The sequence below is a fragment of the Callospermophilus lateralis genome, chromosome 7 (genome assembly GCF_048772815.1).
Source record: "Callospermophilus lateralis isolate mCalLat2 chromosome 7, mCalLat2.hap1, whole genome shotgun sequence".
In the NCBI taxonomy this organism is placed as follows: domain Eukaryota; kingdom Metazoa; phylum Chordata; class Mammalia; order Rodentia; family Sciuridae; genus Callospermophilus; species Callospermophilus lateralis.
In genome coordinates, this window is record NC_135311.1 from 54,925,674 (window position 1) to 55,030,512 (window position 104,839).

Consider the following 104,839-nt stretch of genomic DNA (forward strand, 5'->3'; position numbering starts at 1 on the left):
AGACTTTTTCTCTTTAAGACAAACACTTTCAGGTCTGGGAAATTTAGCAAGAGTATTGGTTTGGGGGTGAGTCCTTGTGGTCATGTGGGCTGAATGGGGAAGAAGCCCAGTCTGCTACTTCAGGCCACCCTGAGTTCACAGTTGGGAGACTGCCAACATTTGCCTGTATAATTGAAGCCTAGGTGGTTGGTAAGGCCTGGACTTCCACTGTAATCTCCATTTGAAGCCTAGCATTCTCACACTACTGCCTCTTACAGAAGTGGACAGGCCAGAGGCATCAGCACCTACCTCCTCTGCTTGTGCAGAACCTTTCCCTTTGTATTCCAAGTCTTGCTACCCAGGCAACTACTCTGAGTTGAAAGGCACACACTGGAACACTAAGTATTTTCAAATCTGATTTTTATTTACATGTGTTTCAGTCAATTACACGCATGTTTTGTTTTTAAATGAGTGAATAGCAAAAAAAATATACATTAAAATTTTAAAATACCAATTAAATATACAAAAATATACCTTTAAAAAATGATATCCAGAATGGGCTACTTCATTAACTCCAAGAGCACTGCCTGCTCAGAAGGAACCTCATCTTTCTGGGTTACTTACGAGCTGCATGGTCAGTCCCCTGCCTCCACCAATGTCTTCCTGCACCTCTCAACATGGGAGACACACACAGCCTTCTAAACACAGATCAGACCATGTCACTTCTGTGCTCAAAACCTGCAATGGTTTCCCAATGAACCTAGAGTTAAAAAAAAATTCCTAAATTGATTCATGTGGCCCTCCACCTTCTCACACTCCTGCTTTGAGGCTTTTGCTGTTGCCCCTGTCTGGAACTTTCTTCCAAAGATATTCACATGGAATATGAAAAGTGAATAGATAGTATCTTTCATGGTTTTGTTTCGTGGTCCTAGAGATACAACCCAGGGCCTCCTGCATGTTAGGCAAGTGCTTCACCACTGAGGTATACCCCTATCCTTTATTTATTTTTATTTTGAGACAGGGTCTCCCTATGTTTCCCAGTATGGCCTCAATCATGCAATCCTCCTGCCTCAACCTCCTGAATAGCTTGGATTATAGATTTGAACCACCATACTCAGAAGACAGTAACTTTTAAATTGAGAAATGAAGAAATATCAGCAAAAGCATATAATTCAATATCTGGAGGTAATTACCAGAATACTAAAAAGAAAAAATAATTATTTTTTGCAGTACTGGTGATTAAAAAGTGGCCTCCATTACTACATATGTACAGTCATGTGCTGAATAACACAGCAGTCCACAAACACAATTGTTGCGCTATAAGATGATATCTTGTGGTTAGTACATGGTAGCTATCCCAAGTTATATAAGTAGATACTGTGATGTTCTTACAATGACAAATTGACTAAAGATACATTTTTCAGGGTATAGCTCAACCATAGGCAATGCATGATTGTATGTATGTTTGTCATGAGCTGAGAAATGAATTCTTGAAGGATACATATCAGATTACTTGCAGATGTAACTTTTCAGGGATCAGTTGAAAAGAATACAGCGATAAAAATCAGTATTAAAGGTTTTAGTCTTTTTAACCAGCCAAAAAGGGAGAGAATATTTGCCTTGGCAAGTGGGACAAAGAAGACGGCAAAACACTAGTTTTTCTATAAAAACTCTCCAATAGTATTTTATTTTTACTTTCATGGAAATTAAAGAAAATTAATTTTAAAAATGAAAAAGAATAAACAGTTCTTGGTTCAGTCTAGAACACACAAAAAATGTATACTAGAACCCCAAAGTACCATCACAACTGAGATGATGCTAGATTTGGAAGTTTTTAAAGTATTACCAGCTGATCACTAATAAAATAAGATAACATGAAACATTTGGTTTTAAGCATTTTAACTTCTTGATGTCAACCTTCAAGGATTTCATAATGTCCCTCTATTAACAACATAGCCACTATATGGACATCAGGGCCTCTTCTCTTATCCACCTGTCAACTGCTGGGGAACTGGTCCAGTGTTTTAGCATTTGATCTTATTTTTCCTCCTCTGAATCACATGGTTGGCTTGGCCTCTTCATGAGATTTCCAAACGCAAGTGTAACATGCCAAGCCAAAACATCTCTCACTAGGCAGCAGGACATTTATTGGTCTTACATAAAAGAGTATTTTCTACACCAGGAAAACTAGTCATAAAGCCAAGGTGAGGATCCAGCCCTGGTGAATGGTGTGGCTTGACTTCAAGGTCTCAGGGAGCAGCCAGTTTCTCCCCATGCTCACAGAGCCCTTGAGGGCCCAGCCTCTCCTTGTGAAGGGATGTTCAGAAAGAGAACAGGGAGGAAATTCTGATGAAGAAACAATAGGCAGGTCTACAGAGAGTTCTTTGAGTCACTTCTATAGTTTCTATAAAATTCAAGGGCTAAAACTAAAAGTGGCCACTGCTGCTTATTCATGGGTCAGCCTTGGCATCTGATGCAAATGCTCTTCCAAACCCTAGCTGGCCAGGGGGGATAATAAACACAATTTTGTCCAGACTGCAAGCAAAAGAGAAATTCTGGTTCTCTACCCCTGATTTTATCCCAGGCAGGAAGGGAAAAAAATAACAAAAGTTTCCTGTATCTCCACAGCAGATATTTAGCATGGGAATGAGTATGTTGTCCTGGTTACAAAGATCAATTGACTACAACATAGGTAAGTGCCAAACCAAACTGGCCTGTGCTGCCACATGCCTCTAATCCCAGTGACTAGAGAGACTGAGGCAGGAGGATAACAAGGTGGAGCCAGACTCAGCAACTTAGTGGGACCCTGTCTCAAAAGAGAAAATGAAAAGTGCCAAGGAGGATACACCTCAGTAGTATAGCCTTACCTAGCAAGTGCAAGGCTCTGTGTTCAATTCCCAGCACCATGAAAAGGAGAGATAAGGAGCAAGGTGGGAGGGTGACAAGCCATTTGAGGTGTTTAAGATAACAGGGGACAAAAATTTTATCTGTGCATTTATGTGGGAACTTTTGGGAACAAAGGCCTGACAGCTGTACTACAGTCCACACAGGTAAAATTATTATGTAGTTTATTAAGTTTATAAAACATCTAACAATTACATATTGGAAGGGGGTGTTTGGAGAGTAGCATGTTGTTAGGGTGCATTATTAGCATGTACAAGGATCTAGGTTTAGTCCCCAGCACCAAAAGATACAATATAAATAAAATAAAAATTGGGAGAAGTTTTCAAATATGACATTCATTTAAAAATTATTAATATCATTCCATTTTTTTTTCTGACAATGATATTACCCAAGGATTGATTGTCCCTTAAGGTCATTCTTGCTTCTTGAAAGAAAACCCCTATTATCACATAATTACCTACCCCTCCCCCAATTCTCCAAAATAGTGGGGCAATGAGTTAGAAAGGGAACTTTGTTTTAGAGTACTTTTTTAAAAGTCTCCCCCGCCTCCAAGTATGGGGGATTAAAACCAGGGGCACTATACCACTAAGCTAAACCCTCAGCTCTTTTTATTTTTTTAAATTTTGAGACAGGGTCTCACTAAGTTGCTGAGGCTGGCCTTGAACTTGTGATCCTCCTGCCTCAGCCTCCCCCACTGCTAGGATTATTGGCCTGACTCACCTCATTCAGCTCTCCCACTGCTTCTTGCTTTCTCATTTTTTAGGCCTCTTAAGCATGATCCCAGGTATGCATTAAGACCAAGGGTTTGTATGTTTACCTCATAACAAAGGACTTTCCTGAAATAGCTCCCTTCCCCCATCCTTTTATTCTCATCTGAACATATTATTTTACTTTTCAGCTTCTATCATAGGTTATAATCATAAGTTGTAACTATTGCCAAAACATTTCCATTTTCCTCATACAAATAAACTTCATTTCCCGGTCTCACTTGCTGTTACCTGCAGCCAGATGACTGTTCTAACCAAGGGAATACAGGCAGCAAAAAGCAGCTTCTGGGTCTAGCCTGCAGAGTTCTGCCACATGTAATCCTCCATTCTCTTTTTCCATTCACCATCTTCATAGATAAGATTAAAGACCCAGAGGAATATAGAACTGCAAAGGAGAAGTAGGTTAGTGCTAATGGAGGGTGTCCAGGAACCTCAAGACATCAGTAACAGCCTGGTTGGATCATTCCCTAACCAAAAGCAAGTTTTTATTGGATTAATCCATTGTGTTCTCTCTCTCTCAACTGGACTTTGAACTCAGGGGCATTTTACTGCTAAGCCACATCCCAAACCCTTTTTATTCTGAGACAGGATCTCACTAAGTTGCTGAAGGTCTTGCTAGATTGCTGACACTGGCCTTGAACTTTCATGCCTCCTACCTCAACCTCCCAAGTCCCTGAAATTAAAGGTAAGCACCATAGCACCCACAGGAGTTTTCTCCTTAGAGAAGATTCTATTTAATAAATTGAAGAAAGAATGATAGAATTAGATTACAAGCATTTTAAACACTAATGAATTAATGAATCTAGACAATGATCATCAATGACTGTTATTGGTGTTGGAAAGAGGGATCACAGAATACTAAGAACACTTCTCTGAGTCCTAGGCCTCTCTTTTCTATTTAAATTCACTTCCAGATGATCATAATCAATCCCAGGTTTTTAATACATCTATACATTGATAACTTCCAAAATTTTATTCTCCTTCTCTAACAATCCAGAAAAGTTCTAGATTTCTATTCTGATCACCTTCTCAAAGTCTCTACTTGGCTGCTTATAAGAAATCTAAATCATAACATGTCTTCCCCAACTGAGTAGATGAGTCTAGGCCATTATCATCTATCACCCAGTGAGAATCTTCTAAGGGGCTCCATGTAGGAAGTTCTTCACACAACATCCAGAGTCAGTTACCTTTTTAAAAACACAAATCAGCACAGTGGCTGGTCTTGCTGAGATCCTGACTGAGAATGTCTTGGAGCTGCTTTCGCAGGCCCCAGGCAGCCTCAGGGCGAGACTGCGGGGCAGCCAATGCTGCTGCTGCAGTGCAGGGCTCAGCAGCATGTCGATGTGGGTCAGGCTTATCAGGCTAAATGTCGGGGGCACCTACTTCCTCACCACCTGGCAAACGCTGTGCCCCGACCCAAAATCCTTCCTGTACCGCTTGTGCCAGGCCAACTCCCACCTGGACTCCAACAAGGTGATGGCCTTGCAGGCCAGTCGGCCCCAGCCCCGTGCCTGGGCCAGAGGACAACATGGTGCCCTGGGGCCCGCTGCCTCAGGGACCCCCATCGCTGTGCCATGGGTACCCCTCGCCCTCATGCTCTGGCCTTCAGTGGCAGAGGAGGAGATCCCACAGACCCCTGACTTGGCTGCACACATACTTTTTCTCCCTGGACTCTGGTCCTTGGGTGAAAGGGGTGCCTATTTAATTGACAGGATCCCAGGGACCTTGGAGCTGTGTGGAACCCCTTGAGACATGGGAAGCTGGTTCTTAACAAAGACCTCACTGAGGAAGGAGTGTGGGAAGAAGCATAATTTTACAACATCACCTCACTCATAAAACTTGTAAAGGACAAAATTAGAGAACGAGACAGCAAAACATCACAGGTGCCCATGAAGCATGTATACCCTGTGTTCAGTGTCAGGAGGAGGGGCTCACACAGATGGTGTCCACCATGCCTGATGGCTGGAAATTTGAGCAGCTGGTCAGCATTGGCTCCTCTTACAAGTATGGGAATGAAGACCAGGCTTAGCTCCCCCTTGTGGTTTCCACTGAGCTGCACAGCACCCCATATGGCACAACCAGTGAGCCCAGCGAGAAGGCCAAGATTTTGCAAGAAAGGGCCTCAAGGATGTGAGATGCAGCACTGACAGCTGAAGAAATGATATACTTTTGCCCAAGATTCTGTGAACCGCCATGTCCAGGAAGTACGTCTGTGAGAAGAAAACTGCTTTTGATCATTTCTCAATCTGGGTCTGGGATCTCAATCTAGATCTGGGTGTGCATCCTCTTTTGCCTCAGAGGTGGTGGTGAGAGATGATCCAGCTGTCTGAGGCCAGGCATCCCCACAGGGAGGAGGCATAGGGGCCACGGGGGGCTCTCTCTGGGAGCCTGCTCTGTTTTTTCAGAGTGAGGCAGGGTGCTCCCAACTAGCCTGCACAGTCCTGAAAACCATCTGAAGGGCAGGGCCCTTGGTGCTACATTCATAGTCTGCAATAGCACCTCAGGCCTCACCAGGAGGAAGAGGCAGCTGCCATGTGGATTGTCCAGAGCACCGTGGCTCAGGTTCAGATGCCTGGTGATCAGTACTTGAGCACCTGAACATCATCCTCGGGTCAGGGAAGCTGCTCTGCCTCCAGTGTGATCACTTGACAGTTTCTCAACCTTGGCGAAGACCCCTGACAATGGTGGCCTCTGCATCATCACTACTTTCTGGGCACCTATCCTGAGGACCAGCCTCCTTCAGAGCCAGGCTCTTATTCCAGCCTCCACAGCCAAGACAGTCAAGGCTTCTTGATTTTTGTTTTCCAGGCAAGAGAACTTTGTATCCCTTTTTTTAAGTGTGCATATACTCTTTAGAAATGCCTAAAAGTGTTGCTATGATTTAGATGGATCTGTCAAATAGTTTAAAGGGAGGTAGAAGTTTTGCCTCATGGGTTCCACCTGAGGGCTCATCAGGGAGCTGGTGCCCACCAGTGCCTTTGTCACATCTGGCATGGAGGCTGGGCGGAGGCCTGTCCCCTAGCTTCTGGAGCTGACATTCCGAGTCATGTTAAAGAGTCGGGATGTTTACAGTGCATCATGTGTCTCTTCTTCTCAGGCTCTGCTTTTTCTGTAAAATTATGCAGTTCTTCTTTCTAATGCTGTGTAGACTGACCACCGGAGTTGCCTGTGTGAGGTCAGAGGCTCTGACACTGTCCAATGTCAGTGCTTTCAGAAACTTCTTTCCTAGGTCCTCTTTTTATTCCTCTTTGCCAATAACCTGATTAACCAAGTTCTCCAGCATCTAGGATTTACCTTCTCCTTTCGTAAGTCCTCTTGTCTGTTGTTAAATGTTCAGCTTAAACAATTTATAAAAACCTTTCTAAAGGACAGATTTAGCCACTGGCTGAACCAGTCCTTCCCAGCAGAGCTCCAAGGGAAGGTGTCCCTGTTGGCCCTGGGGAGCTGCTGGGTGCTTAGCATTTTTTGATTTTGACATTGACATATTAGGTAGGCTTGTGGATTGTTTTGGTTTTGTTTTTTAACTTAAAAATATTAAGAATTAATTCACTAAAATTTATTCTAAGGGGATAGTTATACTTTTGTACTTTATTAGTATCCATGCTTTATCAGCTTACCATTTAATGCCTAAGTTTCCCCTGAAAATAGCAAATAAAATTGTATATTTATGAATGAAAAAAAACACACAAATCAGATAATGCCACACACTTCTGCAGAATCCTCATACATTCTCCTTTCACACTCAGTAAAATTCAAACATTTTTTCATCACCTCCTTCTTCCTGGATACCTCTCTGACTTCACTTTCTACCACTCTCCTGATTCTTTACTCTTCTCTACTTTTGTGATTGTTCCTTGAAGGCAATAACTCCTTTCTGTCTGTGGGCCTTTGTATCAGCACTTCTTCTGCCTGGTATACTCTTCTACCACGTGTGCTCATGGCTTTTTCACTCACATCATTCAGACATCCTAGAGAAGCCTTTCTGGACAATCTATCAAAAAATAGCACCTTAGCCAGGTGCAGTGGTGCACATTTGTAATCCTCACAGTTTGGGAGGCTGAGGCAGGAGAATCTACAGTTCAAAGTCAGCCTCTGCAACTTAGCCAGACCTTGTCTCATAATGAAAAATAAAAGACAAAAGGGGCTGGGGATGTAGCTCAGTGGTTAAGCAACCGTGGGTCCAATCCCCGATAATCCCCCCAAAATAGCATCTTGCCTCTTCCCATGGCCCCCATCCACTTTGACCATCTCCTTCCACTGATTTACTGTTTTCCATTGCACTACTACTACTTGATATTACATATTCGCTTGCTTATTATGTGTCCATTTAAAGCCTGTGGAAGTTCATGAGCACAGGAATCTTGTGTGCCTTGTCCACTGCTGTTTCTTCAGTGCATAGAAAAAAATGCACTAAATGCGTAGGAATGCAATATATATATATATATATATATATATATATATATATATATATATATATATATATAAACAAATGAATTAATGGATTCTAAACAAATGTGCCTCTTTCAATTAGAGTTGTGAATCTAATTTAGCAAACCCTATATATTGCTTACTGATTGGGTAATCTTAGGAGAGTTGTTTAATCTCCCTGTGCCTCAATCTCTTTATCTGTGAAATGTAAGAAAATGTCACCTATTTCATTGAGAATGAGGTTTGAATAAATGAATACAGGAAGTGCTTATTCTGGAATAATGCCTAATAATATAAGTATTCTATTAGTGCTTGCTGATATTATTGGGTTTTGTTTATTTATTTATTTATTTATTTTTTATTTTTTGTTTTTTGGTGGTGCTTGGGATTGAACCCAGGGGATTGTGCATGTGAGGCAAGCACCCTACCAACTGTGGTATTTCCCCAGCCTCCTCATATTGTTATTGTTACAGAAATCTAGACTTTGAAAGTTTAAATTAAGGAGGTAGAAGAAAGGGCCATTTTTCACATTATAAACGACATTTGAAAATCATAACAAATGAAGGCGTATTAGGATTTGCAAAGCAGAGGTTAAAAATAGCAGAGAAACTTGAAAGTCTTAGAAACCTCTGCCAATTAAAAATCAATCAGCAGCTGGGTGCAATGGCGCATGCCTATAATCCCAGCATTTAGGAGGCTAAGGCAGAAGCATCAGGAGTTCAAAGCCATCTTCAGGAAAAGCAACGTGCATGTGCTGAGCAACTCAGTGAGACCCTGTCTCTAAATGTGGCTCAGTGGTGGAGTGTCCCTAAGATGAATCCCCAGTACTAAAAATAAATAAAATAAAAATCAGCAATAAAGACAAAGGAAGTCTGAAACTATGATGGAGCCATTCAAATTTGATTAACAACCAAAAAATTAGTTTATATACAACTTTGCAAGATAATAACCGCAGTATATATCAAAGCACATCTGTATCTTTAAAACTAAATTCCACAATATCACTAAAGAAGATGAGATCCTTTCCCACTATCTTTGTGCCTTCTACACCACATAACCACCATGTCCGTCTTTACTAACAGCTTCGATCTGGAGGAAGCAACATCATTTTTGCTCCAGCCAAGACTTATCACATTAGTGCAAAGCCAATAAAGTTGACCCACAAAAAGGCTTCTACAAATTAAGGTGATTGATTAGCTAAGTGTTAACTATCAATTCTGCACTAAAAATAAGCCAAAACGTGAAGCAAAAATATGGATATATTTTATAAAATTTGCTTTTTTAAGGGGGGGGAATTATTATTATTACTTTGAAATTTGATTACAACCAATTTTGTTGGCATTAAAATTAGAGTCATTTTAAATTTCAATAATGGCTTATGTACCAAAACTCAGAAATTAATTTTGGCAAAAATGGGAATAGTTTTTCAGTAATTACAGATCAGAAGGCAGAAATAAATTTTGGGAAACAGACAAAATCCATGTTTAAAATGATTGTGCCACAGATTTAAACTTCAGTAGTGCATTAGTAAACTTCACATTTGGATCTTCACTTTGAGATTTGAGAGCTGTTTCTTGGAAAAAAAAAAATCTCAGTACCTTGTGCAAATAAATCAGTCTTCCTTGTGCCTTAGCACACACTTAAAATTTCTCTGCTGTATAAATACAAAACACCTACCACATTGGCAGGTCAAAATACATACTTTCATAACAAAACTATAATGTGCCTCTTATTAAGTATGAACAATATACACATAATACATGGTATACAGTATTTACAAAATATAAAATATAATACAAGCTGTTTGTATGTAACTTTTTAAGCTCATCTTTTGCACCTATAGGTTGCAACAAGGCAAATTTCCATTTCTGTACCAATTTTTTAGAGTTCAAAGATTTGGGGAAAACTGTTTTACACACATAGTGAAAACTGAAATTTAAGTTTGAACTTTGAGGAGCATTTTTAAGTGTACTGCCATAAACTCCCTGTGTTGATTGGAATTTTCAACAGTGCTTCCCATCCAGTGTCTAGGAGGCTTTGGAAGAACACTAGGAGAAGGTGGATCACTAAACTTTGCCCCAGCATAATTTTTTTTTTGACTCACTTCAGTTAGAAATGGTGATTTCTTCAAATGTATATTTTTAATGTTCTCAGTATTTTTAAAAGGCCTTTTTTCCTGCTTCTGAATTCTATCAGGCGAAACAGAATCCTGCCAAAAGTTATTTTCATTCCTTTTTGCAGAGGTGATCTTGGTTAGTGGCAAGTGATATTTGCTTTTCTGTCTGTTAATCTTTGGTTGTTCACACAAGTGTATACCATGAACAAGCTGGCCGTGGGGAAAGGCAATTTTCTCTGATTTTCCCATCTTTGATTTTAAAACCTCTTTTCTCAGCGGGGATTGACCGGGTACCCTCGGGCCACAGCGGCCCAGGGATGGGGCTCGCTTCCTCAGTTCTGGTTGCGGCTGCAGGATACCAGACCGAGAGGGTGGCCTGGCCCCGGACCTACTGCGCTCGGCTCTGGCCAGTCGCCGGGCTCTGGCCGCCCTCCAGGTTCCGCTGGTGCTGCTGGTACTGATGGAAGCGACTGGGTAGCTGCCCCGCCGGGCTGGCCCGCACCTTTTTTTTTTTTTTTTTCTTCCTGTGGCTTCTTTGGCTCTGTCAGCGGGGAGCCTCCAGCGGCCGGGCTAGCAGAGCTGCTGGAGCAGGAGGCTGGGGAGTCAGACAGGGGCCGTCTTCCCCTAGGACGTGAGGGAGGAAGAGGGTTGGTGGCAGTGCCCTGGGGTCTGGGATCCGGGGTAAAGGCGGCGGTGCGCGGTCACCGTCGGGATGGCCCCGAAGTAACCGCGGGTGGTAAAGCCAAGAGAAGAAAGACTGCCGCCCAGGAGGAGCAGCTCCCGCTGCGGGACAGCGAGGACAGTGGTAGCGCTAGGAGGCAGGCAGCTCGGCAGAAGTGAAGGCAGTGATCCTAGGGCGGCTGCAGCGGCTCCTGCTAAGAGAGACACAGAAGAGCGCAGACTATCTAAAATTTGCTTTTAAGCCAGTTGCTTATGCATTTATCTCTGTTTCTTTTCCTACATGTCATTTGCCGCTGCCCCGCTGGCTGGGCAAAATAACCGGGGGGTGACGAATAACTTCTGTAGGGCAGGAATAGGAGCCGTTTATTGTAGGATAACAGAGGTATTTATACATTTTACACAGCTTATCTTAATTAGCATAAACTAGATACAGCAGTCAACCAATCAGGAATCTCCACACTTAATGGCTCGCTTTTGTTACTTTACAAACCACTCCCTCTGGCATTTTGCCAGGCGCCATCTAGACTTGTTTGCAGACTCTAACATATCCCCCTTTTGTTTAATTTAAATAACAACCATAGTGGTTCTTACACAAACACCATAAATAACCTGCTAGAAACAGAAAGAAAGGATACAAAATGTTACAATTCCAAGGTAATTGATGGCTCCATGCAAGAAGCCCTTGGAAAAATTATACCAGCAATGACACCGTTAACAAAGATATTGAGTTACAATTTGTTGTAGATTACAGTTTGTTGTCTCAGTCCAGATAAAGCAGTGTCTCAATAGATTAACTCACAGTCCAGGTAAATCACAGTCCAGATAATTTCTGTAGGCAGCTAGCTTAAGTTGTAGCAGCAGAAACAGCAACAGCTCCGAAGTCTCGTCGGGTTCTCAGCCGAAGTTTCCTCTGGTTTTCAGCAACACTGTAAATTCTTTCACCTTTGTTTTCACCGGCACTGGAACAAGGCAGGAACTCAGGATGGCTGAAGAAAATCCTGTAGCATTTCACTAAGAAAACAACCTTCTGAACAATTTAGTACATTATTTCAAGGTTTTTTTACATTTGAAATAAGCCTTAATAGTGCTCATTACTCATTAGCTTCCAGGTGTGGAAGAACCATTGTAGTTACTGGCCTTGGAAATGATCAAACTTTAGGGACACCAGTAGCATCTTCTGCCAGCTGTAGCATCCCGGGGAGTCCCAGATGGCCCTGGGGAGAGTCCCAGACTCAAACTTCTTCCGAGCACAGGGAGCAAAAGCCTGCAAGACTGTGCCTCCAGGTCAGGTCTAGATTTGGGCTCACAGTGGCGATCCGCTCCCCCGGGCAGGGTGGCGGGGAAGAGCCCGCAACTGCCGCTTGAAAAATTCTTGCTGCGCCATGATCGGCTTGGGCAGGTGGCAGCCTCCTTGTCGTTTCACGCACCCTCTGGTATCAAAAAGTATTCAGTAATAGCCTTTTGCTGCAACTTTTTTCCTGATAATCCTTCTTCTTCTGAACTTTCTTTTTCTTTCTGACTAGAGTTTCTGGGCTTTTATCAACACATGCCCTAATTATTCTTGGTTCCACTGGGGTGCCTTTTACCCTTATCAATTTACTTCTCACCCCTTCCATATTTTTATCACAAAGACAATACAACATTTCAAGACAAAACAAGACACAAACATACTGCATCAATCTTCTCCATTTTCTCGAAATGGCCATTTTTCCTCTCGCCCTATCTGCCTAGGGACGAGCAGATTGCTCCCGTCCTATCTATGGACGGGCAGCTTTTTTCGTCACTTACCCCCGAGTGTCCTGGGGCTCCCCGTAACGGGCCACCATCTGCCAGGGGGTGACAAATAACTTGTGTAGATTGATGCAGCAGGAATGAGAGCCCTTTATTGTAGGACCTGAGCGATATTTATACATTTTACACAGCTTATCTTAATTAGCATAAACTAGATACAGCAGTCAACCAATCAGGAATCTCCACACTTAATGGCTCGCTTTTGTTACTTTACAAACCACTCCCTCTGGCATTTTGCCAGGCGCCATCCAGACTTGTTTACAGACTCTAACAGTCATTAAGGAAAAATTTTTTTCTATCTTTTTGTTTGTCGTTGTTATTGTTATCTGCATTATTCTGGTATTTTTACTTTGTGTTAAAACCATCAGGATTCTGCTGTACTTTCCTTTGACCAAACTGACTTGCCAAGCATGTATCATTTTCCGGTTCCCACAAAGCAACCTCCCAAGGAGAATTAAAAATCAGTGAAGTTAACTATGGCACTATAAATACCATACTAGTTGGGCCTACTGCATATTCCTACTGTGATTTCAGATTGAAAAGGCAAAGTCTTAGATATGGAATAAAGTATTGCTTAGGACATTTTGTGTTATAAAATTACTCACTTTTAATAACAGATCTTCCCTCCCTATTTGTACCTTGTGAAGCAATTAGTTAAGCAATTATTATTATCATCATCATCATTATTATTATTTTAAAATCTTAACCAATTCTGAAGTCTGAATACTCCTTCTCAGAGAGATTTCCAACTGAGAAATTGTATTTCATTTCATGACAGCAATTGTCAATGGGCTATTTATTTTAAATTTGTTAAGCATAGCAAATTTAATCTAGAAAGTCCTTCATTTTAAGTGTTCAAAGAGCATGTGAGCTAAAAGCTTAAATCAATTCTTTCCAGGATGGACACTTATTGTTGTTACAATAAAGATCTTTTGCACTATTTTAAGAATCTCCTTGGCTAAAGATTTTGAATGCAGTAAGAAAAGCCATAGACCTCAGACACTTAGTTAACCAGGAAGGTTGAAAAACCAGCCTCTACCTCAGAGCAAAGCCTGTCCAAGGAAGGGACATGACCGTAGTCCTTGGAAAAACCCACAGAGCACTCCTAAGCACATTCCCACCCTGCTAAGTTATTTATCTACAAATTACAGGAAAGATCTGCTATGCCAGGTGTCCCTGACTCAGTCAGGCTAGGTGGAGATCCATAGCAGCCCCCTAGCAGCCACCAATCAGCATGAGACAGGGAAATACCTGGGATGCCAGATAACCCTCCCAGTGGTTTATGGTGGTTGATAACAAGTTGGGAAACCATGTAGTTCAGCACATACACCCCTCTTGGCTTAAACCAATCAGTTCAAATGAATACCCTTTTTGTACTGACCAATCACCCCTACCCAACTTGTTCCCGCCAGTGAATGTGCTAATCATGTTTTAAGGTTGTTATTTGATTTTCTCGAGGTGTGTGATGATTTGCTATGATGTATGTGAAGTTCCTGCCCTCTCCAAAGAATGTATAAAACTTCTGCAAACCCTGGGCTCTGGGCTCGGGCCTCTTAGCATCACCTGTTGCTGTGTGTGTGTGTGTGTGTGTGTGTGTGGAGGACTGAGCTAGCTCGCAATAAACATCTCTTTGCTGCTTACATGTATCTTGGGTCTCTGGTGGTCTTTTGGGTGTCCCGAATTCGAGCATAACAAGGTCAGCTTAAGGTTACAAGAGAGAATAAATACACTTAAGTAATAAAGGAAACAGTATTAAATACAAGTAACCTGGACACTCATTACCTTAGTGCAAAAATTCAAGATGTCCCCAGTACCTTTCTCATTTTTGTCATTGGCATCAGTTAAAGTAATATATATATATATATATATATATATATATATATATATATATATAGCATCTAGATTGGCTCCACAGTTTAGCTATTGTGAATTGTGCTGCTATAAACATTGATGTGGCTGTGTCCCTACAGGATGGTGTTTTTAAGTCCTTTGAGTATAGTCTGAGGAGAGTAATAGCTTTGCCAAATGGTAATTCCATTCCCAGATTTCCAAGGAATCTCCATACTCCTTTCTGTATTGGCTTCACCAATTTGCAGTCCCACCAGCAATATATGAGTGTGCCTTTTCCCCCAAATCCTCGCCAACACTTATTGTTGTTTGTCATCATTATAGCTGCCATTGGAGTGAGATGCCATCATTATAGATGCCATTGGAGTGATTGGAGTGAGATGATATCTTAGAGTACTTTTGATTTTCATTTCTCTGAATGCTAGAGATGATGAACATCTTTACATATGTTTGTTGAATGATTGCATATCCTCTTCTGAGAAGTGCCTGTTCAGGTCCTTGGCCCATTTGTTGATTGGGTTACTTGTTTTGTTTTTTTTTTCGTGCTTAGCTTTTTGAGTTCTTTATATACCTTAGAGATAAGTGCTGAACAGGTTGTTTTATAGAGGTGATTCTGAAAAAATTAGATTAGAGAGAAGAAACCAGGAAGGAGAACATCAGGTACAAGAAGATCACGAGGAGGAAGTTAGGGAGAAGATTAAGGGCAAAGAAAAAAAATATGTAAGATTCAAAGCCACAAGGGATTTAGTGAAAGCATCAGCAAACCCCTGTTACACACTGAACCACATCCAAACTCCCCCTTTTGTGGAGGGACTGGGGATTGAACCCAGGGCTACTTTAACACTGAGCCACATCCCTAGTACATTTTATTTTTTATTTTGAGAGGGGTTATTCCTAACTTCCTCTGGATGTTCGTAACCTTGCAATCCTCTTGCCCCAGCTCCTGAGTTGGTGGAATTAGAGGTTGTGCCACTGTGTCCACTGCAGTCCACCTTTTTTAAAACTACCCACCCCCAAATTTTATTCAGCAAAAGAACAAGGTACCCAAGTCACTTTTTCTCCCCCCCCCCTTTGTTACCAGGAGTAGAACCCAAGGACACTAAACCACTGAGCCACAGTTTTAGCATTTTTTTTTTAATTCAGTAAATACAATTTATAGGAAATGAATAGTTTAATTATACAACATGTTGGGCAATTAGGCCTTTCCTATGAGTTCAGTTCCTGATTTCTGAAGCTTATTGCTTTGAGGTAAGATGAAACATTGAAGTGTTTCATTAAAAAATTAATAGAGACACAATTTTCTTCATTATTGAAACCTAGGCACTGAATGAAATTTATCAGGTGCATTTTGCTAGTCTTATTTGTCTCTCAGAAATTCCCTTGTTGTCCCTAGGGGTGTAGGTCTTTTTGTGGCAACACCAAGCAGATGTCAGAGCTGTGGTGCTTCTAATTCTCAAGGCTGCTCTTTCTGGTTCTTTGGTCATCTTCTGTATCTGATGCTTCTGTTTTCTTCTGCCTCTGCTCACACTTCTGTGCTATTGCATCTCTCATTTGGGCTCTGAGGCTTTAGGGTCTGGATCTTTGGACTCAATCAACCTTGGATTGAACATGGTTGAAAGTAAGTTTATCTGTGCTGAATGTGTAGAGTCTTTTATTTTGTCATTATTCTCTAAACTGCACAGTGTAAAGTGCTATATAATATTCCCATTATATTAAATGTTTTAAGGAACCTCAAGATGGTTTAAAGCACACTGGAGGTTGTGCATTGGTTATTTTCAAACAGTGCATCATTTATACCTGGACCTTGAACATGTGCAGAGTTTGGTATACAAAGGGGGTGGGTTCTGGAATCTGTTCACTGTAGATACCGAATGAAGGCTGTACTTGGCCTCGGGCTAGAGAGTATAATTTTCACATATGTGTTTACTCTCTAGGTCACTTGAACCCTGCATATTTTCACACATCAACAATCATTGGTTTTGTGGTGCGCACCAGGAATTGAACTCAGGGGCACTTGACCACTGAGCCACAACCCCAGCACAATTGTGAATATATCTTAGGGACAGGAACTCCCTGATGAGCTTAATTCCTTGCCATTGCTGAGGCTGTTTTGAACCCATGATCTTCCTATCTCAGCCTCCTAAGCCACTGGGATTACAGGCATGTGCCACTGTGACTGGCAACCATGCTTCTTAGTATTAAAATCTAACCCAGGTATATTTAAACTGAGAGAATGTACATTAAGCATGTTGTGAAACCCACAAGATTATTGGCAAAGTTAAGATAATGCTGTGGAAGTGGGCAGGGACCAAAAGAACCTGGCTAGTGTTGGGATGGGCAAAGGTGTGACATCTGCAGTGGAGGGGAGAGATAAATCATATTCACACACTAATGCATTTTTCAATGCCTTATTCACTCAAATCACTCAATACATCTTCATTGTATAGGTTCTTAATCAAGAAAATGATAATCCTTAATGTTGGGTGCTGCAATGCACATAATCAATTCAAAACTAAAAATTTTAAGTTAACTCTGAGTACAGCAAACACTTAACCATGTCAGACTCATTAAAGACATTCCCTCTGCATGCTCAGCTCAAGTGCCAGGTTTAGAGTCTCAAGTCTTAGGGTTGAAGTCCAGCAGATGCTCACTCATTCAGATCACAAAGATCAGGTCAGGAACTGATGGAGGCTTCTCCTGGGCTGGATGTGACAGCTGGTTGAGGAAACAGTCTTAAGAGCAAGTCACCATTCTCACCAGGGTCAAGTTGTGGCTGTAGAGTTTGAGAGCAGTGAGGATGATGCAGAGGATCAGGCAGATAATGACAAGAGTTGGGATATTAGTTCAGGACCTCATCAGGCTCTCTAGCATGTGGCCATGAGTGCAGCTGGCTCAATGTCTGTTCACTTGCTCCATCATTTTTACTAAATGTTGGGGCTCTGATCACCTTTTCAGTCCCTGTCAGCTATTACTGTGTTTCTTAGTGACATCTTACATTCCCTGGATATGACCTATGGTTTGACAATTTCTGCCCTGACCTCTCACCTCTGACTCTCATCAGGATGAAGGCAGATGACCATGACTGCGCTCTGAGTTTCTTCTGGGTTGTGGACAGAGACTTGTCTTTATCAGGCTGTGCCTGATTCATACTAGAGGGCTCTGGAGGCTGTGCCTGGTGAACCTGCAGGTTCATTTTCAACTGGAATTACTCAGGCTTATGCCTTTTTTAGGTTAAGGCCATGCTTACAGCTAGTCTGGACCACAGCTTGGAGCCCCCACAGACATCCTGATTAGGACCTGCTGCCAGGTGACATAGCACATTGGGGGCACAGGTAACACCTTAGGCATTAACCCCAAACCACATCAGGAGGCAGAAAAATACACTTGACTTTTTCAAATGCAAGGGCAGGCCAGTTCTGAGATCTTAAGAGTGCTGCTTCCACACTGGAAGGAGAGAGTGAGTGTGTATTTTTATTTTTCTATGGGGATACCCAAAGGCTTTTCCATCAAATATGATTCACCAAATAAAGCAATGGGTGGGCTGTCCCAGCCTGACAGGTAACACCCAACTCCAGAGCTACAGAGCAGTCTCTACATCTCCATCACATTCTTCTTCTCTGAACTCTCAAGAACTCTGGAGAGTGGGGCCAGCAGGACTCTTCAGGGGTAATAGAATATGTTAGGGATGGTGCATACACACATATAGAGAGAGGTAATATGTGTTAGTTTTTGCTTGTAGCTGAGGTTTTTTCCTCTGGGATAAGTTTGGATTTCCTTCTTTGTCATTTGTAAACATGCCATCATTTTTTTCTGTGGGCTTCCTCTGGGATTTAGAAAATTTTTAGAGTTACCAAAGAGTGTTTTAAGCTGAACAGAAACTCCCTCTGCTCTGATACAAGTACTCTGGATTCCGTCTTTTTTTTTTTTTTTTGTAACTTGTGATTTGGTTGACTTGGTTTCCTTCTCCTGGTTTTGTCCATTCTTTAACCTCTTATTGTGGCCATGCTTAACCCTCACCATTTTGTTTTTAACTTTCCTATTAGTCATTTGAAAGTTTAAATATCCCTGTTATGTAAGCCAGGCACACTGCTGTATGCATGTAATCCCTCAGGAAACTGAGGCAGGAGGATTGCAAATTGAAAGCTATCCTCAGCAACTTAGCAATGGCCTAAACAACTTAGTGAGGACTTGTCTCAAAATAAAATATAAAATAGCTGACTTCCCATTATATCCAACACCTTCAAGACCCTGTACTCTCACCTGAGGCCTGCACTGGAAGATATGCTGTGTTCCCTTCCTGCAGAAAGCTGGTTGTGAGATACACCAGGAAACCACACAGCACAGAAACAATTTTGAAATGCAAGGGCAGACCAGTTCTGAAATCTTAAGAGTGCTGCTTCCACACTGGAAGGAGAGAGTGAGTGTGTGTTTTTATTTTTCTATGGGGGATACACAAAGGCTTTTCCATAGAATATGATTCACCAAATAAAGCAATTGAAGGTGTTGGATCTAATGGGAAGTCAGCCCTTTCTATATTTTATTTTGAGACAAGGTCTCAGTAAGTTGTTTAGGAACTTGCTAGGTTGCTGAGGATAGCTTTTCAATTTGCAATCCTCAGGCCTCAGTTTCCTAAGGGATTACATGTAGAGCTCCTTAACAGCTGCAGCCAGGTTAGAGGTGACTGCTTCCTCCAGGTGGAAGACCCCTCCCACCTGGGTGTCAGGTGGAGCTCATATACCCCAGCAGCCAGGGTAGAGGAGACACCTCCCACCTGGGAATGGTGGTAATTCCTATACTGCCTTAGCCAGGGTAGAGCGGACACACCCCTTCAGGCAGGAGATGCCTAAAGAGGTAAAAGTTTCTTTCTCACACCAAAATGTTTACTGCAGATGTGGACAGTTGCTCTCCATGTTCTTAGAATCTAGGATGCTTCAACTTTGTAGGACTAGGTTACCCCAGGTCTCTTCCATGACTTTTGTGGCATGGAAGACAGTCTAGAATGCTCACAGATTGTGATGGTGTCATCCTGGAAGTGACACATTACTTCCTCTTAGGTGTAATTGGCTAGAATTAGTCACATGGTCCTATCTACATGTGGATCTAGAAATGTAAGCTTCCATATTTGGAAGTAAATGAGTCACACAAAAGGAAGCAAGAATGTGAAGAGAGAGCCTACAGAATGGGGGAAAAATCTTTGCTACCTGCACCTCAGATAGAGCAGTAATCTCCAGGATATATTAAGAACTCAAGAAACTTAACACCAGCTGGGCGTGGTGCTGCACGCCTATAATCCCAGCAGTTTCGGAGGCTGAGACAGGAGAATTCAAAGCCAGCCACAGCAATTGTGAGGTGCTTAGCAACTCAGTGAGACCCTGTCTCTAAATAAAATACAAAATAGGGGTGGGGATGTGGCTTAGAGGTAGAGTGCCCTGAGTTCAAACCCGGTACCAAAAAAAAAAAAAAAAAAAAAAAAACAACAACAACTAACACCAAAACCAAATAAATAACCCAATCAATAAATGGGCAAAGGAACTGAATGTACACATCACAGAAGAAAAAAATGGTTAATAAATATATGAAAAAATGTTCAACATCTCTAGCAATTAGAGAAATGCAAATTAAAATTACACTGAGTTTTCATCTCACTCCAGTTAGATGCCAATTATCAAGAATACAAATAACAATAAATGTTGTTAGGGACAGGATATCTCTCTCTGCCTCCTTTGCTGATGGGACTACAAATTGGTGCAAGTACTAAGGAAAGCAGAAGGGAGATTCCTTAGAAAACATTGAATGAAACCACCATTTGACCTAGTTATCCCACTTCTCGGCCCATTCCCAAGAAACTTAAAATCATTGTACTATAGTGACACAGCCACATCAATGTTTATAACAGCTCAATTATCAATAGCTAAACTATGGAACCAAACTACGTGCCTTTCAAGAAATAGATAAAGAAAATGTGGTGTACATACATAATGGACTATTACTCAGCCATATAGAAGAATGAAATTATAGCATTTGCCAATAAATGCATGGAACTGTAGACAATCATGCTAAGTGAAACAAGTCAATCCCCCAAAATCAAAAGCCAAGTGTTCTGATATGCAGATGCTAACACACAATAAGGAGTGGCATGAAGGGAAAATAGAAGTTCATTGAATTAGACAAAGGGGAATGAAGGGAAGGGAGGGGCAATGAGAATAGGAAAAACAGTAAAATGAATGAGACATAACTTTCCTATGTTCATCTATGAATATACAACCAGTGTAACACCATATCTTACACAACCAAAGAATAGGAAGTTATACTCCCTGCATATATGATATGTCAAAATACACTCTACTGTCATGTATGAACAAATAAAAAAAAATTTAAAAAGAAGTGAAATAGGACCAGACTAGTTATATTCATCATAACTGCTGTGACTTTGGACTCACTTTTCTGGGGATTTCTACTACTTCATCCCTTCTGAGGACCTCAGAGGCACTGAAATGCCAGATGAAATTCCTTTGTGTTTTAAAATATCTAGAGTGGTTGTGGATTCCTACAGTAAACACTGGCTGAATCAAGTGTGTACTGGTAACTTTGTGTAATTTTACCACTACCTGACCTTACCATTTCTGCCTCCTAAGGCTGTCCTGTATGAACTGCATATTCCAAGCTCCTTTGCCTTCTGGCTTTGGTTGGGTGGGATCATGGGAGAATCCAGCAGGAGGTGAGAAAATAGGAATTGAGACAGATCAGGATATCTCTCTCTGCCTCCTTTGAACTCCCCATTAAACTGTGAGTTCTTGATCCTGCCTCCAACTCTGTAGGCTCCTTTCATTAAACTTCCCTCTTGAGTACACTTTGAGTATGATGTCTGTTTTGAACCTGATTTATAGCAGGTATTTAATAAGCAAAAATTTTCAACTATAAGTCTAAAAAGAGTAACAGGCCATCTCCCATCTTCCAGTTTTACTACAGCTGAAGGTCTTTTTAAGTTGCCCTTCTTCTGCCTTAAAAGATCAGTGGCTCCCAGGTATAACCATCACCACACCCCCACTGTAAGCTGCAGTCAGACAGAAGTAATTTCAGTTCCCTCTGCAATGTGTTCTCTTCCTCTGAGCCTCTGCACATGCAGCATAGGCTGGAAACTGCTCACCACCCCCACTCATCAAAAGTCACTTACCTTCAGAAGCTTGCCTGAGACTAGAATACTTGTTGAGAGCCACAGCCCATTCGGGATGACTGCATGGCATTTTGCCAGAAGGGAGTGTTTGAGAGGTGATGCCAGCCATTGAGAAGATGGTGGTTATGTTAACCTGTGTATTCAATTGTACATTAGACCTTTACTGTCTGCTAATAGGGCGGCTCTTGTTGCCTTGGGCGCATCTGCTACTTTGGAGTTCCCATTGAGTTCTCTAGAGTGAGTGCTCTCAGCCCAGTGGAGTGAGAGAGAGTTTCCAGGGAGGGCGTGTGGAGTGCTGGTGCAGTTCGGGCAATAAAGTTTCCTATTTGAAAATACAAGTGCTTTGTGGCAGCTCGGTTATTTGTGCCCAGCCTGACTGTGGCAAATACTCTCCCTCTGCAGTCTTTATGTACCATTTTACAGAGAGAGTATTCACTGTTACATTGTACTACGACTGCCTACTTACGTGTGTCCTCCAAGACTGTAAGCTCTAGAACAAGGAAAGAGTCCTAGTACAGGGAATGAGTCTTTTCCTCTCTCTGTGCATCTCTGTATCTCTTTCTGTCTCTCACTGATCTGTTGCTTTTCGGTTTTCTTAAATTCATTTGTATTTAGATCCCAGCATAATAGCCTGGCACACAGTAGGTCTTAGTAACTACAAATGTTGAATGGTTAAAACTCTCTCTTGGCTTCCAGGTCATCTCTCTTTCTTGATTTTTCTCTTTCTCTGGCTTTCCTCTTTCTTTGTTCTTGGAAGCCTTCACAATCAACTCCTCCTCTGTCTACCCATTAACTATTCTTCAGAGCAGCTCATTCTTATCTGCCTTTTGGACTTCAGCCATCAGTAAATACCACAATACCCCAAAGCATATTTTCAATCCTAATCTTTCACATGAGATAAGGCTGCCCCTCTCTTCCTTCAAGCAGTTCAGATAAAGTCTCATTATTTCTCCATTCCCAACCTGTCCTCCTCCTGCTTTCAGTACTCAGTCCACCCAGTTGTCCAAGTGACAAACTTCAAAGTCCCTCAACTCTTTCCATTTTTTTCCCACCTTTGTCCTGCTGGGCAACATGTTTCATCCATCCTCACAGTTCACACTCTGTTTCTGAGTCTTTATTTTTCCTAATTCTTTTATCAAGAACACTTTGTCCCCACTTTATCTCAAATACTTTGCATTCTTTGAAATTCAGAAAACTGGTCAATTTCAATTCATTGCTTCTTCCTCCAAGTTCATCCTAAGTGATTTCTATTTTTGTCTGCTTGTGGGTTTGTTTGTTTGTTTTTGCAGTTCTGGGGTTTGAACCCAGGACCTTGCACACATGCTAATTAAGCACTCTACCACTGAGCTATAGATCCCCCACAGTTGTTAAAGTTTTGGGGCAGGGTCTCTGTCATGTCCCCTCGCCAGCAAGGAAGACACAACACAGGATTCTTCTTTCAGCAGTTTATTCAGGACCCTTGAAACATGGCGAAAAACTCTCCCTCTCCCAGTCTGCACTAGCTTAAATCCCTCGCCCAGCCAATGCACTTGTGCCACGTGGGAAAAACTGATTGGTACACGAAAGCGGAAACAAGTCAGAGCTCAGCTCTACAGCCTTACAAGGAGTTGTTTACTTCAACAACTCCAACTGCCAAGAAAGCAGAAGAAGAAGACCGACGCCATTTTAGGGTGTGGTCGCTGGCTCCCTACAGTTCCCCCTATTCTGTTAACAAGCAACAGGTAAAAGTAGAGGTCCCATCTCCATTGTGCATAATGGCCGTAATTAATGGCACTCTCCTGAGGGGCGCCTCCCCAGGCGAATCACCATTCCGACCGATGCCTTTTTCATGGAGTTGGGGCGGACAGCATCAAACCCACATGCCATAGGACATGCTTTTCTTGAGACTCAAACCTAGAGCTCCCAAGTGCAGTGCCTTGCCTTGCACCCTCTGCTGTGTAGATCACTTGAGCATGGCGAGCCATGCTTGAGGGACTGTCCCACTTCTAGAGCAGCAAAGGCTTGCACAAGCATAAGATTCTGTACTTGCTGCCATCTACGCATACGACACAAACACCACAGGCACAATACGATGGCTAGTACTAAGAGTCTGGCCAACGCACCCATTCCTGCCCATTGTTTTAGGAAACCAAAAGAATTATATAACCATGAAATTACATCTCTCATGGGAGCAATTTGGACTTGAGTACTATACACTCTTACAATCTCTTGTCTTAATAGCATAGTCAGGTTATCAAACTCTGCTGACCAAACCCCAGTGAGCAGAAGTCCCAGCCATTTAGAGTAATTAGCAGCCCTAGTCAGATTATTAAAAGCTATTGGAGTAATGCATAGTCCATCCATGGGCATTAAACACCCATGAGCGAATACTTGACTTAAAATGTCCACTTGTTCTTGCAGCAGGTCCACTCGCTGATTCAGAAGTACAATACCACAGTACAGTTGGTTGTTTATCATTGTCTGAGTCATCATGGCTGTAGCAGTAGCACCCGCCAGCTCATTCACAGCATGGGCAGTAGGCACAGCAGTAGCAAGCACCGCAGCAGCAGTGGCCGCTGCAACGGCAGAAGCTGCGACGGCCACCACAATGGCTGCAGTAATACCAAAGTCTCTTTTGTTCCTTCACCACAGCCCAAAGGAGACGTTCTTCAGTCCAGACAACATCACGTTTCACCATCACCATCAGGAGAAAGACCAGGCACATCTTTATGTTCCAAATCATTCTTCCGTTCTGACGGAGTTTGAAGAGCTTTCCGCACTAGACGTTCTGGCACACACAACGGTTCCGTTCGGTCCTGTGGAAAAACACAAACAGAACCTTGTGCCCATGCCAGCATGGGATCAGGCCCATACCACTGTCAAGAAAGTACATCTTTCACTTAACATGCCCGAAATTCGGGGCAGAGGGCGAGCTGTGCCTAGCCGCAGCAGAACGCCCTTGGATGTCCAAATTTAAAAAGTTAATGGTAAATATAGCCAAGGAAAGGCACTCTTTCGGGGTGTGACCTAAGCCCATTCCCCCTTTTTGTTTTACAAGCATCTCTTTCAAGGTTTTATGAGCGTGCTCTACAATACCTTGCCCCTGTGGATTATAGGGTAGACCATGGACAAGACGAATACCCATCTTGTTGCAAAGGGAAGAAAATCGGTGTCCAGTATACGCTGGACCATTGTCCATCTTGATGGTCTGTGGTAATCCCCAGGCCGCCCAGGCCTCCAGACAATGCGTGATAACATTTCCAGCCTTTTCACCGGACAAGGCAGAGGCATGGATGACGCTGGAGCAAGTGTCCACAAAGACATGGACATATTTAAGTTGTCCAAATTCAGAAACATGAGTAACATCCATTTGCCATAAAGATAAAGGCCGCAAACCACGAGGATTTATGCCCACAGAAGGGGGTGGTGTAAGATAACACAATGAGGGCAATCCAGCACAATCTGTCGTGCATCAGCACGAGAGATAGCAAAGTGCGTTTGGAGTGCTCGTGCATTAACATGAAAATCACTATGAAATTTTCTAGCTTGATCTAAGGAGGAAATAGGAAACATCCAAAAAGGACGAGTAGCAAGATCAGCCTGTGCATTACCAGAAGAAAGAGCACCCGGTAAACCTGTGTGGGCTCGAATATGTAAGGGATGAAAACAGGCGGAGCGATTCCAAATCAATTTTTGAAGTTGTAGAAAAAGGGAAGACATCACTCCTGATGTGTGTATGGGACCTACAGCTTCTAACACTTTTAAAGCTTGAACTACATAGATAGAATCTGAGATCAAATTAAAAGGAAATGGACATTGTTCAAACAGTTTTATAACAATTTGTAGTTCCACCCATTGCGGATTACCAGGAGCAAATTGATGCTGGATAGGAGTTTGTGTATTTATCACATAGGCTTCAACACCAGTTTTAGATCCATCTGTAAAAATATTAACAGTTCCTGGAATAGGTTTGGAAGAAGTAACCTTAGGGAAAATGATAGGATGTTCTTTAACAAACGTAATAAGGGGGTGTGAGGGATAGTGATTATCTATCTCTCCTTGAAAAGAGCATCGTAATATAGTCCAATTATCCAAATTAGCACACAAAACTTGTATTTGTTGACAAGTATAAGGGACAATCACAGACGTTGTGGTAGAACCAAAAAATTGTATGCTCTGTTGTATCCCTAACATCGCTAATGAAGCAACTGCATCAGGATAGTACTCAAGGGATTTTCCAGGGGATATGCGTGGATGTATCACAACAAAGGACCATCTTGCCACAAAACTTCAGTAGGTTGCCGTACCGTGGCAAGCACACATTATTGAAGGGGCTTATCCACGCGAAGCCGGCAAAGACTAGCCTTTTGTATGGCCTTTTCCACCTTAGACAATGCTGACTTGGCCTCCTCAGTAAGATGCCGAGGGGAAGCAAGGTCTGAATCACCTTTAAGAAAAATATCATATAAAGGCTTCAACTCAGCATTGGGAACATGTAAGTAGCCCCTAATCCAATTTATGTCACCCAATAATTTCTGAAAATCATTTAAAGTATGTAAATCATCAGTTCTAATAGTTACCTTTTGGGGTGAAATAGTCTCATAAGAAATACTAGCACCAAGATATTTAATAGAGTCCCCTGATTGCACTTTGTCAGGCGAAATAAACAAGCCTTTTGATTGTAGTAGATGTACTAAGTCAGTATAAGCTGCTTCCAGTGTGTTTTTAGTCTTGGCTGCTAGCAAAATGTCATCCATATAATGTATGCACTTTAGTAATGGATGCTTTTGTCTGAGTGGAGCAATGGTCGCTCCCACAAACATTTGACACATTGTGGAGCTATTGGCCATGCCTTGAGGCAAAACCACCCACTCAAATCTTTGATCAGGCTCCTCATGATTACGTGAGGGCAGCGTAAAAGCAAAGCGCTCAGAATCCTGCGGATGTAACGGGATGGAAAAGAAGCAATCTTTAATGTCTATGCTAATCACTGGCCAATGCCTAGGAATGGTTGAAAGTAAAGGCAAACCTCTCTGGATGGGCCCCATGAGCTGCATTTGAGCATTAATGGCCCGTAGATCATGTAACAACCGTCACTTTGCAGATTTTTTCTTGATGACAAATATGGGTGTATTCCATGGAGACGTAGAGGGTTTTATATGTCCTAAATCTAATTGTTCTTGTACTAAAGCATGAGCCGCAGTCAATTTTTCAGAGGAGAGTGGCCACTGAGGCACCCATACTGGCTCCTCTGACTTCCAGATAATAGGCACCTGATCCTCAGCGGCCCCTAAGAAAAACCCAGCCCATGTCTGTCAAACTTTTGTTGAAGTTCCAGTGGGTGTCGGTGTCCTTGCAAGTTGTTCCCTAATCCTAAGCCTGGCTTATATCCCATGTCTTGCATTATCCCTCGGGCAACAGCTGAGTACTCATTACTCAGTTGAAAACCCATGTCTTTCATGAGATCCCGACCCCACAGGGAGATTGGGAGATCAAGCACATATGGTTGGAAGGTGCCAAAATGCCGTTCAAAATCCTTCCAAGATAATTGCCTACAACTAATTTGTGGAGCTTGAGCTTACCCTAAACCTCTTAGAGATTGATCTGAGAGCTTCACCGGCCACCCTTTTGACCAGTCCTTTTGTGCAATGATACTATGATCTGCTCCAGTATCTAGTAGCCCTGAAATGGACTTTCCCTCTACAGTTAACTTTAAAATAGGACGGTCACACATATCCAAGGACAAATAAACACAGTTCCCTCCGGTGGCTCCAATCTCATCACTAGTCCTCAAGGAAGAGTCTGCAGGAAAATGGGTGTGTAAACTGGGTAAAACTAATAATTGAGCAATCCGGTCCCCCGGAGAAATGGATACAATACCCTTTGGTGCTTCTACCATAACCTTTACTGTCCCCACCATATCCGGATGGATAATTCCAGGGAAAACATGGAGACCTTGTAAAACAGAGAAGGCACGCCCAATCAATAAACCTACAGTGTCAGGTGTGCCTCCTTTTTCTTTATTTTTACTTTTATCCTGCGCATCTGCTGCAACAACATGTCAAGGTCCTCGGAGCTTTCCGAGCCGCTTGTGTCCTCAGGTGTTTTAAGTTCAGTCAAATCTGGGTAAAGCCTCCTCCTATTTTCATTTTTAGGTATTTTTTCCTTCTCACTACTCTTGCTTTTAACGCTCTCCGCTACTTCACTGTGGGATCCCTCAGATTTTTCCTCATGTAATTGTTCAAGAACTGTCTGACCCTCACCCACAGCCTCCTGGCATTTAGAATCTGTAATGCACCCTCGAATCAACTTCCAGAGTGGTATAACACCATCCTTTAATGTGCCTTGTTCATAAGCAAAATCCAGATCTTTCCCTAATTTATCCCAGCTAGGAACCGAAAGACTTCCTGAGAAAGCAAACCACGGAGCCGCTGTATCAGCTTCTCTTAAGAACGTCTGTAGAGTGCTCTGTTTCACTTCAAGTCCTTTTGAACGTAACAGCCCATCCAGGGCCAACAAAATTGGGCTTGAGGAGGTAGCGCCCATAATGTCCCCAAAAGTATAAGGAAACTGAAAGTACAAAGTTCCCCGCTCTCTCCTTATTTACAGAGGAGCATACTATCCTGTTAAATCCCCGCTCCATCTTTATCTACAGAGGAGCATCCCGCAACTTACTTGCGGATTCCCACTTACCTGGGAACTTACTGGTGCACCACCCTGGCTGCTGAAAGTTCTAAATCCTGGGTTAGAGGGGCGCCACTTCCCCTTACAGGCCACCAATTGTCACGTCCCCTCGCCAGCAAGGAAGACACGACACAGGATTCTTCTTTCAGCAGTTTATTCAGGACCCTTGAAGCATGGCGAAAAAACTCTCTCTCTCCCAGTCTGGACTAGCTTAAATTCCTCGCCCAGCCACGCACTTGTGCCACGTGGGAAAAACTGATTGGTACATGAAAGCGAAAACAAGTCAGAGCTCAGCTCTACAGACTTGTTGAGTTGTTTACTTCAACAACTCCAACTGCCAAGAAAGCGGAAGAAGGAGACTGACGCCATTTTTAGGGTGTGGTCGCTGGCTCCCTACACGATAACAAAAGAAACAAACAGAAAATCACTTTATGGGGTGGGAGAGATCTAGTTTTGAATGAATTTTCAAGTCTGCTCCCCAGAGTCAGCACCAAACAGAAAAATGAAATCCGAAGCCAGACCCATCTGTAAATCAGCCACTAGGGAGCAGGCTTGCCCCAGTGCATCCCCTCTCCCCCAAGCAATTTTCTACTGCTGCGTTCTAGAGTCAGATTTCATTGTGCCCAGGAGAGGGAATGGTCAGCTTGTGAGTGGACTCTGCCTCAAGTCTGGGTTGTCCATTTTCCCTTAGCTGCTTCATTTTTCTGTCCCTTCTTCTCTTCCTCCTCCTTATTATTGTCTCTTTGCCTCTCTTTCTCCTCCCCCTTTTTCATCTCCTTCTTTCTTCATACTGGGCATTGAACTCAGGGTTGCTTAAGCACTGAGCCACATCCCCAGCACTTTTTACTTTTTATTGAGGCAGGATCTCACTAAGCTACTTAGGGCCATGATAACTTGCTGAGCCTGGCTTTGAACTCATTATCTTTCTGCCACAGCCTCTGAAGCCACTAAGATTTCAGACACTTGCCACCACATTTGGCTCCCAGCCATATTTTATTTTGATACAGGATCTCACTAAGTTTTCCAGACTAGCCTCAACCTCATGATCCTCTTGTTTCAGCCTCTTGAATAGCTGGATTATAAGCAGGTACCACCATGCTCAGTTTAAATGTTAGTCATGCTAAAAGCCACATATATTATTTGAGAGCATTTGGAAATAAGAAATGGAAAATCTAATTGTGAGATGAGGCTCGATTGTCATGTGTATCTTGTACACATGACAGTGTGCCACTGTGGAGTGAAATCAAGGGAAAGAAATAGATCAGAAGAGTCCAGGCTATTAAAAATATTGTATAGTACCAGGTTTGGTGACATGCCTCTGTAATCCCAGCTACTTGGATAGTTCAAGATGCCCTCTTCCTAGCACCTCCCCTCCAGTCCTGTTTTGCCAGAATTTTACATAGAGTGGTGTCATTTTTATGGAAAATGTTCACCATTAGCTCCACCTGTAAGTACACAGGAGTTCACAGCTGATAGACATCCTCAGCAAGGACACAACCAATGTTGGTTTCCTTGAGTTGTCTGAAACTGATGGTAACCGTTTGGAGTGTGTGTGGTTGTAGGAAAGTGTTTAAAACCCTTTAAAACCAGGAAGGTAAGCATGGGGACTATAAAAGCAATAATTGCCAATGGCCAAGAGATAGGTATGCTGATCCAGCTTGCTTGCATGATTATTTATTTATTTTTAGTTTTGAAGATTGAACCCAGGGGCACTACACAAGGGTAGTAAAAGGTCAGTCTTGCCAGTGTCAATCCAATAACCAGCACACAGGCTTCAGAAAAAGAAAAAAGAATGTTTATTACTTTGCAAGCAAAGGAGCAACATAGGGGACTCCTGTCCCAAAGGCTGTGATCTGCCCATCAGCAGGAACAGGTTGTTTTTAAAGAGGTGTTTCAGAGGAAATGAGATTAGAGAGGAGAAACCAGGAAGGAGATGATCAGGCAAAGAAAGTTCAGGGAGGAGAAGGTTAGGGAGAATGTTTTTTTTTGGGGGGGAATGTAAGTTTCAAAGCCACAAGGTTTATAGTGAGAAACTGATGTGACTCCATTTTTGAGAAACCAGCCTCTACCTCAGAGCAAAGCCTGTCCAAGAAAGGGGGCATGACCCTTGTCCTTGGAAAAACCCACAGAGCGCTTCTAGGCACATACCCATACTGCTGAGTTATCTACAAATAACAGGAGAGATCTGTGGTGCCAGGTGTCCCTGACTCAGTTAGGCTAGGTGAGGATCCATAGCAACCCCCTAGCAACCACCATTCACCATGAGACAGGAAAAATACTGGGGATACCAGATGACCCTCCCAGTAGTTTATGGTGATTGATAATATGTTGGGAAACCATGTAGTTCAGCACATACTCCCCTCATTGATCAAAGCAATCAGTTCAAAGGAATCTCCCTCTTGTACTCACCAATCACCCCTACCCAACTTGTTCCCACCAGTGAATGTGCTAATCCTGTTTTAGAGTTGTTTTATGATTTTTCTTGTGGCATGTGATGATTTGCTAAGTGTGTATAAAACTGCTCAAACCCTGGGCTCAGGGCCTCTCAGTGTCACCAATTGCTGTGTGTGCAGAGGACCCAGCTAGATCACAATAAATGCCTCTTTGCTGCTGACATCGATCTCAGTCTCTGTTGGTCTTTTGGGGGTCCCGAACTGGAGCATAACAATAATAAAAGAGCATCAAGCGAAGCCCTGTTACACATTCCCAATCCTCTCTTTTTTGGAGGAACTGGAGATTGAATGCAGGTTGTTTGATCACTGAGCACATCCCCAGTCCTTTATGTTTTTATTATGAGACAAAGTCTCACTAACTTGCCCAAATTGTCCTTAACCTCGCAATTCTCCTGCCTCAACTCCTGAGTTGGTTGAAATACAGGTGTGTGCCACTGTGTCAACTACAACCACTTTGTTTTTAAACAACCACCCCAAAATTTTCTTCAGTATAAGAAGATAACATGAGTCACTTTTTTAAAAAGAGAGAGAGAGAGAGAGAGAGAGAGAGAGAGAGAGAGAGAATTTCTTTAGAGAACAACTTTATTTAAAGGATATAACAGAAACAAACTTCTCTCATCACAACATCATACATGTATTCTGTAGGAGAGAGAATTTTATAATATTTATTATTTTGTTTGTTTTTGGTGGACACAACATCTTTATTTTATTTTTATACGGTGCTGAGGATCAAACCCAGCGCCCCACACATGCCAGGTGAGTGTGCTACCACTTGAGTCACATCCCCATCCACAAGTCACTTCTTTCTTTTTCTTTTATTTTGGCACCAGGGGTGAACCCAGGGAGAGTTAACCAATGAACCATATTTCTAGTATTTTTCTATTCAGTAAATACAACCTAATGGAAGAGATTGAAGTGTAAGTTAGAAGTGAAAGATGGAGACCAGGCAGAGATATATAAGGGAGTTTATTTTTTTGACTTGACAAGGAAAGGCCATCTCTCTATAGAGAGAGGGCAAAACAGGCTTGAGTTCTGGGTCTTTTATGGGGTAGGCTCAGGAATCAAAGCTAAGTGCGTCCCAATGCTGGTGGTTAAGGGTCAGGTTGTTATGAGGGGGTGGTGAGCCTTTCTCAGAAACACCCTTGGGTGGGAAAGTGAAGCTTTTTCCTTAAATGGCAGCTGTCAGTTAAGATGGCCATCCAGGTACTCAGCAAGAACCTTATATTCCCTCTTTTTTGTTTTTTGTTGGGCCCCATAGGGAACAGAACTGTAGGCCAATCTTCTCTAACTGCTTCATGCTGTGAAGAGGCAGGGTTTGAATCATTAGGACAATAAGGGAGGTTCAGTGGTGGTGAAATGCTGTCCCAGGTGGCCTAGTTTGGGTGAGAGATTGGTATTCCTTCAGCAGAGGAGAGCTATGTTTTCCTATGTTCAAGGTCTTGTTGGAGTTTTTTTTTATCTTGACCTTTACTTACGAGATTGATTGACATGTTAGTAGCATTCCTTCTGTAGGTTCAGAAAAATCTACTTTTCTTGGCCATAAAAAGGCCAAGGCCCTTGGATTCTGCAGAGCCACAGCAGCTAAGGAATCAAGCTGGAATTGTATGGCTAGTATGGTTTGTGCAAGTTGCTGTGAGTCTCCTGGAAATTGAAATGATAATCCCTGGTGGTGACACCACAGGGAGGTGAGTGCAGAGTGAGGGAGGAGGGCAAAAATGAAAAAAGGAAGGATAGCACTCATGGTTCTGCAGTGTTCATGTGGTCCTCAGAGACCAAAGAAAGATTGGGGGTTCTGGCCTTGGAGAGACACAGAGAGGGCAGAGAGGACTATTTTAAATAGGGTTTAGAAACTCGATATTGAATGCCCTCAACGTGGGCCACCAAACAAGTGGTAAGAATCACCTGATAGGGTCCAGTTCATTTTGCAAAGAACTGAGAGGAGGAGGCAGGCTTTTTGAGGGTGGTAAAAGTACCAGGTCATCAGGAGACAGAGTGGGAGAAAGAGAAGAGGCAGAATTGGCTTTGCCAGAACAACATCCCTGTGTTGCCAAAAGAGGTTCCTAATGTATGCAATAAGGGGCCAGAAAAGATGAGGAGCAAGGGGTAGTGGAGAATCAAAAGTTTTGAGCTGAGCAGTGAGGTGAGCTGTCCATATAGAAGCTCAAAGGGGAGATGTTGAGTGGCTTCTTTGGGAGGGCCTGTGACAAAGGAAGAGCCAAAGAAGGAGTTTAGCCCAATGTAAATGTAATTCAAGGGACAGTAGACAACAAGGGAGGCTCCCTTTACCAAAGTAAAGGCTTTGATGAGAGCAAGAACTTCAGCCTGCTGATACTGGGAGTAGAGGCTCTGACACAACTGAGGCTAGAGAGACTATTGCCTACCCTGTTCCATGAATTCCCTCCTGAAGGAAGGGGGAGCCATCTGTAAACCAAGACTCAGAGTGAGAGGGAAAGGATGGGAAGGTCTAAAATCTTAGTGCTGGGCCAAGATCTAGGTTAACTGTTGTGTCTCAAGTGGAGACTTGTCACTGCCATTTCAAGGGGGTAGCCTTGTGAGGAGGAGGGGAGGAGAAGGGTAGAATTACTTGCCCAAGGGAACCGGTGTGTGGATAAAGAAGAAGAGCCCTAGGTGAATGGAAGAAGATGTGTGGTCATTGTTCTGGCCCTCAGGTCAGGGTCCAAAGCAGCTTAAATCCCCAGAGTGATGAGAAAAGCTTTTGGGATCACAAAGAGAGGGACAGCATCAGCAAGGAGGGAGAGCAAATGTTGTGATTGGGCAGAAAATGGAGTAGGTTTTGAGACAGTTTTGAACGTACTCATAGTGTGAGGTGACAGAAGGGCTGGGAATGTCCACCTCAGCAGTGGGTCATTGGAAGGCACTGGCCAACAGAATAGGAGATGGTCCTAAGGTAAGGGTGAGGGTCAGAGGAGAAGCACGTGAGTCTGCATGGAAGCATCTATAAGGGGAGAAGGAGAGCATAGCCCCCAACTTTGTGAGGATGTCCCTTCCCATAAGGGGAACAGGACACTGTGGAATGACCAAATAGGAATGAGTAAAAATTAGAGAACCAAAAGCACAAACAATGCTAGGTTACTGTAAGGGTTAGTAGTCAGCCCCCAGAACACCTTGAGGACTGAATATGTAGCCCGGTGTCTAGGAGGTTGGAGACGGGCCTACGTGGCATGGGCAGTTTTACCCTGTGTTTCCATGGAGTTATGGTAGTGGTTGGGTAATGGGGACATGAATCTTTTCGGTCCTCTGCAGGCAGTCCTAAGAGTTGGAAAGGGGAACTGAAGGGCCATATGTCTGGGGATCCCCCATGTGCTTGAGGAATGTGAACAGCCCAGTGTCCCTCTTGATGACATTTAGGACAAAAATCCAGAAATTTTGAGGCTTGGGACATATACAAGCCCAGTGACCCATCTGACCACATTTAAAACACGGTCTGAGTGGTCCTGAGGGACCATCCCATGGGCCAGTGATACCAGGGACAGATAGCTTGAGTGAACATTTGATATCTTAGCTTTCAGTTCTTCTCATCTCTCTCATTATACACCTTATAGGTCACTTCCAGAACCTCAGCTTTGGGATTTAGAAACCCCTTCTCAAAGCATGTGCCACAAGGAGATAAAATTGCAATGCATGCAGTCCAGGGAGAGAAATAAAGAATGTCCACATGCTTTTGCCACCTTCAGTGTTGTATTCACTCAAATTATTCAACATAATTTCACTCTATAGGTTTTTTTTAATATTTATTTTTTAGGTGTAGATGGACACAATATCATGCCTTTATTTGTATGTGGTGCTGAGGATTGAACCCGTGTCCTGCCCATGCTAGGTGAGCGTTCTACCACTGAGCCACAATCCCAGATGTCAATAGGTTTTTAATCAAGAAAATGACAATCCTTAATGCTAGGCACTGCAATAGACATAATCAATTTACAGCAATCAATTCTAGATTAATTTTAAGCATTGCAAACACACTTAATCATGACAGGCTAATGACAGACATTCCCTCTGCATGCTTATTCTTCTCAAGCCTGCTTGCTGAGCCAATCCTCCCAAAACACCCTTTACCTTGTAGGGGAACCAAAGAGTGCTTTTCCATCCCTGTTCTCATGGGTAGGTTTTAGGAGTCTCTCCTGTGCCTCTAACAACTGTCTTTCAATTTTTGTCTTTTCTTTTTAGTACTTATAAGGTTCTTGCTTAGGACCTGGATGGCCATCTTAAATGACAGCTGCCATTTTAAGGAAAATATTTCACTTTCCTGCCCAAGGGCATTTCTGAGAAATGTTCACCATTCCCTCATACCAACCAAACCCTTAACCACCTGCATTAAGGCCCACCGAGCTCTGATTACTGAGCTCCATCCCAAAAAGTCCCAGAACTCAAGCCTGTTCTGTCTCTCTCTCCTACAGAGAGATGGCCTTCACTTGTAAAGTCTGAAAAATAAACTCATGGGTATCTCTGTCTGGTCTCTGTCTTTCATTCCTTGCTTTCCTTTCACCCTCATCCCAGGCTTTCAGGTTTTTTTTTTTTTTTTTTGGAAAAGAATGTTTAAAGACATCAATTTTACATGCCAGTGTATAGGAATTAAAAGTATAAAGTATAAATACAAATTAAAGAATGCATTTCATGGTGTTTATATAGGCTCTCGTTCTCCTCACAGATAGACAATTTTCTTCAAATTAAAACTTCCCCCTGGAGTCACATCAATATTCGATGTATTTATTCACTTATTTGTTTATGTACTTTTTTGGTTCTGGGAATGGAACCCAGGTCCTTCCACATGCTAGGCAAGTGCTCTGTCACTAAGTTATATCACCAGGCCCTCAGTTAATTTTTGTAAGTTTACTTATTTCTGTAGAAAAGCATAGGTTCTGGGTTCCTAGATTGTACAGGTGAAATTGGACAGTGTTCCAAAAGGGTATCTAGACTCTTTTGATGCAGATGCACAAAGGAATATGCATCTTTCAGTAGCACTCCAGGGAGTGGAACCCAGTCCCCTTCTGACCCGGTCACCCTTACACACCCAGTCCTGTTTATCATGACACCCTACAGTTGTGGGCTTTCTCACAGCATAAATGAATCTAGAGTCAAAAGATGAGAATTCAAAGAGCAATCTGGGTGTTTTATCCCCAGGGCTGTGTGGGGACATGTCCAGCTCACAGTCCTTATTACAATTGAATGAGTCTGGACACACCAGAATATCTTCAAGTCCCTTTTTGGTCATAAAAACCCTTAAAACAACCGGTGATGACACATCTCATATTGCAGATCTCCCTTGCCTTTATTTGATATTAAAATCCATCAACAGAGCAGAATGAATGCCGTTCAGAACTTGCCCCCTGCCACACATGCAAGTTAGATGTAGAGCCAGAGGAAAAAAAGTGTCATAAAGAGGGGTGAGGCACACAGATCGCTGTGTGGGTGACAGATGGGCTGGCTGTGTAGGACCTGCACTCTGCTACCTTTTCAAGAGTGAGCTACAGTTTGCTTGCACATTCAACTGGGTTCTAGTTCACTCTGTATGAAAAAGCCTTCAGGCTCAAATTAGAACACATACACAGGCAACTTTAGGATAATTCAGAAGATTTAGTGAACCTCCTTGGTTGGGAACCTAAGGCTAAGGTTTCTCCATAACCCCACCAGCCTAAGTCCTCAGCAGGAATCGCCATTTAGGGGATCTTGGTCTAGGACCAGGCAGCACAGGCAGGGTCACCCATTTTCCCACAGCCACCTCATCCTTACTCATCCTCTGATCATCTGCTGATTGAAAACCTTGTGTCCCTTCGTAGGGAGACATGGGAATTGTTAAGGGAATGTCTGTCAGTTATGAGCAGCCTTCTCCCCCACCAGAAGGTGGTAATTTATTAAGTTTAGTTTAGAAATATTTGCAAGTGTTATCTATCTGCATTATTCTACTATTTTGATGAAATCTAATTTGGATGGTTTAATTGGCCATGACTACATTATTTCAGGAAAGATTCGGTAGCAGGATGACAGGCAAGGTTTTGTAAGGTCCAGAGATCCTATTTTATTCTCATTGCATCCAAAGGCCAAGATGCCAGGTTTGTAGGTCTATGTGGAGGCCCACAAGGATGTTTAAGCCTTGAGGGTCTGGGTGGCACTGAGATTGCCTTAAAAGGGCTTTTGAAATTTTACTGTTGACTTAGAATGTTCCAGACCTCCTGTGTTCCCCTACAGTGTAGCCACAGACAATGACCTGATTTCAATTTTTTGCTTTGAGTTCCTGGGAATGAACTTCATTGATTACCAAGTACTTGGTGGTATTTATCCATTAGCCCCTGGACTATTCCAGTGTCAAAATCAGAAAACTAGGTAAAACCATCATGGAAGATGTCAGAGGACTAATCTTGAGATTCTGTTCATTTCAGACTATGTACTTACGGACCATCCATAAAACAAAATAGTTTTTTCATGTGCATGAAGCATATAACCCATTGTAAAAATTAGGGTCTCTAGTTATGACTCTATACAGACACATACGGCTCTATATAAAAGGTCCAATCTTCAGGGACTTCCTTCCAATGTAGCCCCCAGCATCTGATTCCTTTCCCCAACCACACTTCAGGCAGTGTCTGAAATACTGGGCTCTGAGTTTCCTTCATGATCCCTCTACATCCTGGTTAAACCTCCAATTGCATAGAGGGCAGCTTTTTATACACACCCAACTAGGCAGTTGTTGGACAGGAACAGTGAATGAGGCCCTGGTTGTAGAGAAACATGCGGCCACATTGAGGACATGAGACAGTATGGAAAATAAGGACCTTTGGCTGCCTAAAGACCTTCAGTATTGCTGTGAGCTCAGCACAGAGTTGGGAACATCTCCTGGGGTGGATGGCACCCTGGGCATCATAGCTCTCCAGAGGGGCAGGGTATAGCTCTAGGCTCAACTGGCTCAGGCTGGCAGTGTGGCACAGCAGGTCGCTGAGGACCAACATGGAGATGTGATTCCAGAATAAGCACAAGGCCCTGAGCTCGGAGCAGCGGCTCAGGGCAGGTAGAATGGCTTGGAGCTGGGAGTCCGCGATCTCACAGGCTTTCAAGTCCAGGCTCTTCAGGATGGCTGCAACAGTCTCCAGAAGAATTTGGAGGGGCTCCAGACTAAAATTGGTCAGTTTGATGCCCTTTAGATCCAGGTGTCTGAGCTGTCTGGTGTTTGGGCATTGGGAAAGAAAATTCCAGTCTAAATCTGACAGCGGGCAGTTGGTTAATGAGAGGGCTTTCAGGGGCATCTTCAGGTGACTAAGGAAGAACCAGGAAGTTAGTACTGAGGGAAAAGATGAACTGGCCCAAACCCAAGGTCACTGTGACCCTCTGATCATGGTTGACATTTTGTAGAATCTGCTCATTCAGGTCACTCCATCTCATCCTGAAACTCACCACTACTTGTGTGGCCAGGTGGCTCCTCCATCTCTATGAATGTCATCCTCAATGACAAGCAGAAAGCCACATATCTAGCCACAGGAAGTCAGGAAGAGTCATGTACGAAAGACAAATCCAGGAAAGATGTGGCAAAACACACTGGGGTTAACCCCAGCAGGGCTCACTCCCTGTCCCCTCTGCAAGGTCTTACTCCCTGCTCTTCACTCACAACCCCTGAGTCATCACCAGGAGATGGTTGTAGAGAAACATGCAGCCTTCCCAGGTGGTCATTAGAAGTGGGCTCCTCTGCTCCCAGATGGAGGACACAGAGCTTCCTTGTTGAACAGGTACAGGTGAGGGGGCTTCCCCTCCTTCAAAGTCCTTACCTCTACCCTGCATTGTACTCCTGTCACTGGACAGGCCTCCCAGGGAAGGAACCTCACACCCACATCACTAGCTTTTGTCCCCATCAGCTGGCTTCCCAGTATGGTGGCACTTCCCAGACCATGGACCTGGTTTAGCCCTTTGCTCTAACACAGGTTAGGAGATCGAGCTTCAGGATACAATAGAACAGATGATGGGTTATTCACCTTCCAATGACTTGTTCACCATGAGAGTGTCAGTGGCTGGCACATAGTAGGTGCCCTTTCATATTTACTGATACTCATCTGCACAGGAAGCTCACCCTCCTTACTCACCTCAGCAGCTGCTCCAGGTGGCCCTCGAGGAGAAGAACAGCATCTACACAGGGTTATTTACCTTCCAGTGTCTTATTAACCATGAGAGTGTCAGTGACTGGTAGGTGCAAATTTCCTGTAACTGGTCTGCAGAGGGTGCTCACTCCCCTTACTCACCTCAGCACCTGTTTTAGGTGGCCCTCGAGGTGGAAGACAGCATTGGCACAGAACTTCCACAGGCAGTCCATCCTGAGGAACTTCGAGGTGAGCTGGGCAAGCAGCTGCTCCTTCTCCTCTTCGGAGGTGTAGGCAGGCATATAGAACTGGAAGACAAGCAACTTCCTCAGGTTCCTCATCTGGCCCAAGAAAGGAGCACAAGCAGCCAAGGTGGAGGGCACCCAGGCGTAGTGCACTTCCACCTTCTGGACAGAGTCCAGCTGCAGCAGTCTCAGGACCTTCCTGATGTGACAGGTGGGTTTCCCAAAGATCTTCAGCCTATTGCAACACAGGTGCAGCCTGTCTTTTCTCTGTCTTATCCACAGGAAAAAGTGGGTCAGGAATTCATCCTGAGGCCTTTCTGTGAGGCACATTGCTGGACCATGTTTCAATATTCGATTCTTCTTAATGTGTGCAGGCATTGACTGTGGCTCCAGAAAACATCCTCCAGAAGTTCTGGGGAACATTCCACAAATCCAGCACCTGCAGTTTCCACCTCCTGCAGGGACGACAGCAGAGTCTCAGCCCTGAGGCCCCTTCCTTAACCACCCAGCTGCTGCTCCTTGTTCCACCTCTTCCTTCTGTCTCACTTTTTTCCATCCACTTCCCTCCAATCCAGCCTGGTGCCACCATTTGTACAGACTGAGGCAGAGGCAGGTACAGCCTCCTTCATGTGTCACCAGCACTGCCACAAGCACGTCCACATCTGGAAGCCTTTCCCAGATGGGGCTCAGTATGGCCAAGGCCTCTTCTTGCTGGCAGCACAGGAAGAATATGGAGCACACTTCAGCACCCACTCTCCCTGCCTATACCCATCCCTTCCATGGCACTGAGGGTGCTCCTTTCCAGGCCACCTGGGTCCACTCACCTGGGGTGATCCTGCTGGGCAATCAGCATGTCCAGCCCATCCAGGGCCACTGGATCTTCTCAAGCTGTGGCTTCCTCATCAGGTCCTCCAAGGGGAGGTGGGTGAAGGGCGAGCCCTGCACCATTTTCCTCAGGACCTCAGTGTGTCCCCTGCTGAAAGCCTCCACAAAGAGTGGTGGGAAGAGCTCAATGGGCAGGCCCTCCAAATCCAGGACAGCCCTGGACTTGTTGCTCAGCAGGCTGCTCCCTGCCAGCTCCAGCAGCGTGGGTGGGGACTGGATGCTCATCCTGGGGAGTCTGAAAGAAGAAGGATCCTGAAAAATAGTCCAGGGAAAAGGCCACTATCCCATCCTTTGCCAACCACTGGGAAGCGGGTACTGGGGAGACCAAAAACTCACTCCAACCCTAATGGAGGAAAGCCTTTGATTATTATTTTGTCCTTATAAAAATTTGTGTCATGTGATTTAATGCAGTAGACTCCTCAGTTTCAATAACTACAGTGGCTCATAAAGGAGTTGCCCTCACATGAGTGGTGTTATTTTTAATTTCAAAAAATTAAATTATAAAGCATGTGCCCATATTATAAAACACTTGGAAATTACAAGGCTGTCTCATGAATACCTATTACACAGGTGAGATTCTGCCACCTTAGGGGGGAGTTGAAGAGAACAAACAGATCAGAACAGAGTCTGTGAACTGTTGCATGAGATAGTTTGAAGCTTTTTGTTTAATTTGTTTAAACAAATTATAAAATTACAAAACTACTTAAGCCCTAAAGTATAATTTGGGGGATGAGGCAATATTGGGGATTAAATTCAGGACACTCAACCAGTAAGTCACTACCCCAGCCATATTTTGCATTTAGTTGGAGACAGGGTCTCACTGATTGGTTCAGCATCTTGTGGTGCTGTGGGTGGCTTTGAACTCTCATTCTCTGGCCTCCTCAAACTCTGGAGTTGTTGGGATTACAGGTGTTTGCCACCACACCCAGCAAAACAGTATAATTTTAAGGGCACACAAAATAAATATTTTTATTATCAGAAAATAGAATCTCAATCAATTTGAATGAAAAAAAGGATTGCAATCCACTTCCTTGCTAAAGTTATTTTAAATTGGCTTCATCTGGAGCTCAGTAGAAGAGCACTTTCCTAGCACATATGAGGCACTGGGCTTGATCCTTAGCAGCATCATTATTAAACAATGGGCTGGGTACTTAACTTTATTGATAGAGTGCTTACCTCACATGCACAAGGCCCTGGTTCAATCACCATACCTTCATATAAATAAATGGATAAATAAATAAATTATATTGTCCATATAAACTTTAAAAGATACAACAATTTATAAAGAGAAAAAGTGAGGGGCCTGTGTGCACAAGCCTGTAATCAAAGGGGCTCTGGATACTGAGACAGGAGGATCATGGGATCAAAGTCAGCCTCAGCAAGAGCAGGTGCTAAGCAACTCAGTGAAACCCTGTCTCTAAATAAAGCACAAAAAAGGGCTGGGGATTTGGCTCAATGGTTGAGTGGCCCTGGGTTCAATAGCCCATACCAAAGAACGAAAGAAAGAAAATTGAAAGTGACATAAACCAAAGTGGAAATCCTAGTGTTCAGGATAAAGGTAAAACTACAGTGAGAGGCAAAATTAAAGTTCTAAATTGGTTCATGAGAAAAGATAGGAACAAAATTGTTCCTGAATCCGCACAGGTGAGGTGGGAACAGTGTGGTGTTCAGAGCGGTGAGGGACTTACAGAATCTGTCCAGGTATGCAGGGTTCTTGGAGCCTCAGCAGGCCAGGCTGGTTCTCCTTAAGCTCCAAAATTCTTGCATTTCTCTTCTGGCTCTGAAGAACATTTTATGAATCTCTCTGATCACGCCCCCGCCTCCATCTGATTGACTGGCCTCCAATCAGAAAGCAGTATCTGATCACGTTCTCCAATCTCCACCCATTTAATCCTGATTGGATTTTCTTCCTCCAGATTGATTGAATTCGATGCTCATGCAGGTGCACAGAATCAGGGAGAGTGTGAGAGTCAGGGATGCGTCCCTCTGTGCACTACACACCATGGACTCAATTTTGTCCATATGTGACCCTCCTGTTTCTCCCGTGACACAGAAAAGCACTGAATCCCTAAGAAAAAACAACACTTGAAAATATCTTTCAAAGGGATCTTTGGCCATATGAAAATTATTTGAATTTTTTTCCCAGAAATTCCATAGTAAAAACAGCTTTTTGAAGACAGTGGTGTCATCCACAAAGACCACAGAATGGAAACCATGTTTACAACAGTCACACAAATGTCAAGTTACCTTGCAACAAATCTTGGCACATTCAGAGAGGAAGAGCACACAAGGAGGGTGGAATCAGTCTTCTAGACTTAGGGCAAGACTTCTCCTGTTTGTCTGTCTGTACTCAGGATTGAACCCATTGGTTCTCTACCACTGAATCACATCACCTGCCCTTTTTATTTTTTGCTTTTATTTGGAGATAGGATCTCACTAAATTGCTTAGGTCCTCACTAAGTTGCTGAGGCTGGCCTCAAATTTGCCATCCTCCTGTCCCAGTCTCCTGAGTTGCTGTGATTACAGGCATGGGTCACCGTGCCCCATCAGACTTGGAAAAGTCTGAAATCCACTGAGGGTGGAAACTGTGAGCAACTTGAAAATGGGAGAGAAAGACACAGGTTTCGAAAGCAGGTGTTTCTGACACCAGGGAGGCCACCAACTGAAGAGTCTTCCTTCAGAATCAGGGACCACCCAGGGCACATCTCCCAGGCAACCTTTGCTCCAGGAAGTTTCCAGGGCCCTTTAAGCTGTGAGAAGTTCACAGGCAAAGAAAGATTTGAACAGCCTGAGTAAAAAGTAATTCAGGAATTAAGGAAGCTGAGACAGAGAGAGATGGAGTGCTTGGATGATGAGTCATGTGAGGGGAGGACTTATGGGGAAGATGTAGAAGGAATGCTTTGATTAGCAGCAGTTACAAAATTGCATTTCTGCTTTGTTATTCTGCCTTTGTGTTAGCTTTTTCACGCTGTCACTAAAAGACCCAACCCCAACAACTACAGAGGAGGAAAAGTTTTTCTGGGGGCTCATGGTTTCAGAGGTCTCATGCACCCATGGCAGGTTGCATTCCTTGGGCCCTCAACTTCAGGTGAGGCTGAACATCATGGCTGGAGATTGTGGCAGAGGGAAAAGCAGAGAACAGAGAGGGAGATGGCCCCTTGCCAAATACAAAATATACACACCATATTCACACCCCCAATGATCACCTTCCTGAGCCACACCCCACCTGCCCCCAGTTATCACTCAGTTAATCCCATTGGGAATTAACTTACTGACAAAGTTCAGCCTATAAACCAATCATGTCTCCTCCAAAACCATTGTCTCACCGGTGAGCTGTTGGGAGACATAGCATCTAAACCATGATGGTCTTCTTGGGTATTTTGTTGGAAAATATCTCTGGTCACATGACAGTTGGATACTTACAGTTGAGGTTATTTTTGGTTTCTGTTTCACATAATAAATTACCACAAATGACCCACATTTAATCTCCTATGTGTGCAGTAAATTAGGGCTAAGGCTATTTCAGAGGCCTAATTGCTTTTTAGGTTCCACAACATTTGAAGTGTAGTCTCTTACTGAATTATAAATTTCTCTGGCATTTGTGTGTGTGTAGCCAGCAGAAAGGGTGACTTCATGCCAGAGCCCTGCCTTCTCTTACCACACTTGACTTGGTGCAGGAGGCAGGTAGATGTTAACCATCAACCTAAGTCATAAGAGACAGTAGCTCTCCAAAGAGTAAGTGTAGTCAGACATAATAGGGCAGGAATGCAGACACCTAAAGAAAGATGAGTCAGAGCCCCATCCAGGAGGCAAAGGGAGACAGAGTGTCAAAGGCAGCTTTGAAACAATTATCACTGGCTCCACAGATTCAGTACCAAGGGTGGCCTCAGTTCAAGTACAATAGGTGGCTACTGGACAGGTGGTCTCTTAGAAAACATGGAGGGGGTGAGGATTAGGGAGGATTTTATGCACAGCTGAGGTTGGGGCTGACTGGTTTGTGATAGTTCCTGCCATCAGGCAGGGATGACCAGGGAACTTCCCTTCGCAGCACCCTGCTTGCCCTTCATTAGGATTTGACACAGTTACTGCCTGTTGATTTGAGCACGATTTATGTTTCCAGCTTGGGATGAAGATTTTTTTTCTCTGGATGTATCACATAATGGTTAGGGTTTGATTCTATCTCAGTGCCAGGATGGACTTTTCCTGGTTGGTTCAAACCCTATTGGAGGGAATTAATAGATGACTAGGAATCAATGTTGAAACTCATTAAGCCACATTTGAACAACAAGGTTGGTGTGGAGGGAGTGGCTCTCAGTGTCCCTCCACCAAGAAGTCCCTGTGAAATTCAATTTTGCTTGTTCATTAGGCCTTGGGTATCTCATCTCCAAGCTTTGGCCTTTACTATTAATGAAGAGTTACATTTTTGCAGAAATTTTATGAGTATAGATGTTCATTTTTAAAAAATATTTAGGTCCTGAATTTATTTAAAATTTTTTTTTAACTTTTTTTTTTTTGCACTGGGAATTGAACTCAGGAGAGCTTTACCACTGAGCTACATCCTCAGTATTGTTTTCATTTTTATGAATTAATTACTTAGTTAATTAAATTATTCGTTTATTCAGTTTGGGTACCAAGGTTTGAATGCAAGGGAACTACGCCACTGAGCTATATTAACAGCCCATTTTTATTTTTTTAAAAATTTTTTATTTTTATTTTATATTAAATATTTTATATATTTATTTTATATATTTTATTTTTATTTTATATTACCTTGGCTAAGGTGATATAGGTGGGAGGTGTTTCTCACCTGGAGGTGCAAGTTACCTCTACCCTGGCTGCTGGGAAATATGAGCTCCACCTGACATCCAGGTGGTAGTGGTGTCCGGCCTAAAAGGGTGATTTTCCCCTTTCCTGGCTGCAGGGGTTTACCAGCTTTCCCAAGACCAAGGTGCCAGGGGTCTCCTGCTTGGAGGGGCGAATCCCCTCTATTCTGGCTGCTGTGGTTTACGAGCTCTCCCCCATACCAAGATGGGAGGTGTCTCCCACTGGAAAGGGCGAGTCCCCTCCACCCTGGCTGTGGAGATACATGAGCTCCTTCCCACACCCAGGGGAAAGTGGTCTCTTTTCTTGAGGGGTGAGTTTCCTCTACAATGTCTGAAACAGTATTAGAGCTCCCCCTGACAAACAGGTGAAAGGAGGTCTCTCACCTGGAGGGGCGAATCACCTCTACCCTGGCTAAGGCAGAATACAAGCTTGACTTGGCACCAAGATGGGAGGGGTCTCTCGCCTAGGAGTGTGCATCCACTTTACCCTGGATGCAGTAGTATATGAGTTTCCCCTGACACCGAGGTGGGAGTGGTCTTCCAACTGGAGGTGCGTGTCCACTCTACTCTGACTCTGGTGGTATAGGAGCTCCCCCTGACACCCAGGTTATGGTGACTCCCGATTATAGAGTCCAGTCCCCTCTACACTGGCTAAGGGGGTATAGGAGGCCTCCCCCTAGCCAGGTGAGAGGGGTCTCCCTCCTGGAGCAATGAATCCCTTCTACCCTGGCTGTGGACATATACAAGCTCTTGCAGACACACAGGTGGGAGTAGTCTTCTGCATGGACAGGAGAGTCCCCTCTACCCTGGCTTTCGCTATACAAGCTTCCCTGACACCCAGGTGGGAGAGGTATCCCGCCTGGAAGGGCGAGTCCCCTCTACTTTACCTTGTGCCATATAAGAGCTCCTAGTACACCCAAGTGGGAGGGATCTTCTGCCTGCAGGGGCATGTTCCCTCTACCCTTGCTGTCACAGTATTGGAGCTCCCTCTGACAGCCAGCTGGGTGGGGATCCTGCCTGTAGGAGTGACTCCCCTCTACCCTGGATGCTGAAGTAATCAAGCTCCCCTGGACATCCAAGTTGGAGGGGTCTCCCAATTAGAGGGGCTAATCCTCTCTACCCTGGCCGCAGAGGTATAGGAGCTCACCCAGACACCCAGGTGGAAGGGGTCTCCCTCCTGGAGCTGCGAGTCCCCTCTACCCAGGACACCCAGATAGAAGGGGTCTTCCATCTGGAGGGGAGAGTTCCCTCTACCCGGCCTGCAGTGGTATAGGAACTCCCCAGCCACCCAGATGGGAGGGGTCACTCACCTGAAGGAGAAAGTACCCTCTACCATGGCTACAGTGGTATGAGATCTCCCTCTGACACCCATGTGGGAGGGGTCTCCTGCCTGGAGGAGCAATTCCCCACTACTCCGTATTTACTAAATTAAAAAAAAAAAAATGTTAGAACTTTGGCTCAGTGGTTTAGTGTCCTTGGCTTCTACTCCTGGTACCAAAGGGGAAAAAAAAAGAGGAGAAAAAGAAAAAGTGACTTGGGTACCTTGTTCTTTTGCTGAATAAAATTTTGGGGTGTGGAGTTTTAAAAGCTGTCATTTTGCCTATCAGAGGAATAGTTTGTTATATTTTTACTTGATTTTTTTAAAAAATAAATGACAGCAGAATGCATTATAATTCTTATTACATGTATACAGCACAATATTTTATATCTCTGGTTGTATATAAAGTATGTTAACACCAATTCTTGTCTTCATGCATGTATTTGTATAATGATGTCCATTCTATTCCACCATCCTTGCTAATCCCTTGCACCCTTATTTTTCCTCCCACTCCTCTGTCCTATCTAGAATTTATCTATTCTTCCCATGGTCCCCCTCCCTACCCCACTATGAGTCAGCCTCCTTAAAGCTGAGAAATTTTTGGCATTAGTTTTGAGGGGGATTTTCTAACTTCACTTAGCATTATCTTCTCCACTGCCAGCCATTTACCTGTAAATGCCATGATTTTATTCTCTTTTAATGCTGAGTAAAATTCCATTGTGTATATATGCCACATTTTTTTTATCCATTCATCCAATGAAAGACATCTAAGTTGGCTCCACAGTTTAGCTACTGTGAATTGTGCTGCTAGAATCATTGATGTCGCTGTATCCCTGTAGGATTCTGTTTTTAAATACTTTGGGTATAGTCTGAGGAGACTAATAGCTTTGACAAATGGTAATTTCACTCCCAGATTTCCAAGGAATCTCCATACTGCTTTCTGTATTGGCTGTACCAATTTGCATTCCTACCAGAAATATATGAGTGTGCCTTTTTTCCAACATCCTCGCCAACACTTATTGTTGTTTGTCTTCATAATAGCTGCCGTTCTGACTGGAGTGAGATGATATCTTAGAGTAGTTTTGATTTGCATTTCTCTGATTGCTAGAGATGATTAAAATATTTTCATATGTTTGTTGATTGATTGTACATCCTCATCTGAGAAGTGCCTGTTCAGCTCCTTGGCCCATTTGTTGATTGGGTTACCTGTTTTTTTTGTTTTTTTGTTTTGTTTTTTTTGGTACAAAACAGATGTTAGTGGAATGAAAAAGAAGAAGTCGACCACAACACAGTAAGAACAGTGGGGCTTCAACTACCCCCCCCTTTTTTTTTTTTGAGAGAGAGAGAGAGAGAGAGAGAGAGAGAGAGAGAGAGGAAAAATTTTAATATTTATTATTTAGTTTTTTTGTGGACACAATCTGTTTGTATGTGGTGCTGAGGATGGAATCTGGGCAGCATGCATGCCAGGCAAGCACGCTACTGCTTGAGCCACATGCCCAGACCAGTCAACTCCCCTTTTCAGCCCTGGACAGATCATCTCTGCACACAGTAGACATTTACAGACCATCCCACCCAACAACTGCAGAGCAAACAACCTTCTCAACAGCACAGGACACATTCTCCATTTATTCTCAAAATAAATCTTTGTAAATTTAATAAGAATGGAATCCATAGCCGGGGGAACACCTGGACAGTTACAAAGCGTGGGAATTCTTCAGCGTGTTCCCCAACAACCAATGGGTCATTGAAGAAATCAAAACATTGTCATGTATATAAGAAATAAGAAAAATAATTAAATAAAAAGAGAAAGTGTAAAATGCCTGCAGACCAGTGAACAGGACCACACAAGATATTCAAACCTGTGGATACAGCAAAAGCAATTCTAACTGGGAAGCCCTCAGCAAAAAATAGCTTCATTAGGATAATAGATCTTGAATAAATGGCCCAATATTGCATCTCAAGGGACTGGAAAAAATATGAATGGGTCATGCCCCAGTTATTAAATTTGGGAGAAGTAATAAAATCATCTAGCTTCTCAAGTAGCTGGGATCCCAGGCATGTGCCACTGCAGCTGGTTTTTCATACTTGTTTGTTAATGTTTTGGCGACCAGGCAGTGAACCCAAGGGTGCCACATCAGTGAGCCCCATCTCCGGGTAGGATTTTGAAACAGGGTCTCACAAACGTGCTTAGAACCTCACTAAAATGCTGAGGCTGGCTTTGAATTCACCATCCTCATGCCTCACCTCCTGACCTGCTGGAACTACAGCTGAGCACCACCAAGCCAGCTTTTCCAGTTGTTTCTGGAAGAGAATCTTTCAGGACATCAATTTGGCGCACCTGTCCAGACCAATTAAAGAATGCATCCCATTGCTTTCATGTGGGTTGTGGTTCTTTCTTTTTGAATATTTCTAACAGATAGACAGCTCTATTCCAATTAAACCTTCCCAATGTGGTCCCATCATTTTTGGATTTATTTATTTGTTTACTTATCTCTGTGATGCCTTGAATGGACCCCAGGCTCTTTCACATGCTAGCAAGTGCTCCACCACTGAGAAATGTCCCCAGGTCCCTGAGTTAGCTTTGATGAAGTTCACTCATTTCTCTAGAATAGCATGGTTTCTGGGCTTTCTAAATTGTGGAGATAAAATTGGCCAGTGTTCCAGAAAGGGCTGTAGAGTTTTTGGATAGAGGTACACAAAAGACTCTGCATCTTTCAGAGGCCAAGAGTGAAACCCAGTCCCCACTTCCTGACCCGGCCACCCTTACAAACCAGGTCCTGTTTGTTATGAAATCCTACAGTTGTGTGCTCGCTCACAGAGCAAATTAACCTAGAGTCAAATGATGAGAAACTCAAATAGAGGTGCGTGCTTTATCCCCAGGCATCTGAGAAAACAAAGTGCCCTCACAATCCTTCCAGTGTTCAAGGGGTCTGGAGGTACCAGAGTATCTTCAAGTCCCTTTTTAGTCATGATAACTCTTAAAAGAACACATGATGACAGATCTCATTATGCAGATCTTCCTTGACTTTATTTGATCCTAGAATTCAACAGAATGAATGCCATTCAGAACCTTCTGCCTGCCTCACACGTGCAAGCTAGACTTAGAGCCCGAGAAAAGGAAGTACCATAAAGAGGGAGCAAGGCACAAAGATCACTCTGTGGGTGACAGAGAGGCAGGCTGTGCTTGGCCCAGACTCTGCAACCAGTTCCAAGAGTGAGCTGCAGTCTGCTTACACATCAAAGTGGGTTCCAGTTCACTATGTGTGGAGAATTATTCAAGCCATAAATAAAACATGTCCACAGGCAGCTTTAGAATACCTCAAATGAAGACTGGGTGGACCCTGTTCTCATCCTTGGATGAGAAACTAAGGCTAAGGTTGCTGCATAACCCCATCAGCCCAGTCCTCAGTGGAGGGAAGTGTTAGAGGAAGATCTCTCAGTTATGTGCTACCCGCGCCCCACCAAATGAGCTTGTAATTGATTCAGTTTCATTTTGAAATATTTACAAGTGTTATCTACCTATATGATTCTACTATTTTGCTGAAAGGGAATTTGGGTACCTTCAAGCGGCACCAAAGTTTTAACTGTGGACAGACTACCTAGGTGGATGACAGGCAAGTTTTGGTGAGGCCCAGAGGCTCTGATCAATGTGCAGCATGGACACCATTGCAGCACTGGGAGTGGGACAATGGGGCCTGTCTTATGCACAGATGCCCTTGCCCAGCACACCCACAGACCAGGACCTGATTTTTCTGGGTCTACATGGAGACCCATGAGGAAGAACCAGCATTGAATGTCTGGGTGGCACTGAGATCCACTAAGAAGAGGTTTTCTTGCAATGGCTCATGTTCAATGCCTACATAGAATGTTCCAATCCACCTGTGTGAACCTGCATGTGTTAAGCCACAGAGTAGCCACACATCATGACCAGATTTCAGTTAGATACCATGACTTCCTGTGGCTAAACCTCATTGTTCACTAAGTACCTCATGCCTTCTTTCTCCATCAGCAAGGGGAGAATCCCAAGGTTTCATTAGAAAGTCAGGTAAATCCAGTGCAGAGGATGTCACAAGACTAACCTTGAGATTCTGTTCATTTCTAACGATTAATGGGCAAGCCATGAAAGAAAGTAGCATCTTTCTGTGCCCATCAAGCCTGAATCCCATTCTAGAAATCCAGGTCCCTATGTACGTCTCTATAGACACATGTTCTGAAGGTCCTATCCTTGGAGGGCTTCCCTCCAATGGAGCCCCCTGCTGCACTTTCCTTTCCCCATCCACACTTTAGGCAATGTCTGAAATGGTGGGCTCTGTGTTCCCTCTAGGGTGACCTTACACCCTGCTTATACCTCCAATTGCCTAGAAGTACGCTTTTAAAACACACCCAACTAGGCAGCTGTTGGACAGGAGCAGTGAGTGAGGCTCTGGTTATACATGAACTTGGAGCCACAACGACGACAGGGGACAGTACAGAACACAAGGATGTTTGGCTGCCTAAAGTCCCTCACTATTGCTGTCAGCTCAGCACAGAGTTGGGAACATCTCCCTGGGTGGATGGTACCCCAGACATCATAGCTCTCCAGAGGGGCAGGATACAGCTCTACGCTCAACTGGCTCAGCCTGGCAGTGTGAAGCAGCAGGTCCCTCAGGGTTGACATAGAGAGGCGGTTCCCATGGAAGCTCAAGATCACAAGCTGGGAGCAGCGGCTCAGGGCAGGCAGGAGGGCTTGGAGCTGAGAGTCAGTGATCCCGCAAGCTGCCAGGTCCAGGCTGTTCAGGGTGGTTGCAGTGCTGTCCAGCAGGATTTGGAGGGGCTCCAGACTGAAATCGGTCAGTTTGATGCCCCTCAGTTCCAGGTGTCTGAGCTGTCTTGTGTTTGGATATCGTGAAAGGTATTTCCAGTCAGAATCTGACAGTGGGCGGTTGGTTATTGAGAGGGTCTCCAGGGGGGTCTTCAGGTGACTAAGGAAAAAACAGACAATTAGTTCTGAGGAGCAATGTCAAGGAGGGAGAAGACAAATTGACCCAAACCCAAAGTAGTCCTGGTGATCGGACAATGGTCCAAACTTAGGATGCTGCCTTTTGCAGATTCTAGTCATTCACATCACCCCATGTCACATTGAGCCTTTCACCACATCTCCTGTGAACAAATGAGTCCACATCTCTGTGACCCCTCCTCACTGCCAAGCAGAAAGTCACAGGTCTGGCTACTGGAGGTCATGTATGAAGGACAAATTTGGGCAGGATGTAAAAAAATCCACTGGGGTTAACCCTCTGAGAGGCTCACACCCTGTATCCAAAGCAAGATTTCCACCTCTGCTCCTGATGCTTACACCCAGGATCACTACCTGGAGTTCAGAACAGCCTTCCCCAGGTGGGTATAGAGGCAGGTCCTCTGCTCCCAGCTGGGGAGCACAGAGCTTCCCTGTTGACAGGTGTCCGTGTGGGGGCATCCCTTCTTTCAAGACCTCTTCTCTACCCACTTTCCACCACCTTTGCTGGACAGTCCTCCCAAGGAGGGAACATCAATCCCATCCCTAGCTCCTGTCCCTCCCAACTGGATTCCCAGCAAGGTGGCACTTCCAAGATCTGGACCCTCATTTAAGAATCTGCTCCAACACACCTTATGTGAACTAGCTTCAGGATCCAATAGGAACAAAAGGATGGGTTATTTACCTACCAGTGTCTTACTAACCATGAGAGTGTCAGTGGCTGGTAGGTGCAAATTTCCTGTAACTGGTCTGCAGAAGGTACTCACCCCCCATTACTCACCTCAGCACATGTTCCAGATGGCCCTCGAGGAGGAAGACAGCATTGGCACAGAACTTCCGCAGGCAGTCCATCCTGAGGAACTGTGAGGTGAGCTGGGCAATCAGCTGCTCTTGCTCTTCTGGGGAGGTGTAGGCAGGCACATAGACCTGGGAGACAAGCAGCTTCCTCAGGTTCCTCATCTGGCCCAAGAAAGGAGCACAAGCAGCCAAGGTGGAGGGTGCCCAGGTGCAGTGCACTTCCACCTTCTGGACAGAGTCCAGCTGCAGCAGTCTCAGGACCTTCCTGGTGTGACCGGTGGGTTTCCCAAAGATCTTCAGCCTATTGCAACACAGGTGCAGCCTGTCCCTTCTCTGTCTGACCCACAGGAAGAAGTGGGTCAAGAATACATCCAGGGGTCTTTTACTGAGGCTCAAGTCTATGACTACCTTGAAGGGTGGTTTAGCTGCCATTGCTAGACCAAGTTTCGATGTTCGATTCTTCTTAATGTCCTCTGGTGAGCAGGCATCAACCATGGCTCCAGACCACATCCTCCAGAAGTTCTGGGGAAGATTCCGCAAATCCAGCACCTGCAGTTTCCACCTCCTGTGGGGATGACAGCAGAGTTTCAGCCCTGAGGCCCCTTCCTTCACCTCTCAGCTGCTGCCCCCTGCTCCACCTCTTCCTTCTGTCTCACTTTTCTCCATCCACTTCCCCTCAATCCAGCCTGGTGCCCCCACTTGTACAGACAGAGGCAGGGGCAGGTATAGCCTCCTTTATGGGTCACAAGAGCTACCACAATCACGTTCACATCTGGAAGTCTTCCCCAGATGGGGCTCAACATGGCCAAGGCCTCTCCACCCCTCCTTGCTCGCAGCACAGGAAGGCTGTGGTGCACAATTCAGCACCCAATCTCCCTGCCTATACCCATCCCTTCCCTGGCCCTGAGGGTGCTCCCTTCCAGGCCACCTAGATCCCCCTCACCTGGGGTGATCCTGCTGGGCAATCAGCATGTCCAACCCATCCAGGGCCACTTGGACCATATCAAGTTGTGGCTTCCTCATCAGAGCCCCCAGGGGCAGGCGGGTGAAGGGCCAGGCCTGCACCATTTTCTTCAAGACATCAGTGTGTCCCCTGCTGAAGGCCTCCACAAAGAGTGGTGGGAAGAGCTCTATGGGCAGTTCCTCCAGATCCAGGACAGCCCTGGACTTGTCGCTCAGCAGGCTGCGCCCTGCCAGCTCCAGCAGCGTGGGTGGGGACTGGATGCTCATCCTGGGGAGTCTGAATGAAGAAAGATCCTGGAAAATGGTGCAGGGAAAAGGTCACTATCCCATCCATTGCCAGCCTCTGGAAAGAGCGTACTGGGAAGTCGACAAACACACCTCACCCTTATGGGGGAAAGCTTTGGAACATTATTTTGTCCTTTTAAAAGGGGAATTGGAGAGTCATGTGACCTAAACAGTAGGCTCCTAGATTCAACAACTATATGGCTGGAAATAGACTTGCCCTCATATGGATGACATTCGTTTTGATTTTTTTAAAAATAAGCATTTATAAAGCATGTGCCTATATTATAAAACACTTAAAAATTACAACAGAGTCTCATGGATATCTGTTACACATGTGAGATTCTGCCATCTTAGGGGGATGTTGAAGAGAACAAACAGATCAGAACAGAGTCTGTGAACTGTTTTATGAGATCATTTGAAGCTTTTGTTTTAATTTGTTTAAACAAATTTTAAAAGTACAAAACCACCTGGGCCATACAGTATACTCTTTTAGGGGCCGATATTGGCGACTGAATTTAGGACACTCAACCACTGAGCCACTTCCCTAGCCCTATTTTGTATTTGAGAGGGAGACAGGGTCTTACTGATTTGTGTTGCATTTTGTGTTGTGAGGCTGGCTTTGGACTCTAGTCCTTCTGCCTCCTCAACCTCTTGAGTTGGCAGGATTATTGGTGTGTGCCACCACACCCAGCAAAAGAGTATAATTTATAGGCACACAATATAAATATTTTCATGATCAGAAAATAGAATTGCAATCAATTAGAATGAAATAGGTATCTAATCTCCTTGGTGAAGAAAGTGCCTGGGGCTCCAACTGGGCTTGATCCTCAGCAGCACATAAAAATTAATAAATAGTGACCTGGGGATATCCTCTGTTATTAGAGTGCTTGCCTCACAAGTACAAGGCCCTGGGTTCAATCCCCATACCACCAAAAAATAAATAGAAAAATAAATAAATTATATTGTCCATATAACCCTTAAAAAACAAAAATTAAACAAATCAATAAAAGTTGGGCGTGTGAACCTACTCCTATAATTCCAGGGGCTCTGGAGACTGACACAGGAGGATCAAGGGATCAAAGCCAGCCTAAGCAAGAGAAGTGCTAAGGAAACCAGTGAGACCCTGTCTCTTGTCTCTAAATAATATACAAAACAGGGCTGGGGATGTAGCTCAGTGGTAGAGTGCTCCTGAGTTCAATACCTGGTACCAAAAAAAAAAAAAAAAGAAAGAAAGAAAGAAAGAAAAGAAAAGAAAAGGAATTTGAAAGTGGCATAAACCAAAATGGAAATTCTAATATTCAGCATAAAGGCAAAACCACACTGAGAGGCAAAATCGAAGGACTAAGTTGTTTCATGAGAAAAGACTGGAACAAAATTGTTCCTGAGTCCACACAGGTGATGAAGGAAGGCGCTGGTCCTTAGGCCAGTGAGGTACTTACGGTATCTGACCAGTTGTGCAGGTGCTCTGAGCTTCAGCAGGTCAGGATGTGTCTCCTTAGGCTGCAAGACTCTTGTGCTTCTCTTCTGGCTCTGCAGAAGCTTTTATGAACCTCTCTGGCCACGCCCCCATCTCCATCTGATTGATCAACATCCAATCAGAAAGCAGTATGTGATCACCTTCCCCAGTCTCCACCCACTTAATCATGATGGGATTTTCTTCCTTGCATTAGTTCATTGAATCTGATGGTCATGCAAGAGCGCAGAATTGGGAGATGTGAGAGTCAGTGATGGCTTTGTCCATGCACTCCCCACCGTGGACTCAATTTTGTCCATATGTGATCCTCCTATTTCTTCTGTGAGACATAAAAGAATTTAATCCCTAATGTAAGAAAAACATTACTGGGAAATACTTTTCTACAGGGATCTTTGCCATATCAAAATTATTTGAAAAAAAATAATTTTAAAAAATATTTTGAAAATTCCAGAGAGAAAACAGCTTTTTGAAGACAATAGTGTCATCCACAAAGATTACAGAATGAAAACCATGTTACCAACAGTCACACTAGTGTCAAATTAACTTGCAGAAAATCTGAGCACACTAAGTAGGTAGAGCACACAGGAGGGTAGAATCAGTCTTCTAGACTTAGGGCAAGTTTCCTTTTGTCTCTTTGTACTGGGGATGAAATCCATTGGCTCTCTTCCACTGAGCCACATCCCCATCCCTTTTTATTTTTGGCTTTTATTTGGAGGCAGAGTCTCACTAAATTGCTTAGGTCCTCCCTAAGTTGCTGAGGCTGGCCTCAAACTTGCCATCCCCCTTCCTCAAGGCTCCTGATTTGCTGTGATTAAAGGCATGGGCCACCATGCCCCATAAGACTTGGGAAAGTCTGAAAGCCAATGAGGGTGGAAGTGGTGGGCAACTTGGGATGTTGGAGAGAAAGACACAGGGTTGGACAGCAGGTGTCCTTGACTTCAGGGAGGCCACCAATTAGAGAGCCTTCCTTCAGAATCAGGGATTCCTCAGGGCACATCTCCCACAAAACCTTGAGCACAGGCACTTTCCAAGGCATTTAGCCTGGGAGAAGAACAGAAGCATAAGGAAATTTCAAGAGTCTGAATCAAATGAAATTCTAAAATTGAGGAAGGAGAGACAGAAAGAGATGGAATGCTTGGATGAGCCATGTGAGGTGAGCACTTCCAGAGAACCTGTAGAAGGAATGGTTTGATGGGTGGCGGTTAGACAATTGCATTTCTGTTTTTTCGGTCTGTCTTTGTTTTAGTCAGCTTTATGGTGCTGTGACTAAAAGACCCAAGGACAACAACTACAGAGGAGGAAATGTTTATTTGGGTTGCTTGGTTTCAGCGGCCTCAATCCAGACATAACACCTCCAATTTGAGACTGAACATCACGGCAGAAGCATGTGGCAGAGGGAAGAGGCTCACATTACCAAAAAGCAGAGAGAGAGAGAGAGAGAGAGAGAGAGAGTGAGAGAGAGAGAGAGAGAGAGAGGGCCACTTGCAGATAAAAACTCTACACCCATATTCACACTCCAAAGATCAGCTTTCTCCTGCCACAGCCCACCTGCCCCCATTATCTCCCAGTTAATCCCACCAGGGATTAATTCACTGGCTAGGTTAAGGCTATAAACCAATCATTTCTCCTCCAAAAACATTGTCACATGTGAGCTGGTGGGAGACACAGTATCTATACTGTGATGGTCTTTGGGGGTATCTTGTTGGAAAATATCCCTGCTCACATCACATAATCATATGTTAGTTGGATAATTACAATTGTCTAAGGTTATATTTGGTTTCTGTTTCACATAATAATTTGCCACAAATGAAACACATTTAATTTCATGTGTGTGTGCAGCTATATAGGATTAAGGCTACATCCAACACTGTCTCTGGTTTTTATGCTCTACAATATATTAAATCTACTCTCTGATTTAATTCTAAGTTTCTCTGGAATTTGTCTGTGTGTCACCAGCTGAAAGGGTGACTTCATGCCACAGCCCTGACTTCTCTTATTACCCCTGACTTGGTGCACAAGGCAGGTCAAAATGACAATCAACCTAAGTCACAACAGAATGTGACTCTCCAAAGGACAAGTGTGCTCAAACATAATAGGGCAGGAATGCAGCACCCCCAAAGAAAGATGAGTCAGAGCCCCATCCAGGAGGCAAAGGGAGACAGGGTGTCAAAGGCAGCTTTGAATCAATTATCACTGGCTCCACAGATTCAGTACCAAGGGTGGCCTCAGTTCAAGGACAATAGGTGGTGTCTGGCCAGGTTTCCTCTTAGAAAACATGGGGGGGGGGTGAGGGTTTGAGTGGATTTTATGCACAGCTGTGGTAGGGGCTGACTGGCTTGTGATAGTTCCTGCCATCAGGCAGGGCTGCCCAGTGATCTTCTCTTCGCAGCACCCTGCTTGCCCTTCATCAGGATTTGACACAGTTACTGCCTGTTGATTTGAGCACCATTTAGGTTTCCTCCTTGAGATGAAGATTTTTTCTCTGGATGTATCATATAATGGCTAGGGTTTGATTCTATCTCAGTGCCAGGATAGACTTTTCCTGGTTGGTCCAGTCCCCCATTGGAGGGAATTAATAGCTGACTAGGAATCAATGTTGAAACTCATTAAGCCACATTTGAACAACAAGTTGGGTTTGGAGGGAGTGGCTCTCAGAGTCCCTCAACCAGGAAATCACTGTTAAATTCAATTTTGCCTATTCATTAGGCCTTGGGTATCTCATCTCCAAGCTCCAGCCTTTACTACTCTATGAAGAGTTAGACTTTTGCAGAAATTTTATGAGTACAGGTGATCATTTTTTAAAAAATAATTAGGCCCTGAATTTATGTATTTTTATTTTTTGACACTGGGGATTGAATCCAGGAAAGCTTTACCACTGAGCTACATCCTCAGGTTTTTTTTTTTTTATTATTTTTATTAGTTAATTTTTTAGTTAATTAAATTTTTCATGAATTCACTTTGGGTACCAAGGTTTGAACCCAGGGGAACTACACCACTGAGCTACATTCTGAAAACATTTTTAATTTTTTTTTTTGAGACAGGATCTCACTAAATTACTGAGACAGATCTTGAATTTGAGATCCTTCGGCCTTAGCCTGCTAAATAGATGGTGTTATGGGGAGTCGCTCCAGAAAGCACTCCAAGTCTTAATTGCAAATCAAAGAGAGCTTTACTTACCTGACTAGGGACTGTCACCCACCACAGAGTCTCAAGCTCTGTGAGAGGACAGCAGCTTCCTGATCGATCTAAAGACATTATAAGCACAAAATCCATAACTCAGTGACTTGCTTATCCTCATGTAAAGCTAGCCAATCATAGAAAATAAAATATTAATAAGTGGGGCCTCTGGGCTTTAGGCAGTATCAAAATTTTCCAGTCACCAAGCCAGCACATTAGCTTTGCAGTTCATTTGAGCATGGTCCTGTGTTCAACCAGGTGCTAGAGAGTCACATCCTGAATTTGGGTGGGGGTCAACAGGATGAGAATCTACTTCAGTCATGTAGACCCACAATAGCATCTAACCCAGGATATAGCTCTCCATGTCCACCAGTGCATCCTGAGTAGGGTACAATTTGTGGGGTACAAAGTACAGAAATGCAATTGTTTTAAATAAGAAAACAGCTGTCATTTCAGTTTCTCAGAAACAGCTCTTACAACAGTCTTTCGTAGGAGGCAGCAAAATGGAGTCTCAGGCCTGCCTATGAGAGTTCTTGCTTTATAATTGTCTTATCTCACTTTTCAAGATTTTATATCCATCATCTGTATTTTATACTAATCTGGTACCCATAACTGACAAACTTATTGATTGTATTTATCACTTCACACCACAGCAGATGGGATTAAAAGTGTTCACCACCACACCCTGTTTTGAATTCCAATTTTGAAAAGATAGAGCATTTGGCTAGCATGCATGAGGCCCTGAGTTTGAAGCCTAGCAACAATAAATACAGAAATGAATAAATAAATACATAGATAGATAGACAGACAGAGAGATAGATGAAAGACCTGTGTTCAAGTAAACTTGTTAGTGGTTTTTGTCTTCTTAATCAATTAATCTGATTTTAGTTATGTTCCAGGCAATAATCCAAATGATAACTCTTTTTTTTGAGAGAGAGAGAGAGAGAGAGAGAGAGAGAGAGAGAGAGAGTTTTTAAATTTTTTTTTATTTATTTATTTTTTGGCGGACACAACATCTTTATATGTATGTGATGCTGAGGATCGAACCCAGTGCCTCATGCATGCCAGGTGATCACACTACCACTTGAGCCACATGCCCACCCAAATGATAACTATTGATGCTAAACATTTAGAATCCTCATGGTTAAAAATCTGTTGGGAATTTACAATAACCACTTAATAACAAGGTGATTTGATTGGCATACATTTTAATATAGTATCCAGAATTATGTCTAAAAACATATGAGATTCTTTATGAATTTTTGCCATTTTAAAGCAAAAATTAATAAAATATCTAAAAAAATAATACTTGAAAAAGTTATGTCATATTTGACAGGACTTCCTCTCATATCAAATTAGGCTAATTGCCTTAATGTCTCTTTGAAATAATAATATCCTATGAAATAATACTTCAAGTTTTAACAGAGATGATTTAGTTTTACTTTTCCCATGTAATCAGAGAATTTGATAAAACCAACTTGAAGCCTAAAAACTTAATCTCCCCTCCTCCAGTACTGAGCATTGTACCAGGTGCTAACTCCCCAGTTCTCTTTGGTTTATTTTGAAACAGGCTTGCCAAATGGCCAATTCTGGCCTGATTCTTGCCATTCTCCTTCCTCAGGCTACTCAGAATCTGGAATTACAGGCATGGCCCACCTCACCTTGCTTAAAAAAAACAGCTATTTGAGAGGTGTTCAACTGGAACATTCCACGTGGAAGCCATTACTGTTTTTAATTGTCTTTGGAATCATTGCCCACCAGTTTCAAAATGTGCTTGAGAATGAACCATAATAGACTCCACTGAGTGCAGAAGAAAGGCTCTCTGGAGTTTCTTGGAAGTTGCAGGTACCATTCTGCATTTTATTAATCTCTTGATAGCCTATGATAAAAATCCTATGATCTTCTTTGTAAAGTTAAGAGTTTAGAAGCCATTTTTTGGTGTAATGTTGTGGTTTTCGCAGAGTCCTCCTGAAAGTCTATTATCAAACTATGAAGCTCAAAGACCTTCTCCTGCATGGTTCCCTGCCCTCCACTTTTGTGAGGATTTGGTATGAATTTCATTTTGATTCGACAATCTTACACAGTATCATCCTCAGCTGGCATATTGTGATCACCGAATATACTAAGCCATTACATGGTCAGTCTTGGCTCCCTTGAGGTTTCTGAATCTGATGGCAATCACTTGGCATGCATGAGGCTGCTGGACTGTATGTGTGTGTGTGTGTGTGTGTGTGTGTGTGTAGTACCAGGGATTATGTACCTGAGACAGTTTACAACTGAGCTACACCCCCAACACTTTTTATATTTTTATTTGAGACAGGGTTTGACTATGTTGACCAGGCTGGCTTGGAATCTCTGATCCTCCTGCCTCAGCCTCCAAAGTTACTGGGAATGTACGTGTGCAACTCAGTACCTGGCCATAGAGCATTTGAAAACCTCAAAAGATTACATTGCACCTGGGAGCAAGTGCCATAACTAAAAGGAGAATAATAGCCTCAGACTGCAAAATTCCTCTGGATGAATATTATACTGATACGGAGACCCTGAAATAACTCTCAGACCACACATTGCCATTCCAATTAAGCCTTTACTGCTGGCCAGCAGCAGACACTCTATTCTCTAAAAGCGAGATGGTCAGAGTAACTTACCACCTTCAGTTATGCCTCATATTTAAGCCAAAAACCCCACAAAAGCGAGATTTGGGGGTCAAGCCAAGGTAAGCAAGCACACTTAATATGTAAAGAAGAGTAGTGTACTACAATTTTATTGATGTTTTTATATCAACCAAGTTTTAGACTCTGTAATGTGGAACAATACTCTAAAATAACAGTTACTGTTTCACCAGAGGTATACAAACCTTCATTTGTCCAGTTAGTAGCTCGACAGAATAAAACTTAACGGACACAATTTAATTAATATTTTAAGAAGTGTTTGTCATTTTAATAGGTAAATCAAACTTTGGTTTATATTAGTACATTAATATTTGCTCTTAGGGAATAACCTTGAATATTTTTAACTATTTATATTACATATATAAACAACTTAGTTATAAAAAAAATTTTAATATTTCTCCTTTATTTATAGATGTTTACATTACTTACTTAGACCCTATTGTTTACTTAGATCTATTATAATTATGTTTTAACACACAAAGACTTTCTTACCTGGAAACATGTTTTTTACTAAATACATTTTTATATTTAGAAGCTTTTAATAATTTTTCATCCATGGATCCCTCTTTTTGTTTATACCTTAAAATAACCCTTATCAATTTCTGAATTTAGATAAATTAATCCATTTTAATAAGAGGAAATATATTTTTAGTACTCTAATTGAAATGCAGTTGAAACCTTTTGACTATTTGTATATAGAATTATACCCGCTGGGACTTTTAACTTTTAGTAACCTTGTTTTGGGGATAATGTAAAGTAAATTGAATTTTTTTAAATTTACCAAAATATGAAAACACCAACAATGCTTAAATATTTTACCTTATGGAAATTAAAAAGTTTGATTATTTGATATTACATTTAATAGTTAACATTTAAATTTTGTAAACCAATCAGATGTCTCTAACAAACGCATCCATGATTAATTTCATATAGGTCAAAACTAATTTACATTTTTTTTAAAAAAAAGGTATAAGACAAGTGCATTGAAGAGCATTTGTAATTTTTCCCATTGAAGAAAAATCCTAGAGAGAATGGATATTAGACACTTAAGAGACATTAACATTGTATTTACTGTTTGACCACCTAGAAACAAAACTGTGCATTAGTAACTTTAAAGACATTTTGACTTTTATTTATTCACCCAATTTCAATTGAACCTTTTAAATCAAATGAAGCAAAGGGATTTGGATCCATTTTTTAAATTTTAATTTATGAGCTCATATGTCAATTTTTAGTACTAAATATATGTAGACATGGCAATATATGTAGATGGACAGTACACTGGTGCCCCTACACAAAACAGACAAACAAAAGCCTTGTAGGTATTTGTTAAAAACCTATTAGACTGAGAATTAACCTTTGTAAATTGGCCTTAGAACAAAGCAGAATGTAATCAGAAAAACAAATTAACCTAGGTGTATCAGATCAAAATTATGAATTTAACAAATATAGACTTTACAAAACCTTCCTGGCCTTCTTCCTGAGGTGGTCCTGCTCATCAAAGATGAAAATAATTAATGGAACATAGACAAATGACAAGGCCTTATTCCTCCCTGAGGAACTTCTGAAAGGGGAACTCCATTGGTCTCCTCAGGACCTCAACACCCAGGTTGGGGTCCCATTGTATGTTAAATAGGAGAGTCCAGTCTGCATAATCCCCTGAGGTGGGAACTGTGAGTTCTTTGGGAAGTTGGGGAGCAGAAGATATGTGTCAAAGGCCACTGTCTCTGATATGGTTTGGATATAAGTTGTCCTCCAAAGCCTCTTTGTTAATGCAAGAGGTAAAATGATCAGATCATGAGAGCTATAATCCAATTAATCCTTCAAATGGATATATTTCTCTCTGTGTGTGTGTGTGTGTGTATTCTGATAATTAGCATGTTTTCAATTCTAAAAAAACATTGACAAAATGCAGATTCAGAAGCCCTCTCTGGCTGCTAAGGTCCTCTGACAATGATCGGTTTTAGCAGGGTTGCCATAACCCAGGTAGGTGCCATCACAACCAGAACACAATTCAACTTTCCTCCTCAGGGGTCTTCCTGGGTCTTCTCCAAAGATTTTGTTTGTCCAAGGCTTTTTCCAAATCCCAAGAGTCCTGTCCTTTCTGTCCTACAGTCTTTCAGTCTGATACCTTGTCGGGACTCTCGAGATAATCTTATGACCCAAGCCACTGGAGTGAAAGAAGGTGTGGGGGGATGACCAGAATGTTTGGCTGGGAGGTTCCCACAGAAGGCTCATAGGAGACAACTCATCACCTGGAACTAGAGGAGAGCAGGGAGCTGGGGCTGGAGAGGTGGCCCCAGGCAGGGCTTGCTAAGTGGCAATTGGCAGGCTTGGAACTTGGCCTGAGTTCTGTTTCCGTTTCCAGAAGGCTGTTGAGAGGACCATGCTCCCTAGATGGAATTAACAAGAAACAGAGACACCATCAGAGGAATCATTGCCACCAAGGTGAAAAAGACTGGCTTTTACTTGAGTGACCACAGGCAGCTTGGTAGACCATGGAGGTGGCCCTGGGAAACTTGACCCAAGGTTGCTCTTTTGCACCACACAGAGGAGTAAAGCTTCTCCTGGGCAGGGAAGAAACCTGCAATCGCAAGGGTAGTAAGACTGGCCTTGGGGGGATTTGGGGTGTTGAGGCCCAGAGTTCTCAGAGGTCACAAGCATCCAGACTCTGCCTGCACCAGAGATCACAGGAGCTCTAGTCCAGGAGGAAACAACACCCAGCAGGAAAGCTAGATTCACCAACAACCAAGGACCAGTTTCTAGTTTCATCTCCTCAGGGGCCTCCAAGTTGCCTCTACCCAGGTGCACCACCAGCCTCTACACTGTCCAATAACAAAAACAAACAAACAGAAAATCACTTTTGGGGGTGGGGGAGATTGGTTTTGAATTAATTTTCATGCCTGTTCTCTCCACAGTCAGCGCCAATCACAGAAAAGTGTAATCTGAAGCAAGAGCCACCTAGAAATTAGTGTCAAATGAGCCTGTAGCTTGCAGTCTTCTCACATTGTGTCCCTTTTCCTAGCAAGTAACTTTCTACTAACTATCTACTGCTGTGTTCTAGAGCCAGATGTCATTGTGCCCAGTAGAGGGAATGGGCAGCTTGTGGGTGGACTCTGTTGTTAGTCAGGGTTGTCCATTCGCCCTTAGCTGTTTTTATTTTCTTTCTCTCCTTCTCCTCCTCCTTATTCTCCTTCTACCCCTCTTTCTCCTCTCCATTCTTCATCTTCTTCTATTTTTGTTACTGGTGTTTGAACTAAGGGTAGTTAGCCACTGAGCCACAACCCCAGCTCTTTTCAATTTTTATTGAAGCAAGATCTCACTAAGATGCTTATGGCCTTGTTAACTTGCTGAGGCTGGCTTTGAACTTGTGATCCTTCTGCCTCAGCCTCCTAAACCACTGGGATTACAATCATGGCCCACCACATCTGGATCCAGGCCTGTCTTATGCTGAGACAGGATCTCACTTTATTCTCCATACTAGTCTCAAACTCATGATCATCCTGCTGCAGCCTCTTGAATTGATGGATCACAGAGAGGTACCAACATCCTCTGTTTAAATATAAGCAATGCTAAAAGCCACATATAGTATTTAATAACATTTTCAAGTATAGATGGAAAATGCTAACTCTGAGATGAGTCTCCATTGTCATGTTTTTGTTGTACACGTGACTGCGTGCCACTTTGTAGTGGAGTCCTGGGAAAGAAATAGAGCAGAATAGAGTCCAGCCTATGAAAAACATTGTGTCATTCCAGGTTTGGTGACCTGCACCTGTAATCCTGGCTCCCTGGGGGGCTGAGGCATGTGGATTATGAGTTCAAGCAATGCCCTTGGCAATTTAACAAGACACTGTCATACAAAATGAAAAAGCCTGGAATGTAGCTGTGACAGAGCATCCCTAGGCTTCAATACCTGGTAAAACACACCCACACATATTTGTAAAGGGGAAATAAAGAAATTTAGCACAGTGTGGTGGCACATGTCTGTAATTCCAATTAATTGGGGCTGAGGCAGGAAGATTAAATTGCTAAAGCAAGGATTAAATTGCTTCAGCAAATTAATGAGACCCTAAGCCCCTTTTTGAGACCCTCTCTTAAACTGAAAATATATAAATTAAAAGTAGATGTAGTTCTGTGGTGTAGTGTGCCTGCATTTAATCCCCAGAACCAAAACCAAAACCAAAACAAAACAAAAAATACAACAGAAAAAAAAAGAAAAACAGAAGGAAAGAAGTTTCATATGATCTAAACCAAAAGAGAAATCAAAACTATTGTGATGAAGGGAAACTGCATGTAGAGACACTAAGTCCAGACCTCTGGTCATTTGAAGAGAAAGAAATGTGATATTCTCTTTGCATCAAAAACAATGTGCCGCCATTTTTTGCTTCTTTTTTGGTACTGGGGACAGAACCCAGTGGTGCTCTACCACCGAGCTACATCTCCACCTCATTTTATTTTTTTATATTTTGAGACAGGATCTTGCTAACTTGCTGAAGCTGGCCTTCCACATGTACTTCTCCTGCTTCAGCCTCTGGCATTGCTGGGTTTGCAGGCATGTGCTACTACTTGGCTGTAGGTCTCTAGGGAAGACTGTCTGAGTGTAGACCCTCTAAAGGTTCTGTTTTGAGCTCAGTTGCCCTATACCACTAAAGGACTTGTTGCCAATTGCTCTGTTCTCATCCCTGATGCTAATGTAATAATGAGGACACAGTTTTGAGAAAAAGGAAAGGGAATGTTTACTATCTTGGTAGCAAAAAAAAAAAAAAAAAGATGGTCTTCTGTCCCAAAGGCTGTCATTATGACTATCAGAGGAACAGGTTGTTATTTTTTAAATTGATATAAAAAATAGATGACAGCAGAATGCATTACAATTCTTATTACATGTATACAACACAATGTTTTATATCTGTGGTTGTATATAGAGTATGTTGACTCCAATTCTTGTCTTCATCCATGTATTTGTATAATGATGTCCATCACATTCCACAATCCTTGCTAATCCACTGTGCCCTTCTTTTCCCTCCTACTCCTCTGCCCTATCTAGAATTCATCTATTCCTCCCATGGTCCTCCACCCTACCCAACTATGAGTAAGTCTCCTTAAAGCTGAGAAAATATATGGTATTTGTTTGGGGGGGATTTTCTAACATTACTTAGCATTATCTTCTCCAATGCCATCCATTTACCTGTAAATGCCATGATTTTATTCTCTTTAATGCTGAGTAAATTTCCATTGTGTATATATGCCACAATGTTTTTTAAGCCATTTATCCACTGAAAGGCATCTAGGTTGGCTCCACAGTTAAACTATTGTGAATTGTGCTCCTATAAACATTGATGTGGCTGTGTCCCTGAAGGATGCTGTTTATAAGTCCTAAGGGTATAGTCTGAGAAGAGTAATAACACTCACATATAGTAATTCCATTCCCAGATTTCCAAGGAATCTTCATACTGCTTTCCATATGGGCTGCACCAATTTGAAGTCCCACTAGCATATATGACTGTGCCTTTTCCCCCACATCCTCACCAACACTTATTGTTGTTTCTCTTCATAATAGGAGCCATTACGACTAGAGTGAGATGATATCTTAGAGTAGTTTTGATTTGCATTTCTCTGATTGCTAGAGATGATGAACATCTTTTCATATGTTTTGGATTGTTTCTATATCCTCTTCTGAGATGTGTTTGTTCAGGTCCTTGGCCCATTTCTTGATTGGATTACATGTTTTTTTGGTGCTTAGCTTTTTGAGTTCTTTATATACCCTAGAGAATAGTGCTGAACAGGTTGTTTTTAAAGAGGAGATTCTGAGAAAATTAGATTAGAGAGAAGAAACCAGGAAGGAGAACGTAAGGGACAAGAAGATCAGGGATGAGGAAGTAAAGGAGAAGACTTGGAGGAAAGAAAAAAAAATATGTAAGATTCAAAGCCACAAGGGATTTAGTGAAAGCATCAAGCAAACCCATGTTACACACTGAACCACATCCCAAACTCCCCCTTTTATGGAGAAGCTGGGGAAAGAACCCAGGGGTACTTTAACTCTGAACCACATCCCTAGTATATTTTATATTTTAAAATGAGAGGGGTTATCACTAACTCACTCAGGATGTCAGTGAACTTGCAATTCTCTTGCCTCAGCTCCTGAGTTGGTGGAATTAGAGCATGTGCAACTGTGTACACAACAATCGACATTTTTTAAAACTCCCGACCAAAATTTTATTCAGCAAAAGAACAAGGTACCCAAGTCTCTTTTTCTTTTTCTCTTCTTTTTTTTCTCCCTTTAGTACCAGGAATATAACCCAAGGACACTAAACCACTGAGCCGCAGTCTAGCATTTTTTTAAATTCAGTAAATTTAAGTTATGATATGAAATACTTAAATGAATAGTTTATTTATACAACATGTTGGCTAATTATGCCTTTCCTATTAGTTCAGTTTCTGATTTCTGAAGCTTATTGCTTTGAGGTAAGATGAAAAATTGGAATGTTTCATTGAAAAATTAATAGAGACACAATTCCCTTTATTATTGAAAACTAGGCACTGAATATAATATACCAGGTGCATTTTGCTAGTCTTATTTGTCTCTCAGAAATGCCCTTGGTGGCCTTAGTGGTGTAGGTCTCTTTGTGCCAACACCAAGCCGATGTCAGAGCTGCAGTGCTTCTAATTCTCAAGGCAGCTCTTCCTGGTATTTTGATCATCTTCTGTAACTTATGTCTCTGTTTGCTTCTGCCTCTGCTCACTCTTCTGTGCTATTGTGTCTCTCATCTGGACTCTGAGGCTGTACCGTCTGGATCTTTGGACTCAATCAACCTTGGATTAAACATGATTGAAAATACGTTCATCTGTGCTTAATGTGTAGACTCTTTTTTTCTTGTCATTATTCTCTAAGCAGCACAGTGTAAACTGCTATATAATGTTCCCATTGTATTAAATGTTATAAAAAACCTTGAGATGGTTTTAAGCACACCAGAGGATATGCATAGGTTATATTCAAACAGTGCATCATTTCTACCTGGACATTGAACATGTGCAGTGTTTGGTATACAAAGGGGTGGTTCTGGAATCAATTCACTGTGGGTACTGAATGAACGCTGTACTTGGCCTTGGACTAGGGAGTATAATTTTCACTTATTTGTTACTCTCTATGTCACTTGAACCCTACATATTTTCACACATCAACAATCACTGGTTTTGTGGTGGGCACCGGGGATTGAACTCAGGGGCTCTTGACAACTGAGCCACATCCCCAGCACAATTGTGAGTATATTTTAGGGACAGGAACTCCCTGATGAGCTTAGTGCCTTGCCATTGCTGAGGCTGTTGTGAACCCATGATATTCCTATCTCAGCCTCCTAATCCACTGGGATTCCAGGCATGTGCCACTGTGACTGGCGACCATGGTTCTTAGTATCAAAAACTAACCCAGTTACATTTAACCAGAAAGAATGTACAGTAAGCATGTTGTAAAGCCCACAATATTATTGGCAGAGTTAGGACAATGCTGTGGAAGTGGGCAGGGACCAAGGGTAGCTGGCTAGTGTTGGGATGGGCAAAGGTGTGACATCTGCAGTAGAGGGGAGAAATGAATCATATTCTCACACTAATGCTTTTTTCAATGCCTTATTCACTCAAATGACTCAATACAATTTTACTGTATAGGTTCTTAATCAAGAAAATGATAATCCTTAATGTTGGGCACTGCAATACACACAATCAATTCAAAACTAAAAATTCTAACTTAACTCTGAGCACAGCAAACACTTAATCATGCCAGACTCTTGAACGACATTCACTCTGCATGCTCAGCTCAAGCGCCAGGTTTAGAGTCCCAAGTCTTATGGTTGAAGTCCAGCAGATGTTCATTCACTCAGACCACAGTGATCAGGTCAAAAACTGATGGAGGCTTCTACTGGGCTCTATGTGACAGCTGGTTAAGGAGACTAAGAGGAAGTCACCATTCTCACCAGGGTAAAGATGTGGCTCTAGAGTTTGAGAGCGGTGAGGACGATGCAGAGGATCAGGCAGATAATGACAAGAGTTGGAATATTAGTGCAGGACCTCATCAGGCTCTCCAGCATGTGCCATGAGTGCAGCTGGCTGAATGTCTGTTCACTTGCTCCATAATTTCTACTAAATGTTGAGGCTCTGCTCAACTTTTCAGTCCCTATCAGCTATTACCGTGTTTCATAGTGACCTCTTACATTCTCAGGTCACGACCTCTGGTTTGTCAATTTCTGCCCTGACCTCTCACCTCTGACTCCCATCAGGGTCAAGGCAAATGACCATGACTGCACTCTGAGTGTCGACTGGGTTGTGCACAGAGTTGTCTTTATCAGGCTGTGCCTGATTCATACTAGAGGGCTCGGGAGGCTGTGCCTGGTGGACCTGCAGGTTCACTTTCAACTGGAATTACTTAGGCTTAGGCCATTTTTAGGTTAAGGCAATCCTTACAGCTAGCCTGGACCACAGCTTGGAGCCCCCACAGACATCCTGATTAGGACCTCCTGCCTCAGGTTCCTGAGGGATTACATGCATACAGCAGTGTGCCTGACTTACATATCAGGGACATTTAAATGTTCAAATAACTAATAGAAAAGGTAAAAACAAAATGGTGAGTGTTAAGCATGGCCACAGTAAGAGGTTAAGGAATGCACAAAACCAGGAGAAGGAAACTAATGCAACCAAAGCAAATGTTACAAGGAAAAAGATGGAATCCAGAGTAGTGGTATCAGAGCAGAGGGGGTTCTGTTCAGGTTAAAATGCTCTTTGGTGACTATAAAATTTTTCTAAATCCCAGAGGAAGCCCAAAGGAAAAAACAAAAATGACAGCATGTTCACAAATGACAAAGAAGGAAATCCAAACTTATCCCAGAAGAAAACACCAACCCACAGAAACAGACTAGAGTGTAAGGGAGGAAAACAGAGAAAATGATCTAAAGAGAAATCAGAAAAAGTAACTAAAAATGAATAAGACCAGTCAGAAATAATTCTATATCTTTCAATCAAAAACCTTGAATTTTAAGGGATTAAACTCCCCAATTATAAGATGCAAAGTGACAGAATGTATTTTCTTTTTTTTAATGCACTCAGTTACCTGCTGTCTATAAGAAAGTCACTTCACCTCAGGACACACACAGAGTGACAGCGAAGGGATGCAAGATATTCCGTATGAAGAAAACGAACCTAGAGCAGGAATGGCTAGTCTCCTGACAGATAAAATAGACTACAGATTAAAACACAATAACAAAAAACCCAAGGTGATGGCACCATGATGAAGTGGTCAATTCAGCAACATAAGAGAGCAATTGTACACATACATGTACCCGACCCCCGAAAACCCACATGTGCAAAACAGATATTACTGGAATGTAAAAGAAGAAGTCGACTACAACACATTAAGAACAGTGGGGGCTCCAACTCCCCTTTTCAGCACTGGACAGATCATGTCTGCACACAGTAGACATTTACCGACAATCCCACCCAACCACTGCAGAGCAAACATCCTTCTCAACAGCACATGACACATTCTCCATTTATTCTCAAAATAAATCTCCATAAATTTAATAAGAATGGAATCCATAGCAGGGGGAACACCTGGACAGTTACAAAGCATGAGAGTTCTTCAGCGTGTTCCCCAACAACCAATGGGTCATTGAAGAAATCAAAACATTGTCATGTATGTAAGAAATAAGAAAAATAAATAAAAATTTAAAAAGAAAGTGTAAAATGCCTGCAGACCAGTGAACAGGACCACACAACATATTCAAACATGGGGATACATCAAAAGCAATTCTAACTGGGAAGTCCTCAGCAAGAAATACCTTTATGAAGAAAATAGATCTTAAATTAATGGCCCGATATTGCATCTCAAGGGACTGGAAAAAATAAGGATAAGTCATTCCCCAGTTTGAAAAATTGAGAGAAGGAATAAAATCATAAAACTTCTTGAGTAGCTGAGATCCCAGGCATGTGCCACTGCAACCAGCTTTACATACTTGTTTGTTATTGTTTTGGGGACCAGGCAGTGAACTCAATGGTGCCACAACAATGAGTCCCATTCCCAGGTAGGATTTTGAAACAGGGTCTCACAAACTTGTTTACAACCTCACTAAATTGTTGAGGCTGGCTTTTAACTCACCATCCTCCTGCCTCATCTCCTGAACTGCTGGAACTACACGTGAGCAACACCAAGCCAGCTTTTGCAGTTGTTTTTGGCAGAGAATCTTTAGAACATCAATTTGACCCACCTGTCCAGACCAATTAAAGAATGCATTCCATTGTTTTCATGTGGGTTCTGGATTTTTCTTTTTGAATATTTCTAACAGATAGAAAGCTCTATTCCAATTAAACCTTCCAAATGTAGTCACATCATTTTTGGATTTATTTATTTGTTTACTTATTTCTTTGATGCCTTGGATGGAACCCAGGCCCTTACACATGCTAGCAAGTGCTCCACCACTGAGAAATGTCTCCAGCTCCCTAAGGTAACTTTGATGAAGTTCACTCATTTCTCTAGTATAGCAAGGTTTCTGGGTTTCTAAATTGTGGAGGTAAAATTGGCCAGTGTTCCAGAAGGGGCTGTAGAGTCTTTGGATACAGGTGCACAAAGGACTCTGCATCATTCAGTAGCCAAGGAGTGAAAACCAGTCCCCACTTCCTGACCCGGCCACCCTTACAAACCCGGTCCTGTTTGTTATGACTTCCTATAGTTGTGTGCTCTCTCAAAGCACAAATCAACCTACAGTCAAAAGATGAGCAACTCAAAGGGAGTTGAGTGCCTTATCCCTAGGCATCTGGGAAAACAAAGTGCCCTCACAAGCCTCCCAGTGTTCAAGGGGTCTGGAGGCACCAGAATATCTTCAAGACCCTTTTTAGTCATGATAACTCTTAAAAGAACACATGATGACAGGTCTCATAATGCAGATTTTCTTTGACTTTATTTGATCCCAGAATCCAACAAATTGAAGGCCATTCAGAACTTTCTGCCTGCCCCACAAGTGCAAGCTAGACTTAGAGCCCAAGAAAAGAAAGTGCCATAAAGAGGGATCAAGGCACAAAGATCACTCTGTGGGTGACAGAGAGGCCAGCTGTGCTTGGCCCAGACTCTGCTACCAGTTCCAAGAGTGAGCTTCACATCAAAGTGGGTTGCAGTTCACTATGTGTCTGGGATTATTCTAACCATAATTAAAACATGTCCACAACAGCTTTAGAACTCTTCAAATGAAGACTGAGTAGACCTCCTTCTCATCCTTGAATGGGAAACTAAGGGTAAGATTGCTCCACAACACCATCAGCGCAGTCCTCAGTGGAAGAAAGTGTTAGGGCAAGATCTGTCAGTTATGTGCAACTCCCACCCCACCAGAGCTTGTAATTGATTCTGTTTCATTTTTAAATATTTTCAAGTGTTTTCTACATATATGATTCTACTATTTTGCTGAAAGGTATTTTGGATACCTTCAAGGGGCACCACAAGTTTAAATGAGGACAGACTACCTAGGTGGATTACAGGCAAGGTTTGGTGAGGCCCAGAGGCTCTGATTAATGTACAGCATGGACACCTCCTGCAGGCACTGGGAGTGAGACAACTGGGACTGTCTTGTGCACAGATGCCCTTGCCCAGCACATCCAGAGACTGGGTCCTGAGTTTTCTGGGTCTACATGGAGACCCATGAGGAAGGGCCAGCATTTATTGTCTGGGTGGCACTCAAGTCCACTGAGAAGAGGTTTTCTTGCAATGGCTCATGTTCCAATCCATCTGTGTAAATCTGCATGTGTTAACCCACAGAGTAACCACATATCATGACCAGATTTCAGTTTGATACCTTGACTTCTTGGGGCTGAACCTCATTGTTCACCAAGTACTCCATGCCTTCTTTCTCCACAGCACCTGGAGAATCCCAATGTTTTATTAGGAAGCCAGGTAAATCCACTGCAGAAGACATCAGAAGACTAACCTTGAGATTCTGTTCATTTCTGATTATTTATGGACCAGCCATGAAACACAATAGCTTCTTTCTGTGACCATCAAGCCTAAATCCCATTTTAGAAATCCAGGTCCCTATGTATGTCTCTATAAAAACACATGTCCTAAAGGTCCTGTCCTTGGCAGTCTTCCATCCAATGGAGCCCCCTGCTGTACTTTCCTTTCCCCATCCACACTCCAGGCAATGTCTGAAATAGAGGACTCTGTGTTCCCTATAAGGTGACCTTACATCCTGGTTATAACTCCAATTGCCTAGAAGTATGCTTTTGAAACACATCCAACTAGGCAGGTGTTAGACAGGAGCAGTGAATGAGGCCCTGGTTATACATGAACTTGGAGCCACAATGACGACAGGGGACAGTACAGAACACAAGGATGTTTGGCTGCCTAATGTTCCTCACTATTGCTGTCAGCTCAGCACAGAGTTGGAAACATCTTCCTGGGTGGATGGTACTCCAGGCATCATAGCTCTCTACAGGGGCAGGGTACAGCTCTATGCTCAACTGGCTCAGTCTGGCAGTGTGAAGCAGCAGGTCCCTCAGGGTTGACATAGAGAGGCAGTTCCCATGGAAGTTCAAGATCACAAACTGGGAGCAGTGGCTCAGGGCAGGCAGGAGAGTCTGGAGCTGGAAGTCAGTGATCCTGCAAGCTTCCAAGTCCAGAATGTTCAGGGTGGTTGCAGTGCTGTCCAGCAGGATTTGGAGGGGGTTCCAGACTGAAATCGGTCAGTTTGATGCCCTTCAGTTCCAGGTGTCTGAGCTGCCTGGTGTTTGGATATCGGGAAAGATAATTCCAGTCAGAATCTGACAGTGGGCAGTTGGTTATTGAGAGGGTCTCCAGGGGGGTCTTCAGGTGCCTAAGGAAAAACCAGACAGTTAGTACTGAGGAGCAATGTCAAGGAGGGATAAGATAAATTGGCCCAAACCCAAAGTCACCCTGGTGAAATGACAATCAGAATGCTGCTTTTTGCAGAATCTGGTCATTCACATCACCCCATGTCAGGGTGAGCCTTTCACCATGTCTCCTATGAAAAGATGAGTCCACATCTCTGTGTCCCCTCCAAGCAGAAAGTCACAGGTCTGGCCACAGGAGGTCATGAGGAGTCATGTGTGAAGAACAAATTTGGGCAGGATGTAACAAAATCCCCTGGGGTTAACCATCTGAGAGGCTCACACCCTATATCCTCAGGAAGATTTCCACCCCTGCTCCTCACCCTTATACCCAGGATCACTGCCTGGAGTTCAGAACAGCCTTCCCCAGGTGGGTATAGAGGCAGGTCCTCTGCTCCAAGCTGGGGATCAGAGAGCTTCCCTGTTGATAGGTGTCCATGTGGGGGCTTCCCTCCTTCCAAGCCCTCTTCTCTACCCACTTTCCACCACCTTATTTGGACAGGCCTTTCATGGAGGAAACATCAATCCCATCCCTAGCTCCTGTCTTTCCCAAATGGATTCCCAGCATGTTGGCACTTCCCCTACTTTGGACTCATTTTGGAGTCTGCTCCAGTGCACATTATGCGATATAGCTTCAGAATCAAATAGGAACAAAAGGATAGGTTATTTACCTTCCAGTGTCTTATTAACCATGAGAGTGTCAGTGGCTGGTAGGTGCAAATTTCCTGTAACTGGTCTGCAGAGGGTTCTCACCCCCCCTTACTCACCTCAGCACCTGTTCTAGGTGGCCCTTGAGGAGGAAGACAGCATTGGCACAGAACTTCCGCAGGCAGTCCATCCTGAGGAACTGTGAGGTGAACTGAGCGAGCAGCTGCTCCTGCTCCTCTTGGGAGGTGTAGGCAGGCACATAGACCTGGGAGACAAGCAGCTTCCTCAGGTTCCTTATCTGGCCCAAGAAAGGAGCACAAGCAGCCAAGGTGGAGGCTGCCCAGGTGCAGTGCACTTCCACCCTCTGGACAGAGTCCAGCTGCAGCAGTCTCAGGACCTTCCTGGTGTGACCAGTGGGTTTCCCAAAGATCTTCAGCCTATTGCAACACAGGTGCAGCCTGTCCCTTCTCTGTTTGACCCACAGAAACAAGTGGGTCAGGAATTCATTTAGGTGTCTTTCTCTGAGGCTCAAGTCTATGAAAACCTTGAAGGGTTGCTTAGCAACCATTGCTGGACCAAGTTTCAATGTTCAATTCTTCTTAATGTCTTCTGGTGAGCAGGCATCAACCACAGCTCCAGACCACATTCTCCAGAAGTTCTGGGGAACATTCCGCAAATCCAGCACCTGCAGTTTCCACCTCCTACAAGGACAACAGCAGAGTCTCAGCCCTGAGGCCCCTTCCTTCACCTCTCAGGAGCTGCCCCCTGCTCCACTTCTTCCTTCTGTCTCACTTTTTCCATCCACTTCCATCCAATGCAGCCTGGTGCCCCCACTTGTACAGACTGAGGCAGGGGCAGGTACAGCCTCCTTCATGGGTCACCACCTCTGCCACAAGCACTTCCACGTCTGAAAGCCTTTTCCAAATAAGGCTCAGCATGGCCAAGGCCTCTCCACCCCTCCTTGCTCGCAGCACTGGAAGCCTGTGGTGCACAATTCAGCACCCACTCTCCCTGCCTATACCCATCCCTTCCCTGGCCCCGAGGATGCTCCCTTCCAGGCCACCTAGGTCCCCCTCACCTGGGGTGATCCTGCTTGGCAAGCAGCATGTCCAGCCCTTCCAGGGCCACTCGGATCATCTCAAGCTGTGACTTCCTCATCAGGGCCCCCAGGGGCAGGCGGGTGAAGGGCCAGGCCTGCACCATTTTCTTCAGGACCCCAGTGTGTCCCCTGCTGAAGGCCTCCACAAAGAGTGGTGGGAAGAGCTCTATGGGCAGGTCCTCCACATCCAGGACAGCCCTGGACTTGTCGCTCAGCAGGCTGCGCCCTGCCAGCTCAAGCAGTGTGGGTGGGGACTGGATGCTCATCCTGGGGAGTCTGAAAGAAGAAAGGTTCTGGAAAATGGTCCAGAGAAAAGGTCACTATCCCATCCATTGCCAGCCTCTGGGAAGGGGGTACTGGGAAGTCTATAAACACACCTCACTCTTATGGTTGAAAGCTTTGGATTATTATGTAGTCCTTTTAAAAGGGAAATTGAAGTGTCATGTGACCTAAACAGTAGGCTCCAAGATTCAACAACTATATGGCTGGAAATGAACTTGCCCTTATATGGGTGACATTCATTTTAATTTTTTTTTTTAAAATGAGAATTTATAAAGCTTGTGGCCATATTATAAAACACTTGGAAATTACAACAAAGTCTCATGGATATCTGTTACACATGTGAAATGCTGGCATCTTAGGGGGATGTTGAAGAGAACAAACAGATCAGAGCAGAGTCTATGAACTGTTCCATGAGCTCATTTGAAGCTTTTGGTTTAATTTGTTTAAACAAATTACAAATTACAAAACCACATAGGCCATACATTATAGTCTTTTAGGGGCTGATATTGGTGACTGAATTTCGGACACTCAATCACTGAGCCACTTCCTTAAGCCTAATTTGTATTTGAGATGGAGAAAGGGTCATAGTGATTTGTGTTGCATTTTGTGTTCTGAGGCTGGCTTTGGACTCTAGTCCTCCAGCCTCCTCAACCTCTTCTCTTGGCGGGATTATTGGTGTGTGCCACCAAACCCAGCAATAGAGTATAATTTATAGGCACAATAAAATATAGGCAATATAAATATTTTCATCACCAGAAAATAGAATTGCAATCAATTAGAATAAAATAGAAATCCAATCTCCTTGGTGAAAAAAGTGGCTGGGGCTTGAACTGGGCTTGATCCTCAGCAGCACATAAAAATTAATAAATGGTGACCTGGGGATATACCTCTGTTATTAGAGTGCTTGCCTCGAATATACAAGGCCCTGGGTTCAATCCCCATACAACCAAATAAATAAATAGATAAATAAATAAATTATATTGTCCATATAAACCTTAGAAAACAGAAATTAAACAAATGAATAAAAGTTGGGCGTGTGAGCCTACACTTATAATTCCAGGGGCTCTGGAGACTGACACAGGAGGATCAAGGGATCAAAGCCAGCCTCAGCAAGAGCAGGTGCTAAGCAACTCAGTGAGACTCTGTCTCTAAATAAAATACAAAACAGGGCTGGGGATGTGGCTCAGTGGTGGAGTGCTCCTGAGTTCAATACCTGGTACCAAAAAAAAAAAAAAAAGAAAGAAAATTTGAAAGTTACATAAACCAAAATGAAAATCCTAATATTTAGCATAAAGGCAAAACCACACCAAGAGGCAAAATTGAAGGCCTAAGTTGGTTCATGAGAAAATACGGGAACAAAATTGTTCCTGAATCCACACAGGTGAGGAGGGTAGGTGCTGGTCCTTAGGCCAGTGAAGTACTTACGGGATCTGGCCTGGTGTGCAGGTGCTCTGAGCTTCAGTAGGTAAGGATGTGTCTCCTTAGGCTGCAAGACACTTGTGCTTCTCTTCTGGCTGTGCAGAAATTTTAGGACCTCTCTGGCCACGCCCCCACCTCCATCTGATTGATCAGCATCCAATCAGAAAGCAGTATGTGATCACCTTCCAAAATCTCCACCCACTTAATAATGCTGGGATTTTCTTCCTTGCATTAGTTCATTGAATCTGATGGTCATGCAAGAGCACAGAATCAGGGAGATTTGAGAGTCAGTGATGCTTTTGTCCATGCACTCCCCATCATGGACTCAATTTTGTCTATATGTGACCCTCCTGTTTCTACTGTGAGACATAAAAGTACTTAATCCCTACCATAAGAAAAACATTACTGGAAAATACCTTTCTACAGGGGTCTTTGCCATATCAAAATTATTTGAAAAAAATAATTTTCAAAAATAGTTTGAAAATTCCAGAGAGGAAACACCTTTTTGAAGACAATAGTGTCATCCACAAAGATTACAGAATGGAAACCATGTTTCCAACAGTCACACAACTGTCAAGTTAACTTGCAGTAAATCTGAGCACACTAAGGGATGTAGAGCACAAAGGAAGGTAGAATCAGTCTTCTAGACTTAGGGCAAGATTTCTTCTATTTGTTCTAGGGATGAAACACATTGGATCTCTACCACTGAGCCACATGCCCAGCCCTTTTATTATTTTTGCTTTTATTTGGAGTCAGAGTCTCACAAAACTGCTTAGGTCCTCCCTAAGTTGCTGAGGCTGGCCTCAAACTTGCCATCCCCATTTCTAAGTCTTTCGAGTTGCTGTGATTACAGGAATGGGCCACCATGCCCCACCAGACTTGGGAAAGTCTGAAAGCCAATGAGGGTGGAAGGTGGGCAACATGGGATATTGGAGTGAAAGACACAGGGTTGGACAGCAGGTGTCCTTGACTTCAGGGAGGCCACCAATTAGAGAGCCTTCCTTCAGAATCAGGGACTTATCCAGGGCACTTCTCCCAGAAAACCTTGGCCCCAGGCATTTTCCAAGGCCTCTAGCCTGGGAGAAGAATACAAGCAAAGGAAAACTTTAAGAGTCTGAGTAAAATGAAATTCTAAAATTGAGGAAGGAGAGACATAAAGAGATGGAATACTTGGATGAGCCATGTGAGGTGAGCACTTCCAGGGAACATGTAGAAGGAATGGTTTCATGATTGGCGGTTACACAATTGCATTTCTGTTTTTTTGGTCTCTTTGTTTTAGTCAGCTTTATGGTGCTGTAACTAAAAGACTCAAGGACAGCAACTACAAAGGAGGAAATATTTATTTGCCTGGCTTGGTTTCAGTGGCTTCAATCCAGAGACAGCACCTTCAAGTTGAGACTGAACATCATGTCAGAAGCTTGTGGCAGAGGGAAGAGGCTCACATTACCAGAAAGCAGAGAGAGAGAGAGATGACCACTTGCAGATACAAACTCTACACCCATATTCACACACCAAAGATCAGCTTCCTCCAGCCACAGCCCACCTGACCCCATTATCTCCCAGTTAATCCCACCAGAGATTAATTCACTGGCTAGGTTATGGCTATAAACCATCATTTATCCTCCAAAACATTGTCACATGTGAGCTGTTTGGAGACAGCATCTAAACCATGATGGTCTTTTGGGGGTATCTTGTTGGAAAATATCTCAGCTCACATCACATAATCATATGTAAGTTGGATAATTACAATTGGCTAAGGTTATATTTGGTTTCTGTTTCAGATAATAACTTACCACAAATGAAACACATTTAATTTCATGTGTGTGTGCAGATGTATAGGATTAAGGCTACATCCAACACCATCTCTGGTTTTTATGCTCTAAAATATTTGAAATCTACACTCTGATTTCATTTTAAGTTTCTCTGGAATTTATCTGTGTGTCACCAGCTGAAAGGGTGACTTCATGCCACAGCCCTGGCTTCTCTTATTACCCCTGACTTGGTACACAAAGCAGGTCAAAATTACAGTCAACCTATATCACAACAGACAGTGTCTCTCCAAAGAAAAGTGTAGTCAGTCATAATAGGGCAGGAATGCAGGACACTTCAAGAAAGACGAGTCAGTGCCCCATCCAGGAGGCAAAGGGAGACAGGGTGTCAAAGGCAGCTTTGAATCAATTATCACTGGTTCCGCAGATTCAATACCAAGGGTGGCCTCATTCAAGGACAATAGGTGGTGACTGGCCAGGTGTCCTCTTTGGAAATATGGGGGCTGAGGGTTTGGGATTATTTTATGCACAGCTGAGGTTGGGGCTGACTGGTTTGTGATAGTTCCTGCCATCATGCAGGGCTGCCCAGGGACCTTCCCTTTGCAGCACCCTGCTTCCACTTCATCAGGATTTGACACAGCTACATCCTGTTGATTTGAGCACCATTTATGTTTTCCCCTTGGGATGAAGATTTTTTTTCCTCTGGATGCATCACATAGTGGTTAGGGTTTGATTCTATCTCAGTGCCAGGATGGACTTTTCCTGGTTGGTCCAGTCCCCCATTGAAGGGAATTAATAGATGACTAGGAATCAATGTTGAAACTAATTAAGCCACATTTGAACAACAACATGGGTTTGGAGAGAGTGGCTTTCAGTGTCCCTCCACCAGGAAATCACTGTTAAATTCAATTTTGCCTATTCATTAGGCCTTGGGTATCTCATCTCCCAGCTTTGGCCTTTACTATTCTATGAAGTGTTAGACTTTTGCAGAAATTTTATGAGTACAGGTGATCATTTAAAAAAAATATTTAGGCCCTGAATTTATGAATTTTTATTTTTTGGAACTGGAGATTAAACCCAGAAGAGCTTTATCACTTAGCTACATCCTCACCTTTTTTGATTTTAATTAATTAATTATTTAGTTAACTAAATTATGCATATATTCAGTTTGGGTACCAAGGTTTGAACCTAGGAGAACTACACCACTGAGCTAAATTCCCAGGATAGTTTTTTAAGTTTTTTTTTTTTTTAATTTTGAGACAGTTTCTCACTAAATTACTGAGACAGGGCTTGAATTTGAGATCCTTCTGCCTTAGCCTGCTAAATAGATGGTGTTATGGGGAGGCCCTCCCAAAAGCACTCTAAGTCTGAATTTCAAATCAAAAGAGAGCTCTACTTACCTGACTAGGGACTGTCACCCACCACAGAGTCGCAAGATCTGTGAGAGGACAGCAGCTTTCTGGTCCATCCAAAGACAATATAAGCACAAAATCCACCACTCATTTACTTGCTTATCTTCATGAAAGCTAGCCAATCATAGAAATTCAAACATTAATAAGTGGGGCCTGTGGGCTCTAGGCAGGATCAGAATTTTCCCATCAGCAAGCCAGAACATTAGCTTTCAAGTTCATTTGATCACGGTCCTGGGTTCAATCAGGTGCTAGACAGTCACATCCTGAATTTGAGTGGGAGTCATCAGGATAACAATCTACTTCAAAGTCATGTAGACCCACAATAGCATTCAAACCCAGGATATAGCTCTTCATGACCACCAGTGCATCCTGAGTAGGGTACAATTTGTGGGGTACAAAGTACAGAAATGCAATTTTTTTTAAAATAAGAATACAGCTGCCATTTCAGTTTCTCAGAAACAGCTCTTATAACAGTTTTTAATAGGAGGCTGCAAAATGGAGTCTCAGGCCTGCCTATAAGAGTTCTTGCTTTATAATTGTCTTATCTCACTTTTCAAAATTTTATATCCATCATCTGTATTTTTTTTACTATTGCATAACCTATAGGTGACACACTTATTGATTGTATTTATCACTTCACACAACAGCATATGGGATTAAAAGTGTTCACCACCACACCCTGTTTTGAATTAGAATTTTGAAAAGATAGAGCATTTGCCTAGCATGCATGAGGCCCTGAGTTTGACCCCTAGAAACAATAAATAAAGAAATGAATACATAAATACATGGATAGAGAGATAAATATATAGACAGGCAGACAGATAGATAGATGAGAGACCTGTGTTAAAGTAAACTTGTTAGTGGTTTTTTTCTTCTTAATCAATTAATCTGATTTTAGTTATCTTCAGGGAAAACATCCATTGATAACTCTTTTTTTTTAAAGAGAGAGAGAGGAAAGAGAGAGAGAGAGAGAGAGAGAGAGAGAGAGAGAGAGAGAGAAAGAGAGAATTTTTAATATTTATTTTTTTATTTTTTGGCGGACACAACATCTTTATTTGTACATGATGCTGAAGATCAAACCCAGGGCTGTGCGCATGCCAGGTGAGCACGCAAGGGCTAGAGCCACATCCCCAGCCCAAATGATAACTATTGATGATAAACATTTTGAATCTTCATGGCTTAAAATCTGTTGGCAATTTACAATAAACAGTTATTAACAAGGTGATTTGATTGGAATACATTTTTATATAGTGTCCGGAATAATGTCTGAAAACATGAGATTTTTTTATGAATTTTTACCATTTTAAAGCAAATATTAATAAAGTATCCAAATAAATATAACTTGAAAAAGTTATGTCATATTTGACAGGACTTCCCATCATATCAAATTAGGCTAATTGCCTTAATGTATCTTTTCTTGAAATCCCTTGAGCAAATATGAAGTTCTCTAGAATATCCCAATGTTAGCTCAAGGTCAAATGACTATGTATACTTTCATAATAGAGAAGTTAGTCAATAATCTCAAAAGGTTTAAAGCACTTAATGAAACCTGGGGTCCCAGATCATTACAAAATATAAGTCATTTAAAAAGAGTATTGAAAGATATTTAAAGTGAATACAGAAAGTTATGTCCTATGAAATAATACGTCAACTTTTAACAGAGATGATTCAGTTTTACTTTTCCCATGTAATCAGAGAACTTGATAAAACCAACTTGAATTCTAAAAACTTACTCTCCCCTCCTTCTGTACTGAGCATTGAACCAGGGGCACTCTACCACTAAGTTACCTGCCCAGTTCTCTTTGTTTTATTTTGAAACAGGCTTGCCAATTGGCCAAGTCTGGCCTGAATCTTGCCATACTCCTTCCTCAGGCTCCTGAGAATCTAGAACTACAGGCATGGTCCACCTCACCTGGCTTAATAGAGCATCTGTTTGAGAAATGTTCAACTGGAACATTCCAAATTGAAGCCATTACTCTTTTTAATTGTCTTTGGAATCATTTGCCCACCGGTTTCAAAATGTGCTTGAGAATAAACCATAATAGGCTTCACTGCAGTACAGAAGAATGTCTCTAGTGGAGTTTCTTGGAATTTACAGGTCACATTCTGTGTTTTATTAATCTCTTGAGAGCCAATGATAAAAATCCTATGATCTTCTTTGGAAAGTTCGGAGTTTAGAAGCAATTTTTTGGTGTAAAGTTGTGGTTTTGGCAGAGTCCCCCTGAAAGTCTATAATAAAACTCTCAAGCTCAAGGACCTTCTCCTGCATGGTCCCCTGCCCTCCACTTTTGTGAGGTTTTGGTACATAAATTTTATTTTGATTCTGCATTCATTCACAGTAGGATCATCAGCTGGGACACTGTGACCACGGAATATTCTAAGCCATTACATGGTCAGTATTGGCTCCCTTGAGTTTTCTGAATCTGATGGCAATCACTTGGCATGCAGGAGGCTGCTGGACTGTGTGTGTGTGTGTGTGTGTGTGTGTGTGTGTGTGTGTTTGCATATGTGTGTGTAGGGCTGGGGATTATGTGCCTGGGGCAGTTTACTATTGAGCTACACCCCCAACACTTTTTATATTTTTATTTGAGACAGGGTCTGACTATGTTTCCCAGGCTGGCTTGGAATCTCTGATCCTCTTGCCTCAGCCTCCCAAGTTACTAGAATTCTAAGTGTGCACCTCAGTACCTGGCCATAGAGCATTTAAAACCCTCAAGAGTTTACATTGCACTGGGGAGCAAGTGCCATAATTAAAAGAGAATAATAGCCTCAGACTGCAAAATTTCTCTGGATAAACGTTATACCAATACCAAGACCTCAAATTACTCTCAGACCACACATTCTATTCCAATTAAACCTTTATTGCTGGCCAGCAGCAGACACTCACCTCCCTAAAAGGGAAGATAGGAAATGGGGTTGTGGCTCAAGCGATAGCATGCTCATCTGGCATGGGTGTGGCCTGGGTTCAATCCTCAGCACCACATAAAAAGATGTTGTGTCTGCCAAAAACTAAAAAATAAATATTAAAAAAGTAAAATAAAATAAAAGCGAAGATAACTCCTTTAGTTATGCCTCATATTTAAGCCAAAAAACCACAAAAGGGAGATTTGCAGGTGTAGCCAATGTAAACAAGTAAATTGAATATGAAAAGAAGTGTAGTGTACTACAATTTTATTTATATTTTTATATTAACCAAGTTTTAGTCTCTGTAATGTGGAACAATACTCTAAAATAAGAGTTGCTGTTTCACCAGAGATGTACAAACCTTCATTTGTCCAATTAGTTGCTTTAGAGAATAAAACTTAACAGACACAATGTATTTAATATTTTAAGAAGTGTTTGTCATTTTAATATGTGAATCAAACTTTGGTTTATATCAGCACATTAATATTTTCTCTTAGGGAATAACATTGAATACTTTTGACTATTTGTGTTACATATATCAACAACTTAGTTATAAAAAATATTTTAATATTTATCCTTTATTTAAGATGTTTGTATTACTTACATAGACCCTATTGTTTCCTTAGATATATTATAATTATATTTTACCACATAAAGTCTTTCTTACATTGGAACATGTTTTTACTAAACATATTTTTATATTTAGAACCTTTTAATATTTTTAATCCATGGAACCCTCTTTTTGTTTATACCTTAAAATAACTCTTATCAATTTCTGAATTTAGATAAATTAATCCATTTTAATAAGAGGAAATATATTTACATTTCAATTGGTTTTCACATCATTAGTTAATTATAGTCACACTTCAGAATTTTGTGTGATTAGCTTATTAAAACAATTGCTGATGTCAGAGAAAATATAAATTCATTAGCATTTCAGCAAAAGTCTTTATACAGTTGGTGAATGTGATTAAAGATTAATATCATGGGGACAGGGTTTTGGCTTCACAGTGAAACATAAATAAATAAAATAATGGTATTGTGTCCATCTACAATTGAGAAAAAAGATTAATATATGGTTTAATGAACACAGCACTAAGATTGTCTGTTATTTGTATTTGGATACCATTGTACAATATTTTTTCCACCTTTGAGGCCATTAAAACCACTTATCAAAATATAGAACTTTGAACTTTGAATCACTTTATCACAGAATATTAAAGATCTTTAAAAATAATGAAGTTTATTTAATCACATTGTTTTCACTGACAGTATCAATATTAATTTTTACTGAGAGTTGAAAGACTTCCACTTATTAATAAATAAAATTAGTTATTAAAAAGTGTTTATTTCATTTATATCTTATTCCTTTTACTTTTCTCTGGTGTTTCACAATTTACATAGTTTATTGAATTTACGTGTACATTATATAAATACTCATTTTGGGAATGCTTGTCTTTTTTCTGAAGGTAGGCTATTTATTCAAATACTGTTTTAAAGATGTTAGATGAGTTTTAACCGTTGTACTGCAAGTTCTCTGAGTCTTTGTGTAATTAGAAAAACAATATTTGTATAAATGTAATGGGTGGCAGTTTGTTAAAATATGTCCAATTGGCTAGTCTCTGATATTTGCACATGCTTAAAATGTCACCATTTTCCCTGATGACAAATGTAATCATTCTTGTAAAGGTATATAGATGATTCTCATAGACACTAAGTATTTTATTTCATGTTTTAATTCTACATGCAACTATTTCTTAATCTATTCTTTTATGTTGTAGTTGTAATGACTTTCACCAATTATAAGAATGTATAAAAAAGATATTTTTTCCTGTGCTTTTTTTTAAATATTAAGATCAAAATTGTTTAAACAATTTTGTAACTGCTTTCCCCCCTACTGCTTATAATGTTATTGAGTGTATATTACCTTCCTTACTACCTTGTTTCAGCCATAATTTTTTCCAGAAAGGATTTCAGATACATTAAATTTAACAAAGTATTAAATGCTGTTTAAATACCTTTTGATAGCATGATTTAAAATGGCTTTGTGATATTCCATCTTATAGATATATCATAAATTATTTCATTATTTCTAATTATTAGATATTTAGGTTTTTGTCAGTTTATTTAATCATAGTAAATGAGATTATGATAAATATCCTAATACATGACCTATGTTTGCATCACTATTTCCTCAAAAAGATATATACCTACATTAAATTATTAGGTCAAAACAATAAAAATTCTTAGGGCTGGGGTTGTGGCCTAGCATGGGTGAGGCACTGGGTTCCATCCTCAGCATCACATAAAAATAAAAGCATTGTGTCCACTTACAATTAAAATATATATATATATTTTAATTGTAAGTGGACACTTACAATTAAAATATATATATATATATATATATACACACATATATATAATATATATAAATTCTTAATATATCAATACTATATTAATTTGTAGAAAAAATTGTGTATGTAGTTCTGTAGTTCCTTGGGAAAAAAATTCTTGGTTTTATGGTACAATGTGAAAAGTGAATCTCTGGATATTTAGTTACTTAATAACACTGTTTGGATAATTTGTTTTTGATTTATAAACACCATTTTCTATGAATAAATTTATATCCATATTTTATTTCAATTCAGGAATGTAGTTAACAGTTCTTATCACTAACTTTTTTCAGAAATGGTTAGAACTTCTATTTACTCACATTATTCATACTACAGTATGAAAGCAGGCTATATTTCTCATGGCAGTCATAGAATTTGATTGGATTAGAGTAAATTCGAAGAGTCTGGTATTCTATCGTGTTTTACTGAAATCTTTACAGAAAATATGTTTCGCATTATTTAGTATTGTAGAAAAATTTACCACCTGTTGAACATCAATGTGGGCAATTTACTGCTACAAAAATAATTTTAGACTTGAGAGGAACATACCAACATGTTCTTAGTGTCAGGATTTGCCTTGAACTATACTAATTTTCTTTCTTTTCATCCTTCCTTTCTTCCTTCCTTCTTTCCTTCCTTTCTTCCTTCCTTTCTTCAGGGCTGGGAATGGAACCCAGGGATTCCAGCATGGTAGATAAGCCCTCTTCAACTGAGCTACATCACCAACCCTATTATTACTATTAACTTTTTGTGTATGTGTGGGTGTGTGTGTATGTGTGTGTGGTGCTAGGGATAAAACCCAGGGCTTTGTACATGCAAGGCAAGCACTTTACCAACTGAGCTATATCCCCATCCCATCAATTTTAAAATTTTAAGACAGGTTTTTACTAGATTACTTAGGGCCCTACTAGGTTGCTGAGCCTAGCCTCAAACTTGCAATCCTCCTGTCTTAGCCTCCCAAGTTGCTAATCCTCCCAACACACTTGGCACAAGCTGAGTGTAAACAGCAATTTATACTGTTACCTCTGAATCATATCCAATATAATTTTCACTATAACTTCCCCCTCCTTGTTTATTTGTAACAACCCTCTCTGACAGTGAAAAACCTGATTCTCATAATCTTTGTTTTTTAAAGGTATTTTTTACCAGGTATAGAATTCTAAGCTAATAATGGAGGCATACCTCAGAGATATTGCAGGCTCCATTCCAGACCAAGACAATAAAGCAAGTCACATGGTATTTTTGTTTCCCAGTGTGTATAAAAGTTATGTGGACCTTATACTGTAGTCTACTGAGTGTAAAATAGCATTCTGTCTTAAAATAACAATGTACAAGCCTTCATTAAGAAATAATTTATTAGAGATACAGGTATTGCTCAGTGATACAGTCCTTGCCTCACTAGTGTAGGACGCTGGATTTGATCTCTAGCATTGGGAAAAGAAAGGAAGGGAGGGAAAGGAAAGAAATATTTTATCACTAAAATATGCTTATGATCATCTGAGCCTTAATGACAATTCTCAATGTTGATTCCTACTGACTGATCAGCACAGTGGTTGCTGGAAGTTGGAGTGGCTATAGCTATTTCTTAAAATAAGGTCACATTGAATTTTGCCATCTCAATCGACTTTCACAAAAATTTTCTATAGCATGGGACACTATTAGCATTTTACCTACAATAGACCTTCTTTCAAAACTGAAGTGAGTCTTCTCAAACCCTGCCATTGCTTTATCAACCAAATTTGTGACTATTATTATTTCTTTGTATCATTTCAACAGTGTACACAGCATCTACCAGTAGTTTCAATTTCAAGAAACTACTGTCGTTACTCATCATAAAAAACAACTATTCATCCATTAAAGTTTTAAATAAATTACAGCAATTCTGCCATATCTTCAGGCTCCACTTATAATTATAGTTATCTTGCTGTTTTCATCACATCTGCCATCACTTACATCACTGAAGTCTTCAGCCCTCTGAGTCATCCATGAGGAATGAACTACATTTTTTTTCAAATGCCTTTTAAACTTGATATTTTGACCTCTTTCCATGAAACGTGAATGTTCTTAGAAGCACCTAGAATGGCAAATCCTTTTGAGAAGTTTTCAGTTCACTTTACCCAGATCCATCACTATTGATGCCAACTTTAGTCTTACAAAATGTATTTCTTAAATAATAAAGACTTACCAGGGCACAATGGTACACATCTTTAACTCCAGAAACTCAGATGGCTGAAGCAAGTGGTAGATCACAAGTTGGAGGCCAGTTTGAGCAACTTAGTGAGATCATGCCTCAAAACAAAACAGAAATTTACAAAATTACATATAAGAAGTTGTGAGGGGAAGGGTAAAATAAACAAGGAGGGAAATGAATTACAGTAGATGGGGTAGAGAGAGAAGATGGGAGGGGAGGGGAGGGGAGGGAGGATAGTAGAGGATAGGATAGGTAGCAGAATACAACAGTTACTAATAGGGCATTAGGTAAAAATGTGGATGTGTAACCGATGTGATTCTGCAATCTGTATTTGGGGTAAAAATGGGAGTTCATAATCCACATGAATCTATTATATGTAATATGAGATGTCAAGAGCTTTGTAATATTTCGAACAACCAATAAAAAAAAAGAAAAAAAAATAAATAAATAAAATAATTTAAAAAAGAAAAAAAATAAAAGCAAGGGCTGGGGTATCATTAAGAGAACTTACCTGGGTTCAATTCCTAGTACCACTCAATATATATGTATATTTTTGTACTTATCAGTCAGAATTATTCCTTGATCCATGGGCTATAGAATGAATGCTTTTTTAAACAGGCATGCAAACATTAATCTCATTGTACTTCTGCCTCTGAACTCTGATATACCAGGTGCATTGTCAATGAGCAGTAATATTTTGAAAAGAAACTTTTTTTTTTCTGAGCAATAGGTCTCAACAGTGGGTTTAAAAATATTCGGTAAACCATGTTGTAAACAGATGTGCTATCATCCAGGATTTGCTGTTCTACTTATAGAATACAGTCAAAGTGGATATAGTGTAATTCCTAGGGTTCCTAGGATTCTCAGAATGGTGAGTACTGACTTTGACATAAATTCACCAGTTGCATAAGCCCTAACAAGTGTCAGCCTGCCTCTGAAGCCATGCATTGACTTCTCTGTAGCTATGAAAAACTCCTAGATGGCACTATAAGACTGTTTCATCTACATGTGAAATCTGTTTAATGTAGCCACCTTCATTTTTATCAATAATCTTAGATCTTCATACTGCAGCTGCCACCTTGGAATCTGCTTTGATTTTTATATTAGGATATCTTCTTTCCTTAAACCTCATGAGCCCACCTGTGCTAAATTCAACCTTTTCTTACATTTCATGGAATTGAAAAGAGTTAGGGTCTTTGTCTGGACTAGGCTTTTGCTGAAGGAAATATTGTTGCTCATTTAATCTTCTATTCAGACCATTAAATCTTTTTTCATATTCAGCATTAAGGCTATTTTCCTCCTTTATTCACATATTCATGGGAGCAACACTAATAATTTCCTTCAAGAACTTTTTCTTTGTGTTCACATTCTGATAAGAGAAGCCAAAATACTTACAGTGGCCTAGAAGTTCTGTATAATCTAATTACCTGTTTCCTTTCTTTTTCCTTTCCCTCACCTTATTCCAACCCAGCTATACTAAGATGCTTGTCATTTCTGAAACCAGCACATACTTAAATACTATTTTTATTGTCCTATTTTCTTCGCATAGTCAGTGCTTTCCCTAGATGGTCATAATAGAGATGTGACCAATTACCTTACTTCTCTCAAACCCTTTTGCTTCTCAATTACCATCCTATTTAAAATTCCTGCCACCACATAAACATCTTTCCTCTCCTCCATTGTCCTTAAAATGCTTATTTCCCCTTTTTTTCTCAATATATGTCCCCTCCTTTACTTATTTATTTGTGAAGTTCATTGTTTAATATGCTCTTTCCTCTCTAGAACTCCAGCACTGCAAGGGTGGAATTATTTTCTATTTTGTTCCCTATAGGTGCTCAGTCTTTAATGTTTTATTATTTTATTGGCTATTTAATAAATCAGTCATTATAACTATTAGTATTTCCTATCTTCTCAAAAATATTCCTTAAGTATTAAAAATTATACTTAACTAAATTTCCTGTTGCCTTCAGTTTTTTTGCCTATCATTAATTGAGATACATCATATTTAGAAGCTTTATATTCCTAACAGACTGGAGTGTAGTCAAAACTTTCACATTCTAACAATTGTAACAAAAGTTCAAAGTCTTCCTTAAACCAACCAAAACTCTTCAACAGTAAAGTTTTAATTATAATGGGGTTTTGTTGTTGTTGCTTCTCATGATAAGTACTTGCAATACAAGTCTCAGGTATAGTTTAATTGAAATAGTAAAACTTGGGAAAGAATGGGAATATCTTGGGTGTCCGGATTCGAACAAAGATTTTAATAACTAAATCATGATGAGTAGGGATAGCAGTTCATGTGGAGGTTCATGTACTCAGAAGAACCAATGTGTACTTCCCTTCTGATTACACATTCAATTCTGTGGCTTCAATAGCTTTAGATTACCCATGGTGGAATTGTACTTATTAAGACATCAACAAGTACTACAAGTTAGTGTTTCCCACCACCCCAGCCAGTTGGTACATCTTTGTTAGCATACCACTGTATTTCAGTAGATATCAATATGGGGCTCACATGCCTTCAGAATTGTGAAAAGTTCAGACTCTGCCTCTATTGAGTTTGACTTCTTTCACTGAAGACTTGTTTTCTTTGTAGAGTAGGATAGTTGTCCCAGTATACCTCCCAAGTTTTATATACAATCTCATACTCTTGACACCATAGAGAAACTCACTTTCTCTGCTGCAGTTTGAAAAACACTAGAGAACATCTTGATTCAGATGCCCACCTCTGCACAAGTCAATTTAGGGGTGAGGGTAGGGTGCTGTGAGGGATTGAGGAGATCAATATAAATAAGGATGTAAGAATTTTCACATTTTAAAGTAACTATGTGAATAGGAATCAGTTTACAGGGAAAGAAACAGGACATTGTGAAGCAGATGGTTCCACAATGTTTACTATACTTGGTAAAACAAAATGCAGCTAAATCAGAATCTTAGTTTTTATGATTCCTTAAATAAAACAGTATTTTTAACATAATTTTTTAAAATATGGTTTTTATTTAGGGTTTGAACTACAGTTCCGATTTGGCCCATCTTTGCAGGGTAAAGCAGTTACTGTGTATACAAACCACCCATTTCCTGGAGAAACATTTAATAGAGAAAAATTCCGTTCCTTGGATTGGGAAAATCTGACAGAAAGAGAAGATGATTCTGATCAATATTGTAAACTTAATCTGCAACAATCGGGATCATTTCAGTATTACTTCCTTCAAGGGTAAGTGAAGTTAGGTGTTCTGTATATGAGGAAAAAAAGTTAATTCATTGTAAAACTTGAAGTTATGTAATTTATAAAAAGTTATCAACCATGGCACTATAATTTTTACATTGCTTTTTGACACACAAATAGAATATGGCTCTTCAATTTCTATGAGATTATCTAGTCATTTCCTACAACCTGATTATAGGATGATATTTATTTAAGTGTGCTGGGTATTTCTCATAATTTCTAGTACATTTGTTTTTCATTAAAACAACATTATTAGATATTATGTATATTGTATGTGGTATAATTATATAGTTATTGTACAATGTAGTATTAACTGTGTAATAATGTAGAATGGGTAAAAAAATTGCTTTCCATTAAGTGTTGTTGCAACTTTGTAAATTATTGTATGTGTTAGAAATAATGTAATTTTAAATAGGATAGTTCCTTCCAGTTATTCAGATGCTAGAGAAATCTCACTTTTTCCCTCTCATTAATTGGAAAGTTTTAATTTTGCTTTTTTTCCTTAGAAATGAGAAAAGTGGTGGAGGTTACATAGGTTACCCTGTTTTATGTGTTGGCAGTGATGATCACGTGTTACCTTTGGACTGTGTTACTCTCCAGACATTCTTAGCCAAGTGTTTAGGACCTTTGGATGAATGGGAAGACAGACTGAGGGTTGCAAAAGTGTCAGTTGATGTCAGCTTGGTTTCTTTTCCTTTTCTTTTTTAAAATAAGTGTAATTATCCTCTGAAATACAGATTTCAGAGGTTTTGCTCCTACTTCTAATTTTACCTCTTAATATATTTAGTAAGTATATGAACCATAGGAAAATAGAACCATATGAAAATTTTTAAAGTTGACCCTTTTTAATCCATAAAAATGTCAAGTTATGTGGTTCAACTTAAGGACATCTATGATAAAATGTGATCATTGTTATTTCTGAGATTTTTGGCTTTGACATATAAAACCAGTAGCAAACTATTAAAATGTAGAGAAAATATATTATTATATAATTTTAGTTAATAAATATTGACTTTCCACATGGAAGGCATGAGCTGCCAACAATACTTACAATAAGATAAAACTTATTTTACTCTTATATAAAATAGGAGTAACATTAATTTTCTATTTTCATGTTAAATGTAGGATGAAGAAAGGAATAAAAAATTCACTGGCATAACTATGTACTATAAGTACTGTGAAACATTAAAATTAGGAGATTAATATATACTGACATTTTTGTGTATAAATATATCTATTCAACAAATAGAAATTGAATCCCTAATAATAACTAAGCATTGTTTTGTGATTTTTTTCTAGTACACTATTTTATTACCCTGGTCTTGTAGATGAGGACACTGATATTCTGAAAGATATAAGTGGACTTGCTTAAAGTCTCTTTTGGTACAGCTAGAATTTGAACTTAATTCGTTGTCTGCTTTTCCAATAGCATGGTAGCCTTTTTATTTTACTTAAGAAAGTTTACATTGATATTTTTCTTAGTTTTAGGTTGGTTTTGTTTGTTTTTTCTTACAGTGGTCTTTGTTGTCTTGCTTTTCAGGTTACAACATGATTCATTTCACCCCACTGCAGACACTCGGACTATCTAGGTCATGCTACTCCCTTGCTGATCAGTTAGAATTAAATCCTGATTTCTAAAGACCAAATAAAAAGTATACATGGCATGATGTTGGACAGGTCGTGGAAAAACTGGAAAAAGAATGGAATATTCTTTGTATTACAGATGTTGTCTACAATCATACTGGTATGAACTTCATTAATTTTGATGAGAATATTAAATTCTGATTATTTCATTCCTCGATATATTATATAACAGTTTGTTTCAGTGATGGGAACTGAACTCAGGGCTTCCAAACTGTTAGGCAAGCATTTCACTATCAAGCCACATCCTCATTCCTTATGTAATGTATTTCTGCCTTTCTTTTCTAACCATTCTAAACAACAAAAAAAAAGAAATTGTTCTATATGCCATGAATTTAATATAACCTCTTGCTAAAATTGAGTAGCAAGTTGGAGACGGAGCCTTAAAATGTTTTGGTAGAACTATAGTTATAAGAGTCTATGATAATACTATCACTATTTTTCCTCAGGAAATAACTTGGAATTTTGAAATTGAGCTCAAACTTTTAGAAGAGACTATAAGGTGTAATTTTTGCCACATATATATAAGATAGAAAACTTTGTCCTATATCATTTTAGATATGATTTTAGCCAATAAATAATTTATGGTAGAAATAATGCAGTTTTAAAATGGTACAGTTCCTTGAAGTAAATGTTTTTATTCTATTTCTTAAGCCATTGAAAAATGGCTTAAAAACTTCTTTTTTAACAGGTTCAGATGTTTATTTAAGAAGAGAACTGTTTTGTTGAGGAGACAGTGTTAAATTACGCTATGGAAATAAACCAGAGGACTGCTCACTGTTGTGGCACCCTTGAGTTCACTGCCTGGTCCCCAAAACAATAACAATCAAGTATGAAAAGCCAGTTGCAGTGGCACATGCCTGGGATCCCAGCTGCTCGAGAAGATTTATGATTTAATTCCTTCTCCCAATATTACTAACTGGGGCATGACCCACCTTTATTTTTTCCAGTCTCTTGAGATGCAATATTTGGCCATTTATTTGAGGTCTATTTTCTTAATGACGGTATTTCTTGCTGAGGACTTCCCAGTTAGAATTGCTTTTGCTGTATCCACAGGTTTGAATATCTTTTGTGGCCCTATTCATTGGTCTGCAGGCATTTTACACTTTCTTTTTTTATTTTTATTTATTTTTCTTATTTCTTACATACATGACAATATTTTCATTTCTTCAATGATCCATTGGTTGTTGAGAACACGATGAAGAATTCCCATGCTTTGTAACTGTTCAGGTGTTCCCCCTGCTATGAATTCCATTCTTATTAAATTTATGGAGATTTATTTTGAGAATAAATGGAGAATGTGTCGTGTGCTATTGAGAAGCATGTTTGCTCTGCAGTGGTTGGATGGGATGGTCTGTAAATGTCTACTGCATGCAGAGATGATCTGTCCAGTGCTGAAAAGGGGAGTTGAAGCCCCCACTGTTCTTACTGTGTTGTAGTCAACTTCTTCTTTTACATTCCAGTAATATCAGTTTTGCACATGTGGGTTCTCTGCTGTCGGATACATGTATGTGTAAAATTGCTGTCTCATGTTGCTGAATTGACCCCTTTATCATTATGTGATCACCTTGTCTTTTTTTATTGTGTTTTAATCTGTAGTCTTTTATATCTGTCAGGAGTCTAGCCATTCCTGCTCTTGGTTGGTTTTCTCTCTGTGGAATATATTTTCCATCCCTTTACTGTCACTCTGTGTGTGTCCTGAGGTAAAGTGACTTTCTTGTAGACAGCAGATGACTGAGTCCATTAAAAAAAAAGAAAATCCATTCAGTCACTTTACATCTTAAAATTGGGGCCTTTATTCCCTTTACATTCAAGGTTTTTTATTGAAAGATAAAGAATTATTTCTGACTGATCTTATTTGTTTTTAGTTTCTTTTTCTAATTTCTCCTTAGATCTTTTTCTCTGTTTTCCTCCCTTACACTCTAGTCTGTTTCTGTGGGTTGGTGTTTTCTTCTGGGATAAGTTTGGATTTCCTTCTTTGTCAATTGTGAACATGCTGTCATTTTTGTTTTATTTCTTTGGGCTTCCTCTGGGATTTAGAAAATTTTTAAAGTTACCAAAGATCATTTTAAGCTGAACAGAACTGCTCTCTGCTCTGCTACCAGTACTCTGGATTCCGTCTTTTTCCTTGTAACTTGTGCTTTGGTTGCCTTGGTTTCCTTCTCCTGGTTTTCTGCATCCCTTAACCTCTTACTGTAGCCATGCTTAACACTCACCATTTTGTTTTTAACTTTCCTATTAGTTATTTGAAAGTTTAAATATCCCTATTATGTAAGCCAGGCACACTGCTGTATGCATGAAATCCCTCAGGAAACTGAGGCAGGAGGATTGCAAATTGAAAGCTATCCTCAGCAACTTAGCAAGTTCCTAAACAATTTAGTGGGACCTTGTCTCAAAATAAAATATAAAAACGACTGACTTCTCATTAGACCCAACCCATTCAAGACCCTGTACTCTCACATGTGGCCTGCACTGGAAGATATGCTGTGTTCCCTTCATGCAGAAAGCTGGCTGTGAGATACACCAAGAAACCACCCAGCACAGAAAAAAATTTGAAATGCAAGGGCAGGCCAGTTCTTAAATCTTAAGAGTGCTGCTTCCACACTGGAAGGAGAGAGTGAGTGTGTGTTTTTATTTTTCTATGGGGGATACACAAAGGATTTTCCATAGAATATGATTCACCAAATAAAGCAATGGGTGAGCTGTCCAAACCCAACAGGTAACATCGAAAGCCAGAGCTACAGAGCAGTCTCTACATCTCCATCACATTTCTCTTCTCTGAACTCTCAAGAACTCTACTGAGGGAGGCCAGCAGGACTCTTCAAGGGGTAATAGAATAAGTTAGGGATGGTGCATACACACATATATAGATAGGTAATATGTGTTAGTTTTTGTTTGTAGCTGAGGTGTAATTTAGTTGGCATCTGAATGAAAGCCCTTCCTGTGTCAAGGAATTTTCCACCCAACATGGGAGTCTCCAAGTAAGGCAGGGTCCACCATCAGTTGATGGGAATTAAAAAGTCAAATGTATTTTTCTGCCTCCTGATGTGGTTTGGGGTTCGTGCCTAAGGTGTGACCTGTGTCCCCAATGTGCTATGTCATCTGGCAGCAGGTCCTAATCAGGATGTCTGTGGGGGCTCCAAGCTGTGGTCCAGGCTAGCTGTAAGGATGGCCTTAACCTAAAAATGGCCTAAGCCTAAGTAATTCCAGTTGAAAATAAACCTGCAAGTCCACCAGGCACAGCCTCCAGAGCCCTCTAGTATGAATCAGGCACAGCCTGATAAAGACAAGTCTCTCTTCACAACCCAGTGGAAACTCAGGTGAAGTCATGGTCATTTGCCTTCACCCTGATGGGAGTCAGATGTGAGAGGTCAGGGCAGAAATTGTCAAACCAGAGGTCATGACCCAAGAATGTAAGACGTCACTACGAAACACGGTAATAGCTGATAGGAACTGAAATGGTGAGCAGAGCCCCAATATTTAGTAGAAATTACGGAGCAAGTGAACAGACATTCAGGCAGTTGCACTCATGGCTACATGCTGGAGAGTCTGATGAGGTCCTGCACTAATATCTCAACTCTTGTCATTATCTGCCTGATGCTCTGCATCTTCCTCACCATTCTCAAACTCTACAGCCACATCTCGACCCTGGTGAGAATGGTGACTTTCTCTTAAGACTGTTTCCTCAACCAGCTGTCACATCCAACCCAGGAGAAGCCTCCATTAGTTCTTGACCTAATCACTGCGGTCTGAGTGAGTGAGCATCTGCTGGACTTCAACCCTTAGACCTGAGACTCAAAACCTGGCACCTGAGCTGAGCATGCAGAGGGAATATCTGTAATGAGTCCGGAATAATTAAGTGTTTGTTTTGCTCAGAGTTAACTTAGAATTTTTAGTTTTGAGTTGATTATGTGTATTTCAGTGCCCAACATTAAGGATTATGATTTTCTTGATTAAGAACCTATACAATGAAGTTCTATTGAGTGATTTGACTGAAAAAAGCATTAGTGTGAGAATACGATTTATTTCTCCCCTCCACTGCAGATTTCACACCTTTCCCCATCCCAACACTAGCCAGCTTCCCTTGGTCCCTGCCCACTTCCACAGCATTTTCCTAACTCTGCCAACAATCTTGTGGGCTTTACAACATGCTCACTGTACACTCTCTCTGCTTAAATGTACCTGGGTTAGTTTTTGATACTAAGAACCATGGTTGCCAGTCACAGTGGCACATACCTGTAATCCCAGTGGCTTAGGAGGCTGAGATAGGAATATCATGGGTTCACAACAGCCTCAGCAATGGCAAGGCACTAAGCTCATCAGGGAGTTCCTGTCCCTAAAATATATTCACAATTGTGCTGGGGATGTGGCTCAATGGTCAAGATCCCCTGAGTTCAATCCCTGGTGCCCACCAAAAACAAATGATTGTTGATGTGTGAAAATACGTAGGGTTCAAGTGACCTAGAGTGTAACAAATAAGTGAAAATTATACTCCCTAGCCCAAGGCCAAGTACAGCCTTCATTCAGTACCCACAGTGAATTGATTCCAGACCCCTCCCCCCTTGTATATCAAACTCTGCACATGTTTAAGTTCTAGGTATAAATGATGCACTGTTTGAATATAACCTATGCACATCCTCTGTTGTGCTTTAAACTATCTTAAGGTTTTTTTAAATAACATTTAATACAATGGGAACATTATATAGCAGTTTATATTGTGCTGTTTAGAGAATAATGAAAAGAAAAAGACTCTACACATTCAGCACAGATGAACTTATTTTCAACCATTTTCAATCCAAGGTTTATTGAGTCCAAAGATGCAGACCCCACAGACTCAGAGCCCAGTTGAGAGATGCAATAGCACAGAAGTGTGAGTAGAGACAGAAGCAAACAGAGACATCAGTTACAGAAGATGATCAAAGTACCAGGAAGAGCAGCCTTGAGAATTAGAAGCACTGCAGCTCTGACATCTGCTTGGTGTTGGCACAAAGAGACCTACACTCCTAAGACCACCCAGAGCATTTCTGAGAGACAAATAAGACTAGCAAAATGCACATGATATATTATATTCAGTGCCTAGGTGTCAATAATGAAGGGAATTGTGTCTCAATTAATTTCTCAATAAAACAGTCCAATATTTCATCTTACCTCAAAGCAATAAGCTTCAGAAACCAGGAGCTGAACTATTAGGAAAGGCATAATTGCCCAATATGTTGTATAATTAAACTATTCATTTCCTATAATTTGTATTTACTGAATTTTAAAAAAATTGCTAGACTGTGGCTCAGTGGTTTAGTGTCTTTGGGTTCTACTCCTGGTTCCAAAGGTGGAGGGGGGGAAGAAGAGAAAAAGAAAAAGTGACTTGGGTACCTTGTTCTTTGGCTGAATAAAAATTTGGTGGAGAGTTTTAAAAAATGTGGATTGTTGTGTACACAGTTGCAAACGCTCTGATTCCACCAACTCAGGAGCTGAAGCAAGAGGATTGAAAGTTCACGGACATCCTGAGAGAGTTAGTGATAACTCCTCTCATTTTAAAAAAATAAAATGTACTAGGGATGTGGTTCAGAGTTAAAGTACTCCTGGGTTCTATCTCCAGCTCTTCCATAAAAGGGGGAGTTTGGGATGTGGTTCAGTGTGTAACATGGGTTTGCTTGATGCTTTCACTAAATCCCTGGTGGCTTGAATCTTACATATTTTGTTTTCTTTCCTCCAAGTCTTCTCCCTAACTTCCTCCTCCCTGATCTTCTTGTTTCTTATGTTCTCCTTCCTGGTTTCTTCTCTCTAATCTAATTTTCTCAGAATCTCCTCTTTAAAAACAACCTGTTCAGCAGTAATCTTTAAGGTATATAAAGAACTCAAAACGCTAAGCACCAAAAAATAAATAAATAAATAAAATAACCCAATCAACAAATGGGCCAAGGACCAGAATGGACACTTCTCAGAAGAGGATATAGAAACAATACAAAACATATGAAAAGATGTTCATCATCTCTAGCAATCAGAGAAATGCAAATCAAAACTACTATAAGATATCATCTCACTCCAGTCAGAATGGCTCCTATTATGTAGTGAAACAACAATAAGTGTTGGTGAGGATGTGGGGGAAAAGGCACACTCATATATTGCTAGTGGGACTGCAAATTGGTGTAGCCAAAACGGAAAACAGTATGAAGATTCCTTGGAAATCTGGGAATGGAATTACTATTTGTCAATGTTATTACTCTTCTCAGACTATACCCTTAGGACTTAAAAACAGCATCATACAGGGACACAGTCACATCAATTTTTATAGCAGCACAATTCCCAGTAGCTAAACTGTGGAGCCAACCTAGATGCCCTTCAGTGGATGAATGGATAAAAAAAATTGTGGCATATATACACAATGGAATTTTACTCAGCATTAAAAGAGAATAAAATCATGGCATTTACAGGTAAATGGATGGCATTGGAGAAGATAATGCTAAGTGATGTTAGAAAATCCCCCCCAAAACAAATGCCAAATATTTTCTCAGCTTTAAGGAGACTGACTCATAGTGGGGTAGGGAGGGGGACCATAGGAGGAATTGATGAATTCTAGATAGGGCAGAGGAGTAGGAGGGAAAAGAAGGGCGCAGGGGATTAGCATGTTTTGTGGAATGTGATGGACATCATTATACAAATACATGGATGAAGACAAGAATTGGTGTCAACATACTCTATGTACAACCAGAGATATAAAACATTGTGCTGTATACATGTAATAAGAATTGTAATGCATTCCGCTCTCATGTATTTTTTTTAAATCAATTAAAAAAATAACAACCTGTTCCTCTGATAGTCATAATGACAACCATCTGTTGGTTTTTTTTGTTGTTGTTTTGTTTTTTGCTACCAAAATAGTAAACATTCCCTTTCATTTTCTCAAAACTGTGTCCTCATTATTACATTAGCATCAGGGATGATAACATAGCTTTTGACAACAAGTGCTTTAGTGGTATAGGGCAACTGAGCTCAATCAGAACCTTTAGAGCTTCTACAGTCAGATAGTCTTCCTATTGACCTACAACCAAGGAGTGGTAGCACATACCTGCAAACCCAGCAATGCCAGAGGCTGAAGCAGAAGAAGTACACGTGGGAGACCAGTCTCAGTAAGTTAGCAAGATTCTGTCTCAAAATTAAAAAAAAAAAAAAAAGGAGGTAGAGATGTAGCTCAGTGGTAGAGCAGAACTGGGTTCAGTCCCCAGTACCAAAAAAGAAACACAAAGTGGTGGCACATAGTTTGTGATGCAAAGAGAATATCACATTTATTTCTCTTCAAATGACCAGAGGTCTGGACTTAGTGTCTCTACATGCAGTTTCCCTTCATCACAATAGTTTTGATTTCTGCTTTGGTTTTGATCATATAAAACTTCTATCCTTCTGTTTTTCTTTTCCTTTTTCTGTTGTATTTTTTTGTTTGTTTTTGGTTCTGGGGATTGAATTCAGGCACACTACACCACAGAGTTACATCTTCTTTTCATTTATATATTTTCAGTTTGAGACAGGGTCTCACTAAGTGGCTTAGGGTCTCATTATTTTCCTGAAGCAATTTAATCCTTGCTTAAATAATTTGATCCTGCTGGCTCAGCCACAAGTCATTGAAATTACAGAAACGTGCCACCACACTGTTCTAAATTTCTTTATTTTCCCTTTACAAATATGTGTGGATGTGTTTTACCGGGTATTGAAGCCTAGGGATGCTCTGTTACAGCTACATCCCAGGCTTTTTCATTTTGTATTTTCAGACAGTGTCTTGTAAAATTGCCAAGGACAATGCTTGAACTCATAATCCACCTGCCTCAGTCTCCCAGGGAGCCAGGATTACAGGTGCAGGTCACCAAACCTGGAAAGACACAATATTTTTCATAGGCTGAACTATATTCTGATCTATTTCTTTCCCAGGACTCCAACCAAAGTGGCACTCTGTCACGTTTACAAGACAAACATGACAATGGAGCCTCATCTCAGAGTTAGCATTTTCCATCCATACTTGAAAATGTTCTCAAATACTATATGTGGCTTTTAGCATTGCTTAGATTTAAATGGAGCATGTTGGTACCTCTCTATAATCCATCTATTCAAGAGGCTGCAGCAGGATTATCATGAGTTTGAGACTAGTATGGAGAATAAAGTGAGATCCTGTCTCAGCATAAGACAGGCTTGGAACCGGATGTGGTGAGCCAAGATTGTAATTCTAATGGTTTAAGAGGCTGAGGCAGAAAGATCACAAGTTCAAAGCCAGCCTCAGCAACTTAACAAAGCCGTAAGCAGCTTAGTGAGATCTTGCCTCAATAAAAATTGAAAAGAGCTGGGGATGTGACTCTGTGGCTAAGTACCCTTAGTTCAAACATCAGTAACAAAAAAAGAAGAAGATGAAGAATGGAGAGGAGAAAGAAGGGTAGAAGGAGAATAAGGAGGAGGAGAAGGAGACAGAGAGAAAGAAAATAATAACAGCTAAGGGCAAATGGACAACCCTGACTAATGACAGAGTCCACCCATAAGCTGCCCATTCTCTCAACTGGGCACAATGACATCTGGCTCTTGAACCCAGCAGTAGAAAGTTACTTGATAGGAAAAGGGACACACTGGGACAAGCCTGCCCCCTACTGGCTCATTTGACACTAATTTCTAGGTGGCTCTTGCTTCAGATTACACTTTTCTGTGATTGGAGCTGACTGTGGAGAGAACAGGCATGAAAATTAATTCAAAACCAATGTTCCCCACCCCCAAAAGTGTTTTTCTGTTTGTTTGCTTTTGTTATTGGACAGTGTAGGGACTGGTGGTGCACCTGGGTAGAGGCAACTTGGAGGCCCCTGCTGAAATGAAACTAGAAACTGGACCCTGGTTGTTGGTGAATCTAGCTTTCCTGCTGGGTGTTGTTTCTTTCTGGACTACAGCTTCTGTGATCCCTGGTGCAGGAAGAGCCTGGATGCATGTGACCTCTGGGAACAAAGGGCCTAAACTCCCCAACTCCACCCAAGGCCAGTCTTACTACCCTTGCCATTGCAGGTTTCTTCCCTGCCCAGGAGAAGCTTTACTCCTCTGTGTGGTGCAAAAGAGCAACCTTGGGTCAAGTTTCCCAGGGCCACCTCCATGCTCTTCAAAGCTGCCTGTGGTCACTCAAGTAAAAGACAGTCTTTTTCACCATGGTGGCATGATTCCTCTGATGGTGTCTCTGTTTCTTGTTAATTCCATCTAGGGAGCATGGTCCTCTCAACAGCCTTCTGGAAATAAAAACAAACCTCAGGCCATGTTCCAATCCTGCCCAAGCCTGCCAATTACCACTTAGCAAGCCCTGCCTGGGGCCACCTCTCCAGCCCCAGCTCCCTGCTCTCCTCTAGTTCCAGGTGATGACTGGTCTCCTATGGGCCTTCTGTGGGAACCTCCCAGCCAAACATTCCTGTCATTCCCCCACATCTTCTTTCACTCCAGTGGCTTGGGTCATAATATTATTTCCAGAGTCCTGACAAGGTACCAGTCTGAAAGACTGTAGGACAGAAAGGACAGGACTCTTTGGATTTGGAAAATGCCTTGGACAAAAAACTTTGGAGAAGACCCAGGAAGACCCCTGAGGAAGAAAGTTGAATTGTTTTCTGGTTGGGATGGCACCTACCTGGGTTATGAAAACTCTGCTAAAACCAATCATTGTCAGAGGACCTTAGCAGCCAGAGAGGGCTTCTGAATCTGCATTTTGTCAATGGTTATTTAGGGTTGAAAACATGCTAATTATCAGAATACACACACACACACACACACACACACACATACACTCACACACAGAGAAATATATCCATTTGATGGATTAATGCACTGATTGGATTATAGCTCTCATAATCTGATCATTTCACCTCTTCCATTAACGCAGAGGCTTCTGGAGGACAACTTATATCCAAACCATATCAGAGACAGTGGCCTTTGACACATATCTTCTGCTCCCCAACTTCACAAAGAACTCACAGTTCCCACCTCAGGGGATTATGCAGACTAGACTCTCCTATTTAACATACAATGGGACCCCAACATGGGTGTTGAGACCAATGGAGTTCCCCTTTCAGAAGTTCCTCAGGGAGGAGTAAGGCCTTGTCATTTGTCTATGGTTCATTAATTCATTTCATCTTTGATGAGTAGGATCACCTCAGGAAGAAGGCCAGGAAGGTTTTTGAAAATCTATATTTGTTAAATTCATACTTTTGATCTGATACAACTGGGTTAATGTGTTTCTCTGATTACATTCTGCTTTGTTCTAAGGCCAATTTACAAAGGTTAATTCTCATTCAAATAGGTTTTAACAAATACCTGCAAGGCTTTTGTTTGTCTGTTTTGTGGAGGAGCACCAGTATACTGTCCCTCTACATAATTGCCCTGACCACATATATTTAGTACTAAAAATTGACAGATGAGCTCAAAAATAAAAATTTAAAAATAGATCCAAACACCTTTGCTTCATATGATTTAAAAGTTTCAATTGAAATTGGGTGAATAAATAAAAGTCAAAGTGTCTTTAAAGTTACTAAAGCACAGTTTTGTTTCTAGGTGGTCAAACAGTAAATAAAATATTAATGTCTCTAAGTGTCTAATATCCATTGTCTCTAGGATTTTCCTTCAATAGGAAAAATTACAAATGCTCTTCAATGCACTTGTCTTATAACTTTTTTTAAAAAAATGTAAATTAGATTTGACCTATATGAAATTAATCATGGAGGTGTTTGTTAGAGACATCTGATTGGTTTACAAAATTTAGATGTTAACTGTTAAATGTAATATCAAGTAATCAAACTTCTTAAACACCATAAGGTAAAATATTTAAGCACCATTGGTGTTTTCATATATTGGTAAATTTAAAAATTTAAAATTATTTTACCTCATCACTAAAACAAGGTTACTAAAAGTTAGAAGTTTCAGCAGGTATTATTCTATATACAAATAGTCAAGAGGTTTTATCTGCATTTCAATTAGAATACTACATATATAATTCCTCTTTTATACATGGATTAATTTATCTAAATTCAGAAATTGATACAGGTTATTTGAAGGTATAAACAAAAAGAGGGATCTATGGATTAAAAATTATTAAAAGCTTCTAAATATAAAAATATATTTAGTAAAAAACATGTTTCCAGGTAAGAAAGTCTTTGTGTGGTGAAACGTAATTATTATTCATCTAAGTAAACAATAGGGTCAAAGTAAGTAATTTAAACATCTTAAATAAAGGATAAATATTAACATGTTTTGTAAGGGTCCGGCGAAGCGTCAGAGGGAGAGACCACAAGAGACCAGCTTCATGCAAATGGCAGAAGGGGTTTTATTGATTCAGCATGCTGAGGCTCCAGGCTCACTCAGGAAGATAGAGAAGCCCAGAGCTTAAGTAAACTTTTTGGAGGGGTGGGGGCTTTGCATACATCAGAACAAATCATCATGAGCCGCGGGAAAATTGAACAACAACTCTGAGACCTGATTAGTACATTCATTGGCGGGAACAGATTGGGCAGGGGTGTTTGTTCACTTCTAAGCGGGGTACACATTTAAACTGATTGGTTTTGAGGGCCTGGATGCCTACGTGCCAGGCTACTCAGAGTCCCAAGTTATTAGACAACCAGAAGAGTCAGTGAGAATATTTACTGGGCAGGTCGGGTATTGTCTTAACAGCTACAGGGATTAAAGGTCTTGGGGGTAGCAGGGGAACTTAACAATACTTGGTCTTTTACTTTTTAACCCAAGCCCTGCAGTTTAGAAACTTCACAATGTACGGTCTTTTACACTTTAACTCAGGCTCTGCGGCTTAGAATCAGCTTAGAAATTTCACCTATACAGTTTCTTTTTAAGTTGTTTATATATGTAACACAAATAGTTAAAAGTATTCAAGTTTATTCCCTAAAAGCAAATATTAATGTACTGATATAAACCAAAGTTTGATTCACATATTAAAATGACAAACACTTCTTAAAATATCAATTACATTGTGTCTGTTAAGTTTTATTCTCTAGAGCAACTAACAGGACAAATATAGGTTTGTACACCTCTGGTGAAACATTAACTGTTATTTTAGAGTATTGTTCCACATTACAAAGTCTAATACTTGGTTAATATAAAAACATCCATAAAATTGTAGTACACTACTCTTCTTTACGTATTCAATGTACTTGCTTACTTTGGCTATACCCCCAAATCTCCCTTCTGTGGTTTTTTGGCTTAAATATGAGGCATAACTGAAGGTGGCATGCTACTCTGACCATCTCACTTTTAGAGAGAAGAGTGTCTGCTGCTGGCCAGCAATAAAGGCTTAATTGGAATGGCAATGTGTGGTCTGAGAGTTATTTAAGGGTCTCAGTATCCGTATAACATTCATCCAGAGGAATTTTGCAGTCTGAGGCTATTATTCTCCTATTAGTAATGGCACTTGTTCCCAGTTGCAATGTAATCTCTTGAGGGTTTTAAATGCTCTATGGCCA

General features: G+C 41.5%; 2 protein-coding genes and 1 pseudogene across 2 annotated transcripts; all 3 read right to left on the reverse strand.

The window, feature by feature from the left end:
* Positions 1 to 10,014: 10,014 nt before the first annotated feature.
* LOC143404277 (proline-rich nuclear receptor coactivator 1-like) lies at positions 10,015 to 25,037 on the reverse strand (annotated as a pseudogene).
* Positions 25,038 to 37,499: 12,462 nt separating this feature from the next.
* On the reverse strand, positions 37,500 to 39,460 carry LOC143404279 (PRAME family member 12-like). Its single transcript, XM_076862508.1, has 2 exons — positions 39,048 to 39,460; positions 37,500 to 38,073 (listed from the first exon to the last, which is right to left on the reverse strand). Exons 1-2 carry the CDS (start codon positions 39,458 to 39,460, stop codon positions 37,500 to 37,502), a joined length of 987 nt encoding a protein of 328 aa, XP_076718623.1.
* Positions 39,461 to 50,543: 11,083 nt separating this feature from the next.
* Positions 50,544 to 53,174, reverse strand: LOC143404280 (PRAME family member 20-like). The gene is made up of 3 exons (XM_076862509.1): positions 52,888 to 53,174; positions 51,928 to 52,509; positions 50,544 to 51,117 (listed from the first exon to the last, which is right to left on the reverse strand). The coding sequence occupies exons 1-3, from the start codon at positions 53,172 to 53,174 to the stop codon at positions 50,544 to 50,546; spliced, it is 1,443 nt and encodes a 480-aa protein (XP_076718624.1).
* Between the last annotated feature and the right edge of the window lie 51,665 nt (positions 53,175 to 104,839).

Coding starts and splice junctions, on each gene's coding strand:
- LOC143404279 (XM_076862508.1), bottom strand. CDS start 39,460: ATGTGCCTCACAGAAAGGCCTCAGGATGAATTCCTGACCCACTTTTTC. Junction 38,074..39,047: donor CACCTAAAACAGGTGCTGAG/GTGAGTAAGGGG, acceptor GTTCTTCCTTAG/TCACCTGAAGATGCCCCTGA.
- LOC143404280 (XM_076862509.1), bottom strand. CDS start 53,174: ATGAGCATCCAGTCCCCACCCACGCTGCTGGAGCTGGCAGGGCGCAGC. Junction 52,510..52,887: donor GCCCAGCAGGATCACCCCAG/GTGAGGGGGATC, acceptor TCATCCCCACAG/GAGGTGGAAACTGCAGGTGC. Junction 51,118..51,927: donor CATCTGGAACATGTGCTGAG/GTGAGTAATGGG, acceptor TTTTTTCCTTAG/TCACCTGAAGACCCCCCTGG.